General features: G+C 42.7%; 3 protein-coding genes across 5 annotated transcripts; 1 reads left to right on the top strand and 2 right to left on the bottom strand.

Annotated features, from left to right (window-relative positions):
* Window positions 1-6397: 6397 nt before the first annotated feature.
* Window positions 6398-71680, bottom strand: LOC306913548 (vasoactive intestinal polypeptide receptor 1-like; the record flags this gene model as incomplete). The annotated part of the gene is made up of 13 exons (XM_079490277.1): window positions 6398-6610; window positions 8277-8318; window positions 10936-11065; window positions 12604-12692; window positions 12975-13044; window positions 13749-13809; window positions 16437-16590; window positions 25389-25521; window positions 26199-26296; window positions 29771-29871; window positions 44159-44266; window positions 70584-70692; window positions 71675-71680. The coding sequence occupies 13 exons, from the start codon at window positions 71678-71680 to the stop codon at window positions 6398-6400; spliced, it is 1314 nt and encodes a 437-aa protein (XP_079346403.1).
* A 15632-nt stretch (window positions 71681-87312) lies between these two features.
* On the top strand, window positions 87313-103424 carry LOC306922255 (elongation factor 1-delta-like). Of its 3 annotated transcripts, XM_079499704.1 has the most exons (8): window positions 87498-88081; window positions 89248-89365; window positions 93048-93104; window positions 94417-94498; window positions 95033-95160; window positions 99128-99334; window positions 101740-101934; window positions 103283-103424. In XM_079499704.1, exons 1-8 carry the CDS (start codon window positions 87513-87515, stop codon window positions 103319-103321), a joined length of 1395 nt encoding a protein of 464 aa, XP_079355830.1. In that variant the 5' UTR covers window positions 87498-87512; the 3' UTR covers window positions 103322-103424. The 3 variants fall into 3 exon arrangements, with proteins under 3 accessions (XP_079355832.1, XP_079355830.1, XP_079355831.1); XM_079499705.1 differs by lacking the exon at window positions 93048-93104; XM_079499706.1 differs by lacking the exons at window positions 101740-101934; window positions 103283-103424 and having other exon boundaries at window positions 87313-88081; window positions 94957-95160; window positions 99128-99310.
* An 898-nt stretch (window positions 103425-104322) lies between these two features.
* On the bottom strand, window positions 104323-126621 carry LOC306913481 (uncharacterized protein). The gene is made up of 18 exons (XM_079490160.1): window positions 126400-126621; window positions 124270-124458; window positions 123439-123819; window positions 122543-122638; window positions 121475-121708; window positions 120700-120856; window positions 118501-118608; window positions 116862-116969; window positions 116297-116363; window positions 115796-115823; window positions 114072-114398; window positions 111746-112147; window positions 110070-110156; window positions 107321-107554; window positions 106805-106964; window positions 106653-106703; window positions 106464-106526; window positions 104323-105202 (listed from the first exon to the last, which is right to left on the bottom strand). The coding sequence occupies exons 1-18, from the start codon at window positions 126478-126480 to the stop codon at window positions 104655-104657; spliced, it is 3321 nt and encodes a 1106-aa protein (XP_079346286.1). The 5' UTR covers window positions 126481-126621; the 3' UTR covers window positions 104323-104654.
* Between the last annotated feature and the right edge of the window lie 236 nt (window positions 126622-126857).

The raw sequence follows: 126857 nt of genomic DNA, 5'->3' as shown, positions 1-126857 counted from the left end.
GATTACAGAAGAGGGAAAACAGACAGTTACTGCAGAAACATCAGAATAGATTTATTTATTTGATAATGATATTTATCTCTTCTTTTTAATTTCATGTAACAAAGAATGTATTACGGTGTCTTTATGTGCCGAAAAGATGGTGATGCTCTTGAGCCAATTGGGATGTATCTTAATTTCTCATCCATTCATAAGACTCATTTTGTACCCATGTTCTTGTGTGTGTGTGTGTGTGTGTGTGTGTGTGTGTGTGTGTGTGTGTGTGTGTGTGTGTGTGTGTGTGTGTGTGTGTGTGTGTGTGTGTGTGTGTGTGTGTGTGTGTGTGTGTGTGTGTGTGTATCGATAATTCTGTGACAGATGGGCGACTTTATTATCAATTGACTCCACTTTGAGTTTGAGTTCCACAAATGTAGGTGACAGTGGGCAAAGTGGCACAATTCCACCTCTATCTTTCTGTTGGGAAACAATAGCAAGTACTGTAGTGTGGAGAAACCCCTAGACATAATTTATGTATGTCATTCTCACCTTGCTGAGATGAGGCATAACTACACGAGATACCACCAAACAAGACAATTCAGTCTCTCTGCAGACATAGCAAGAAAAGGAAAAAAAAAGAGCCCATCTGTGTATTTCTAAGTTGGGACGACAACGCACACCTTGCAGTTACTTTTCAAGGCAACATAATGGTGTTAACAATAAGACACACTTGTGAATGTCACTGTTCTTAACCGTTTCCGGTTTCATTTTGGCCAAAAGCAGTCGTTTCGGGTTTCATTTCGGGGGCCGGAAGTTCAAAGATGCCGTGTTTCAATTTGCCGAAAAAGTGGTTTCCAAACGGCCTGTAGAAACCAATGGGCCTCCCTTTGACCATATCTTTTACAGTCTATGGTCGCACCCAACCGAGCACACTCAGGGCTCCATTTTCGTCACCGCTAAACCCCTTATCCCTAAACTTCTTTGCCTTTTTTTACTATTTTGCTAAACATTTTTGAATAGTTAAAATAGCCAGTCTACAAGCTCACAACGTGTCAATGTAGATTGGCTAGTTGAACTATTCAATATTTCTTTTCAAAATAGTAAAAAAGGCAAAGAAGTTTAGGGATAAGGGGTTTAGCGGTGACGAAAATGGAGCCCATAATGTCTCAAACAGTTTTAGTAGTGTAGAATCAAGAAGGCGATGAAAGAGCATGCAACATTTTAGTGCTCGGAATTCGAATAGGCACAGATGTTAGTATAGTTGCGAGGATAAAGGAAGCATATGTGAGTGGAGGGTTACATGATAGTGGCCACCGAATAATTTGATTACCACAAAAACAGAGAAATGTTCAGATGCCAACCCCAACACTTGGTGAGAATCTGCACCTCTTGTGCCCTGGCTGCAGATACCATGTACATTGTTTAGGAAATATCCCATGCATCACACAATGACGAATAAATTGGCCTCCATACTGGCATGAGCCATTGCTCATGCCAAAATGGTGCTGTGTGTTCCTGCGCGTGATGACATGAGGAGGAAAAAACAGAAAACCCTTGCTGCTGCTTGTTACTGTAATGTGTTCTATCACCAGCCGTCACTCTGGGTCCATTACTAGTGGCTCAGATGGAAAACGACCATGTCTCAAAGCTGTTACTGTCTGTGAAAATAACAATAGGAGCTCCCTCCTCGGGCGTGTGTGAGCGTGCGTGCGTGTGCGTGCGTCGCCTCTGTTTGCCACAAGGTGGCAGCTAATTGTTAGATTTTTTTTCTTAGCTGTGTGAGTGGTGAAAATGAAAGCCCTGAGGGATACTGGGAGATGGGAGCCGTTTTGACTGATGTAGATTTGGCGTCGTGACTCTCATGTTGTGCCACTCGTTGGGGGAGTTGAAGAGTTAGATTGGCATGGTCCAACTGTTTCATTTTCTTTTACTTTTTCCCCGGTATCAATTTATTGTCAACAAGGTTAAGTTATTTAGGTCAGAATATTTGCATTCTGACCTGAAAAAACGCAGGCTTATTTTTGTGTTACTGATGTTAGTGATAAAAGACAACAAACATTCATATCGTTTGGTAAAAAAAGATTTTTGTAAGCATATCTTTAGTTTTCTCCTGGTTGTTACATGGATATTTATTTCTTTGGCTACTTTGGCCTGTTCAGTCTGTGGTGTGTATTACTATGAGTGTTCAGTGTGGATGAATTCCATTGACCTCCATGGAATTCTGAATGTACCATTGTTGCTCAGCTGCTCTTAATCTTCGCCTGCTATCGGTTGCCATTGTGTACAAATGATGTCTCTTCTTCTTCGTGTGTGTGTGTGTGTGTGTGTGTGTGTGTGTGTGTGTGTGTGTGTGTGTGTGTGTGTGTGTGTGTGTGTGTGTGTGCGCGAGTGTGTGTGTGTGTGTGTGTGTGTGTGTGTGTGTGTGTGTGTGTGTGTGTGTGTGTGTGTGTCTCTGTCTATAACTATATACTGTACATATGATCTTGATATATTATATATTATGATGAAGACCTGTAATATTTGTGACTGTGATTTTGTAGTATATTCCTTTTTGTGTACTTTGTGTGTGACAAACTATATGTATACATAATATGCGTGTGTGTGCGTGCGTGCGCGTGTGTGTGTGTGCGTGCGTGTGTCAAAGAGCGAGAATCTAAGTGCATGTGTGTATGAAAACATGAGGATGAGGATATAAAAGATAATGTCCAATATGTGCAATTGTGCATAACCAACGACCAAGACCTTGTGTTGGGCCTGTAAGATGATATACAGTGTGTCATGTTGGGCCTGTAAGATGATATACAGTGTGTCATGTTGGGCCTGTAAGATGATATACAGTGTGTCATGATGTGTCACATGCGTTCTGGTGTCCGAAAAAATCATGTCCAAATTAAATGATCATGTTGTAAAAGCTGACTGCAAAATAAATCTTCGTCTGTGGTGAATTACTTTTCTGGAGACTACGGTTTATTTTCACCTGGCCACGCAGGCATTGCAATAATCGTCAGTTTAATGGCATTCTGATGTGGGGAAAATGGTTTCTGAAGATCGATTATCCTTTGTTGACCATTTGCAGACTGCGGCCACCTTGCCATCAGAGTTTGGAAGCACTCGTTCTCAGTAAAGCAATGTCCTGCTGCCTCCTGCATTATGTGCAAATTCAAAACAGGTGGTACGCTGGGCAGTTGAGTGATATCTAAACGAGCACTTCCAAACTGCAACACTTAGAAGAAGAATCACCTGCCAGGACAGAAAGTATAACTCATAACATGTCTACACTACAGTGGATTTTTATGAAACAAACACTTTGAGGATAGAGGATAATTCAAGCTTTTCGTACAGCTGCAATGTTGGTGAGTTTGACGTTGTGTAATACAATCAGATAGGACTTTTCTGTTTGGATGAATGGGCTGTCTATGGGAAGTTGCACCTTGTTAGCACCTTGCCATTAACTTATACGGTAAGATGGCCGTGGTCTGCATATGGTCCATTGATCCCTGGGAGAGAAGTGAGCAGCAACAAGTAACCAGTATAAGTGAAGAGACACATGTGGAATATGTACGAGTAAGCAGAGATGTTTTAAGTGCATGTATTTCTTTTTAACTTTTTTGTATGTTTGAGGGGCTTTGAGGTCCTAACACAAACATTGAATGCCATTGACAATGAATGGCCAGCTTTGAGTGTTTGTGTATAGACACAAACATTGCGTAAAACATTGCACAAACATTGAAGACGAAGGTGAGGACGCAAATTGCAATTGATGATGATGTATGATGTATAAGAGCACCCCTCACTTGTATTTGGCTGTGATGGGAGACCCAAAAATGGACCCACGCCTAATATCAGATTATTCGTTATTATTATTTTGTTATTATTTGGTACTACCAGAGCCTTCTATTTGAGAGTTCCGTCACCTCCGTTCACTTCACTGGGCCAGTCCAATGGCGGCTCTTCTACCTAGACTTCTGTTGGCGAATAGTGACAAAGCCCTGGCCTGAACCGGAAGTTTACACTGTTTTGAGTTACATATATTATTATTATTGTTATTATTATTATTATGCCTCACGCAGTTATGTTTTTGAGCCAGGTTTACTGCAAGTAGCGCAGATGTGTGAGAACCCTCTCGTCTCTCTGTTCCTTTCCTGCTGTCACGTAGAGGAGAATTATGATCGGGTTGTCGGAACCAGCAGGAGTCCAATGACAGACGAGGAGAAAACCCAATGAATATTTATAAATACAGCACTTCAAGTTCAAAGACTTCTCCCTCGCAGGCAAGCTTCAGGATACAGTAGTAGCTTCGCAAAATATATGACATTCGGTGATGAGATGACATGCCAATTGTGCTGTATGGAAGATTGAGCACACTGTGTGTGTGTGTGTGTGTGTGTGTGTGTGTGTGTGTGTGTCAGTCCCTCGGGGTCTCGCCTCTCTGGTTCCCAGTGATAAGTAGTGCTTAAGTACAAACTTTACTGGAGTATTTCTTTTTTAAATTTACTTCTACTCCACTACATCTCAGAGGCAAATATTGTACTTTTGTTTTGCTCCACTGCAATTAAAAAAATAAATGCATTACCCACTTTATCCTTATTGGGCTATTTGAACATAGCTTCTGAACACTGACATTCCATCTGCACAATGAGTACTTTTGGTACTTTAAGCCAGGGGTTCTCAACCCCTGCTTTAAGCTAACACTTTTACGCAAGTACATTTTGAATACTGGACCTTTACTGAATTACTTTCTGGAGACTACGGTTTATTTTCACCTGGCCATGCATTGCAATAATAGTCAGTTTGGCATTCTGATGTGGGGGATGGTTTCTGAAGATAGATTATCCTTTATTGATCCATGGGAGAGAAATGAGCAGCAACAAGTAATATAAAAGTAATCATTACTCTTGATTCCAAGTAATAAGTAATGTAAATATTATTACAAAGCAGCAAATGAAAAAAAAGTAACACTCATCTTTCACTTTCTCTAATAACAACCTAAAACATGAACCTTGGTTGAAAAAAACTAAAGTTGTCCCTTTAAGTAATACTAAGTAATATATATTTAGTATTTACTGAATTGCAGTATTGATACTTTTACTCAAGTAAAAGTATGAGTAAATAAATCCAGTTTGCACCAGCTGTGACCGTTGCAAAGCATACCATGAGCTCGTGTTTAATGGAAATGAAAGTCTTCCCCCTGCAGGCTTCTTCATGTCAGCTCCTGCACAAATAAGCAGCCCGTGTGAGCAGGCCTGCAACAACGATGTACAGTTGGGTGCCACCGATATTGTCCCTTATCATTTGACCCATTTAGGCCTGACCTTTAAAATCCTTCTAAATCCTCCAGTTTTCTGAAATAAATATTTTCACGATTTTTCAAAAATAGCAGACCTACAAGCTCGTAGCGCGCCACTCGGTGGCGCGCTATGAGCTTGTAGATCTGCTATTTTTCAATAGCTAAATTATAACATAATGTTTAAAACACCAAAAGGGGTTCCCGCCCAAAATGGATTAACTGTCCTTTTGCGCAGATCACGCAAACCTCAGCAAAAAGAAAAGGACAATATCGATGGCCTCCAACTGTATAGGCCTACAGTATATCATGATGGTTGATGACCTATCAGAAGCAGTATATTATATGTTAGACCAGAACCAAACTAATGCGTCTTTCACTTCACTCTCGATCTGTCATTTCACAACAGTGTGCAGAGAAGAAAAAGAAACCTTGGGTGGATGGAACTGAACACAAGCTCAAGCATTGTGAATTCATGGTGCGCAATTCTCTGCAGTGTCAACATTTATTTTATTTTTTCAACGACCACCATTTCTCCAACTTTTCTGGCTTGTAGAAAGTATTTTTTTCAAAATCTTTTTATTTAAGTTTTTCCAATAACAGAGATCTCAGGGTAGGCAGATAATGAAAATACTATGTTGTTGAGCAACACATGCCCCTCCAAGACAAAAGAAAAAGAAAAAAACATTTTCTCCCCTTCAAGTCCCAATTTCAAAAGTAAGCCAATTCCCACTTCTCTACGAGTACTCCATCTCTGCTATACCCCCACAGTAAGTCATTGGGAGAGTGAAGATAGCCTCGGGTCTCCTCTGATACCCGGGCCGTAAGCCACCATCTTCTTTTCACCCGACAATGAAGGGTTTCACTAGGGGGGGGGGCATAACGCATGTGGAGGTATACACGCTATCCTCCCCCCCCCCCCCCCCCCCCCAGTTTGAAAGTAAACTTTGACGACAACAACACTGCATGGCCTCCGACCTGAAACTAATGTGTGTTGTGGTTTTTGTTTTCTTTTGTTTTCTTTCTGGAACAGAGAAGAGCCGTTTCAGATTGAGAGGATTCACGGTAAGATGAAAATGTCAGTTCTGACCATAACAATGATGTTTTTGTTGTCACTCTACCTGGACCCTCACAGACGTCCTAAACCCCCGGGGTGGGTGCACGGGTGCACTGGGTGGGTGTTATAGGCTCTGGAGTCATACAGTCAGTGGTGAGGTTGCTGGTGGAGGGAGGTCTCCGGGACCCTCCTCCCCCCAGCATGGTGACCTGGGTGAGGGAGACGCGTTGCTTTCCACGGGTCAGGTGGCTTTGTGAATAACACCTCCACAGCCACCGCCGTAGCTCTGTTTGGACCTGCGTGCATACATACAATACATACACAAAACAAGTTATGGATATGTCACTTTAAAACTATGTTTTTGGTCATTTTATCGTCTTCTCGGGCTTATGTGAACACCCCAGAAGTTTTTAAGTTGCTCGATTCAATATTTAGATATTTTTTATATTCATTTTAGCTGCCCCGCCCCCTTCCTATACAAATCCATTGTAACTTCAACCTCCATTTTAGCCATGATAGATCGATAGATTAATCGAAAACACCCGTCCTTTTTTTCTGGTGAATGATACTGCCCTCCTAATACGTGAGGTGCCCGTGTTTTTTCAATTACTTTTTTCATTTATTATTAATATTTTCTTTGGAAAATGAGAAGAATAAGACAAAAAAAATTAAAAGCGTGTGATCCAGAGCGCTCTGTATGGAGTTATGTAATGGTTCACCTGTACTTATTATTGGATATAATAACACCAGATTAAGGCACCTATAGGCCGGTGATCCAGCCTGACAGCGTGTCGCGGGTTCGAGTCCCAAGCCCAACGACCTTTGCTGCGTGTCTTCCCCCTGTATTTCTCCCCCTTTCCTGTCAAGCTACTGTAACCTATCAATAAAGGCAAAAAAGCAAAATAAATATCTAAAGAAACGCTTTCATGTGACGCACCGATCTAGAGGGCATTCACGCACCACAAGGGGTGCACACACACACCACGGTTTGGGAACCCCTGGATTAAAAGAAATGGGTTAATCTGGAATTCTCCTTTAACACCAACAAAACCATCAAATATACTCCTACGGTGATTCTTCCCTGACAAAGCAAACTTTTTAATATGTATTATTAAAGTCCATAAATAAATCAAATTAGATTAGATGATGCAAGCAGAAACAGAAAATCCAGCCTGTGTGAAATGAGAGATGCAACTATACTTGTATTGTGATAGTTACTGTACAGTCTGTACTGTACTCTGTACTGTACGGTACAGTTTTATTGTTCGTTATACTTGTATTATTATAGTGGTCAGTGTGAATGGGCCCTCTGTAGGTTGCTCAACAGTGCCACTTTAGGTCACCCAACGGTACTGTTCATACCCCAAACAGACATACAGTACGTATAGACCTTAGAGTATATATGAATAGAGACGGCACCCGGATGAAACCCTGAGGCGAAATGGACATAGTGGCCGAATTTGATATTGCAGCGTGGGCCCAAACACATGAACGCGCTGGTCCGTTGACTATCATTGTGCACGTTCACGATGACACGTGAACGCTGAATGCCTGCAATGATAGTCAGCGGCAGCGTGTTCATGTGTTTGGGCCCAATCTATCCCAGAATGCACTCTGTTCCTACCCAGAATGCACAGTGAAATCGCCTCATGCGCTTTTGAGCAACTTAATGCAAGTGGATGGGAGGAGAACTCGGGTACTCATATACTCTAAGGTATAGACAGACATAGGGACACACAAAGCCAGTCATTGGAGCTGTGTGCACCGCTCAGAAATGCATCACGAAGACAGACGTCTGTGACTCTGGATATAACATTATTGACACTTAATGTATTATAATAAATGCATATATAATGTATGTAATGTATTGTACATTATGCTCTCGCATCGACATCTCTCGCATCATAAAGACTGCAGGGGGTTATTATTATATATTATGAAAATGATATGCGTAGCACTGACCTCTCCATTCATGAAACAGTACAGGAACGCAACCACAAAGCCCTGCAACACAGAAGGTTGAGCTGGTGAGCTGGCGGTTTTGAAATCAGCAGTGCCCATAGAGCATCGCAGTCCCGCCCCCTACCATGGACCAGGAAATGAATCCCAATGCATTTTTCCCATAGACATTTCTTAAAGTATTTATTTAAAGACGGTTACGCCGCGGACAAAGCCAACTCGAGTCGTGACAACTCATGACAACAAAAAAACAATATTTTGGACCAAACAAATAATTACAAAGAAGAAAAACAACAAAAAAAGTGTTGTAACCTGCCGTTTTTTTCTTCTTTCTAATTATTTGTTCGGCCCAAAAAATTGTGTTTGTTGTCATGATTTGTCACGACTCGAGTTGGCTTTGTCCGCGGCGTAAGCGTTAATAAATACTTTCTGAAATGTCTATGAGGAAAATGAACGGAGAATCATTTCCTGGTCCAGGGTAGGGGGTGGGACTGCGACGCTCTATTCACGATAGCAATAACACCTATACTGTACAATCAGCAGTACCCATTCACGATAGCAATAACACCTATACAAACAGCAGTACCCATTTACGATAGCAATAACACCTATACAAACAGCAGTACCCATTCACGATAGCAATAACACCTATACTGTACAATCAGCAGTACCCATTCACGATAGCAATAACCCCTATACTGTACAATCAGCAGTGCCCATTTACGATAGCAATAACGCCTATACTGTACAATCAGCAGTACCCATTTACGATAGCAATAACACCTATACTGTACAATCAGCAGTACCCGTTCACGATAGCAATAACACCTATACAAACAGCAGGACCCATTCACGATAGCAATAACACCTATACTGTACAATCAGCAGTACCCATTCACGATAGCAATAACACCTATACAAACAGCAGGACCCATTCACGATAGCAATAACACCTATACTGTACAATCAGCAGTACCCATTCACGATAGCAATAACACCTATACTGTACAATCAGCAGTACCCATTCACGATAGCAATAACACCTATACTGTACAATCAGCAGTACCCATTCACGATAGCAATAACACCTATACTGTACAATCAGCAGTACCCATTAACGATAGCAATAACACCTATACTGTACAATCAGCAGTACCCATTAACGATAGCAATAACACCTATACTGTACAATCAGCAGTACCCATTCACGATAGCAATAACACCTATACTGTACAATCAGCAGTACCCATTTACGATAGCAATAACACCTATACTGTACAATCAGCAGTACCCATTCACGATAGCAATAACACCTATACTGTACAATCAGCAGTACCCATTCACGATAGCAATAACACCTATACAATCAGCAGTACCCATTCACGATAGCAATAACACCTATACAAACAGCAGGACCCATTCACGATAGCAATAACTATGGATGGAGCTCGAAACCCGATACCCGAAAAAACCCGATAACAAGCATATTGAGTACCCGGTATTAATATGCTTTTGGCTTATCAAGCCTGTTATTATCGAGCATAGCGGCCCATTACGTCATGTTTAATGCTTTTGTCATCTTCATTTAATTTTTGATGGTGGTCAGCAACAAACTCACAGTCACTCACAACTGCATGGCCAATAAAAAAAAGATACTGGTTCTGGTACAGAATGTATTGTCGTCTCTCGTCTTTCCACAAAATAATCGAAAATGCTCGATAGTGGGCTCGATAAGACCCCGGCTCGATAAGCCTGATCGATGAGGTGCTCGTTATCAATACAAGTTAACGAGCTCCATCCATAGAATAACAGCTATACAAACAGCAGTACCGATTTACGATAGCAATAGGCTATAACACCTACAGTATACAAACAGCAGTACCGATTTACGATAGCAATAGGCTATAACACCTACAGTATACAAACAGCAGTACCCATTCATTCATGGTAGCAGTAACTTCTATACACAGCAGTACGATGATCCTCAGTGTTCATTTTACTCTAGGCCAGTGCCCGGTCTTGCCTTTCCCCTTTTCCCCAAACGACTTTGCCATTTACTATTTTGAAAAACATTTTGAAATGGTTCAACTAGCCGATCTACAGTACATTGACACGTTGGTAGATCGGCTATTGGTAGATCGTTTTTTCAAAATAGTAATAAAAAAAAACGGCATAAGAGTTTAGGCATAAGGGGTCAGGGCCCTACAGTTGGAGGCCATCGATATTGTCCTTTTCTTTTTGCTGAGGTTTGCGTGATCTGCGCAAAAGGACAGTTAACCCATTTTGGGCGGGAACCCCTTTTGGTGTTTTAAACATTATGTTATAATTTAGCTATTGAAAAATAGCAGATCTACAAGCTCATAGCGCGCCACCGAGTGGCGCGCTACGAGCTTGTAGGTCTGCTATTTTTGAAAAATCGTGAAAATATTTATTTCAGAAAACTGGAGGATTTAGAAGGATTCTTTTAAAATTTTGAGGTCAGGCCTAAATGGGTCAAATGATAAGGGACAATATCGGTGGCACCCAACTGTATATAATACCTTAAAACGTGGACATTAACGCTGTGGGTTTGACTGTGTAAATACAGATACGGTACAGTTTTCCATTCTAAAACGCCCATCCATTGTGCCCGCTGACTCCCCGGGACGGGACGGTACGGTACCTGAAAGGAGCCGAGTCCCAGCTCTATGGACAGTCTGGCAGCCACGCCAGTGTTCTCTGGCAGGAACGCAAACACCGTGTAGTGCATCCCAAACAGAGGGATGAGGAACAGCGTGGATTTAGCCAGCCTCCTGGGGCAGGAGATAAGGGATTCCACAGAATGGGGTTTTGTTTTTGTTTGTTTTTACAAAAAGGAGAGAGAGAGAGGAGGTGGGGGGGGGGGGGGGGGTGTACAGTATAGGTAGATACAAAGGTAGAAATAAGAAAGGAACAGAAGGGCAAAAAGAAGACAAAATATTAAAATATTGTGAATGTTGAATGAAAGGAAAGTTATCTTGTGCCCCATTTTAAAGTTGCGGCATGCCGGCTGGTGGCTATATCTTCTGCAACCGTCATGCAGTGGACTGTAAACTTAAAGTAACTAACTGGAATGTAGGTCTGCTATTTTCAAAATAAACTTGAAATGGAATGGGACATTCTGCATAATGAGTACTTTTGCTTTTGGTACTTTTAAGTACATTTTGATGCCAATACTTTTTGAATTCCGGACTTTTACTTGCAACAGAGTATTTCTCTATTGCAGTATACTGTACTTTCACTTAAGTAAAACATTTGCGTACTTTTTCCACCACTGCCTTCGTGACGCAAGTCCACCAGGCTGTCACACTGAAAGGAACATCTATAAATACCAGGAGACACGATATTGATGATACGTGTGTCACGGATACAGACTGTGACAACGTGACTCGCTGCGACGTGACAATTTATATAAAGCCTGGCAAATGTTTACTTCTGTTGTGACACGTTCAGAGTCAACTCGCCGACACACGGTGAAGATATTTATTCTTATTCAATCATGCCATCCTCCTCGGCAAGTGTTTGAAATACATATTTCATTTGAAATATTTGTTTTTTATTGTAAATACATTGTAAATGTATTTGCTCCTCTTTGACCCCCTTTCCACCAGTTGGTTCCCAATGGGAACCGGTTCAGTTCTTTGTGGTACTTAGTCCATGAGCCAGAGCTCCAAAATTGGAATGTTAATTATGAATTGAGTGGGCAAAACTATACCTATATTAAATTGTTTATAGGATCAATATAAGTAAATTAATATATGATAACACTTCCACAGTAGTAGCTTTTTCATATTTTCTATTTTTTTGCCTATTTTCCTATATAATGCCTCATTTGCATAAAAAAATGTGTTTATTAAAATCTGTTTTGCCCACTCAATTCATAATTAACATTCCAATTTTGGAGCTCTGGCTCATGGACTAAGAACCAAAAAGAACTGAAACGGTTCCCATTGGGAACCAACCGGTGGAAAAGGGGTCTCAGAGGCGTATCTACAATAAAATAAAATTCGAATGCAAATGCATGCCTTTCAGCCTTTGTATCCTACTGTCTGGCAGGTATATTTCTTTGAAAACCTTTAGTGCTACTGATTGTGCGCGGGGAGACGACAATTAAGTTACACATCTTGCCTGCCCAAAATGTAATTCTTGCCTGCCCAAAATGTAATTCCTGGAAACGCCACTGGCTCCTCTGTATCACGTGACGTCAACATGCTGTGTTCTCAAGAGCTCAGTGAGAACAGCTCAGCTCTTTCGTTGCAATTCTCATATACAGTATAGCCTATAGTCCTATATTGTATCATGCACTGCTTACATGAAGTGTCCAGTGTCATTACCCATGGCCGGGGAGTTGAGTTTCTGGACGAGAATCCGGATAACATTGACGAAGATGACAATATTGACCTGGCAAGGGCACACGCACGCACGCACACACACACACACACACACACACACACACACACACACACACACACACACACACACACACACACACACACACACACACACACACACACACACACACACACACACACACACACACACACACACACACACACACACACACACACACACACACACACACACATGAAATCGCACACACAAAACCATCTAATCTCTGTCATAAATAAATCCTAATTATAAAATGATGCAAGCAGAACCTGTTCTCAGAGGGCTGCTGCTTACCAGCAATGAGGCCGTTATCGGTCCTTTGATAATCCACCAATAGCCGACATTGTCCGTGTCATCCCAGCAACTGCAATTAAAATCAGCCAACCAAAAATCCCAATTCTGGGGTGAACGTTTGCATTTTTTGGGGGAAAGTGTTGTAATGCATTGTGAGCTTTCGGCAAATATATTGAGAGGGGGGGGGGGTATCTATTACACTACAGGAAAGTAATAGGTTTAAGTGGTTAAACACAGTGGTGGAAAAAGTACTCAAATTGTTTAAAAAAGAAAAGGAAAAAAGTATCAATACTGCAATGTAGACATCGTCCGTTACAAGTAAAAATCCGGAATTCATTTATTTGAGTAAAAGTACAAACAATATTGGCATCAAAATATACTTAAAGTACTAAAAGTAGAAAGTTCTTATTGTGCAGAATGTCCCGTTTTATAAAAATATTTTGAAAATAGCTGAAATGTAGGGGCTGAAGTGGGGAATGTATATTTTGTAATAATAATCAAAATTCATTTATAAAGTAAATAGTAACTAAAGTTTTTAAATAAATATTTGAATCCGAGATGTAGTGGAGCATTCGTAAAAGTAATACGTACAAATACCTCAAAAATAGTCAATGTACTTTCCACCACTCGTTAAACATGTAAGATGGATACAATTAAAGTGAGACATATTGGAATAAAGACACAAGCATTGTTCCCCTAATAGTGTCATATTATAATGATGGGCAAAACAATAATAGAATATAGTACATAGACATTATGTACATTATAACATACCCTCTGTTATCAAAGAAGTATCTGGCCAGCACCCATATTATAAGAACTGTTGATGGCACCCCTGGAATGTAAAATCACAAGTAAAGGTTATTTGTACATAATAAGGCAGTTTTTCTTAACTATTTTTGGGCCATTGCCCCCTATCCATTATCGCATCTCTTACTGCCCCCCCCCCCCCCCCCCCCCTTTTAATATAATATGTTGATTTGTATATTGTGTTGATTTATAATTTATAAAACAAATATCAGTTTGTTCATTAAACTGGACTGTTAGTATTATGTGAGAGAAAAAAAAACATGTTGCGATTATAAGTAGAATTGTTTATGGATGTCAGGCCCTGTCACATCAGCCCCCTGTCACATCAGGCCCATGTCACATCAGCCCCATGTCACATCAGGCCCCTCCCTGTCACATCAGGCCCTGTCAGATCAGGCCCCTCCCTGTCACATCAGGCCCCTGTCACATCAGGCCCCTGTCACATCAGGCCCCTGTCAAATCAGGCCCATGTCACATCAGGCCCCAGTCACATCAGGCCCATGTCACATCAGGCCCCTGTCACATCAGGCCCATGTCACATCAGGCCCCTGTCACATCAGGCCCCTGTCACATCAGGCCCCATGTCACATCAGGCCCATGTCACATCAGGCCCCAGTCACATCAGGCCCATGTCACATCAGGCCCCTGTCACATCAGGCCCCATGTCACATCAGGCCCATGTCACATCAGGCCCCTGTCACATCAGGCCCCTGTCACATCAGGCCCCTGTCACATCAGGCCCCTGTCACATCAGGCCCCATGTCACATCAGGCCCATGTCACATCAGGCCCCAGTCACATCAGGCCCATGTCACATCAGGCCCATGTCACATCAGGCCCCTGTCACATCAGGCCCATGTCACATCAGCCCCCTGTCACATCAGGCCCATGTCACATCAGGCCCCAGTCACATCAGGCCCATGTCACATCAGGCCCCTGTCACATCAGGCCCCATGTCACATCAGGCCCATGTCACATCAGGCCCCTGTCACATCAGGCCCCTGTCACATCAGGCCCCTGTCACATCAGGCCCCTGTCACATCAGGCCCCATGTCACATCAGGCCCATGTCACATCAGGCCCCAGTCACATCAGGCCCATGTCACATCAGGCCCCTGTCACATCAGGCCCCATGTCACATCAGGCCCATGTCACATCAGGCCCCTGTCACATCAGGCCCCTGTCACATCAGGCCCCTGTCACATCAGGCCCCATGTCACATCAGGCCCCTGTCACATCAGGCCCATGTCACATCAGGCCCCTGTCACATCAGGCCCCTGTCACATCAGGCCCCATGTCACATCAGGCCCCTGTCACATCAGGCCCCTGTCACATCAGGCCCCTGTCACATCAGGCCCCTGTCACATCAGGCCCTGTCACATCAGGCCCCTGTCACATCAGGCCCCTGTCACATCAGGCCCCCTGTCACATCAGGCCCCTGTCACATCAGGCCCCTGTCACATCAGGCCCCTGTCACATCAGGCCCCTGTCACATCAGGCCCTGTCACATCAGGCCCCTGTCACATCAGGCCCCTGTCACATCAGGCCCCTGTCACAGTACTGATTGACAGGGCTGTCATGACCCGGTCACAGGCCCTGTCATGTTACCATCAAATTTACAATTTATGCATTTAGCTCTTAATCCAGAGCAACAAAAAACATGGTAATACATCAAAACATAAACAAATAGTCATCATGAATCATACGTAAGCTTAAGAACCTAACCTATGTGATTACCGTATTATATAATGTATTAGCCTACTTCCCATAGGAACCATGGTTACATGTTACTGTAATGACTGACATGTCTGTTATGTCCATGATACTGACATGATGCTGACCATGATACTGACAGGATGCTGACCATGATACTGACCATGATACTGACATGATGCTGACCATGATACTGACATGATACTGACCATGATACTGACATGTTATGGACCATGATACTGACATGATGCTGACCATGATACTGACATGATACTGACCATGATACTGACATGTTATGGACCATGATACTGACATGATGCTGACCATGATACTGACAGGATGCTGACCATGATACTGACATGATGCTGACCATGATACTGACAGGATGCTGACCATGATACTGACCATGATACTGACAGGATGCTGACCATGATACTGACATGCTACTGACCATGATACTGACATGTTATGGACCATGATACTGACATGCTACTGACCATGATACTGTCATGCTACTGACCATGATACTGACTGACATGATACTGACCATGATACTGACATGCTACTGACCATGATACTGACTATGATACTGATCATGATACTGACCATGATACTGACATGATACTGACCATGATACTGACCATGATACTGATCATGATACTGACCATGATACTGACCATGATACTGTCATGATACTGACCATGATACTGACCATGATACTGATCATGATACTGACCATGATACTGACCATGATACTGTCATGATACTGACCATGATACTGACCATGACACTACTTACATGCTACTGACATGATACTGACCGTGATACTGACCATGATGGTGAAATGACATCATCAGTATCATGTCAGCCTAATTTTCAGCAAGCAACTGCATTGGATAAATTATGGTTAAAAAGTACCCTGTCTGTCGACCCTAACTCACCCCATCCAATTAGGATGTACCACCAGAAGTACTTCTTCTGAGAGACAAAGGTGAGGGCCAACAGGGTCTGCAGGTACATACCCTCCACCAGCAACCAGAAATAATTAGCCAGAATGCTGAACTGGAAGAAAGCAACCGCCAACTTGCATGACACCTGGATGACGACAAAGCAAAGCAAAGCAAAGAAGGGAAAAGGCAAGTCTAAAGGATTAGGTTCAGAAACATCAGACATGGGGTTTGGTATTCTGTAAATACTGTAACGGTATGTGTCATTGACTCATTATTTGTGGTTTGGTCAAAGGTTTGGTTTGGCGAGGTCCACAGACACATCATTAAGTTAGCCTTGCAGTGGCCACTGGCCAGACGCGAATCTGCTTCCCTCGGCGGACGCAGTGTGGTATGGCCATGCCAGGCTATCATTAAGTGCCTTTACTTGCATATATGACAGCATTCTTTGTGCTGATTCTATGGCCCACACTGCCACACATCAAATACATTTCTGTCTGTTAACACAGCATGTTGGGGGAGACTTTTCATCTGTTATGCATGCATGCGTCATTACTGTACTTTTGATTTTAGGTCAATATTATCTCTGTGCCCAATGCTGTTGGATTTAGATGGAAATTATTAATCTAAGCATAAAAAGAAAAGTTCTCAATGGAAGGCTACAGCAGACTAACAAGGTGACAATGTTGAGGCAGAGATTCAGCTCTGGCATCCAGGGAGTGTGTGTGCAGAGTGTGGCTGCGATCAAGGCAACGGTGGCAGAGATTAGCTTGTCCACAGATGAACACACACACGGACGGACGGATGGACGGACACACACACACGGATGGACAGACGGAGTGCAAAACACTCTCTCCCCATGCCTTCGGCCTGGTGGAAACAATGAAGTGTTGTAGTGATGCCCTAGCCTGGCTTGGCCAGCCTCATAGCGGGGATTCACTGAAGATTCTTGCGGGAAAGAATCTTCAGTGAATCCCCGCTATGAGGCTGGCCAAGCCAGGCTAGTGATGTCCATGGGCAGATGACTTCCATGCATTGACGCAGCAGCGGCTTGCTCAGAGTGGTGAGCACAACAGGGTATCCTTTGGAGTTGAAAATGTCTTGCTCAGGAACACAACGTGACACAACGTCTGGCATTGTTTGCGTAGCAGTTTGTATAGAGCGTTGCGGTCCCGCCCCCTTTCATGACGACGAGCGGCCCGGAAAAGATAATTTCTCATTCATTTTTTTCAGAAAGTAATTATTTAAAGACCTGTAAGCCTCCGACAAAGCCAACTTGGATGGTGACAAATCATGACAATAAACACAAGTTTGTTTAATCGTTTCCTGTCACGGGGCAGTACGTGCCTTATAGACTAAAGAGGAACTAGAAAAAGTGCCCCTCGGGGCCCAGATCTCCACCAGGGCAGGTCAGGTTGTAGTGGTATGCCTGTTTGTTGTCTCCACCAGGCTGAAGGCATGGGGAGAGAGTATGTTTTGCATTCCATCCGTGTGTGTGTGGGTCCGTCCGTCTGTCAGTCCGTGTGTGTGTGTGTGTGTGTGTGTGTGTGTGTGTGTGTGTGTGTCCGTCCGTCCGTCTGTGTGTGTGTGTGTGTGTGTGTGTGTGTGTGTGTCCGTCCGTCCGTCCGTCTGTGTACAGCTAATCTCCGGTACCGTTAATCCGGTCGATGCCAAATTTTGCACACACACTCGTTGGATGCCAACGATGAACCTCTGCCCCAAATTTTCCAGAACGGCCTGTTATAGGCCGACTTTTGAAAAACACATTTGTTGATATTACACCTCCAGATTCTGTCCAAGAATCCCGCAAATCGTTACACACTATCTCTATAGTCATGTGTTCAAGCCGGATCTGTCTGATATTTCATATTCCATCCTAATTGGCTAACATTGGCTTTCAAAGTTTGCAGGATTGGCCCGTTTTGAACAAAAAGCCTCAAATCATGAACGCAGCGTGCAATTTACATGAAATCTTTCACGGACTTTCCTACTAGGCTGAGGAATATATCCCATCCTTTTCACATTGGCCTGTTATAGCACCCCCCCATGCTTAACACAGCATGGGGGGGAGACTTTTCATCTGTTATGCATGCATGTGTCATTACTGTACTTTTGATTTTAGGTCAACATTATCTTGTGCCCAATGCTGTTGGATTTAGATGGAAATTATTAATCTAAGCATAAAAAGAAAAATTCTCAATGGAAGGCTACAGCAGACTAACAAGGTGACAATGTTGAGGCAGAGATTCAGCTCTGGCATCCAGGGAGTGTGTGTGCAGAGTGTGGCTGCGATCAAGGCAACGGTGGCAGAGATTAGCTGTCCACAGAATTGAACACACACACGGATGGATGGACGGAGTGCAAAACATACTCTCTCCCCATGTCTTCGGCCTGGTGGAAACAATGAAGTGTTGTAGTGATGCCCATGGGCAGATGACTTCCATACATTGACGCAGCAGCGGCTTGCTCAGAGTGGTGAGCACAGTGACACAACGTGACACAACGTATGGCATTGTTTTGTAGCATTGTTTGCGTAGCAGTTTGTATAGAGCGTTGCGGTCCCGCCCCCTTTCATGACGAGCGGCCCGGAAAAGAGAATTTCTCATTAATTTGTCGCATAGACGTTTCAGAAAGTAATTATTTAAAGACCTGTAAAGGCTCATTCATAGTCTGGATTTTCGGTGGTTATGTGACCACCGAACTACAACATGACGTCATGAGCCGCGGTGAAGAGCAAACCACCGCCACCGCTCCAGCCCTTCTCTCTGTTTTTACTCACCACCGCTCAACGTTATTTCAGCTCCGGTGGTCAGGTGACCACCGGAGCGGTGGTCACCTGACCACCGGAGCTGAAATAACGTTGAGCGGTGGTGAGTAAAAACAGAGAGAAGGGCTGGAGCGGTGGCGGTGGTTTGCTCTTCACCGCGGCTCATGACGAAAATCCAGACTATGAATAGGCCTTAAGCCTCCGACAGAGCCAGCTTGGATGGTGACAAATCATGACAATAAACAAAAGTTTGTTTAATCGTTTCCTGTCACGGGGCAGCCCGTGCCTTATAGACTAAAGAGGAACTAGAAAAAGTGCCCCTCGGGGCAGGGCAGGTTGAAGTGGTATGCCTGTTTGTTGTCTCCACCAGGCCGAAGGCATGGGGAGAGAGTATGTTTTGCACTCCATCCGTGTGTGTGTGGGTCCGTCCGTCTGTCCGTCCGTCTGTGTGTCCGTCCGTCCGTGTGTGTGTGTCCGTCCGTCTGTGTACAGCTAATCTCCGGCACCGTTAATCCGGTCGATGCCAAGTTTTGCACACACACTCGTTGGATGCCAACGATGAACCTCTGCCCCAAATTTTTCAGAACGGCCTGTTATAGCGCCACCAGGAGGCCGACTTTTGAAAAACACATTTGTTGATATTACACCTCCAGATTCTGTCCAAAAATCCCGCAAATCGTTACACACTATCTCTATAGTCATGCGTTCAAGCCGGATCTGTCCGATATTTCATATTCCATCCTAATTGGCTAACATTGGCTTTCAAAGTTTGCAGGATTGGCCCGTTTTGAACAAAAAAGCCTCAAATCATGAACGCAGCCTGCAATTTACATGAAATCTTTCACAGACTTTCCTACTAGGCTGAGGAATATATCCCACCCTTTTCACATTGGCCTGTTATAGCGCCACCAACAGGTGGATTTTTGCAAAACACATTTGTGGAAGAAAATGCCTCAAATCATCCAATTGCCATCCAATTTGTAAGAAGAAATGGCACCCTTTTCACATCGGCCTGTTATAGCGCCACCAGGAGGCCACAACCTGACCCTGGCCCTGGTGGAGACCTGTAACCTGACCCTGGCCCTGGTGGAGACCTGTGCCCCGAGGGGCATTTGATCTTGTTTGCCTTATTTTGAGTTAAGTGGTTAGTGGTTACCAATTAGATCTGTGTTCTTGGTATGGTCTCACCTAGGATGCTGAGGCTTGGGCAACACGCAGGTAACACTCAGGGAGAGCTGCTAGGGGCTCCTTTATGGAAGGGTTTATAGCCTAATACACTTTCTTAAAGGAGCATTCAGTGATTTGGGTGATTTGGAAAACCACCCAGTCCGCCCCGGTAACAAAATGTGCACATGCACGCTCTACAGTGGGGGGAAGTGCAACAGGCCAACAGCATGTGCACCAAGGCCCGCCCCCACTCGATCATGATTGGAGGAAGGCCCCTCTCATCCTGATTGGATGAAGGTTTTGCCACCCGCCACCAAAACTGAAACTAGGGTTTTTTGACCCCAGGGGCTCACTGGGGACAGGGAGGATTTCCTTATATGGTCAGCACACTCTATAGTAGGGAGGATTATCCAGTAAGTGATATTTGAATTAAGTCAAATCACTGAATATACCTTTAAGTTCTGTGTTTGGTTTCCTAATTTGCTTTCAATTAGTTTCATCTTTTTTTTCTTTCTTTTTTTTGTTTGTGAGTTTGATCTTCACATCTTGATGACATCATCAAGATGTGATTCACCATGTTAATGATTTTTTTCAGACCTCCAGTTCTAGGAAACACAGAATGGGGGGGACTTTTTTTGTATTATTTCCACACAACAGCTCTAAGGTATATTAATGACATAGTAAAATGTTGAAAATGAGTGGAATTCCCCTTTAAGTGTTTTTTGTTTGTTAGGCCTTGTTGGTATTTGGTATTCCTGGATCCTGTCACTTGTTGGAGCCTTTTGGCCGCTCGGCCAACTTTACAGTTCCCCATGTTCTTCATCCCAGCTTTTGGACGCTAATGCTTCAGGGCCTCTGTCCAAAATTCAAAAACAATTTGAGGGCTTTGAATACATATGCATATATTTCAGGTTTTACAAAGACTTATATCTGTTTGAATAAGTTGCTTCATAATTCCAAAACAGTAGAATAAAAGGAAGACATAAAATGGAGACTGTGATTTGCGGGTGTCTAAATGAGATAAAATACTTACTACCTAGCAGCATTTACTTATAACTGTTCATAGTTTAGTTTTGTTTTAACATTCATTTTGTCATTCAATATTCTGATGAATTCGAAAATGGAGGGCCACAACGTAAACAAGCCCTTTGTACTTTTCTGGGTATCTCAATCCTCTTAGCAGACTTTGTATTGAACTGTGCTTTCCTCGAACTTCTACAAACTGAAACTGTTAATGCAATTCTCAATCAATCAATCAATCAATCAATCAATCAATCAATCAATCAATCAAATCACAAATGCTGAGAAGTGCATGATTTCTTCCACCATTTATGTAAATGTATTACGTTGGCAATTGTGTTTATTGTCTATGTATTAATTGTGTTAATTGTGTTAATTATATTAGCCTACTCACGCTACTGTATGTGTTAAAACCCATTTTGGGCGGGAACCCATTTTGGTGTTAGCATTATGTTATGCTTTAGCTATTGAAAAATAGCAGATCTACAAGCTCATAGCGCGCCACAGAGTGGCGCGCTACGAGCTTGTAGGTCTGCTATTTTTGAAAAATCGAAGAACGACTGACATAGAAACATAGCTTTTTCAGAAAACTGAATCTGATCTCAGGTCAAAATGGGTTAATTATATTAGCCTACTCACGCTACTGTACAGGTGTTAATTGTCGATAACCCTAAACCGGTGTTCATATTTGTGCTTGTGTTGCACTAGCCCTTTAAGAGTAGTGCATAAAAGGGGTGGCCAGGTTTGAGGCCTCATGTTTGGCCAGAAGCCTGGTTTGAGTGTTTGTTTGGGAACTATGGAGGCATGAGGTGTACAGCCTACAGTACTTGGTAAGAAAACCTCAAACAAATGTTGATGCTTTGATAATTGATTTTGATCATATGGGGTTATATTTTAATGAGTGACATTTTGTATTGTATTTACAGACAGGTGTGATGTTTTGTGAGGTTGGAGCTGGGGTGCTACTGGAGTGAGTGAAGGGTACAGGGGAATGTTTTTAATGTAATATATACAGTGTGTAATGTGTAGGTTCAAATAAATCTGACTCACCCATGTTTACTGTCTCTACTGAATAATGTCTTAAGAAAGCAGAAATGTCATCAAAATCAATCAATCAGGTGGTTTAGGGGAAATGGGACTGTTGTTGCTCAAGGCCATATAAAGTATGAAATGTACGAAACTGATGCTGAGCAAAAATCTACAAAAACATTTTATGAAAGGGAAAGTTGACGTGAGAAGGACGCTTATGCAGGAACAATTCATAGTCTGGTTCTAAGTCCAATAAAATGTCTTGGCAACAGTTGGGGTTTTAACAGATTAAGACCTGCATGAGGCCGATTCTACAAATACCTCCTAAATAAAACATGTATTTGGCCTTAGCCGCAATTTGCAACTCTAGATTTTTTTTATAATGGGATGAATCTAGAGTTGCAATACCCTCCATTGACTCCCCACTCATCATTTTGCGTTTGCGATCTGCTTGTCTTAAACAACGTTAAACTCACCAACATTGCAGCTGTAGTCCAAGCTTGAATTATTCTCTTTCAATCTGCAAAGCTTGTTTTTCATAAAAATCCCCCGTAGACATGTTATGAGCTACTTTCTGTCAAGACGAAGAAATGTTGGAGTTTGGAAGCGCTCGTTTTTATTAAGGGGTCGCGCTGCTGCCTCCTGCATTATGTGCAAATGCGAAACAGATGCATGCAGGGACGTTCAGTGACTTACGACGAGCGCTTCCAAACTCCAGCACTTAGAAAAAGAATCACTTGCACAGAATTTCTTGACAGAAAGTAGCTCATAACATGTCTACGGGGGATTTTTATGAAAAACAAGCTTTGCAGATTGAAAGAGAATAATTCAAGCTTGGACTACAGCTGCAATGTTGGTGAGTTTAACGTCGTTTAAGACAAGCAGATCGCAAACGCAAAATGATGAGTGGGGAGTCAATGGAGGGTATTGCAACTCTAGATTCATCCCATTATAAAAAAATCTAGAGTTGCAAATTGCGGCTAATTTGGCCTTAGCTTGCGGATCCCAAACGAATCAAAACTCTTGAAAATGTTCAGAAATGGCACATATACTGTGTAAAGGCTCACAGCGCGGCACTGACCACTGTTCATAGGAGCTATAGGAGCATTAAGGCCAGGACAAGCTGGATGAAAAACATTTTTCCGAGCGCATTAATCCCCTCCCCCGGGAGTTTGGGGTTTGATGCCCAGTCATTCCGGTCATACCCAGTAATGCGTGCCTGCTTGGCACTCGATAGACGATATACTAGCATCATGCATGTCCAGGGGATGTACTTGTACTGTGTAGAATAGATCAAGCTGCTGCCTCACACTAAAGGAAAAAGAAGATGGGCTCCTGCCCTATTATATTGGCTCTGCAAGGCATACTTAACTTTACTTTGAAGTGACACCACTTTTCTGAAAAGGTGTGTAGCTTTGATGTTGGGTTCAATTGAGAAACTGAGAAACTGAGAAAGCCCTGTCACCCTAGGTGTGGGCACTTATAGGTCGATTTGGTACATGGTAGTTCAGATATATATATATTTGTCTCCACCAGGCCGAAGGCATGGGGAGAGAGTATGTTTTGCACTCCGTCCGTCCGTCCGTGTGTGTGTGTCCGTCCTTCCGTCTGTGAACAGCTAATCTCCGGCACCGTTAACCCGGTCGATGCCACATTTTGCACACACACTCCCTGGATGCCAACGATGAACCTCTGCCCCAAAATTTCCAGAAAGGCCTGTTAAAGCGCCACCAGGAGGCCGCTTTGTGCAAAACAAGTTTTTGGACAGTACACCTACAGATTTTGTCAAAACATCACGCAAATTGGTACACAGTCTCTCTAGAGCCATTCAACGAAACAGGTCTTTCAGATTTCTCAGACTCCATCCTGATTGGCCAAGATTGGCTTCCAAAGTTCGCAGGAGTGCTCAGTTTCAAACAAAATGCTGCAAATCATGAACACATCGTGTGATTTCCGTGAAATTGTGCACGCACATTCCCACTAGGCCGAGGAGGAAATGCCACATGAATGGCCTCATGGTGGCGCTATAACTGGCCGAAACGTGTTTTTACCTCTAACTGCACGGATCTGTGGATAACTTTGTATGCCAACTCCCTAGAGGCAAAGGAAAAACCTTTGCCTGGAATTTTTCACATCTGCTCTTTATAGCGCCACTAGGAGGCCGACATATGTAAAACACATTTTCTAATATTACTCCTTCAGATTTTATCCAAATTTCACGCAAATTGGTACACATGCTCATCATAGTCATGTGATCAAGACGGGTTTGTTTGATTTCTCATAATCCACCCTCATTGGCTACGATTGGCTTCTAAACTTTTCAGGAGTAGCCCGCTTTGTACCCGTTTTGTACAAAACGCCACAACTACTCAACGCAGCGTCCGATTGTGGTGAAACTGCATGCATATTCCCACTAGGCTTTGGAAGAAATGCCACTTGACAGTTTTCAAATCAGCCTCATGGTGGCGCTACAACAGGCCAAGCCGCGTCACACACACACACACACACACACACACACACACACACACACACACACACACACACACACACGTTTATATTGCTCCTAAACATTTTGCCAAACATCACACACACACTCCTATCCTCCTGGTGGAGACCTGTGCCCAGAAGGGCACTTTTTCTAGTTTAAATCTGTTATATCCTCCATGGGAGCCACAGGTTAGTTTCAACCGGCCACGCATGTGTCGTAACCGGCAACGCATGTTGGGAGCCACGGGTGAGTCTTTACCAGCCATGCATGTGTCTGACTGTTGCACCTCTGACCAACGGCATGACCATCATGGGGTTGCTAGTAGGATAGTTATGGTTTATCTCCAGGGAGAAGTCCTGAGAGCACTCTGCAAGCTAAATGGCAGTCTGCCCGTTACATTTTAAACTAGAAAAGTTTGATCCCAGCTAGGAGCCACTACAGAGTAACGGAGACGCGGTACATCCATCTCACCCACCGTGGACATGGAGCAGTGGTCCAGCGTCTCGTCGGCAAACAGAACCGTGTCTTTAATGAAAACGGCGCTGGCTCTCAGCACGAAGGAGGAGAACAGGTTGATGTGGATGTAGTTCCTGGTGCAGTGGAACTTCCTGCAATGAGAACACGTTGATGTGGATGTATAGTTCCTGGTGCAATGGAACTTTCTGCCAGGAGCAGAAGGGGACAAGGCAGATGTAACATAACACAGCATACACAGTTACTGTGTTACACACATAGTGGATTTTGCTTACCTTTAATAAACCACAATAAATATGCACGGACGCATGCACGTAGATATACAATACAAGCTCACAATGGCCGCGATGAGATGCATCACAGTAGCTATACTGTAGAGCTTGGGTAATATCTTTCTAACATTACATATGATGAAATAATGATATAATGCCTAAACTTGTTGAATTGCATCTTTGAGTTGAGTCTCTGATAACAGAAGAAACTGTACAGGTGCCTAGCCAAGCTGTATTAATTAGACAATAAGTTGAAAATCATGCAATTTTGTCAAAAGTAAAGATATAATGAGTAGAGGTGGTACAAAGGCAAAGGTCTTATCATCACACTCGACCCCACGCAGTACAGCTAACTCACTACCATTGTACCGAACACTCTTTTATGCCTGTTAGCATTGATTAAAAAACTCAAAAGAGACACGAAAATGTTCAATTTCAATTCAGTCCACCAAAGATAAGAAATTGGTGGCTGTTATATCTCTGTCTGAGTACAATAGCTGGCCCGGGCCTGTAGCTGGCAGACAGAGAGAGCACATTACCTGAATGCTGTAAACACCACAATGGCTGTTATGAGGGAGATGAGAGAGGTGGCGTACCCCACGGTGTAGACCTGTCTAAATGTAGATAGGTACATCGTCTGGGGGGGAGAAGGACACACAAAAGATGTGAGCGAGGAGGGGGAGGGGGGCAGAGAGCACAAAGGAAGGAACCCGGGGTGAGGGGGGAGCAAGAGGGAGAGAGATCTGTCAAAAGACCAGGGACGTGCAGAGCATGTTGGAGAGACAAAAATTCCTAAAAGGGCACTTTTGGCAACAAAAAAAAAAGTTGCTCTACAAGTGCACAAAGTGTCACGCTGCAACGTACACGTATTTTCGGGGCACGACTCTTTAGCTAGGCTACCGAAGATGCGGTGTAGCCTACGACATGGATTTCTACACAGAGGACACATTCGTTCAAACCAAAACGCTGCGTTTGTTCAAGTTCAGGAGAGTTTCGAAAAAGGCTGCCTTTTGGGTATATGGCATGGAAAGGGGGGCATTTGTATTTCTTTCACCATAGTAAATGCTGTTTTTTTACAGGCGGGTAAAAGGACAGGGCCTGAAGCCCCCTTTTGATGTCTGTGTGCTCGTGCCTGCAAAAGACAGATTAGTCAGCAAGCATATAACGCGTAGTACATGTGCTTGTGTACATTTGTGAATTCTAGACAATCAATAATCAAGCCCTGCTTTGGAATGGTAATTTTCAGCAAACATACGTAGGTAGGCTACCATTTTCAGCACATTAATCAGTCAGGCCTGGGATAACTGTCTGTGCTATTACAACACATGCTACAGCAAAGACTGGCTCAATTAGTCATAATAGAATTTGTGTTGAAAGCCAACAAGACCAGGTGCTGCACAGATATAGGAGAGAGATGTATAGAAAGGAATGAGGAGGAAGGCAAGACGTGGATGGAGGGCAAAGAGTGACTGTATAGCATGACAGATTAGGCCTGAGTTGTGCGTGGGAGTCGAAAAATAGCCGACCATGGCTGTGGCATAAGCTTTATATAGGCTACAGCTCTATCTCAATGAATTGTGCATAAAGTGAAGTATTTAAAACCCTTTTTCTTTTTTTAAATCTTGATGATTATGGCATACAGCTCATGAAAATCCAAAAAATCCTATCTCAACAAATTAGAATATTTTACGAGACCACTAATAAAATATTTTGTTTTTAACGAATGTCAACCATCTGAAAAGTATATTCATGTATGCAGTCAATACTTGGTCTGGGCTACTTTTGAGCAAATTATTTCATCAATGGGGCGGTGTTATGGAAGCCCAGGTTTGTTTCATAAGAGCCGTACATTTATTTGCATTGTTGAGTCTCATGTATCGCACCTTCTTGACAATGGTAGATTCTCTGTGGGGTTCAGGTCAGGCCAGTTGGCTGGTCAGTTAAGCATGCAGTAATACCATGGTCAGTACACCAATTACTAGTAGTTTTGGCTCTGGGCAGGTGCCAAGTGCTGCCTGAAAAGGAAGATCAGCATCAACATAAAGCTTGTCAATGTACAGAGGCACACAGTGCTGTAAAATATCATAATAGATGGTTGTGTTGAGACTCTGGACTTGACAAAACACAGTGATGATTTTGGCCATGTTATCTGCTGGTGTTGATGACAGCGAAAACTTAACAATGGTTTCAACACAGCCATATTTTTAGAGTACATTGTGCTTCAGTATGTTGACAAGCTTCATGGAGATGCTATTTTTTCTTTCCAGCTCGATTTGGCACCTGCCCACAATGCCAAAACTGTAACTGGTGTACTGTATTACTGTGCTTAACTGACCAGCGAACTGGCCTGACCTGAACCCCACAATCTAGGTCAGGGGTTCTCAACCCGTAGGTCGCCAAATTATTTTAGGGGGTCCCCAAATTATTTTTAAAAAAAAAAAGATTTATTTTGACATTTTATTTTCACTTTTTTTCAAAAATAGCAGACCTACAAGCTCGTAGCGCGCCACTCGGTGGCGCGCTACGAGCTTGTAGATCTGCTATTATTCAATAGCTAAATTATAACAATGCTTAAAACACCAAAAGGGGTTCCCGCCCAAAATGGTTTAAGGTTATTGTAGCAGTCAATTTCGGGAGTCGGGAGGGGGCGCGCGGGGGGGGGGGGGGGGGGGTCCCGAGACATTGCCAAAGCATTTCCGGGGGTCCCCGGCCAAAAACGTTGAGAACCCCTGATCTAGGTTGTATTGTCAAGAGGAAGGTGTGAGACATGAGACTCAACAATACAAATGCATTTACGGCTGTTATCAAAGCAAACCTGGGCTTCCATAACACCTCAACAGTGCCACAGGCTGATAACCTCCATATCATGCCACATTGATGAAATTATTTGTTCAAAAGTAGACCAGACCAAGTATTGACTGCATACATTAATATACTTTTCAGATGGTCGACATTTCTAATTTCTTTAGGATTTTTTTATTTTCATTAGCTGTACGCCATAATCGTCACAAAAAAAGGTTTTAAATACTTCACTATGAATCAATGAATTGAGAATATATGAAAGTTTCACTTTTTGAATTATATTAGGGGGAAAAAAATGAACTTTTACCCAATATTCTAATTCATTGAGATGGAGATGTAGGTCTGCTATTTCCAGCATATATATGCACCACCATTGTATGAAGGAGAATAATGCATGTGGCTTTTATTCACCTGTGTCGGCCATAGAGTAATAAAAGGATAGAGACTGAACCGGAGCGATAGCCCCGCCCCCCTCTATTCATGTCAGTGGAAGTTGCTCAGTGGCGTTTTGAAGCACCCGGAAGAACGCTCTACTTCCGCATTTGACCACCAAATATTCATATAATGGGTCCTCACTAATAATCATGAAAGATTAGAATGGCGCAATTATTTTCCTACTCGGTCTGTGTCTCATAGGAGGGCTGTGGGCAGTTTAGGAACCGTCCTCCAGTGACATCATCGATGGGGAATACAAGCTAATAGAAACTGCAGGCTTTCTAGTCCTGAAAATTTGCAATGCGAAAATGTTCTCACGATAATGAAAATCTAAACATTTTTGTAAAAAAATCTCGTTTAAAAAATAATCTGCCTAATGATGATGTCACTGGAGGACGGTTTCTAAACTGCCCACAGCCCTCCTATGAGAGACAGACTGAGTAGAAAAAAAATTGTGCCATTTTATCATGATTATTAGTGAGGACCTATAGGTTAGATTGATAGGTTGAAAAGTGGTGAAGTGGTCCTTTAAGCATAGTACCAATATCATTTGAAAATGTATCTATCCTCAAGAAATGGGAGCCAGCGGGTGGCTTTTTCCCATTGCGGTCCCTTTCATAATTCAGTGTTTTAGCCAAAGCGATGCAGGCCTAATTATTATATTATTTGCATTCCACGTGTGTGCGTGCGTGCGTGCGTGCGTGCGTGCGTGCATCAGCACTCCGATGCTGCTGTAAAAGCAAGGAGTGGAGAAGTGTACCAGTATTTTTTGCTTACGCCAACTGTCAAGGAAACTCTACTGGGAGGCGGAGGCGTGGGGGGTGCGCTGCCCATGCTTCGCGCACATGGGAAACGGGTCCATAAAAAGCAGTACCTCAGATTCGGGGCCGCTGTCATCGTTGAAGGTGCAGGCCTCTTCGTAGGACGGATACGGCTCCGTCCATCCGTCCACGGTGCAGTTCCTCACCACGTACCCTATAGATAGATGTGGGGGTGTAAAAAGTACGTACATGTTTTACTTAAGTAAAAGTATCAATACTGCAATGTAGAATCACTCTGTTACAAGTAAAAGTCTGGAATTCACAATGTACTTGAGTAAAGTACAAAAGTCATCAACATTTACAGTACCAAAAGTACTAATTGTGCTTGGAATGTCCCATTTCACGCTTTTAAATGTATAAACATCTTTCGAAAATAGCTGATGTACAAGCTCACAATGCGTCGCATCACATTGTGTTAACTCATTCAGGACGGGAACCCTTTTTGGTGTTTTAAGCATTGTTATACTTTAGCTATTAAATAAAATAGCAGATCTACAAGCTCGTAGATCTGCTATTTTTGAAAAATCGTGAAAATGTGGCACAAATCTTGAATATATATATTCTTTCAGAGCGAACGTTTTTAACTCAAATCTTTGCTTCTGGGGGAGGGGGAGGGGTCCCTGGAACAACATATTTTCAGATGGGGGTCCGCGGCCAAATACAGATAATTCTGTGGGTCCTTGACATGAAAAAGGCTGAGCACCACTGACATAGAAACATGATTACGTGAGAACGTGATTTAGAAGCCATTCTTTTTACATTGGCATCAGGTCTAAATAGGTTTAGTACTTAAGTAAATGTACCTTTCTAATACCACTGGTAGAATGTGGGGGTGGACAGATGAGATACCAAGCTGCTTTGACTCGCTTACATTCGGCCTCAATATCAGATTCTGTGTGTTCCAGAATCTTCTCTGCCAGGGGGAAAAAAAGAAGAAAAAAACCTGCATCTCCTGCACCTCCACCCTGTCTATCATTAAATGAAAGGGCGGCTAATGTTCTCATGTGTATAGCTTATACATTGATATGCAAATGTCTTCATCAAGTTAACTGGAGCGAATTAACGACTGCAGGTGAAACCTGGTGAATAGAATGCAATGAATTTTCCCTCTTTCATTTCTCACTTCTTCCTAGTATAAATACGGCCCGATCCCATGATGTGCTGTTCCGTTACCGTTAAATGTGCAGTGCTCTGTTCTAATTTCAAAGGAAGGTTTTGTTGGTGGTGGTGTATAACATTCAATTCAGTCTGAGTCAATGCTTTAGGATGAGTCCCATTCAGATGGTTATTACATTTATGTGGGCGGCGGTGGCTCAGGGGTAGAGTTTCCGGATGGTAACCACAAGGTCGCCAGTTCGAACCCGGGCTCCCCCAGAGTTAGTGTCGAAGTGTCCTTGAGCAAGACACTGAACCCCTAATTGCTCCTGATGTGCTGGTTGGTACCTTGCATGGTTTCCGCTGCCATCAGTGTATGAATGTGTGTGTGAATGGGTGAATGTAATGCACAATCTATGTAAAGTTCTGCGATGTACTGTGATCTGAACAGTATTGCATGCGTTACACATTGTTACGTGGACTTCTCTTTAAGCTTCATTCTACATGTAAATAACTGCAGGACCTGCAGAACAGCAATGATATATATATAGTGGTTCATGTTTTACTTGTCAAAGTCAGAGTGATCTCCCATTCCTTTTATGAGACATCAAAATACATAAAGTGAAATTCCTGTTTGCAAAATAAATTTGTCACTTTGTTGATGGAGTCTCTGTGTTTCAGAAGCTACTTTAGTCTATACATTTTAGTAATGACATGCAGGGACGTGGTGGGCCCATAATTCAGCCCGGGAAGTGGAGTTGCCCTCGGCACGCGGCCAGAGCCGACGAATCGAAACACCGACGAATCAAGGGCATGCGAGCGCATTTTAGGTCACTTTAGGTCCTACAGTGACCTAACAGGCTGCGCTGCAGCCAGGATGGCTGAGAGCGGCTGCTGTGCACAACATTATTATGTCACAAAGCAACATGATTATATAGGCTGTTACCTTGTTAAAAGATAATTGTGTATCTTAGAAATTAAATATATGATTTTTTTTTATTTAAAAAGTCCAGGCCCAGACCGGCCTGGACCGGCCGTTCGGGAGTTGTCCCGCATTTCCCAATGGCCAGCACGTCTCTGATGACATGCTTACAGAACAAAAGGTTTAAGTAGATTGGACATCCTTTCTTTCACCTATTAGAGGTGGAGAGGACATTTACACCTGTATTATGATATGCCACTTTTGATCACCCAGGATGCAAATAGTGAACCGGCCCATCGACACCTAGGATGTATTGAAATGCAAAGTCTGGCCAGATCTATGAAGACGGATGGCTGTTCTCTACAAAGCAACACCAGTCCTCTACACTACAGAACCAGACCACTGTTTTCTAGGTACAAAAAGTGAAATAAATGTAACGATTGGGCAAAACGTACATTGCAACTTTATTGTTGTATATTTTAATTGCACGGTTAAATAATACATATAGTAGGGAGTAGGCTATGTACAAAGTCCTAGTCTAGTTTTTATTTTATTAAGGATCCACATTAGCTGGTGCCATGGCAGTAGTCTTCCTGGGGTCCACATAAAACATACAATTTCAGGGGGTGGGTGGCAGTTTGTGTCTTGGATTCACAACAGAGAATTTTCAATAAATCATTCAAAAATCTGCCATAGCAGAAACTAGCAACCAAAGTGACTGGACCCAAATCTTCTAAAGAGTTAATAAAGGGGGTGCATACTTAGTTTAGACTAGTCATTGGTTAGACATGGGTTAATGTTAGGTTTAGGTGTGCTGCCCCGTGGGAGGTTAGGTTTAGGGTGAGGGTTTTTGAGATAGGTTGTAGTTGTAGGACTAATGACTGGTCTAACCAATGACTAGTCTAAACCAAAAACTGTCTAAACTAAGTCAAACTAAAGCTATGATGTTCACTCCACAAGCTATTTCAGCTACAGTGACCATCTCCACGGTGGAGCGCTACAAATACCTTGGCTACAAACACCTTAATTTCAAATTTCATATTGATTCCTTGTGCAAAAAAAATCACTCTGGGTTTCTTCTACAGATTGAAGGCTTGTTTTGCTTGTTCAGCTCGTAAGAAAACCATTTATAGGTTTGCCTGCTCCTCCACCTTGGCCAAATTGGATCCCCTGTACCATGCTGCATTGAGATTCATAACTAAATCACCTTTCAGAACACATCGCTGCACGTTGTGTGCTGCAGTCGGTTGGTTCTCTCGCAGGCTGCAACATTGGCATATTTTAATTTACAAAGCCATTCTTGGTGACCTGCCGTCTTCGTCCAAATTCGAATTGGTCCAAAATGGTCTCAACCTCAGGTCAAATGCTTGGCTACGGTGTGTAGTACCAGCATTCAAATCCGAGGGTGGTAAAACATGTCTGGCCTTCTTTGGCCCTTGGTCGTGGAACGACCAGTCCAGAAAGTCCAGAAAGTTCACTTGATAAGTTTCAAACGGATCATCTTAGATGTACAGTCCAACATCTGCACATGTTTGGATATGTACTAGCCTATGTTCATGCCTATATATTATGTCGGTTTAGATTTTGTATATTGTGTATTTTGCCGTACTACTAAAAGATTAGGACTTTGGTGATTTAGGTACTTTGAGGTGTATTATGGATGTTTTATTTGCTGTTCCAAAATGTAACATTTATGATGTAGTATTGAAGTGTAATTTTATTTCTGCCACTTGGCCAGCTCCCACTTGTAAACGCAGTCTCAATGTGTTTTTTACTGGTTATATTTTTTTAAAGTCTTCCTGGGGTCCACATAAAACATACAAATACAATAAACAATTATTAAATGTCATAATGTGAAAGCTGGTGTTAGTGTACTATTTATGAAGTGTGTTTTTCACAATTTGCAGGGGGTGGGTGGCAGTTTGTGTCTTGTGTTTTTCTCTATATTTTTAATAAATATTCAAAGGCGAGAGTTGTTTTTTATCTATGCTTTATAGGAGTCCAGTTTGTTCATGACAATTTCAGTCAGTAACATTGACATGCCCTTTAGTAGATAATAACCGAGCTTGTAATGTTAGAGGTGCAGTAGGCATTGTTACTATTGCTGCTTAAGTGGTTTCTACAGCGCCTAAATATCTATAACTTATTGCACATTCATATGTCTTACTGTCCATTTATATGTACCTTTATGTCCTTATATCTCTCTCTCTCTCTCTCTCTTTGGATCAGCATATCTGGGGGAGGAGGGAGGAGGTCAGTATTGTGGAGAGGTAGTTCTATTGTTCTCTTTGGCCAATCATATCAAAGCAGTTAGTGGCTCCACCTCAAACTATCTGGTATAAGAAGCCTTTGTCTGTGTCATTTCTCCACAACTGCTCAGGGATATCAATCATTTATGATCAGATGTGACTGGTGACTGTGTGACTTCAGCTGAAGATGAACTCTCTCGACCCCACCAAGGACATTTCTGCTGAACAGGAGGAACCCAAAGAGCTTGGTATGTTACTCTACCTCCCTTTTCAAACCCCATGTTATGTTTTCTTTTCCCTCATTTTATTATTATTAATTCTGAATCTTGTATTGTGTTTCAATGTAATTTGACCTTTGGAATGTTTATTTTAAATAATTCTAGTATTACTTAAGTATTAAAGGGACACTTCACCCTTTTTGCCAAAGAATATATATCAATGACGTTTATAAGATTTACAACACTTTCCTGGCGTTATTTTTTGTGTAATCTCTGGGTTTAGATATTTTAGATTAACGGGTGGCTCTGACGTCAGAGACACTCTTCCGTATTGCTACCGGACTACATTGTCTCCTCACACTGCAGCTAGACCAGCCCCAAAACACAGCCGTCACGGACACTGCGATTTGTTCCACCTACAACCTTCGTTGACCGCACCCCCACATGCGCATTTGTTATTGTGTTTGTGTCATGTCGCCGTCGTCAGCAGAGCAGCACCAGAGAGACGCGCTATGTTGCCACGAATCCCCCCCCCCCCCCCAACTCTAGATTTATTATAATGATGTGAAGTGACTTGCCATAAACCATCCATTAACTCCCCATTCATCCAATTTGCATCTGCTTGTATTAAACAACATTAAACTCACCAACATTGCAGCTGTAGGGAAAGCTTGAATATCCACTTTCAAACTGCAAAGCTTTTGTTTCATAAAAATCCACCGAATCTTTTTCCCACTCAGCTCTGCACTTAAGTTTTTCTTCTTTTTTAGTTCTATCTCACTACTAGAACTTTCTGACTCTGAGGTAGATAAGATTTTTGGCTGTCAACAGCATCCATTTGTTTTTTCAATGTTGTGGACCGGAGCGTGGTGAAATAGTTGCTAAGATACGATACTGCATAGTGATTGGCTCTGCTGCATGCCTATGAAGAGTACTGACCAATGAGCTGAGCCTAGCGCCCTTCCAGACACCAGGTTTCAGTGTCTTGCTTTCCTGTTCCTATAGCTCAGTCGGCTGCCCCTTCTTATTACTGCATGGGAGCGAGTGACTGAGAATCACCATAACGTCATTTTTCCACGAGCCAAAATACGGGATTAAGTGTGTCCCGTATCGGTTCATTACGGGACAGGTCTTTTAGTTGCCAAATACGGTACGATCCCGTATTTTACGGGACGGTTGGGAACCCTTGACAAATAACATTGGTTGCATCTTACAATGGAAAAGGACACAGTAATGGAGTACGTTTTTTTTCTTTTTACTTCTACTACACATTGTTTCGGCAGCCCTGGAGGGGGGGGGGGGGGATTCGTGGCAACACTACACAGCGCGTCTCCTCTGAGTTGTTTTTTTCTGTATACTCTGGTGCTGCTCTGCTGACGACGGCAACATGACACAAACACAATAACAAATGCGCATGTGGGGGTGCGGTCAACGAAGGTTGTAGGTGGAACAAATCGCAGTGTCCGTGACGGCTGTGTTTTGGGGCTGGTCTAGCTGCAGTGTGAGGAGACAATGTAGTCCGGTAGCAATACGGAAGAGTGTCTCTGACGTCAGAGCCACCCGTTAATCTAAAATATCTAAACCCAGAGATTACACAAAAAATAATGCCAGGAAAGTGTTCTAAATCTTATAAACGTCATTGATATATATTTTTTGGCAAAAAGGGTGAAGTGTCCCTTTAAGTAACCACTTAATAACTATATTTTTAGTCATGCAATGTATTAATGTTTTTAGGGCCATTGTTTGTTGGCTACATGATAGGGATTTGTTGCAACATCTACTTTTAAGTCCACAAAGTGCTGTCTTTCTACCTCCAACAATCTTTGTATTTGTTTCCAATCCAGTGTCTCATCAGTCTGATTGCCCTGACCTACCAGAGGTGAATGAACAAAGAAGCTTGGCAAAGAAAAAACACCAATGCTGTGATCAGTGTGGAAAACACTTCCCTAGCATATACAAACTTAAAATACACCAGCGAATTCACACTGGAGAGAAACCTTATGGGTGTGATCAGTGTGGACAACACTTCTCTAAATTGGCCAACCTTAAAAACCACCAGAAAATTCACACTGGAGAGAAACCCTATGGATGTGATCAATGTGGAAAACACTTCGCTCTATTGGCCAGCCTTAAAAGCCACCAGAGAATTCATACTGGAGAGAAACCTTATGGGTGTGAGCAGTGTGGACAACACTTCTCTCTAATGTCTAACCTTAAAATCCACCAGAGAATTCATACTGGAGAGAAGCCCTATGGTTGTGAGCAGTGTGGACAACACTTCTCTCAAATGTCTAGCCTTAAAAACCACCAGAGAATTCATACTGGAGAGAAACCCTTTGGGTGTGATCAGTGTGGACAACACTTCTCTCAAATGTCTAGCCTTAAAATCCACCAGAAAATTCACACTGGAGAGAAACCCTACGGATGTGATCAGTGTGGACAACACTTCTCTAGAATGGCACACCTTAAAACACACCAGATAATTCATACTGGAGAGAAACCCTATGGATGTGATCATTGTGGACAACACTTCTCTGACAAGTCCAACCTTAAAAGGCACCAGAGAATTCACACTGGAGAGAAACCCTATGGTTGTTATCTGTGTGGACAACACTTCTCTCAAATGTCCAGCCTTAAAACCCACCATAGAATTCACACTGGAGAGAAACCCAAATAATGATGAGGTGTGTGGAAAAGCTTTTAGTAATTCAAATAATTTAGACTTTCACAAGGTTGTACACACTGGATTTAAACTGTTGACTCTTGTGTTAGAATTTTACTAATTTGAGCCACTGGACATGTCCTGGCCGCACACATATTAATCCACATTACAACCAAGTGTAACATGTTGATCCATATGGTATTTTTTAAACAATTGTTTAAGGCTAAACTGTGTATGCTGATTCTAGATTAATATGATGGTGATGATGGTTAAGTAAACTTAACTACTATTTGAACAGACTTTTATTTTTAGTACTACTCCTCATTCACTGAGTCAATAGTTTCCAGATGACTAGGAAAGAACAGTATAGGTGTAGCCAGTTAGACCAAATGTAGGCTACTGTCTTCTGCCATGTTACAGATTCCCCAGATTTGCTGTAGTTTACATTTAGACGATTTTAGTTGTATGTCATTAAATGTTCGGATTAATTGAAAATGGAGGACCCTGATGTAAACATTGTTTTTGTTTATTTTTCCTCGTATCAGTGTTTTTTGTATTGACCTGTACTTTTGTTGATCTGTACCCATTCTACAAACTGAATAAAATGTTGAATCAATCGTTTGTTTGTGCTTTATAAAAATATAGAATACAATATTGTTTTGTGTTACTCAACACTAAAACAAACTGCCTATATGTTTAGTTATATGAGTTAAACAATAGTAGCAAAAGGGCAAAACTCTGAGATTACAGCATACAAAACAAAAACTCAACACAAATTACACTACTATACAACCTCAAGTAAAACAACTTTGTGTTTGCTCGTTGGTCGGTTGGTCTGTCCTCCCGCCCGACTTACACCGTGGTCTAGTACACACCATGGCTCTCCATGTTCTTTTCTCATACACCAGGAGTTGGTCTGACTTACACCGTGGTCTAGTACACACCATGGCTCTCCATGTTCTTTTCTCATACACCAGGAGTTGGTCTGACTTCCACCGTGGTCTAGTACACACCATGGCTCTCCATGTTCTTTTCTCATACGCCAGGAGTTGTTATATTTTAGATACTCAGTGCTGCGTAACGACAACAATTTAGCCATTTTTCCCCATTCTTTCTCCCTTCTGTCTGCCTCTGTTCTGTTCTGTGCGTTCAGCCATGAAATATTCGTCACTCTGTCCATGCATTTTCCAATTTCACATTGACATTTATCCATTTGGAAGGTGTTGCGTGCGTGCGTGCGTGCGTGCGTGCGTGCGTGCGTGCGTGCGTGCGTGCGTGCGTGCGCAGAGGTCTACAGCTGCCTGCATCTGTTGAAGGTTAATTACTATTGTAGTCTGCTCTAATCAAACTCTAATCATAATGCCCTTCAGAGTGAAGGAAAAAAAAAATCATCTTATTTATACTAAATTCGTAATAACTTTCTTGACAACTCGTCAAGAAAGACAAGTCAATTTCATTTCATGAATACAGACAAATGTGTCTGAGACTGGAGAAGCAACACATGCAGCTGCTCCCATGCAGGTGCATGGACTGCGTGATACAATTAAGCAATTCGCATATCATGCTCAGTAAAAATGGTCAAAATTGCACATGACCCTGATGCTCATATACGTTAGTGCAACATATGTAAGGAAAACCGCATGTTGACAGTCTGTTGACAATTACATAGAGAGGAATGTTAAAGTAGTGGCAGTGACCCGTCGTAACCCATCATTACGCCGAGTTCAGTAATGCAACAAATTAAGAATCCGTCTAGAGACGTGCAAATAAATGATATAGCCTACCGTACGTAGTTCTCCATATTGTCCAAAAGTGAGTGCATTGCGTGACATACACCAAGGCAAGGGAAGGGTACAGCCAGGTCTGAAACTAGACCCTGATGGGGCACAGATTCATTTTTTTTGCCAGAGGATGCTCAAGTTTGCTCCAAGTTTAACCCCTTAAAGAGGCTAGACTAGAGTATTTACTGTGAGACGAGACATTTTTCAGATGGGCGATAACCTCCCCCTCTCTTTCTCTCTCTCTCTCTCTCTACGGCATTGGGAGAGCGAGAGAGCGAAAAAGAGGAACATGCGAGAGAAGTAAATGTAGGCTACATTTAAGCAATATTACACGAGAGGGGGTGGCCTGGCCACCGAGTCTGCTGCGCTCTGAGAGAAAAGCACGGCTGAATTGTTTGTTTTGATTAGCCGTTCCATAATCGTGGTTTAAGCACGGCTAGAAAGCTGTTTCAACCAATCAGATTAGTTCCTCAAACGACCTGTTGTATAATTGAGATTTCATATCTTCAGCGCTCTGGGATTAGGTCTGATCATTTCCTCTCCCAGCTGGGCCTGCTGAAAGGTGGATTTTCAGGTCTGTTTTAAAAGATGCAAGTGATTTGCATCTTTTGAGGGAGGGGGTCAGAGCATTCCACGCTTGGGTGGCGCTGCTGTAGAAGGAGGGTTTACCCATATTTGTTTAGAAAATGGGTGGTACCAGATTGTTGTTCTCGCTCCCTCTAGTATTGTGGCTGTGGGTGTTACTGACTTTTAGGTAGTTAGTCAGGTATGCGGGCATTGACTACATAGCATACACTGAGGGCATTGAGGGCAATGCTGCATTTACAATTTTGAATGTCAATCCCATTTTCAATTGCTTAACTCTGTCTTCTACCAGAGTTAAGCCAGTTTAGACTAGCATAATGGGTTGGTAAGAGGTGGGCCCCGGCCAGGCCGAGAAGTAGCCAAATTAGTTTGTTTTAGGAAGTCTGAAGCTTATCTTAAGTAACATTGGGATGCTGGAGAACCAGGAGGTGGAAGCATAGTCAAAGGAGTGCTGCATTAGAGCACCTGCAACTTGCAAGAGTCTTGAGAGCACTTTTGTTGACAAAACAGGAAATTCGACAGGAATCTTGTTAAATATATCTTGTAATCTTGTAAAAATAACTACTAGTTTAAACTGACAGTAAAGATTTTGGACATTGTTCTTTTTAGGGTTTATAGCAACTATCCTGAACAACAATGGGCTGAGGTTCCCATTTATCCGATTAAAACCGGGACAGCATCTGTGTCATTTTAGATTTTTAGCGTTGGACCTGTGTGCCCCTCCTCTAATTCACCTGCCCCCATGGCGGACCTGCCTTCAACCAGCCAAAGACACACTGTAGGCACGTGGCTCCTTCAGGACTGTGAAAGCTAGCTAGTACATTAACTCGAGATGATTAATTCATGTAATGAATGGATTAAAATGGTTTCAATCTATTTTAATTCACTTCTCGTGTCAGGTACAGTTCTTCTACGTAGCTTGAGGAGCATAAGAATGATCCGAAAAAGCTGTGGTCAACCCTAAAACCTTTAGGGACCCAGGAAAATCCCAAACAAACAAAGTAGCATAGGCTTAGATGTAAATGGTTCTATAACATATGATAAAGCTACAGTTGCATGTAGATTTAATGAATTCTTCAAACATAGCAAATACATTGGTGCAGAAGCTTCCTGCTGCTACTAATACGTTTCAGGGGATCCACAGCTATTATCAGCAAATGGGAGTCCAGTCTGATGCTTTCTCCCTGAGTAAAGTAACAGAGGAAGAGGTACTGACAACTCAAAGCCCTAAAACTTGGAAAGGCAGCGGGTCATGACAACATCCCGGCCAGATTTCTAGTTGCAGCTGAAGTTATTGCTCTCTGCATAACCTACCTAACCAATTTATCAATTGAACAAGGCCACTTTCCCAGTCCATTTAAATTGGCAAGAGGTGTACCCTTGTACAAAAAGGGAACCAAATCGGATCCCGGAAATTATCGACCTATATCCATTTTGTGTTCCGTCTCAAAGGTTGTTGAACGGATTATACATATACATTATAATTAATAATTAACACAGTGACACAACCTCTTGTTTGATTTGCAATCGGGGTTTAGAAAGTCCCACTCCACCGACACTGTTTGCTTTATCTAATTATATTAGACTAGAGGTGGATAAAGGGAAATATTGTGGCATGGTGATGTTGGACCTCCAGAAGGACATTCTTTTGAATAAACTCAAGGCTTTGGGTTTTGACAGTGTATCACTTCAGTGGGTGAGGTCCTACTTGGTGGGAAGGAAACGGGTGGTAGACATGAATGGCACCCTGTCTTCGCCGCTAACTCTATCAAGTGGGGTCCCCCAGGGGAGCATTTTAGGTCCACTTTTCTTTTTATTATATGTCAATGATATGAAGTCAGCCGTTGACTGCAACTTATTTCTTTTTGCGGATGATTCAGCACTAGTAGTCTCTCATAAGGAGAAAACAGAGGTCGAAAAGCTACTTAGTGCTGAACTCCTTAAGGTTAGTGTCTGGCTATCAGACGACAAACTGTCTCTCCATCTCGGTAAAACTGAGTCCATTCTTTTTGGGTCAAATTACAAATTGAAGAAGTCTTCGTAGTGACAGCCAAGGAATCCATTACTTACCTGGGGTGCATTTTGGACAAGCTTTCGGGAGAAAATATGGCACAAAAAGTAGTTTCAAAGGTAAGCCAAAGAACAACATTTCTAGCTAGAATATCCAGCCTTTTAGATACAAACACCCTAAAGATCCTGGCTGGGGCTCTTGTACAATGTCACTTTGACTATGCCTGTACATCTTGGTATACTGGCATTTCTATGACCCTCAAAAAGAATCTCCAGAGTCCAGACCTCCCAAAATAAATTGGTAGAGTGATCCTTAAGTTGCATCCTAGAACTCACCTTCTCCCTGCCCACTTCACCAGCCTGGGGTGGCTTAAAGTGGAGGAGAGAGTATGCCAATTTAAAATGTGTCTAGTTCACAGGATTAGAAATAATGTAGCACCCAAATATTTCAGTGACTACTTTTCAAAGGTTAGTGATACTCACAGGCACTACACCAGAGGGAGCCCTACTGATTTCAAACCCTGCCATTTTCACAGCAATATGGAAAAACATCATTCCTATACTTGGCAGCAGTTCAGTGGAATGGCTTGCCTTCCAGCCTCAAGGTGATCAGTTCCTTTGAAAATTTTAAATCCACATTAAAAAGATGGTTGGCCGATAACATGTCCTAATTTTTTATTTTAAGCATACTGACTTTTTTAGTGTAGAATAGACAAATAAAACAAATGAAAGAGAAAAAAATGAAAAAAGAAATCTAGTTTTATTGGTCAGTTTTTACGAATTTGTTCTGTTTTTGTGTTTCTTTTTGTCTCCTGGCAAAATACAAAGGTATTTTTGTTTTTCTATTGTATTTATTTTCTGTATAGAGCACCGAAGTCCTGACGTCACTGTCAGTAGAGGGCGTCAGTCCCCAGGTTTGTGTACTTTTTATTTGCACATGGACATCATTAACAACACACAGCCACTCCCCTGACAGAAAGGCCGGGGTGGTCGGTTTATTTTTCAAACACAGTTCTTATATGAAGCAACCTAAAATCGCACTATGGAGATTTCACTGCAAAAAAAATACATGAACCTGTGTATAGGCGCCCTCTACTGAAAGTGACGTCAGACTTCGGTGCTCTATTGTATTGTTGCTCCCTTTCCCCAAGAGGACCACAACAGAAACAAGCCTAACGGCTTTCTTGTGACTATCCTTTTGAAATGTACTTTTCAATAAAGTAATCAATCAATCAATCAATGAATCAATCAATTCATTTGTGATGGAGCAGCTGCTTTTACTGCAGCCTGCAGTCAGTCAGTCAGACTGAATGGGAGAGCTACAGTGGAAAGTGTGTGTGACTATACCCGTATAACACTGTGGAACTGAGGAAGGCCTGCGTGCCAAAACACGCATCATAGTCATGACATGCACATTATTAAAAAAAGACGCCTTACGCCAGGGCTCCACTGGACGTGTCAGCGTTGCGTCTCCGTCACCGTCAGGGAATGTTCCCTTTTTAATCAATGAAGGGTGGCTCCACTGCCTGCGTTGAGCTGCGTTCGGTGACTGCTTTAAAATTTCCCCGGTTCGTTTTTTGACGCACGCACGCGTCCCGTGGAGCCCCGGCGTAAGACTTCTACAGAGAGTGCAGATTGCATCATCTTTATACGTATTATCTGAATCTGCATCCAGTATATATTCTAGAACCTCTACAGTCAGACTGTCCTGCATGGAGTTGAGCAAGCCTTTTATTCTCTTGAAGAAAGCTACAGTGGAGCCAGATTAAAAATAAATCTTTTTTTTTAGTATCTCCCAGATGCCGGCCGGGCCGAGTGTCCTCTTTTCTGGGGTTCAGCAAACCGACCTGGCGGAGATCTGTGCTCCGAGCCGATGTGTATACATTTCTAATTTTAAGAGAGAGAGAGAGAAAAAAATCATCTCATTCCCCTTCCATTCTCATCCACATGTTTGTCTAGCGGCTGTAGCGTTTGTGACAGGCGATGAGAAGGAAGAGCTGTTCCGTGCTGTGAATATGTGACCCTGATCATCTCACACGGTTCTCTGTGGCCATCACAGCTGTCGGATCAAACACTTGACCAGTCACATTTCCCCCGGGGTCGACCGACCCGAGCACTATCGCAGCCAAAATATATTTCTAATTAAATCATCCTACGCTTTTCTTTTTGATTGCACACGCAAAGCGAACAAGCATACATACGCACGCACCCACGCACGCATAAATGAGAACACTACCTCAGAGACAAACATGGGCTTATTAATATAGATGCTGGCAAAGAAGTCTCCAGGATGAGTCAAAAACAAACATCAAAAAAATGTTTCAGCAATATGTTTACTCTTTTCTCCCAAAGGATGCACGCCGACTCATTTCATTACTCAGTGATGTTTAATTAATACCAAGAACTTAAATGAGAACATTAATGTTTCCCTGATTTCAAGCCTGAAGAGGCAAAATGGGAATTAGCTGTGAAGGCGTCATAGTGTAACATTAAAAGCAGCAAATCGGCTTAGTGTCTATTTTTGTCCTACACATATGTTGTCCATTGACAATGAATGGACAATTTTACATAGTGTCCAGGGACGGATTAACCCCCACCAGGGCCCTTGGGCCGGTATATTTTGCAGGGCCCCCATAGCGCCCATGCGTGCGACATTTTCGTGTTTTTCTGTGTTTTTATCATCTTTTTGACCTAAATTTAACAAAATCAATGGCCAATGAAGCGCCCCAGGAGCCCTTTTCAGGGCGTCAAATCTAGTACCGCACGGTCCAATTTCCCCGAAGGGCCCCGGGGGCCAAGGGCCCCTGGGCCACGGCCCCAATGGATAATTTGTCCCTGATAGTGTCTGAGCAAATAGGCATAGTGTCTATTTTACGCCATGATGACTCCATTTGGACAAGGATTGAGACGCAAACAAACCTTGATTGCTGTAGAAATGCTGGAAGATTTCCGAACAGGATGCGTTCACCACCTGGCCGATGTCTGCTCTCGGCCAACATCGGATCTGATCCCACTCTGTTCTGCAGCCTAGAACAAAGAAACAGGTGGTTTCTGTCAGTCAGTGAATCATCCACTCCGTCTTTGATGCGAGATTCAAACTGCCAATGAACTGCCACACACACACACACACACACACACACACACACACACACACACACACACACACACACACACACGTACCTTCACTCTCTTCTCTCACTATTATCCTCGAATTTTCTAAACTACAATTAGTATATATGGAACATAATACCTACTGTGAAGCTCTCCACACCACTTTGCTACTACAGGGAAAACAAGCATTGCACGTGTTACTCTTTTCTTTTTTTACTCGTTGTTTTCTCTTTCTTTCACTCTTTACTGCATCTCTTTGTTTGCTGTGATTGCTGTTTGATGTCATATGTTATCTATGCTGCTGCATTGTCTGAAGGAAGCCAAACAAAAAATAATACAAGATACATAACAAGATAAGTACAAGTACAACCTTGAACCTTGAAGGTTTGCACACATTTTCACGATTCTTATAAAATCTACAAGCTTGTAGAAGCTTGTACCGCAGGGGTGTCAAACTTATACTTATTCAAAAGTGTAGCAGATATATATATACGGTATGACATACCGTATATATATATATATATATATCTGCTACACTTTTGAATAAGTATGAGATAATGGTTAAAGTGGTTAAAATCTTTTCCCGGTGTTAACGGGTTAAACTTCCTCACTATAGATCAATGTAAGCATAGAATGTGTTGCTTTGTCTGCAGAGCTGCCACAAACGGCTGGAATGGAGATACATCTCCTTGGCGACAGCATGCATGCGTGGCAGCAACATAGAGACAAATGGAGATGGATCATCATCTATAATTCTCTGCGGTGCTGATTATATTACCTGGCCTCCGTCAGGGGTCAGAGGTTGAGATAACCTGTAGTGTATCTGTAGCGTATTAAACAGACGTGACATCTGATGTTGTGCTGTGTTCATTTTGTCTCACCATAGCGGATTCGAATGAATCAACTGATATGATGATCCCCAGTATAGGTTACTTATTTATCACTCAAATGCGATCGAGCCAGCAGGCTCACCTGGAGCTGACAGGCTTCGATGAGGAAACGCGGAGACCGCAGGGCTCCAGACTAAGGGGGTCCCTAACTCCCTATACGTTCCGGGGACTATAAAATATCTATTTGGGACTTAAATTAATCTCAGCCGGGACGGTTTCAGGACTAGAGGAGTTTTTGCACTGAAAATGTGCATATCGTGCACACCTGCGGGCAGCATGAGACAAGCAGCGCTGCAGAAAGAAACATGCATAACAGGCGCAGCAGTCTGTACCCTCATATAGCAGTCAGAAAAATGCTGCGTTATTTGAAGAGGGGAAAAAATAAATCGTAATAAAACGAGGGAGAAGAACAGGCAGAAACAGACCAGTCACACAGGAGATGTACCCAATCTCTTTTCCACATAAAAAAACGTTCATATGACAGCCAAAAGTTAATATATGTAAGGAAAGCTGTCGCAAATTAATACTGTACATGAAACAACCACAGGCTGTGGGCGGTGGATGTTGTGGTGGATGCATCCTGCTGTTGGTAAGATATCACACACCTAACACCGTGGGTGTTACCCTAACACCAACACCCCACAATATCAACTTGGACGCGCAAGTGAGAATCTCACAGCGGGGCAAGTTGATGCAGTGCATTGTGTGTCTGATCTTCTGACGCACAGACTGCACAGTCAGTGAAAAACTAAGATGAAACCAAATCACATCGATAAATACGTTTTCAGTGCCACACACGCAGACGTGTACACCCAAAAGCTTTTACCTACTAGTAATTACCTAAATATTCTCTAATGTGACTGTGCTTTTACTGAAATATTAACTTAGTTCCGATTTTCTTTACTTCACATATTCAGAAATGCAACTGGTGGTGGTGACCCCTCCAAAATGTTTGGTTACCCCTCTGGGTCTGATCTAAAGATTCTAAGAAGCCATTTACTTCAATGATTAATGTTTATCAAGGATTATTATGATACCTTGATACCTATTATGATTCCTTGCCACTTTCAAAAGCAATGCTGGAAGTCTTTAAATAACTTATGTGTTCTGCCCTCACAATAGTGTGAATGGTTAGAAATTAGAATGACATCAAAATCATTAAAAAAACAAAACATCGGTACTGTATACATTCACTTTGGAACAGTTCAAATTGTATTTTGGGACGGTTCCGGGACGTTGGTGAAAACAGTTAGTCCGGAGCCCTGGCGGAGACGTCCGACGCGTTGTCCAACTATTACTAAGCCTAAACCTAACTCCTACCCTAACCCTATAACCTCAGTCTAAAGCATAGAGTATATATATAATAGAGACTGAACTGGCGCGAAGCTCCGCCCCCCCAGCTATTCATGTCAGTGGAAGTTGCTCAGTGGCGTTTTGAAGCACCCGGAAGACTGCCGGAAGTCCCTCCCAGGACCTCAACTTTGAGGTCCTGAGTGACGTAGGGCAACCGAGCGCTCAACGTTAAAGCCCAGCTGCACGGGGTTTCCCGGTCATGAATCCACGGGTCCGCCTGTAGTCCCTCCTCCTACCACTAGGACCCAGAGCTTCAAAGTTGGAAAGTCTGCCTGCCCCCTTGGTCTAAAGCCCTAACCACACCAAAGGGTCAAGACTGTTTTAGCGTTGTCCCTGCGGTGTGATATGTCTTGTTGCACGTTGACCCTAGTGATTCAACGCATGGAATTCAATGGCCCAAAACACACCAAAGGGTCAAGACGGTTTTAGTGTTAACTCCTTGCAACCGTTTGGACCCAAGGAGTTGCATGGTGACCCTTTGGTGTGTTTAGGGCTTTAACCATGCAGCCATGTAAGTCACGATTCTTTCGCTTCGGCGACAGTAATTTCACTTCCGTGTTTCCTAATCGCAGAAGTTTCTACATGGGTGCTACACCTGAATGCTGCGTCTGCGTGCAGCACTTAACATCAGCAAGAGTACACATGTTACCAACAATTAAGAACCTGTATGATGGAATGCCAAGGGTGAGCCAGAAAATAGCAGCCAGGAGAATAAATGAATGCCACAGACGAATAACAGTCTAAGTCCACACTATTGATCCATAATGTATAAATGATAGATAAGGGTTCAGGACAACGAGGCCTTTTCGTGGAGGGGTCAGAATGAAATTTGGACTTAGACTGTTTTTCGTCTGTGGTACTCGAGACTAGCAGGATCGACACTGCCAAAGACACAAAGAGCTGCCAGCCAGCAAAGTAGTGCTGTGGGAACCAACACACGGGCACCGGTCAAGAGGACGTCCCACACTAATGTGGATGTACTCAAGAACGACGCAGGAGCGCAAAACACCAACGAGATGGCCCGATATATGAGAACCGAGATGAGGTTAGAGAGAGATAAGTAACCTACTGGTGATTAACATTCGAAGCGGGTGCTCGCCACTGGCTTTCTATCCCAAGAAGCCGGAAGCACCCTACATTGATGATCTGGATGATCATTTCCATGCAATCAAATGTTTAATTGACCAATTTAAATACATTTTCATTTTAATGAATAAAATTCCATTTTGTCCAACTTGTATGGTAGAGTATGTTAATACAATATAACTTATACAATTCCTGTGGTTGTATTTAGTCTCCCTGCTCTTCTAATAGAGACATTTACTGTAGAATAGATTGTGTCAAAGGTCATGAAAATGGTAAATGGCACATTCATATAGCGCCTTTATCCAAGGCGCTTTACATAGATTGTGCATCACATTCACCCATTCACACATTCACACACCGATGGTGGCGGAAACCATGCAAGGCACCAACCAGCACATCAGGAGCAATTAGGGGTTCAGTGTCTTGCTCAAGGACACTTCAACACTAACTCTGGGGGAGCCCGGGTTCGAACTGGGAACCTTGCGGTTACCATCCGGCCACTCTACTCCTGAGCCACCGCCGCCCACATGTCTCACCTAAACACAGGATCTGACACAAATTTTGACCTGATGGTCAAGCTTCAATTATCTCTTGAGCAAGCAGGCCTGCAGGCTCTACTAGCTCAATAGTAAAAAAAATCTCAGCATGTGCACAGGAAACCAAACCGGGTTCAAATCCGGGGTAGAAGAGGACTGTTGCATATAGTGCAGCATTTTAATTAAACCTTTTACAGTTCAGTTATGCATGAAATGGACAACTTGGACTCTGGCTGAGACTCTGTGAACTTTGTGGAAGGGATGACGACTAGCACATTCTAGCCATTCTGTAAAAGTTTCACTTTCACAGCAGGAGACCACGCACTCAAAAGATGATTATTTGAATAATGGTGGTTCACCCAGAAAACCATACATCGTGATAGAGTGCACAGACAGCCAAATGCAGTTTTCTGTCAAAGCTGCAATAATAATAATACATTTTATTTATAACTCACTTTACATTTGAAACTAATCTCAAAGCGCTACAATGCAGAAATATAAAAAAGGAAAATAATGGCTTCACTGTGTCCGACTGAGACTGTACGTATAATTGCACTGATGTCTGAACTACAATTACAGTGGTGAACATGTGATGTGTCAAGTCGTGTGTGCGCTGGTATTCTTCAAAGAACTTCATTCGGGTTGTCAAACAGTAGGTGTCCTTCCTTCCCAGACACCAGGGGACTACAATCTCAATGGAAGTGTAAGGAGACCTGCAGATGTGATAGCTTGTATTACACAAACACTGTATTTACTCTACCATACAGATTGGTTATATAATTGCTTTAAACACTGTGACAGATTTCACTCTGCCCGCTTTTAATGTGCTGTGATTAAGGGCTTGGATGAATTAACTTCAGTCATGTCCTCGATGTCTATTGAGGATGGAGTCAATTTTCATAGCAAGCATGCCAAGACTGATGTGGGACCAAAAGTGATAACAGACAATAGACTTAAAGTACACTTTAAAAAAAAAATGCCCTTGCCCTGACATCAATTTAAAATAGTCTTTGCAAGGATGTCACTTTGCCAAATTTTATGCCAGCCTCTGTTTTCTTTCTTGTGTCTACCCAGCCGTACACTGACATTTCCATTGGCCTGTGGCAAAAGAGAGCATTGGTATGTTGAAAATATGTTGAGGGCCTGGCTAATGAGCTGGAAATTATACTTATACTTAATTATAAGTGTCACTCAAAGACCAAGTGCCATGATTTTTGTACATTTTCTGTTTTTCACGTGTCTAAGGCATTCTCTAGTCTAGCCCACTTGATGTGATTAAAATGCACAAGTATATCTTGCTTCTGTATTTTTGCTTTCCCATTATAATAAGCTCTTAGTAACAGACTGGACCCCCTGCGTATCAGACTCCCATCGCATTGACTTAACCAGATACACCACAGCATAGCCTACTTATACTGGGAAAACCTTTGCAGGAATTGACAAGCTCACAACGCGTTTCAGCAAAGATATACGTATAAAACACAAAAGTAACTAGTATTGAGCCCTGAGGCATACAACACATCGACTTTGAGTGTTACATATTCCTCACGTTTCTCAAAAGAACTCCTGATGTGAATGCACTTCAACAATCAGGACAGTAGTCAAGAGAATTTGGAACTTCATGAGAAGTTATGTCAGCCACTGTAAAAAAATATTTTATTAATTCTTTCAGCTAATGTTTTAACCCAATTTGTGCCCAAGATGTCTCCAGACGTCCTGGGAATTATCTCATGGTGTGCCCAAGATGTCTGTACACGTCTTAGGAAAGAAAATTAAAATGGGATCGGATGGGCACCCCACGTCGCTATTTTGAAAGAATACAAGGGAAAGCAGATTTGGGGCAGTGTCGCTATTTCCAATTTGTGCCCAAGATGTCTCCAGACATCCTGGGAATTATCTCATGGTGTGCCCAAGATGTCTGTACACGTCTTAGGAAAAAAAATGAAAATGGGATCGGATGGGCACCCCACGTCGCTATTTTGAAAGAATACAAGGGAAAGCAGATTTGGGGCAGTGTCGCTATTTCCAATTTGTGCCCAAGATGTCTCCAGACGTCCTGGGAATTATCTCGTGGTGTGCCCAAGATGTCTGTACACGTCTTAGGAAAAATAAATAAAATGGGATCGGATCGGATGGGCACCCCACGTCGCTATTTTGAAAGAATACAAGGGAAATCAGATTTGGGGCAGTGTCGCTATTTCCACTAGATGGGTCCAGAGAGAAGTAGCCTACATTGGTGTAATCTGAGTTCCCAGAAGTTTTTCTGTTTTTCTTTTTTCTTTTTTTTCGCCTCTAACATTGGTGAGAATGTTTGGAAGGGCAGAGGGGGTGGGTATGCAAGTGGGTGTTGACATGTCGAGAGAACAGACAGGTTTTTAACACTGGGATATACTGTTTTTTGGATACGAGGAACAGACATTCTCAATTATCATCATCAAGGATGATAATGTGGCACAATTAAAGGACTTTCATATTTTGGATTTCCTGGGGACACCAAAACTATGACATGTTTATCATGCATTAGTCTGGCACATGGTTCATTCATACAGTAGAATTTATGTCTGGATTCATTATGATTGTTTTACAAACAAAAATAAGCATACAGTAGGCAGCAATGAGTGCAACAAACATACTTAGTAGAGATATAGTATTTTTTGTAAGTACAAGAATAGTTTTTGTTGAAAGTCTCTCTTTTTCTTTCTTTCTTTCTTTGGCACATTCATGTTTTATAGTAATGTGTCCAAACCTCTCTTTGAATTAAATTAACAAATATAATGTATCACACACTCAGATGGGGTCTCCCTTGGGTGTACACAGTGACATATATATCATGCTGGTGTTTCCTTGAAGCATCCACTTTAGTTGGTGACATTCATCTTATGACAGTGACAATGACGTATGGCTGCAATCTGTCTAGTGGAATTATCCAATCTCTCTGCCTGCCTTAATTCATTTGTACAAAGCCACCGTATCAAATGCATTATAAAAGCCCTCTGCCATGTAATCACCCCTCCAGTGTAACATGCGCTGGAATAATAGTCAAGGGATATGGGATTATTGAAGGCAGGATATTGCATCTCGTTCTGGATTAATCAATTTATTGGTGTCGGTCTTTTCCAGGTTGACACACTGTCACGGGTGACTGTTGCTCCAGGGGGGTCGCTTTATTTGTGGCTCAGAGATTGCCCTGGTTTGTGCTATTTGCCTGTTGTCTCAGGAGACAACGGCAATCCATCTCCCAGGGGTCCAGTGCATTGTGAAACAGGGATAGGTTCTCGGCTGATCTCTCTAGATCGTCCCAGACGAGCCCTCCATCGTCGCTTCCAGTCATCCCGGTTCTCCATACATCTGACCAGTTTGTTGGTACTTTGCGCTCCTGCATCGTTCTTGAGTACATCCACGGATGTTAGTATGGGACGTCCTCGTGATCGATGCCCGTGTGTTGGTTCCACAGCATTGATATCTTTGGCAGTGTCCTGCTAGTCTCATTCTCCTGGCTGCTATTTTCTGGTTCACCGCCTCACCCTTGGTATTCCCTCTTGTTGGTAACATGTACACTATTGCACGCAACATTCTGGTGTAGCAACCGTAAAGAGACTTCTGCAGGGTTGGCTTCAGGGTCCAGCATTCACTACCGTACAGAAGAACAGACTCCACCGTTGCGTAGAAGAAGCTGAGTTTTATTTGACAGGGGAGGTTGGAGTTCCATACACTGGTCATGCCATTCAGGGCCCTCCATGCAAGTGTCTTCCTCACTTTCAGGTCTTGCTCGGTTGAGTTGATCCATGAGCCCAGGTACTTGAAGTCCTTGACTTCCTTCAGCACAGTGCCTCCTGTTGTTGTCAGAGGTGGATGTTCCGGTGAGATGTTATACTGTAGGACAGGTGATAACCTCAGTTTTCTTGGCACACTCAATTTCAATTCAATTCAAAGGGCTTTATTGGCATGAGAAAACATACGTTTACATTGCCAAAGCAGAAAGCACAATACAACTACATCAATACAATCAAAACAAAATTTGAACGTCAGAATCTTCAATAGATCAATTTCTATATTGTACCAAGATCACTGGATGCAGGTATAGTGCAGGAATATACACAATGATTAGTCTTTAGGGTGGTTGTGTTCCGTTTGATATCCTTCTCCTATCACAGCAACTCACAAATCTTGCTGCTGTGTTTGCACATTGTTGTACTTCGCCCAGCAGATATGGGAGTTTTTTGTCATTGGTCATGTTTTCAAAATCTCCGTGTGTGGTTGTAATCTGTGGGAAGTATGTGTCTCTGATGTCTTGGTACAATGGACAGATGGTTAGGAAGTGTAGCTCGGTTTCCACTTTATTTTGTGTGCAGTGGGTGCATAGTCTGTCTTCTCTCGGGATACAGGTCTGCCTATGACGGCCTTTCTCGATCGCAAGACTGTGCTCACTGAGTCTGTACCTAGTTAGAATTTGTCTTTGTTTTGGGTCGGTCACGGTGCTCAGGTATTCTGCCACTGCGTATTCTCTGTTTAGGGCCAGATAGCATTCTAGTTTACTCTGCTTTTGTGTTGCTTCTTTCCAATGTGTCAGGTAGTTTTCCTTTTGCTGTTTTATAATTTGGTTTAGTCCAATGGGTTTTCTATCTCGTGGCTCTGTTTGCGTTTGTGCCCGGAGTTCCAGGGCCAGCTGGCTGAGGGGGCATCTCTCTAGAGTTTCGCTGTGTGTGAGTGCCTTTTTATGGAGTGCATCTAGGTCGCTTTCTTTTAGGTGGTTGTAGAACTTAAGTGCTCTCTTTTTTATTTTGATTATGAGTGGGTATCGTCCTAATTCTGCCCTGCATGCATTATTTGGTGTTTTTCGCTGGGTACGGAGAATGGATTTGCACACTCATGTTCAGGAGTTCCTGTGCTTGTTCCACGTTATCGGCTGATGTTGTCTGCATAGTCCACGTCTGTCAGGACTACTTTGGGGTGTCGTCTCAACCTCCTTGGTGTTATAGTGAAGCCAAGATCCTGCTCTCGTCCACTAATGGCCTTCCTGAGTGCATAGTCCAGGACTATGATGAAGAGGAAGGGGGCTAGGGTGTTCCCTTGCATTACCCCGGCCCGGATGTCAAACTCTTCGCTGTTGCCATTTGGGGTCAAGCTATCGCGGCTCTGCCGCACGCCCCAAGGGGGGCCCTCAAATTTGCTCCAGCCCGTGGGCCCTCAGCAAGGTAAATCCGGCTCTGCTCCCAACCTACTTGAGTTGAAGCAATTTTGTTAAGGTGACCGTTTGTTATGCTAAGTTAATGTCTTTGAGTCACGGTGGGAATGTGAATGAACACTTTGAGGAACCCCAGCGCATGTACGTACAACAATGGAAACAAGCCCCAATTTTTGTGTTATCCTTTTAGCATAACCTTTGGCTGTAATACTTGTACTTCAATCAATCAATTCCACATAACTGTGATGTCTGTCCAGCATCCGAATCCTGTTAATGACCTATAGTAGGGCTACCTACATCTGAAATGTGCATTATTTTCTTGTCTCCTTCCACTACTACGCTATTATGATAAAGCACACACAATTAACAATTAAGTCAAGTCAAAGCAGTCATAATTCATAGTCTCCAGACTCGACCACTTACTTTCCTTCCATCTGTCTGACTGCCACAGTGTATTCTCTTCCCATCCATTAGACCATTATTCACAGATGCAGCTGGAGCTAAGGAATACAGCCACAGGGGATCAACTCATTTAACATTAACAGTGATTATGGAGGGCGGTGGGGGGGGGGGATTACTTTTGGAGATTGTGCAGTGGTTGCTTTTAGAGCATTGCTGCTGCAGGGTGAAATGGATGATGATGATGATGATGATGCTCGTTTATTATAAATGAAGCAACAGAATTGTCCTCACAGGGTGAGTTGAGGTGATACAGTATGTTCTACTGTCTATATAGGCTCTACAAAAAGAAAAAGGTAATGAACAAGAATGTGACTTGTTTTGCAACAAAGAACTAACACTAGGTCCAACTCTGCAGGACTACATACGCAGAGGCGTATCTACAATAAGACGTCCAAATCCATTTCTGGCCTGTCCAAATCCATTTCTGGCCTGGCCAAAATCCATACAATGAGAAAAAAAGAAGACAAAAACAAGACCTGAGAACTATTAATGGACAGCTGATTGGCCGTTGCGGTAGAGCGCGACCCTCAATCACCCATTGGAATGTAAATGCATGCCTTTCAGCCTTTGTATCCTACTTGTCTGGCAGGTATATCTCTTTGAAAACCTTTAGTGCTACGATTGTGCGCGGGGAGACGACAATTAACACATGATCTTGCCTGCCCAAAACGTAATTCCTGGATACGCCACTGTACATACGGACACAGCCGGTAGCCGCATTTATGGACATGGGGAAAGAAATTGGCAGAAGTCTGCTGCATGGCAGAGATGTCAACAGATGTCACCTGCGTAATGAGTATAGCAGATCTGACTTTTGCGGCAAGACGTCACTGTGCCATGCGGCTCGTACGTCTTCTTGTCGCCTTCGCAGTGCAGGTCAAAGCCATCGAGGGCAATTAAAATCGAATTAGACTGTGAATGTTAAAGTTCATCACTCTTGCTGAGATAGAGGAGCAGCTTTAGTTTGGAAGTCAGGAGGGAGAGATTGCAGGGGCACGTTGAGACGACGCAGGGATGAGCAATGGTGGTGACACAGCCCATTAAGATGACAAATAGCATGCTCCAGTGGGACACGATATAACAACATTAGCACCTAATAGAATGGAAAGGGTGCAAAGGGGGAGTAGACGGCTTGACAGTTGACACCTGTTCTTCCTCCTTGCCCTGACACATTTTTAATCATTATGATTATGCCACTCACCCAGCATGTGTAGAAATGTGGGTGTTGTGCAATTGTGCTTTTTTTTAATTCAACTTATGAAGATAAAATTAAACATTTTCTTCCTGAAATAAAAAAAAGTAAATAACTACCATCATTCATGTCTTCATTATTTCGTATTTTCTTGCCCTCAGCCTGTATTGAATGCAGCTGCAAGGCTTCTTGCAGCTGCATTCTATTTTCTATATTCTATTTTCTTTCTCAAATGTAACCCTGCTACTGTTATACTGCCTCCATCTTATTGTATTTTAGCACGTTTTTATTTTATAATCTATTTTTGTAAACCCTGATTTAGGTCTACTGTAGTGTTGTGTGTGTCTGTGAAACATGTGAACATCTATACTATTTAGGCTACATCCACACGTACGCAGGTTGTTTTCCTCCTTCGTTTTCTAAACAATTCTGATCTACTGCACAAGCATTTAAAAAAATAAAAATGCTAAAAATGCAATCGCGAGACGTATCCATTGACAGCCTGTCAACATCACGTTAAGAGCATGGACTGCAGTTTGACGTCTGCTAGGGATGAGGGGAGTCTGGAGCTCTCTGGTGGAGCTGTTGCCCCCGCGACCCGACTACGGATAAGCAGCTGAAGATGGATGGATGGATGGACTTGAATCCACAACATTCCTATTCTGGGGGGGGGGGACGTTCGCCAAAAATATAGCAGATCTACAAGCTGCCAACGTGTTGCAACTTGCAATGCAAGCGCTTGTACTGTAGTCTGGCAGCCAACAGGCTTCTTTTGTTTAAAGTGGGAAATTTGGTATATAGTCATTTTTATTGGCCTAAAATATTGTCTATATACATACATTCATGAATCCACTTGCTGACCCGCTGTTAGTATTGGGCAATTGTTTTTTCATTGACATCCTGGCAAAATTGTCAAAAATGTCAAACTTTCCTTATGCTTTAAGTAGCATGTGACATGTCAAACTAGGGGGTTTTCATGATTCTGAATCCATTCCAAGCATTAGTTTTGCAAAAAAAAACACTCCTTGGGCTAAAAACGGCCATAGACGTCATGACAAATGTGATGAGGTCAGCACATTTTGGGCAAGTGGCTATGGCTGCTTTTAGCCCAGAGTGTATTTTGTGCAAAACTAATGCTTGGAATGGATTCAGAATCATGAAAAACTCCTAGTTTGAGTAGTTACATGTAGTGGAGCAGATTAAGTCAATATATCATAAGAATCGTTCACTTGATGGTACAAGCACCAAAATTGGCACACAAGTGCTTCGGAACCTACTCTCTCAGAAAAGTACGTTGTCCACTTAAAAAAAACAAAATGGACACCATTTTTCAAGATGGCCGCCATTCGAGGTCGTTTTAAACCGTGTTTGAGCTATATTGAGCTATAAAATCCTATTTTGATGGCCTATACATCGAAATATATGTTTCTGAGTATGATAAATCCAATTCTGCATTTAGAACATCAAAACTATTTAATATTATGATGATACAATGGGAATTAAACGATAAAGTGGGGCATATTAAGTCCATATTCCATAATAATCCTTCACTTGGTGGTACAAGCACCAGATTTGGTACAAATGATGTCCAGGATGTACTTTCTAAGAAAAGTACGTTATCCAGCTGAAAATCCAAGATGGCCACCAGTTTTCAAGATGGCCACCTCGTCAAATAAATACATATAACTTTAATGAACAGAAATGTGTGATCCACACATTGATCCAAACATCAAAATGAATGTATTCTGACTGGAAGAACTCAATGGTGTCAATTATTTAATTCCAATATGGCCGCCAGTTTTCAAGATGGCGGCTATTACGCAACTCAAAATTAGCGTTTTTGGAAGCTGTCTGATCACCGATATTGTTGAAGGGCAACATCATTCATTGAAATGCTGTGATCAAGCTCTATTGGTTTGTAATTTTGTATATAAGAGTTATGTCAAAGCACAACCAGGACACACTGGTGACATCACTGCTGTGAGACTCAGCATGGGGTTCAGTGTATGCTTGTAGCGTACTAGAGGTAGTTGTGGTTTACTAACTGTTGTAGTGGTGTACTCACTGTAGTTTGTAGTATACTTTAGTGTCCTAAATGCTATCTAATGTGTCAGCATGGGAGAGCTGAGACAAGGGTAACAGGGATTCAGTTACCTGGATGGTGTACAGATCGCACAGGACTTGCACTGGATGAATGGTCGGGCTAGGTGTAGGGCACCAGATGCTTGAACCTAGATGCATCCCATATTTCAATGTGCTTTGTACGGTTGGGTGGTAAAAGGATATAGCCCTCAGCCTTTAACCGTATAACACAAGATGTTCGCTACTAAAACTGATTGGAGGAAGTGTGTCAAACAGATACGAAAGAGGAGTTGAAGTCTCCCCGTATTTCCACCCCATTCGACCGTTATCTCTGTATTGGATAGGCGAAATCCTCCGTTATCAGCACCTTTATACGGCCAATATGGCCATACTGGCATACTCACTGTTTCAGTATGTCATTATCACCTATTGTGACGGGTGATAATGGTATTTTTGTGTCACTGATGTCAATGACGGAGGCATGCTGTGTCTGGTGGCCTTGAGCCACGTGAGACAACGTGCTGAGCGTTGCGACGGCCACCAGACCCGACACACCACCGTCCGAGTTACGTCCCGATAGGCAGAGGATAGTATAGTAGCCCCTAGTTTCCATGCGCCGACAATAGAGTTGGAAATGACACGTTCAGCCAAGGGTGAGTATGCCAGTATGGCCATATTGGCCGTATTCCAAGGTGCTGATAACGGTTGATTTTGCCTATCCGATACAGTGATAACGGTCGTGCCCATCATGCTAGACTCATCCAGATTGGATGATGGAGGTGGCAGTGAAGATACATTGAAGCAAAACAGTACAAAGTTAGTTAGTACCAAAAAGTACCAAAATTGTCGGCCAAATGTTTAGCAACGGAAACTCCAGTTTTCCACTAAGAGAGCAGCTGAAATTCAGAATGATCCTGGTGATGGACATGCAAAAATTCGAAGAGTGCAGTGGATGTGATCTCCCCCCATCGAAGCCCTGTATGACGATCGTTGTGTCAGCAAAGCTCGTGGACTTATGAGGGACCCAAGCCATCCCAACCGCAGAGATGCTTGCGGATGCTGCCACATGGAAAACGTTTTCAGTCTCAAAGCCACTGGAAATAGACTGCAAATAAGCTTCTTTCCCCAAACAATCAGATACATGAACGAACTGATAAGAACCGGGGAGAAAGTTTACCTAACTTTGCTACAACAGGGAAAACATGCACATGTATATGTTACTATTTTTCTAGCACTCTTTATTCTATCCCTTCGTTTGCTGTGCTTGCTGTGTTTTTTGTTGTTTGCCATCTATGCCGCTGCATTGTCTGTAAGGAAGCCAAACTAAAATAAGTTTTACTCTTATGTACCTGTCCTGTACACAAGATGTGTACAGGACAGTAACAATAAAGTAACAATAAAGTCCAACCTTGAACCTTGATCTAGGTTCAAGCATCTGGTGCCCTACACCTAGCACGTAACTGAATTCCGTTACCCTTGTCTCAGCTCTCCCACGGTGGCACATCTTGTCAATTCAGGTGCGGCTATCTAACTACAATACTACAACTAACTAAACTTCTAGTGGAGATATATACAGGGGCTAATTAGCATTAGGACACTAAAGAATACAACAAACTACAGTGAGTACACTACAACAGTTAGTAAACTACAGCACTGAACCCCATGCTGAGTCTAACAGCAGTGATGTCACCAGTGTGTTCCTGGTTGTGCTTTGACATCACTCTTTTATAATAAAAATAATACAAACCAATAGAGCTTGACCACAGCATTTCAATGCATGATCAATGAATGATGTTGCCCTTCAACAATATCTATGATCAGACAGCTTCCGAAAACGCAAATTTTGTCACGTAATAGCTGCATCTTGCAAACTGGCGGCCATATTGGAATTCAATTCCAACACTATTGAGTTCTTACAATCAGAATACATTCATGTTGATGTTTGGATCATTAACACAATTTTACTTCGAAAACCTTTTTGTTGTTTTGTTTTTTTGTATTTGACGAGGCGGCCATCTTGAAAACTGGCAGCCATCTTGGATTTTCAGCTGGATAACGTGCTTTTCATAGAAAGTACATCCTGGACATCATGTGTGCCAAATGTGGTGCTAGTACCACCAAGTGAAAGATTCTTATGGAATATTGACTTAATCTGCCCCAGCTTTTTGTTTAATTCCCATTGTATCATCATAATATTCAATAATTTTGATTTGCTAAATGCAGAATTGGATTTATCATACTCAGAAACATACATTTCGATGTATAGGCCATCACAATAGGATTATTCAATCAAACTATAGTTCAAACACTGTTTAAAACCATTTTGAAAGGTGGCCATCTTGAAAAATGGTGGCCATTTAGTTTTTTCAAGTGGACAACGTACTTTTCTGAGAGAGTAGGTTCTGAAGCACTTGTGTGCCAAATTTGGTGCTTGTACCATCAAGTGAACGATCGTTTCAGTAATCTGCTCCACTATGCTACTTAAAGCTAAAGGAAAGTTTGACATTTTTGCCTGCCATAGGATGTTAATGGTAGGGTCACAAGAAACCCCTATAAAAACAATTGCCCAATAACGACAGCCGGTCAGCAAGTGGATTCATGAATATATGTATATAGACAATATTTTAGGCCAATAAAAAAGTAAGTAAGTCAATTGTATTTATAAAGCACCTTTCAAGACAAAGTCACAAGGTGCTAAACAGAGTTCACAGAACAATCAACAAGTTAAAACAAACAGGAAAACATTGCACAATAAAGTAAAAAATACAATAAAGAATTTAACGAAACCAATAAACAGGGCAAAATCACAAAAACATAGGCATGTAAAATTGAGGCAAAATCACAAAACAGAGGCAAAAATGAGTCAGGTAAGAACTACATGGGAAAAATAAATACGGAATAAATGTCTTTAGCATTCTCCTAAAGCAGTCTACTGACTCTGCATTTTTTAACATGAGGGGCAGGGCATTCCAAAGTGTAGGAGCAACCAGGTCACCCTTTGTTTTGAGTTTAGTCCCAGGTATTTTAGTACCTAAGCGGTCTAACATTAGACTTAGGGGGCAGTAGATCACAAATATACGAAGGGGCCAACCCGTGTAAGGCTTTGTATGTCGTTAAAATACATTTAAAATCAATTCTGGCCTTAATTGGTAGCCAGTGCAATGTGGCTAATACAGGAGTTATGTGGGCCCTACGGTTGGTATTTGTGAGAATTCTAGCTGCTGTGTTTTGAACCAGTTGAAGTCGGGATAAAGATGAATGGCTTAGCATGGTGTAGAGACCGTTACAATAGTCCAGACGGGAGGATATGAATGCAATGAATTGGAAGTCAGGAGGGAGAGATTGCAGGGGCACGTTGAGACGACGCAGGGATGAGCAATGGTGGTGACACAGTCCATTAAGATGACAAATAGCATGCCCCAGTGGGACACGATATAACAACATTAGAACCTAATAGAATGGAAAGGGTGCAAAGGGGAAGTAGACGGCTTGACAGTTGACACCTGCAGCCACACTTCTACCCGACAAGTACGAGGAAAACCAATCCAGGGCCAACCCAGTTAAACCAACCCACTGATGGAGTCGATCGAGAAGAATGGCATGATCAATGGTGTTGAATGCTGCGCTTAAGTCAAGGAGCAGCAGCACTGAACACTCACCAACATCTGCCCTATAAGAATGTCACTAGAGACTACTTTTTCTAATAATTTTGAAATGAAGGTGAGTTTGGAGATTGGTCTATAGTTGCTGAAAACTAGGGGGTCAAGGCTAGGTTTTTTTAAGAGTGGCTGAATAATAGCGTGTTTAAAGTGATCAGGGACACAACCAAAGGATAGGGAGCTGATGATTGCCAGAATGTGAGGGCCTATACTGTTAAAACGTATTTAAAAAGTGTAGTAGGAATGGTGTCAATAGGGCTAGAGGAGGGGTGCATATGTGACACAATTGGTGAAAGATCATCTAAGGAGATGATGTTAAACTGGGAAAATGTTATCCACTTTGTGTATAAACAAGCCCAAATTGAATAAATCAATTAATTACCAGCTGCATTTTTATTATCTGTGGGTCTGCTGCTGACGTTATGCCACTTTTTAGCTGCGCTCCGCTGTTATGCTCAAATTAGTGACCCTAAATAATTCTGAGGCAACATGGCTGGAGACGAGGCAGCCAATCAGAACTGCTCGACTAGCCATGCCGTGCAGACGATGGGATGTTATGGGTTGTTGCCAGTGGTGGAAACTGTCGTGACAGAAATAAGCTAAGCAAATAAGCCTCCAAAAACCAAACCAGGCAAGCAACTGTGAATGAATCCACGTTAGGCTGGAAATATGCAGACTTGGCAACACTCAGCAGAAAGACTAGCCTGCCACTTCTACGAAGCAGCAGGTAAAAATGCTAAGAAATGTTCACAGTCAGCGTCAGAAACAACAGGAACTGGGGGGGAGCTGGGTTTACTAAAGTGTTAATGACAGAGAAAAGGGCTTTTGGCTTATTTTAATTGAGTTTGATTAATTTGGAGAAATATGTGGATCTGGCCTCATCGGTTTTTTGATTAAAGGCAGATCAAAGTTCCTTCATGTGTGTGAAGTGGACTTTTTCCCTAGATTTTTTCCACCGCCGCTCTACCTTTCAGCATTCCATTTTTAGGCTGCGGATGTCGTCATTCATCCATGGGGAGGGGTTGACGGCACTGGTACATTTATTTTTGAGTGGTGCAAACCACTCCAACAACCAGCTTTGTCTGTATGTTTGTGTACCTGTATACCTACGTGTCCGTGCAAAGGTGAGCATGGTTACTATGGTTAGTGTGTGACGTCACTGACATAGCTGATCAGACTATATAAGACCTTGCACCACTCAGTTCACACGGGTGTGATTTTTTATTTTGAGGGGGGCAACTACATCTAGGGTAGATAAACAAAGAGAGTTAAAATGGGAAACAAGGTAATTTGTGTCAGTGGGAACAATTTCATCCTTAGTAAGGGCTGAGAAAACAGAAGAGAACTTTTCTGCAGAGGTGTAGTTTAGATGGTGGATAGAGCGTTTGATGGGTTGGGTTTCAGCGGTAAAATCAATGTTAAAAATAATGTATTTGTGGTCAGAGAGAAAAAATCACACCCGTGTGAAGTAAGTGGTGCAACTCCGTGTGGGGGTCCCCGGGTGGGGGGGTTCCAGACCCACAGGAACCCACCCAGGGTGCCGGCCCGATTCCAGCGAGCCGCCCCGCGTCCAAAACGGTTGAGAAATGACAGAGTTACCGTGTGGGGGTCCCTCTACTGTACCCTCCACTGTACTGCACTGGCACACCCGAAATCACCATATATGTATACAGTTAATATGTGCGTGTGTTTGTGTGTGTGTTAGGTTGCGCACAGGTGGTGAAAAACAACCATGCTGTTTTCGTGCTCAGACGCACCCAGCCACCCACCCACACAGACCCAGAGTGAAAACGAGATCCAAATGTGTGACCTTGATCATGTGTAGGACCGGATACGTGTGAGATTTAATGATTGTGTAATGTTAATAAATTGAATTCAACGGCAGAGTTATCAGAGGGATTTTCTATGTGTAGGTTAAAATCGCCGGTCAAGACCAGGTTATCAGCCATCATAACAACAGAGGATAAAAATTCAGAGAATTCAATTAAAAACTCATTTTTGGAACCTGCTGGTGGGCGATAGCACAATAGGATAAAAAGAGGTTTAGCAGCTCCAATCCTAAGCAGGAGTGCTTCAAAAGTGTTAAAATTATCAATGTCCACAGAGCGGCAGGTGAACTGTTTGGAAAACACAGCAGCAAGACCACCTCCACGGCTGGACATCCTAGGAGAATTTACCATAATGCAGGCAGCGGGACACCATTTGTTCACTGTAACGTTTTCTTTTTCTTTCAACCATGTCTCTGTCAAGAACAAAAAATCAAGATGTTGAGATTTTAAAAAGTCCCTTATAACAAAGGGCTTGTTACAGGCTGACCTGACATTAATTAAGGCCATTTTAAATGAGACAAACTTGATGGGGGGGGGGGGGGGGGGGGGCTATAGGGAGGCAAGAAATGTGACTGAGGGGGTGAAAATGAGTGTAGGGTGTCTAGTCATAATAAGAACAGGAATAGACAGAGGGCAGGAAATGGAGTCAGCATGACCCAAAGGGAGATGCTTATGGTCAGTGGAGTGTAAGTTTGCTATGGTAGGATCATGCTGGGGTGCATATCTCTTACAGCTGAACGCAATGAAATTAATGTATTGAGTGATTAACAGTTTTGTGCCTTGAGGACTAGGGTGTAGGCCATCTTGCTTATAGAGGTGTCCAGAAGCTATCAAAATTTCTGATGAAACCTATTCCTTTATTCATACAGAAGGCTTTTTGCCATTCATGTAAGCTCAAGAGCCTACTGAAGTGTTCGGGACTCTTTGAGGGGGCGGGAATTGGGCCAGAAAAAACAGACTATATACCAAATTTCCCACCCGTCCACCTCGACTGTAACCTGACTCCGCCAGATGGGGCAGCAGAGAGTACACTGGGTTCCCCCCTCCTGCTCCCATCTGGGAACTCTCAGGCAGACTTGATGCCCGGCCACAAAACGGCCTGGCCAATCAGCAGCAGCTAGAGGCGGGATAGCTGCTGCTGATTGGCCAGGCCGTTTTGTGGCGGAGTCAGGTTACCTCGACTGCCGGACTAGTAGATCTGCTACTGTATTTTTGGTGGCTTGATTTGTGTAGTGTGAACTAAGAGCAAATGCACTCAGTCTTTACAGGTCCATTTAATCAATTATAGAGGGTAGCCCTTAGGCTTAGAGTATATATTAATAGAGACGGCTAAATGGACATAGTGGTCGAATTTGGTATTGCAGCTCGAGCCAGCGCTGGGCCGTTGACTATCATTGCGCACGTTCATGTTATTGGGGCAATGACACGTGAACGCTGTTTCATACGTGAACGCGCGCAATGATAGTCAACGGACAGTGCGATCACGATTTGACCCAATCCATCCCAGAATACACTCTGTTCCTACCCGGAAGGAGGAGTGAAATCGCCTCATGTGCTTTTGAGCAACAAAGTGGATGGGAGGATAAATCCGGTGACGTCTCTATTAATATATACTCTAAGGGGTAGCCGATCAACCAGGAGTAGGAGCAGTTTTGGTATATTTTGATGGCAATACTTGCATACTTTTACTATAAATGTTGAATTCTGGACATTTACTTATAACAGAGTATTTCTACATTGCAAGTAGGCTATTGATACTACTCGCATGACTGAAGTAAAATGTGACAGAAGTAGCATGTGCTTAAATTCATATTTAGAAAATGTTTCAGATGTAAAAACATTTCTGAGATGATGGAATGATGATGGTCATGGAATGGAAGGGGAATCTTCTGAATGCTTCATCTAAAAGAAATAGGTCATAACTAGAAAAAGTGCCCTTCTGGGCACAGGTCTCCACCAGGAGGATAGGACTGTGTGAGATGTTTGGCAAAATGTTTAGGATTAATATAAACATGTTTTTGAGGCATTTTGTTCCAAAAATGTGTTTTGCAAAATCAACCTGTTGGTGGCACTATAACAGGCCAATGTGAAAAGGGTGGGATATATTCTTCAGCCTAGTAAGAAAATGTGTGAAAGATTTCACGTAAATTGCATGCTGCGTTCATGATTTGAGGCTTTTGTTCAAAACGGGGCAATCTTGCAAACTGTGAAAGCTAATTATAGCCAATTAGAATGGAATATGAAATATCGGACAGATCCGACTTGAGCACATGACCATAGAGATAGTGTGTAACGATTTGTGAGATTTTTGGACAGAATCTGGAGGAGTAATATCAAAAAATGTGTTTTACAAAAGTCGGCCTCCTGGTGGCGCTATAAAAGGCAGATGCGGAAAATGCAGGTCAACGGTTTGTCCTTGGCCTCAAGGGAGTGTGCATGCAACGTTTCACGCAGATCGGTGCAGTTTTAGGTAAAAAATGTGAAAAGCTGCCTCATGGTGGCGCTATAACAGGCCATTCTGGAAAATGTGGGGCAGAGGTTCATCGTTGGCATCCAGGGGAGTGTGTGTGCAAAGTTTGGCATCGACCGGGTTAACGGTGCCGGAGATTAGCTGGTAACAGACGGACGGAAGGACGGACGGACACACGGACACACACACGGACGGAGTGCAAAACATACTCTCTCCCCATGCCTTCGGCCTGGTGGAGACAATGACCTCAGTCATGCGAGTGTTAAGTAGAAAATGTGAGTACTTTTACCACCAGCTTTTGGTGCACTGACAGGGACATGCTGTGCCTTTGTCCTCCCCCACTGAATCTGGTTTGAGCTCAGCACACCTGGATTTAACCAAGATTGCTTTTTGTTTATATAGCTGACTGAATCCGTCACTCAGCACAATGTACACCAAACTGCGCACACACGTCGCACACACACGCACATACATACGCACACACAGTCACACAGTCACACACACACACACACACACACACACACACACACACACACACACACACACACACACACACACACACACACACACACACGCATGCACGCAGACAGACAGACAGACAGACAGACAGACAGACAGACAGACAGACAGACAGACACACACACACAATTCCAACCATAGTGGGTTCATTTCAAGCCAAAATGAAAGATGGGCTTTGTCAGTAAAAACTCAAGTAGATCTATAGCTAAAAAGTGCACCCAACGCCATGAGTGGGCAATTGTAGTTTCTACTCCCTATGGTATTGTATGTATAGTATTGTACTCCCTAGTAGCATAGTATTGTATGTTCCCTATATAGAAAATAGCAAATGCAACTAAACATATTGGCTGAGATCAACAGTGTCATAGAGATAATGCAAAATCTTCTTAGAAGTCCCCACATAGAATATTTGAAGCTTGTTATCTGACCCAGTCTTTACTGTTTATTATTAATATTTGAAGCTTGTTATCTGACCCAGTCTTTACTGTTTATTATTAATATTTGAAGCTTGTTATCTGACCCAGTCTTTACAGTTTATTATTAATATTTGAAGCTTGTTATCTGACCCAGTCTTTACAGTTTATTATTAATATTTGAAGCTTGTTATCTGACCCAGTCTTTACAGTTTATTATTAATATTTGAAGCTTGTTATCTGACCCAGTCTTTACTGTTTATTATTAATATTTGAAGCTTGTTATCTGACCCAGTCTTTACAGTTTATTATTAATATTTGAAGCTTGTTATCTGACCCAGTCTTTACAGTTTATTATTAATATTTGAAGCTTGTTATCTGACCCAGTCTTTACAGTTTATTATTAATATTTGAAGCTTGTTATCTGACCCAGTCTTTACAGTTTATTATTAATATTTGAAGCTTGTTATCTGACCCAGTCTTTACAGTTTATTATTAATATTTGAAGCTTGTTATCTGACCCAGTCTTTACAGTTTATTATTAATATTTGAAGCTTGTTATCTGACCCAGTCTTTACAGTTTATTATTAATATTTGAAGCTTGTTATCTGACCCAGTCTTTACAGTTTATTATTAATATTTGAAGCTTGTTATCTGACCCAGTCTTTACAGTTTATTATTAATATTTGAAGCTTGTTATCTGACCCAGTCTTTACAGTTTATTATTAATATTTGAAGCTTGTTATCTGACCCAGTCTTTACAGTTTATTATTAATATTTGAAGCTTGTTATCTGACCCAGTCTTTACAGTTTATTATTAATATTTGAAGCTTGTTATCTGACCCAGTCTTTACAGTTTATTATTAATATTTGAAGCTTGTTATCTGACCCAGTCTTTACAGTTTATTATTAATATTTGAAGCTTGTTATCTGACCCAGTCTTTACAGTTTATTATTAATATTTGAAGCTTGTTATCTGACCCAGTCTTTACAGTTTATTATTAATATTTGAAGCTTGTTATCTGACCCAGTCTTTACAGTTTATTATTAATATTTGAAGCTTGTTATCTGACCCAGTCTTTACAGTTTATTATTAATATTTGAAGCTTGTTATCTGACCCAGTCTTTACAGTTTATTATTAATATTTGAAGCTTGTTATCTGACCCAGTCTTTACAGTTTATTATTAATATTTGAAGCTTGTTATCTGACCCAGTCTTTACAGTTTATTTTTCTGCTGGTTTGCAGTGGTGGGGAAAGTACTCACATTTCAAAAAAATCTAATCAAATCAAATGGCCAAAATGTAGGGTTGCAGTGGTTAATGTATGTATTGTAGTAATAATCAAAATCTACAAAGTAACTAGTAACTAAAGTTTTCAAATAATTGTAGTGGAGTAAAAGTACAGTGCAAACGTATTAAACATTGTACATCTACATTTTACTAATCAGTACAGGCCTACTTGAAGTACTTGAAGGCCTACTTTGCACCATGCACGGCTGGTTTGGCACGTCGGAGACAGACAATTCAATGTTCAATTCAAAGGGCTTTATTGGCACAAAACATACATTGCCAAAGCAAAAAGTCAGAGATGGACACATTGATGCAGCACCTCGGCCAGTACTGAATGGAGCAGAGAAGAGAGACACACAGAACGCCTCATCACTTAATAATAATAACAAAAGTGCTTTGTGTGGTTATAAATAGATCCATAATCCATTTCATTTTTTCCACCATGGTAGAAATCAACAGACATGACATGGGAATTGCAAACAGCAGTCAGTACTCACAATAGCAAACGGCAATCAGTACTCAGCCCATTGCTGTTTGCTATTGTGATTGGATGTGGTATCGAGGGGAGTGAGAGTCAAAGTCCGACGACGTTACCACAGTGAAATTTGTTCTCCGCATTTCACCCATCTCTTGGAGCAGCCGTGGCACGCTCTGGAATCATTTGATTTGTTGATTTGACCCCCCCAATCCAACCCATTGATGCTGAGTGCCAAGGCATTGGGTCCCATTTTTACAGTCTTTGGTATGACCCGGCCGGGGATCGAACCCCCGACCTCCCAGTTTCATGTCGGACACTCTCTAACCATGTCTGGTCCGGTTAGGGCTGGACTACCATGGGAGCTGCTTTATGCGGATGACCTGCTACTGATGGCTCACACCAGAGACACCCGCTTTGAATGTAATCAACCAGTATGTTACTTATCAAGACCTGCAGGCAATGGAGCCCGTAGGCTGGCTGCGATTAGGAAACACGGAAGCGAAAACATCGAGAAACTGACTTACGTGGCCGCGTTAAGACTGATATTGGACCTTGCGGTGACCACAAGTGTGATTAGTGGAAGAGGTTCAGGGAACTCATGGCATTTATTCTAACATCCAAGGCCCCACCTTGAAGATGAAAGGGCAAGTGTACATACTCAGCCTGCATCAGAAGTGGAATGACGTATGAAAGTGAGACATGGGGCTCTATCTCGAGCCACCCCTTACCCTTATTCCTAAACTTTGCCTTTTTTTACATTTTAAAGTAGTTCACTACATTGACACGTTGTGAGCTTGTAGATCAGCTATTTTAAAAAGGTTTTTCAAGATAGTAAAATAGGTAATAAGTGTAGGGATAAGGGATGGTGCAAGATATAGCCTGTGTGGGGACTGATGATGCAGCATGAAGAGAAGCTGAACAGAGCAGAGATGAGGATGATCATGGATGTGCGGCGTGTGTCACTGAGGGACAGAGAGAGAGAGAGAGAGAGAGAGAGAGAGAGAGAGAGAGAGAGAGAGAGAGAGAGAGAGAGAGAGAGAGAGAGAGAGAGAGAGAGAGAGAGAGAGAGAGAGAGAGAGAGAGAGAAAAGACAGACACATTTATCTGATCTGTTACTTAATGAGCCTATTATATTGTTAGTTTTAGGAGTCATCAGTCTCGGTGATTGGAATTATAATGAATTCTATTATTTTGCATCTTGTAGACCTACAGTATGTTTCGAGTTCTCCGAGGCCTCTCAGATTGAATAACTACTGCATGGCTTCACCACTGATGTGAAATAAATGTATTATTGATTTTGAAACAGAAGTTCTGTGTTCTTATTTAGCCTTCCAGGGGCTATTGCATTTGAGTTTGAAACCTGCCAAATCAGGACCTGATATCTGCCCTAAATATTCCTATATTTCTGCCCGTGATGTACAATCACACGGAAAACGTAAAGTAAGAAATTAATGTTCATGTCTTCAATGTCTTGTCAAAACACCACTATATTGCCATCTGCAGGATGAGGATAGCGCAGAAATAAGCATGGCAGGATGATAACCTATACTGTATTGTACTTATAATGATTGCCCCTCTTCATTTTTAACCTAAGCTTTTAATCTCAGTCACATCATCGTTGTCATGGGACCCTGACGAAGGCTGAGTGCCGAAACGCGTTGGTCCTTTTTGTAATGTTCTTTGCCATGCCTTAAACCCAATACAAAAGGCTTGTTTTCGCCTCACTGGAACAGAGTGCCTTGGATCCTCTTCTTTTATGATAACATCATCGTTGTACTTGGCTTCACCTCACTGGAACAGAGTGCCTTGGATCCTCTTCTTTTATGATAACATCATCGTTGTACTTGGCTTCACCTATAAATAGTATCCTATGACCTCATTTATTCACCCCCAAACATTCTGTCTTCATCTTCTGTTGTCTAATTGTCATCTCCAGTTGTCTCTGTTTGTAGTTTATGTATTGTAGCCTATTCTCTTTCAAGTACAGGCTTGTGTGTGTGTGTGTGTGTGTGTGTGTGTGTGTGTGTGTGTGTGTGTGTGTGTGTGTGTGTGTGTGTGTGTGTGTGTGTGTGTGTGTGTGTGTGTGTGTGTGTGTGTGTGTGTGTGTGTGTGTGTGTGTGTGTGTGTGTGTGTGTGTGTGTGTGTGTGTGTGTGTGTGTGGAGGAGGCGTTGTTTCCTTTATCCATGATTTATGTCTGCTGTCCTGTGTCCGACATGTCAGCTGTACTGTATGTAACGATGCTTTGCCGTCCATGCACGGAACTGGCTGCTCTCCTAATGTCAAACTGTTTATGTCCTTTGTACAAGGTATTCCTGTACTTCTCATTATGTGGACATAAATAAACATTGTGTGTGTGTGTGTGTGTGTGTGTGTGTGTGTGTGTTTGGAGGAGGCGTTGTTTCCTTTATCAATGATTTTATCGATGATTTATGTCTGCTGCCCTGTGTCCGACATGTCAGCTGTACTGTATGTAACGATGCTTTGCCGTCCATGCACGTGTGCGTGCATGCGCACGGCACACAAACACATGCACCACAGAAAGGATGTAGGCAATCATTAGTTCATGACAGTCAGTGGGTTGCAATAATGTATGTGACTCTGTTGGTGTGAGTGAGTGCGCGCATGTATGTGTGCGCACATGGCGTGCGTGTGTTTGTGTAAATAAAGTAAACTGTAAATGTGGAGATTGTGGACCTTTACAATACCCTGCAAGTCAAACACATTGACACAAAGCAGCACGGTCAGCCAGTGAGATTACATACTGTCACCGGCGGTGAGATTACGTACCGGTGTCACCGGTGAGATTACGTGCCTCCCTCCTCCGGGTCTGATCACAGATCTGCCGAGCTCTCCGGAGATGACCGATGATGGCACAGTCTGGATGGATGGCCTCGGTCTGTAAACGGAGACGGTTCAACCCATTTAGACCATGAGGACGATTCTAAAAATGTCTTCTAAATCCTGACAAGTTTTCTGAAAACCCCATGGTTCTGTCAGTGGTTCTCAAACATTTTCATATCAAGGACCGCCAAAAATATATGTATTTGGCCGCCGACCCCCATCTGAAAATATTTTGTTTCAGGAAGGAACCCCTCAGAAGCAAAGATTTGAGTTAAAAACGTTCACTCTGAAAGAATATATAGTCAAAGATTTGCACCACATTTTCACGATTTTTCAAAAATAGCAGATCTACAAGCTCGTAGTGCGGCACCGAGTGCAGCGCTACAAGCTTGTAGATCTGATATTTTTCAATAGCTAAAGCATAACATAATGCATAACATAACACCAACAGGGGTTCCCGCTCAGAATGGGTTGAGACCTGAGGCCATCTCCTAAAATCCTAACAGTGAAAAACATATATTGCGATGTGTATTTGGCCACAGGGAGACCCCCAGGGACCCCCCCCAACCCCCAGTCCCGGAAGCAAATTTTAAGTAAAATTGTTTGTTTTAATTAATAACATTAAAAGATTTGCACAGATTTGCACTATTTTTGAATCGCCAAAGTCTAAATGATGATGCTTGCGCCCTTTATTTGTGAGTTTGCCTGTTTTTAATGAATGACGTGGTAATGTCACCAGAAGAATGCATGGATGTTGAGTGAAAACTAATTTTATGTTGAACATTCTTGGGTTCCAAAACGTTATTATTCAAAGAATAAAATGTGACATAGTCTGACTGAATTCTAGACATTTACCTGACAAGCCTGATATATGCTGCTAAATGAAGATAAATGAATGAGAAATTATACACACAAAGATTTATGTTCTCTGTTGCTATTCTATTGCTGCAGCTCATATGTACTGTATATCTGCTATTTTAACTGCCTCAATCATGAATTATAACCATGGACATGTGTGTATGTATATATTATTGTACCAGCATCTCAATCATTTGAACCACTTTATCCTTTCTACTATAAAAACAGCAGATCTACAAGCTCGCAGCACATCACTTCATGCACATCACTTCATTTTTACATAAATCTTCTCTTCTGGTGGATTATTGGAGACTTTATTTATTTATATTTATTTGTCTCAAAGGTCAAATCAGCCTTCATTATTATTATTATTATTTTATCTATTTTTTTATTTTTATTTTGTATATATTTTTTATATATTTTCTTTTTTTCTTTTTTTCCTTTTTTTCCGGGGGGGGGGGGGGGGGGGGTGTAAACCATTAGTGTCTTTGTGTTTCTTTTGAACAGTGAGTTACTGCACTTATTTGCTTTGTAGATATAGTGTCAAACTCATTTAGCACTATTTTGGTGTTTATTTATAGCCATGGCAAAGCCGAGTTCAAACACATCAGATGCAATTAGAAGATTTGCGGCATGCAACTACACAGACATTCTTGTTAAGCTATTTCCCAACTATAGCTTTGATAGATTATGTTGTTGAGCAATTAAGTTGCCTATATGTTTTAGAGTCAGTAGCATAAGGGCCACTCAAGTGGCACTTATGTTGGAGGAATACAGATTGCTAGAGAACAATATTCAATAATATTTGTTTGTAATTATTATTATCATTATTATTATTATTACTATTGATGCATGCATGCTGATAGGATCTGATAGTCTCAAGGTACACTGCATGCCATTACATCTGACAGGGAAACATTATATATGGAAAGTGTTAAAGCAGCTATACTCACCAGTTCCCAAAACATTATGTAAAATATGAAGAGTATGATTTTTTTGTTTCTTCTTGACGGTCCCGCACAATACATATCCAAATCTTCTTTTTATTTTTTTCTTCTTCTTTTCTTTCTTTCCTTTTATCCACCTTTCTTTTCTTTTCTTTTTTTAGACTCCTCTTCAGATGATCAAATGCCAAATCTTGATTGCTGGTTGCTTTGTTGCGCCCACCTTCTGAACACCGGCTTCTTTTCCAGGACTGCTGCTAAATCCAATTCAGTCACAGTTGAAGTCACAAGTGTACGGTATCGCTGGGCTGCCCAGAAATAGGTGAATTCATTGCAAGCTGCAAACTCGAGTCGACCCGCCCCTCCTCCCCCTCCTCCTCCTCCACCCCCCCCCCCCCACACACACACACACACACACACAGACACACACTCCTTCTCCCCCTCCTCCTCCTCCTCTCTCACTGTCATCCAGAGTGACAGTCAGGGGGGACAACGACGAACTAATCCAACTGTAACCAACAGTACTGCAGTCTGTAGCCTATGGTCTAGAATGTGATTGAGGTGCGATTAGTGATTTCTTAAATCCAGCCAGTATAGTTCAGGGATATGAGGTAGTAGTAGGCCTATAGCCTATCTATCCTTTATTTGAATGAAGTCCAAGCAGCTGCACGCACTGTAGCTTAAAGGGAGCTGTCCGTGGTGCTAATTGCGCTGCGATATAGACATGCAAGTTACGTCCAGTCCATGCAGTCAGTACTGTGCGCGACCCAGCAGGAGGACAGCTTGCATGGGGTCTCGTGTGAATGCTCTCTCTCTCTCTCTCTCTCTTGGGGATAATGCTCTAGGCCACACATATGGCTATAATTAAGAAGCTTGATTAATTAAGAATTAAGGAACTTGAGAAAGCTCGGAGGGGCGAAACGTTGTTGTATTTAGGTTGAAATAAAAAGGACGGGGAGCAGAACTATATCGTGTGCGGACATTGCACTTTTTTCTTCATTCAGTCATTTTTTGGGTCCAGCACCGTATTCTGAAACTGGGATGTGCATATCGTCTTCCTTCCTTACAATTAAGAAGCCAAATAGTACACTTAAAATGACTTCAAAGGGTTTTGATGAAGTATAACAAAAACAGAAAAAAGAGGGCACATGGGCTTCTTTGATTAGTTTGACTGTCTTACAAATCCAAATAAATAGTAAAATAATAATGAGTCATGCATGCTTTACAGTTTAAACCTGATGCTGTTAGTGATGTCTGTTACTGATATAGCCGAAATTCATGTCAGTCATCATTAAGTCTATTACTTTTTAAACGCATCTTTTTGTAGGCTACCTTACACTTACTTTTTATTATGCGTGCCATGGGAACTGCTGTTGCTATGACACCTGAATTTTCCCGTGACATGAGGAACTGCTGGCACTTTATTTTGGCAATGTGGCAGTATATAGGCTATAGCTGTATGGGAATCAATATTGTGCACTTGGTGACACAGTTTTGATTTTGGCATGGTGTTAATTGGTATGGGCATAAGGTTTTCAAAAACCATCGCAAACAAGTTGGGCTCGTCCACTAGTGGTCCATTTGCAATGAATCCAACATTAGACACGTCAGTATGGTTGAAACCCCAAATAATTGAAAGAAGAGTTTTTCCAATGGATTCTGCTATATTCATGCATCCATCCATCTTCAACCGCTTATCCGTAGTCGGGTCGCGGGGGCAACAGCGATGCGATACAAAAATCCTCCACAGTCTACTGTGAAGTTGTGAACCCGTAGCACTAATGCGAGGTCCATGCGATGCGAGGTCCATGGTCCAAGTTGTACGGCAGTTGCTTTAGCCAAGCGTTGTTGTTTGGCGTGTGACGTAAGATAGCCGAGGGATGTTTTTTTTGTGCTTTGGCATGGCTTTGTAGTTTTCGAGGGTGGTAGGAAGAAGTGACTGGCCGTCTCTGTGTTGTTGCGGACGGGGATGGAATGTTGTGTGTGTGTGTGTGTGTGTGTGTGTGTGTGTGTGTGTGTGTGTGTGTGTGTGTGTGTGTGTGTGTGTGTGTGTGTGTGTGTGTCACAGCGTGGGGCTGGAGGTGCCGTCACAGTGGTGAGGACGGCAAAGGGAATGTTGCACGGAAAACTGTGTGCCAATATTAATCTGTTGCCGTCCCAACATGCATTTCAGTGGTGACACTGGTGACACATGACTTCCGGGGAGATGAGTTGTTTTTGACGCAAATTAATTTAATTAAGATGATTGTTAGAATGTTGGGCAGATTGAGGTTGGAGGACAGGGCTGTGCGGCGCTAGGTTCCGTGAGGCTGTCCGTGCGTTGTGGCGTTGTGAGGAGGCGCTTTGCTCTATGCGGAAGTGGACACACACACACACACACACACACACACACAGCAGTGCTTGAATTTAATAATGATTGGATTCATTGCAAACGGACCACTAGGGGGCGAGCCCAACTCGTTTGCGATGGTTTTTGAAAATCTTATTCCCATATCTAACACCATGCCAAAAATTTGTCTTATTAGCTTAACTTAACAAAATAAATAGAACATCTATTTTCCACTTTTCCAGCTGCGAACCACGTGTGTGGACTCTCCTGTGGAGAACGCTGTTGGCCTAATTCTTAGTAAGAAGCCAAAACTTTTCAAATGACTATGAAGAATGTCTTACAATCCAAATAGTTTGTTAAGAGTAAAATAGCAGCAAATCCCTACAGTACAGTAAGGCATTATGGCTAGCTTATATTTAAGACTGGATGATGATCAGCAACACCCAAAGACAAAAGGGATTATGAATAATATGGAAGATGAATAAAATTAACTTACTACTGTAACGGCCCATGTTCAATGTGCTCAGACTCATTGCTGACACTATAGAGCGTCACAGTCCTGCCCCCTTTCATGACGACGGCAGGCCCAGGAAATTTATCCCAATGCATTTTTCCCATAGACATTTCAAAACGTATTTATTTAAAGACCTTATAAGCGTCGTACAAAGCCAACTCTTGTCGTGACAAATCATGACAACAAACACAATATTTTGGACCAAACAAATAATTACAAAGAAGAAAAACAACAAAAAAAGTGTTGTAACCTAACGTTTTCTTCTTTCTAATTATTTGTTCAGCCCGAAAAATTGTGTTTGTTGTCATGATTTGTCACGACAAGAGTTGGCTTTGTCCGCGGCGTAAACGTCTTTAAATAAATACTTTCTGAAAAGTCTATGAGGAAAATGAACGGGATTTATTTTCCTGGTCTCTCGAGGGGGAGGGACTGTGATGCTCTATAGGACGAGGTCAGAGCACAGTGACCCCGGCACTATGCACTGCACTGGCTGCCAGTAACTTTTAGAATTGATTTTAAGATTTTATTGTTAACTTTTAAAGCTCTCAAAACTCCCACGACAGTAAGGCCAGGTACAGAAAGAAGGTAGGATGTCTGCACAGCGCTCTTAATGCTCCCAGTAGTATTTTATTAGATTCAACCTTTTCCTTTCGATCGGGTGTTCAAAAGGAATGAAGTAAGGCCAGGTACCACAAGCTGAATTCAGGTCAAAAGGACCTTTTTTCCCTGCAATGTTATTGGCTAATGTTTCCAGACACGAACCCCCCCCCCAGTCGCTGTCTTTTACATTGAACAATGGGCTGTCTGGAGGTGTAAAGTTCAAGTCTGGTGGGGGAGCTCAGCCTGAGGTCCTCTGATTTGGCTCCATAAGCATTATTAAATCTAAATTAAAGACCCATTTTTTTTTATAGAAAAGCCTTTTTAACATACATAATTATACTCTGATACTGTAATTGTGTGTTGCTGTTGCTGTAATTGTCAATTAGATTTTATGTTGTTAAGCAATTTGTAACATTGTTTAAAAAAGTGCTATATAAATTAAGTGTCATTATTATTAAACATTCTATTTTATTCTAGTCTATGTGTAAATAATGTATTAGTTTGATGCTGATGTTAGGAAGGGTGCATTTGCTTGGGGTGCCGCAGCTGCAATGGATATCACAGGCTGCTTATCTTAAAACATCTGCAACCAACAGCATTGCCAATTTGCATTGTTCGAGAGGGTAAGGACAGTATTAGGTGGTAGGGTAGGGCAGTAGTATTCGCCACAGGGAATTGGTAAGAATTCACAAGGATGGAGTGTTGCTCGTAGGCAGTCTTTGTTGAAGGTAGCACAGCACAATTAAACAGTATGGTAGATTGGCATTTGGCAAGACACAATAATCTTTGTCTGTTCATATGTGTGGTTTTTGGGTCAGTGACGCACACAACTTAAACATTTGACAGGTAGCTGACTGGTAACACAGTAAAACAGACTAACATAATGTTTGGCACTTCAGCTCTGTTGCTGGCATGTTCTCCTCTCCTGTATCCTTGTTCTGAAGTGAATGGAAGCTCCCATCAAGAGCACGGTGACCCTGTGCTAATAATCACACCGGCACTGGATGTGACTTGATTGTCCATTTCAATTAGGGCCTTTTGTACATGCATATTTGATATACTATGGCATTTTTACATGTTGTCACTAATGATGTTAGCTCAGAGGTTACATAAGTGGGCTTCCTTGAAACCATGTTGATCTCTGGGAAATTACTAAGGGAGGGGAATCTGAGTGATATGCCAACCTCTCCTCTCAACAGCTGCATGGCATGCACCTACAGTAGTATGGTTGAGTGAGATCCAGGGGCGTAGCTGACCATTTTGTTGCCCTCCTCGGCGTGTTGCCCTACTCGCAGTGCGTATTGCGTGTATACGTAGCGACGGCACTGGTGAGATCCAGAAGCCTTCTTCATGATCAAAAGCTATGTGTGTTGTACAGAAATGGAGCAGGGTGAAAAGACGCCGCCACCCCTTGCGCCATCCCTAAACTTAATTGCCATTTTTTACTATTTTGAAAAACATTTAAAAATAGTTCAACTATCCAATCTACATCGACACGTTGTGACTGCTTGTAGATCGGTTAGTCAAAATAGTAAAAAATGGCAAATACATTTAGGGATAAAGCGGGGTAAGGGCAAGATATAGCCCGTAAAGCAAAGCAAAGTTATTTGTTTACCCAGGGTGAATGGACTAAGCTCGAGATGCTTGTTTACAGCTCATAGAACATTTCATGGTAGGGGTTCAATGCCTTGCTCAAGGGCACTTCAGCGGTGGTAATTTTAACGTGCCGGTCCGGGGATTCGAACTGGCGACCTTCCGATAACAAGACCTCTCCGCAAACCGTTCGGCCACCGCTGCCACCGCTGCCGTCTTTGATGGGTCCGAGTGAGCTTCTGCTTAACCACTTCACCCCTATAACTTTTTGTCCTATGCACAGCTTTGTCTGAGCATGGATGTGCTCAGCTGATTGGTTGAGCACGAAATGTGATGTATGATTTTTTGTCAGGTGAACCTGACATATGAATTAGTAAAATTTAATGACAACTTTGGCTCCTAGCCGGGACCAGAGTAAGAGAGTGGCGACACTAGCGTTGACTCCCATTGTAACAATGGAATGCGGAAGTGCTCATTCTATCTCAATGGGATAGTTCCAGCCAAGGAGCAATGTTTGGAACTATAGCCCATAGGCACCCGCTCTGTGGCGAGATCAAAGCGTGTCGCTACTCTCCTACTCTACACTCTGGTCGGGACCTAGTCCTGATTGGCTGCCACACACTCTGCTGTCATGTATTGGTTACTCAGGTCACATGACCAGGAAACGGGTAACAGGAAGCAGGTAACAGAAATCTTTAGAGACACCCAATGTTATGTAACGTAATGTTATGATTGAGACCGGCCGGTTGAGAGGAGCATTCGTTACTAAATAAAGAAACCAGCGCTTCTTTCACCTGACAAATATCACTATGTGATCATTTCTTGTTTGGACGTTGATGAACAGTTAAAGTAGTCTATCTACAATCTTACAACATATCTATGTGACGCACTGTGAGTTTGTATAGCTGCTATTTCTGCTGTTTTTTGCATATTTCTGAGGCCCTCCTATATTCAGCTATTAGTGTATATTTTCGTCTTACACAAACTCCCATTGACTATGAATGGAGAATTTACGTCATATGTGTCTGAGCAAATCGGCTTTGTGTCTATTTTTGTCCTACACAAACATCAAATTCCCATTGACAATGAATGGACAATTTTAGTGTCTGAGCAAATAGACATGTTATGTCATGATGATGTATGATGTAAGAGCACCCCTCACTTTACACAAGTGTGATTTTTTGAGTGGTGCAACCACTCCTACGGAGCTTTGTGTGTCTCTGGGTCCGTCCCTGGCTGGCTGCCTGGGTCCGTCCCTGGCTGGCTGCCTGGGTCCGTCCCTGGCTGGCTGCCTGCACTCATGGGTCCGTCCGAGCCTGAAAATTGCGTTTGGTTAGTTTTCACCACCAAGTGTCACTGTTGTGCGGCCTAACACACACACACACACACACACACACACACACACACACACACACACACACACACACACACACACACACACACACACACACACACACACACACACACACTAACACTGTCACACTAACTATATATGATGATTTCGGGTGTGACAGTACAGTACAGTAGGCCTACATTACAGGAGAGGGACCCCCACACGGTAACTCTGTCATTTCTTGACCGTTTCGGACACAGGGCTGCTCGCCGGAACCGGGCCAGCACACCATGGGCTCGTTCCTGTGGGTCTGGAAGTTCCGGGGACCCCCACACAGAGTTGCACCACTCAGTTCACACGGGTGTGATTTTTTTTTCTATAAAGACATGCCCAAAGTAAGTGACATCAGATTGAAAGTGGTTCAAATTATTTGCCTAACATGTACAGTACAGCGTAAATACATCGTCATACTTTGTACACATGGTGAATAACTGTGCCTGTGCAGCGAGGCAGTGCTGACAGTACAGACGTTTTGTAGGCTGCAGTATGTAACCCTTAACTGGATCTAAAGAAAGATGGTATTTTCTCAGCATTCAGAATTGTACGCCTTCTGCACCGCATATTGATTCTCAAAGATTATCATTTCACAAAGAAGAGCAGCAAAGTTTCACATGCCCTATTGAAATATCTTCTGGGTAAAAAATGTGGTTTGTTTGCTCTAGATCAGCTATTATAGTATAATGGTAATAATAATGTATTTTCCACTCCTTTCAGGGTATTTGTATATTTGCAGATACAATAAAACACATTTTTGTATTTTTTCCAGTTTTTCATGTGTCTATGAGGTGACAGTACTTCATTAGACACCCTGGAGTCGTTTTTATGTGCAATGGTGTATTAACTTTGTATTTAGGGTTTCTTCCTGGTGGCTGAACCCTTGACAGACAAACGGGCCAATGAAATAAACAGAAATATAGTGACATCACATTATCAGCCCCTCCCCTAACCCCTCCCCCTTTATCATACAACTACAGCTGTGGGTGCAGCTTCAGGTGGATCACCACCCATCATCACCCACCAGGCAAACCAGGCATACTTAATGAACTGTGTGTCCACATAAAATAATGATTTTAACAAATACTGTACACTTTTTGGAAAAAGTTCTTCCTCCTTATATTATAATAATACCTGATGATCATGTTTTAGGGTGAAAAAAAATCATGGCACTCCATCTTTAACAAATTGCAAATATCAGGCGCTACGGGAGCAGCACCCAGGGAGCAGTTAGGGGTTAAGTGTCTTGCTCAGGGACACTTCGACACGTGGATCGGGGCACAAACCGCAGACCTTTTGTTTCCCTGCAGGCGGCCTCTCAACCAATTCAGTTATAATAGCCTCCCTGTGTTTGAGTGATGCTTGTAAACCTATATATCAATCAAAGTGACTGATGGTGTGAAATATGGTGGCAACACGCCTTGGTGGTTTCAGAGACCATAAACGTATTAGATACCACATTGGTAGCCAGCCGCTGTTCATTGGAACGATACGTTTTTTAGAGAGAGAGACGTGCCTCCTGATGCATGCATGCATGTCCCATGTCTGTTGAAGTAGGACATGTACAGGGACAGCCCTCTCCATCACAACTCACTGAATTTTCATGAGGTTTGGTTTGCTACAAATGCCAGATGCCAGAACTACACTGAATCATTTTAGTAGATATACTGTACATGCTTGTTGTGACACCATGCACTCTACTTTATTTTAGATACATGCAGTGAAGGCCCATAGTCAGGGGATATTAATACAATCTGGGAATACATTTCTTACCTATATACATTTCCTCACCAATGTGTTTGCAAAGGTGTCTACTAACACATTTCACAAAGTTCAGTTTCCCTAAATCCCTATAGAATCTGTGACAGCTTCAAAATGTCACATTTGTGATGACCTCATTACATTTGTGATGACGGCTATGGCTGTTTTTTTTAGCACAATGAGTTGTCACAGGTTCTCCTAGGGAGAATTTATTCCCAGATTGGACATTGTTCTGATAATATTCCCTGACCATTACGGGAAGTCACTGTTGATAAGTAAAACTCATCTGCTTAACCCATTTTGGGCGGGAACCCCTTTTGGTGTTTTAAGCATTATGTTATACTTTAGCTATTGAAAAATAGCAGATCTACAAGCAACAACTTGTAGGTCTGCTATTTTTGAAAAATCGTAAAAATGTGGCACAAATCTTTGAATATATATTCTTTCAAAGTGAATGTTTTTAACTCGGGTCTAAATGGATTAAACATCATCATATAGATGTAATGTTCATGCAGTATCTTTCTCTTTATCACAAGTCTGTTCCTGTCCTTGTCTATGTTAGTGCTATCAGTCACGAGTCATATCTTCTGGTGACATGTATACTGTCTGTATGTGCCACTGGTAGGTTCATATACAGTGCATTTCGGAACATGCTGCTGTGTGACAATCCTGTTGTCATCTTGTTATCTGAGCCCGTACAGGTGCTTTCTTGCAGAAGGGTAAATCACAAACCACCACCACACTAGAGGATAAGCTCTTTCATCGATTAGTTTATTGAAAATGAATTCAAAAGGATACAAAAGAGGATGCCGGCAGGCTTGTTTCCATTGTGGTCCTTTTGAGGAAAGGTGGCAGGGAGGGGAAGGGGACAGGGAAGCTCTGAGTCTGAATCGAAAGTGTGTCAATAGAAATGATAGATGAATTAATTGATTCTGGTAATTTCTCATATCCGTTCAGAGTTAAATTAACATTGATTTTACAATATTGGTGTGATTTTATGTGGTTGAACAATAACACATTTTAAGCTGTGCAAAAGACATAACTTCTGATTTGCCCACCATTTTCAATTCATCAAACTAAGTGAAGATTTTGTCAAGATTTTGAAAGATGTGTCAACACCTGGGTGTCTCCAGGCCCGGACTGAACCCATTCAAGGACCCCTGGGCGTCTCCAGGCCCGGACTGAACCCATTCAAGGGTTCTCCAGGTCTGGACTACACTCTGAGGACCATGCAGTGCTCTAGTCTACAGTATGTCTATTCAAACACAACCTCAACTATGCTCCAGAAAATCGTCTCCTAAACATTTCATGACTGTACCCTGTACTGTTTGCATTTTTTGTCTAATAAAATTATCAATCAATCAATCAAACACACACACACACACGCACGCACGCACGCACGCACGCACACACGCGCACACACACAATTACACACACAATTACACACTAAATTAATCGATTTTCGATTAGTTGATAACATCCCTAGTCACTGACCGGCCTAGTAGAGGTAGATTATTATTTATACACACACCTTTGTGCAGACCGTTGTTCTCCACCTCCAGGTTTTTCATGCGTGAGATCAACTCTGGGTCTCCACCGGCATGTGAGGAGGACTGTGGACACACACACACACACACACACACACACACACACACACACACACACACACACACACACACACACACACACACACACACTAGTGGTAATAGCAAATATTTCAACCATGCTCTACTTTTAATGGCTATGAGGTAGGCGTTTAGCGAGAGAGATTCATGCCTGAACACCACACACACACACACACACACACACACACACACACACACACACACACACACACACACACACACACACACACACACACACACACACACACACACACACACACACACACACACACAGGTGCAGGCATGTCCTTATTGGCAAGGGGATGTTCTGTTCAATACACCATGCAATTATCAGCTAAAGCAAGCTTCTCATCATGACCAGTTCATCAGTCAAAAACAACCCAATTCCAACAGTGATAAACATTTGTCATCATTACTATTGCATTTTCCCTGCATCCAGGATGACTGAAAAAAATAAGGCATTGAACTTAAGAACAAATGTGGATGGATTAAAGTTTTAACAACAATACCAAACTCTTTGTAACCCGGCCTTCGCTCATCAGCTTCTGCTTCTTCACTGGCTTAGTGATACTTTATTATTTTTCATGAGCTATTCTTATAACCAAAGATCTGTCTCTACTCTGTACCATTATCATATTTTCCAGTTCAACAAAATATAGCCAGTGTCTATGAAAATGATTCAGTGCATATGTGGTTGAACAATAACAAATTTTAAGCTGTGCAAAAGACATAACTTCTGATTTGCCCACCATTTTCAATTCATCAAAACATTTTAGAGATGTATAGGATTTTAGAGACGTATAGGACATCAGGTCGCTCATTTCTGTAAGAGAATCTGGCAACACCGGTGCTGGTTCTCTTCCACCTTCGGATTAAAGCTGAGAGCAACCCGACAGGCATTTACACAACTGTAAAACGTCGATTAAAACCAAGTTAACCAACAGTAAGTTGGTTAACTTGGTTTCATGAGCTATTCTTATAACCAAAGATCTGTCTCTACTCTGTACCATTATCATATTTTCCAGTTCAACAAAATATAGCCAGTGTCTATGAAAATGATTCAGTGCATATGTGGTTGAACAATAACAAATAACAAAGCTGTGCAAAAGATATAACTTCTCTGCTTTTCTTGACATCTCATCTGTCTCACATACAGCAGCAGCTGTTAATTACATGGTGACCTATAGGTCGCCAGTAATTATACCTAGCCAACCTATACCTGGTTGAACAATAACAAATTTTAAGCTGTGCAAAAGATATAACTTCTCTGCTTTTCTTGACATCTCATCTGTCTCGCATACAGCAGCAGCTGTTAATTACATGGTGACATATAGGTCGCCAGTAATTATACCTAGCCAACTTGTGTGACAGCTATTTTTGAAATTTTAATAGACTGTATAATCTAGCTGCGAACCCATTCAATAAATACATCTGTTTTGAGATGTTATGTGGTCGTGAAATATTTAGTTAATTAGCCTACTTAGTTTTAAAGTTAATTATGCAATACATAGACATGCTTACTATATTCTTCATAGTCTTGACCTGTATACTTTCTTTGAACTGTACCCATTCTGCAAACTGTCAATCAATCAATCAATCAATCAATCAATCAATCAATCAATCAATCTGTCTGTTTTGTATAGCCTACCTACATACTGAGAGAATAGAATACATTGCATCTGAATCGAAAGTGTGTCAATAGAAATGATAGATGAATGAATTGATTCTGGTCATTTCTCATATCCGTTCAGAGTTAAATTAACATTGATTTTACAATATTGGTGGTTCGTAGACAAATGCATGTCAAACTGGGGGTCCTTCAAATTAAACGGGTTGAGAATCAAATCTTCTCTTATAGGGGGTCCCTGGCATATTATCTTTTCAAAGGGCTAATTACTGTCAATTTGGGGGTCCTTGACAAAAGTTTGGGACCACTGGAATATTATGATCTGGGTCTGAACAGGTCAATGAGGGCGCGAACACTGCCCTCTACAGGCCAATGGGGCAAGATAATTTAATTCAAACCTCAGTGATCAAGTCAAAACAGTAGGCTAGGATTCAACAACTGCAGAACACAAAAAGGTTCATTGTAATATATAACATCATGTTGGGGCATAATAATACTGATAATGATTAAGCACACAAAGTGATATTGTGGGACATCACGCACACAACTATAATGTTGTCAACTTATTAGGCCACAAGGTCAACAACAGCATAGTGGAAACAAAGCCTAATCTTTAGCCAGGCCAGAAGCAAAAAAAACTCTCCTCACCATATGAAAGGCAGTTTTGCAGCCAGACACCTCTCACTTCTCCTGGAATTATGGGAAATGTAGTTTTCTGTCAACCGGACCATACCATTTTTCTATTTCTAAAGCACGCTGGGAATCGGCAGCAAATACACGTGACCCTTTTACATGTTTCACTAATTCATAACTAATAATGTATTTTTTCCGTGCTTTATTCAACAATTTTACACTTTTTAACTAGTATGGCTAGCTACAGATATTAAATCAGAAAAATAACAAGTCCACCACCCCCCCTCTCGTTTAGGGAGATAATATGCTGAACCGTCTGTGCTGGTCAGTGTTGCCATGTCCGCTTGTTATAAGCGACCTTGGGCTTCTTTTACTGTAAAGTTTAGAGATGGGATTTATGGCTCTTTAAAGGGAGCCGGATCTCTGGGATCCGTTCCTTTCAGAGAGTCGTTCAGTCGACTGGCTCTTTTGAACGACGTTCCCGATGGGTGCGGGGGGGGGGGGGGGGGGGGGTGCGGGGGGCTGCCCAGTGTCCCCCCCAGGACCTCCCCAGGGCCCCCCTAGTGACTCCCCACTTCCCAGTGCCTCCCCAGTGTATCCTGCTTAGGGCGCCAGCTTGCTCATGACCGGCCCTGGTTGAAACCCCCCTGCCCCCCTCCTCCTCTAAAAAGGAACGGCTCCCTACTGTGAACCGGATCCCATCGTTCCTTTCAAAGAGCCGTTCAAATGATCCGACTCGTTCACGAACGTCACATCTCTAGAAGTTACTTTAGAGTATATCGCAACTATACTGTTATTAACAGTTTGCAGAATTATTAGGCTACAGTACATTTCAAGTACAACTCGATACAAAAACTGTTAACTGTGAGTGGACGGACGACTCCATAAAGCATTACACTTGTGATTTGCCCACCATTTTCAATTCATCAAAATATTTTAGAGACTTATAGGATTTTAGAGACGTATAGGAAAAACATCAGGTCGCTTATTTAAGAGAATCTGGCAACAGCACCGGTGCTGGTTCTCTTCGACCATCGGATTAAAGCTGAGAGCAACCCGACAGGCATTTGACCGTAAAACGTCGATTAAAACCAAGTTAACCAACAGTAAGTCAAGTAAACATACATTTTTACCAGCACGGGGTACATGAACAACATATGTGTCACTTTTAAAACCCGAAAAGTGCTTTTAAAAAGTGCTTTTTTGCGCCACGTGGCTTTTTCTGAACAACAAGAAGAAGTTCGTGGTGTAACCTAATAAGCTGTCAAACAACTTATTGAGAGAAGTTGTTCCCATGACTGGCTGTCTCTCTCTACGAATAGCTTTAATACAGACGGTCAGGAATGCATGGCAAATGCATCTCTCTGTAAATATAACGGACTTTGATTTGTTGATAAACTTTTCAAACCGGTTTTTACTTTTTACCCCGGAAGGCTATCTGACAAATGTCTCTTTCTCCCACTGGGGAGGTTTTAAAAAGAAAAAAAGCTTCCCTCCTAGGAAAGGACCCCCAAATTGACATGCATTTTAGGCTACGGATATCCATGTAATGGCATTTCTATCTCTGTGACCCTAATTTATATTGTAAAATCACTGTTAATGTAACAATTTGAGAGTGTACAAATGGACCAGTTAGGGTCAATTTGGTTCCATTTGTACACTTAAGGGTCCATTTGATTCCTTACTTATCTTATCATTTACCCGGGGACCCCCTGGAACTCCCTCAATGACCCCTGGGGGTCCCTGCCCCACTTCCCCCCCACTTCGAGAACGACTGCATATTATAACACTAAATGTGAGTTTAATAAGTAAAGTTATATCTAATCTTGTATTCTTTTGTACGTACATACGTTTCCACTCCAGGTGCTTATTGGTGGTGTTCTTGATAATGTAAAATATATGAATTGCACAAATGCATATTTTTGGATTTCAGTACTCATTCCAACTTTACATAAATCCAACAACAACATGCCAAAAAAAAGGTGAGCCCAACAGTTTTCATTGTTGGAAAAGTTGCGCTTTATGGCGGCTCCAAAGATAACAGCTGCTGGTCAAACTAGTTTTTATTTATTTTTACACACTGTCTATAACCTAATATTCTCAGTTTTTCCTCGGGTGTGTGATTAATACAAAGCCATGTTTGCCATTGCATTTTATTTTTTGCCATGTTTGTATTTTGCCTTTTGGGAAGTGTGAGATGCTGAGATTTCTCACAGATCTCATGAAGCGTCAGCATTGGAAGCCTGGAGAATAATGAGATCATTTGAAATGCTTAATTTTAATCCTTTTTCTTCCTTTGCAATCCTCAATATAATGGGTTACGCTAAATTAGAATTCTTCCTTCTACAAAGAGAATTTAATTGAAAAAACAAACAAACATTGAGATTGATCAAAATGTGTCTGGGCAATATGGACAAATTAATTACCGGTATCACAATATCTCACAAAATATATACCTCTATCGATATATTATTATCATATTGGCGACAATGGTAAATTTTCCTCTACAAGCTCACACAAATGCAGTAATTGTGTGAGCTTGTAGATTGGCTACGTTCCATTTCTTTTCTTTTTTGTATAAAATAAGGCAACCAGTTAAAGTCAACATGTATTCCATATTATGATACAAGATTGAAAATCTCAGAAGATATCTAGACTAGTATATTATATCACTATCGATATATATATTGATCTATTGCCCAGCCCTAAGTAAAAATGTCTTCAACCATTCAAGCCCACATTGAGATCACCTATAGAAATTCTCTTCTTTCAGAGATCACGTCTCATTTCCCCTCTAGGCTCTTAACCGTGATACTAACTTCACGTTGTGCTAATAATGGCCTTCTAGCTTCTACCTGTTGCTTCATTCCTTCTCTCTGCTCTTGTATGTTACACAAGCTTGAGTAGAGAAGAGATCCCTCTGAGTAAGAGAGCAATGGATCAAACTTGGCCAAACCGCCCGCTTGGAGGAGCTGCCCCCCAGAATGCCATACCGATCAGGGCCATGCAGGGCAACAACGGCCCCACTCTGGAGAGAGGCAACCTGAACGGCGACGACCTCCATTTTGGCAGGAGAAGAAACCGCACGCGCTCCACCAACCACTCTGAGAGCCAGGGCTCCGGGGCCGAGGAGGAGAGGCTGGGGAGTTCCCTGGAGGCGGGGGCCGGCTCCTATGGCCAGAGCCCGGGCACGATGCAGGCGGACCTCGGCTGGTACAACCGCAGCACCTACGACCAGGCCGAGAGCAACTACCAGCGCAGGCTGGCGGCCAACAACGGGGCAGCACCGTTGTCGTCCTCGCCCGGCAAGAGCCCGGGCAACAGGGGTTCCTATAACCGCGGCGGCAGGACCTACCAGCGCTCCAAACAGCCTGATGCCGCTGCCGGGGACCAGGAGAACCCAGCCCGCGTCACCGTTGCCGGCAAGTCCCCTGGCACCCAACGCCGCCAGTACTACCGGGGACGCAACCGCACGTCCTCTGAAACGGAGGGGGGCAAGGGAAGCAGGGGGCCGTACCGGAGGAAGAGGGTCCACTCCGAGACGGAATTCAGACCCAAACCCAGATGGGACAAGTATGGAAAAACAGAGAATGGGAGAGACCCGTTTGAATTCTGTCTGGTTTTGTTTTCCGTTGTGATTTATATATTTTCGTTAACTGTGGTGATAATGTTAACCATTTTATTTTTTGTCCGTCTGCACTTTTGTTGGCTCCTTCTTTTAATCTATGCTAACCATTGTTTGGGTTTGATCATTGACTTTATTTTTTTAATTCAGATTTGTGTTGGTTACGAACAAACATTTCTATTGCAGGAAAGTTTCCTAGTCTCGAGTGCCATAGTCCCATTCTATTTAGTTTGGCTCTGATCATTCAGGATACAAAATGAGGCCATGTAACTTATTTTGTAATGTGTAGAGTGTGTCCTGTTACTGGGTTTGATGTCTATACAGTTGAGTAACCCTCTGTGATTATCTGGGGCGGGGGGACTGCTGGTTCGTGATGACCAGCCTTTTGTTCTATATAATCCAGAGTTTGCAGTGATGGCAACTCTGTTTCAGTGAGATAGATTCCTGTCTGCTGCAGTAATCAAAAAAATAAAAAGAATACAAAAATAAAATAAGTGTAAAGAAGAGCACCTGTTTTTCAAGGCCCTTTCCGATTCTTTTAACTGTTATTTTTGATAGGACATGTAAAGTAACAGTAAATATGCCTCGGTTCTTACCGTCTAAATATCTGTGCATGCATGGTGTTAACTTGTCAGTGTGTGGTACTGTAGTTATTACAACATTATCATTGGGAATGGGACTCACCAACAATTCAATGATATATTTCACAATGGGTTCAATCCGTTGTCACTGAAAAAAAAACAACAACAGTTCAATGTGATGCTTGCTTTGGAAATGTTTAATTTGGATTCATGTCGTGCATCATGCTTTGATTTGTCTCCCCCTATTCCCACCGCAATCCTGTCTGTTGGCTCTGCATGGCTGTTTGGATAGTAAGCTGAATATAATTATAATAATGGTCATCATGGTGCCAGCATCTAATTAAGCTATGCCTTGCGTCACTCTGTGCTGTGGTTGGTGGTTGTTGCTCTGGCTCGTGAGTCGTAATTGAGTTTGAATGTCAATATATATATATTAATGGATTATTTAATATGCAATGGCATCTGAATGCGTTTTCTTATATTAATAATAATAATGCTGGTTGCTCACTGGGTGCGTCTTCCCTTCGTCTCAGTACCAACATGAGCGGACTGCAGTGCCTCGCCTCCGAGACCATCTGGTTCGACAAGAGTCGCTACGATGACGCAGAGAAGCGCTTCTACGAGGGCGAGAACGGATCCTCCTCCACAGAGGTAGAAATAATGCACGCCATGCCCCCGGAAATAATATCCTCATTCCTCAATCTCAGTTTGTTCATTTAAAGCAGTGGTTTTTATTCATTTAAAGCATATATGGGCGGAGTAATATCTTTTATTTTCTTATTGTCAATGCGGCCTAATAATAGTCGAAGGCACTGCATTTCTCCTAGTTACAAATTATAAATATGTATTATTTGGCGTTTTTAAACTAGTCCCAGACAGGGATAGTTTATTGTGTTAAAAAATACCACTCACAATCAAGATTTAATTTAGTGTGAAATTGTCCGCCATACACTAGTATTAATTTGCTTTTGTTGAGCTGCAAATGTAGTCCAATTTAGTTTGCTACGTGCTTTTTTTCACTCTACATTACACAAATCTAAAAATGGCACATCTCCAAGCTTGTACGAGCTTGGAGATCAGCTATGTTTGGCGTCCCGCCCCCAGAATAGGTATGCTGGGGGTTCAAGAGGTGGCATTTTAAGCCTATTTTTGTTTATCACAATAATATCTTTCTTTAACACCCCGAACTCCCGGGGGTATTTAGGACCATGCAATCAAAGCGCCCAGCGATTTGCAGCTACGGAGCGCATTTCAAGGTGCACCAGGCGCCATCCCGAGCGTTACTATTTGATAGGACTGAGACCTCTGTTTATGCCGCTTCAGGGTGTTGATCACATTTCTTTCCCCACAAACGTGACATGTAATTTTCACAACGCCCCGTCACTAGTCCCAGAGCGACAGTGCTGTCGTGTTCAATCTGAGGGTCAGTGTAATTCAACCCTTTTCATGTCGAGGCCCATTATCTCTTCAGCATTTGAGCCACAGAACCACCATTTGATGAGATTTTGACTCTCATACCCAAAATTAAAGAATATATTTTGTTGTTGTTGAATAAGATTTTGTCCACAATTCCATGCTGGATTGATGGTGGTACCATAGGAGAGACAACAGGCAAACGTTGATCGAAATAAGAATTATTTTGTGTAGACTTGTATAGCCTAATGCAGGTGTTTAATACAAATTTAACTCTTTGAGAGCATTAAATGAAACCAAATTTAATTTTTCACTCGAGTTAAAGATCTAATAATGGCCCATTACTCCATTTGGTTAACAACTCTCCATCATTTAGCATGGGGACCACCTGTACGATACGATACGATACAACTTTATTGTCAGCTTTCACTGAAATTTGCTTTGCGTCCATGACGTCACCGTTCAAGATACAGACAGGACATACACAATACATTACACCCCTCAAGGACCACTGGTGGTCCCCGGACCCCTGGTGTAATTCATCATTGTGATGAACTTGGGCATGATCATTATTTCTTCCTGGAACAACTTCATGAAGGGAGGGTGGAATGGAATGCGTTCAGAATGTAAACCGCAGCAATGCACCTGAGGTGCCTGGGGACAGGGATCGATTAAAAGGATTTTCCATTGCTTGTAAATGTGTTCTAGTTCGTCGCAATGATGGATTACATGGCCCAAAGCAACAGTAGGCCTACAGCTCTGGGACCTTTTAATAGGATTTTGGAGCTCAGTGGAGTGGACTTCTATTATTTATATGACATTTACATCGGCCCTATTGTTTAGGTCTATTGTTTGACAAATTAACAACAAATTATATTATAGTTGGTTTTGTGTAATTGGAAAGATTTCTCCCATCACTCTAACCTGGTGCAACCTATACATTGTTTTATGTGTCTCATGTACCATGTACCAACATAATTATATTTTTATTTATGTATTGCCTTCTGTACTTTTACTTGTATTACTTTGAATAAGAAGTATTCGGCCTCGGGTCTAAACGGGTCAAACTCAATTTGAGATTGTACTTCGAGGCTGTCATTAGCATTAAGGGCCATCTCGGACACGACGTGCTTGTCTGTGCTCATGGCACTGCTCCATGCTTTTATGTCCCATCGTCACCAGCAGCAGTGTAAGCACCCGGTCGGTCCGTTAGGCAGTGGCTAGGCTTTTAGCAGTCGTTACATCATCGCCTGTCTGTATGCTCACTGGTCAGTCACCTAGCAGCTGCGTGTGTGTGTGACATTTCAGACGCTTAATTTAAGGAGCTCAGCTGAGTTGGGGTGAGAGGAGTGCGGTCAGGTGATTTGGCAGCTGTCCCTGCTTTTTAAACTCTTCCATGCGCTGTCGGGGCCATGGGCAAGACGAAATGCAAAAGAATGTTTTGGGCCGTCCACTTCCAAACCACTCTACTTCTATGGCTGTCAAGTCTGCTGTCTTTTCTCCTTTGTCATGGATATAATGATACACTACTGTGTAGAATATGATTGTCATATTGCCTTGCCCCCCCACCACTAATGGTGCATTATATATCGAGGAAAGCTGTCCCCAAAACTGTCGAATATGTATTATAATCTTGGGGTTGTAATTAAAATAAATACAGAGTGGCTACATTTGTATGTGTGCGTGGACCCCGGTCGGACCACATAGAGGCCAACGTGTCGCCTGGGATCAGAGGGTGTAGTTTGTGTAACGTCTGGCTCATTTCTCACCGTTCATGTGCAGACTTGTATTTCACAACGGCATAAGACAACAGCTGACGTGTGTGTGTGTGTGTGTGTGTGTGTGTGTGTGTGTGTGTGTGTGTGTGTGTGTGTGTGTGTGTGTGTGTGTGTGTGTGTGTGTGTGTGTGTGTGTGTGTGTGTGTGTGTGTGTGTGTGTGTGTGTGTGTGTGTGTGTGTGTGTGTGTGTGTGTGTGTGTGTGTGTGTGTGTGTGTGTGTGTGTGTGTGTGTGTGTGTGTGTGTGTGTGTGTGTGTGTGTGTGTGTGTGTGTGTGTGTGTGTGTGTGTGTGTGTGTGTGTGTGTGTGTGCGTGCGTGCGTGTTGTATAGAAACTTGGTCACGATTATGAAATCACATTCAACTCAATTCATTATTTTAATCAAAGTTATGGCAATCATGATTAGGAATTGATGATTACAGTTGGTGTTTAAAGATGATTGTATAATTTGTATTGCCTTTGATATCTCCACCAGGCCAGACGGCCGGAGATTTATGTTTTTGCCCTTGTCCAAGTCTGGCTCCATTGATGTATTATGTAAATGTAGTAGTCTAGCCGAAAATGTCACAGATGATTACTTACCTGCTTCCTGTGACCTGCCTTGTAATACCGATACCCCCGACACTGGTCATCATTTGTACTGCTGCTGTTTTGTATGTTTGTAACACAAAAGCATTCACTAAAAAAAAAAATGTTATCCTTGCTAAGTCCTGGATGGTGTCCCTGATTGAGCCATCCCAGGTGAAAGCTTAATTTGTTCAAAACTGTCAAGGCTGCTATCATGATTTTTTCCCCCTTTTTTATCCATGACAGTTGATTATTTTAGCTGTTGGTTACACTGTGTTTCCTGTTTCTCTGCCTGTATTCCTGAAGCTAATTGCAAAGCCAAATTTTGATTTGATTGCACAGTGGTGTCACTAGCTGAAAACAATAATTACAAGATTATAATTGTTTAAAATCACTTTGAAAATCACAGTGACAGTGCTGTACACAACTAAATGCAAATTAGGCTTAAATGTGTAGAGGGTCCTAGCATCGATAGCACAACGACATCAGTTTTTGTATTTTTGTGTGTCTTCGCCCTGCAATCTCACACATGCCTCTCCCGTCACCTGAACCCTGTGCTGTGCCTGAACGGGTGCAGGGGAAGACAGCGCAACAGGCCACTCCCAAAGGGCGTCCCAGACGCCAGCACAGAAACGTAAGTCTTATCCTGGAGCACACGCGCGGTGTGTGGGCCTGCCTGAGCGTGCTCCTCGGTGTGTGTGAGCCTGCCTGAGCGCGCTACCCGGTGTGTGGGCCTGCCTGGGCGCGCTCATCGGTGTGTGGGCCTGCCTGGGCGCGCTCATCGGTGTGTGAGCCTGCCTGAGCACGCTACCCGGTGTGTGGGCCTGCCTGGGCGCGCTGGTTGGCAGCTCTTGGGATGTTTTGGTTTGGTTTGGACCGGCCTGTGTCTGCTGCTTGCCTGGAACGAATCCCAAAGGTTTTACATAAAATGGGCTTCATATGCTGGTATGGTGGTCAGTACTAGCTCATCTAAAACATACTAACGGTGGTTTTTTTGTCCAATTTGTGCATTGTGATCATGATGATTATGATTGTAGGCTCATCAAACAAGATGCTGGAAGATGACTTTTCAGCCAATTTGCATGCTGGATTTGTGAATGCAAGATTTTTTATTTGGGGTTTGTGTAGATTCTTTTTCATTAACCACTTTTGACATTGACACTATTGACATGTGATATTATTGGCAAACATTTTCTGAAATTTTCAATTTGTGAAAATACATTGGCTCACATGAGCTTGTACATCAGCTGTTTTTGACTTTTGTTGCACGACAAAGTATACCTGTATAGGGGCTTATCTGGTTAATTGTTTGATTTCAGTAATTTCTGCTCAGTATATCCTGAGCCCTGCATGGCGTGTTAAAGTTCGTACTTGACTGTGACTCTTCCACCAACACCGAAAACACATCTTCACTCTGACTCAGACTGGATCTGAACCTGGAAACAACATGGCTCAGTGTCAGTGTTTTCGTCGACTAAAACTAAGACGAAGAATGTTCGTCGACTACCTCTTTTCACTGACGAAAACTAAATGAAAACTGAGCTACGGTGACTAAAACTAAGACTAAATATACTGACAATTCCGTCAACAAATAAAGACTAAAATGTTAGGAAGGGACTAGTGGACAAGAGATTCAGTATAAGTTATTTTACACTCTGTTGCATGCTGAAAATAGACTATCTACAAGCTCACAACGCGACGCGTTGTGAGCTTGTAGATCGTCTATTTTCAGCAAGTGTAAAATCAGCCATTACGACGGCATCAAGGCCCGCCAAAATACATTTTAGTCGACTAACTCAACTGTAGATTTAGTTGACTAAAATCTTATATTTAGTCAACTAAAACTAAAAAACAACACTGCTCATTGTTGGGCCAACCCTGGCCTTATGCTTGACACTTATTGTGTGTGTGTGTCTGTGTGTGTGTGTGTGTGTGTGTCTCCACAGTCCTCCTCACATGCCGGAGGAGACCCAGAGTTGATCTCACGCATGAAAAGCCTGGAGGTGGAGAACAACGGTCTGCACAAAGGTGTGTATAAATTATCTACCTCTACTAGGCTGGTCAGTGACTAGGGATGTTATCAACTAATCGATTAATCGCTGTTAAGAGATTCTTCAATTAAACTTAAGTTAAAAAATAACTGAGAATTCTGCGGTTCTATCATTGGGCTGTTTTGGCCAAGGAACACACATGTGGGCCGATTAAACAAAAAAAGTACCCCACCACCTTGGTAGCCACAGAAACATCTCCGCTTGTGCACGTGACGTGACAGACAAGACGGTGCACATTTAATTCCTCAAAGTATGCCATTGCCATGCTCTGTATCTCAAATGGTCAAAAATATTTGATTAAGGAATATAAAGTCCTTTGTATTATTCGATTCAATCGATAATTGCATCCCCATCAGTGACCACTTGTGTATTTGTCAAGTTTCATACTGTACTCGTGCTCGTCTTAAACTGGGGGATGTCTGTGACGGTTGTCAGTTGTGGAGGAGATGAGGGCGTGCCTGCAGAAGTTTCATACTGTACTTAAACTGGGGGTGTCTGTGACGGTTGTCAGTTGTGGAGGAGATGAGGGCGTGCCTGCAGAAGCTGGAGGCCAGAGTTGGCATGCTGGAGAAGAGCCCGTCCGGGAAGACAACACCTGCAGTGATGTCACCTGCAATGTTGTCACCATGCACCACCAAGGTTGGTCACAGAGAGAGAGGAAAACACCTTTATCACTGCAATGTTGTCCCCATGCACCACCAAGGTTGGTCACAGAGAGAGAGGAAAACACATTATCACTGCAATGTTGTCCCCATGCACCACCAAGGTTGGTCACAGAGAGAGAGGAAAACACCTTTATCACAATGTTGTCACCATGCACCACCAAGGTTGGTCACAGAGAGAGAGGAAAACACCTTATCACAATGTTGTCACCATGCACCACCAAGGTTGGTCACGGAGAGAGGGGAAAACACCTTTATCACAATGTTGTCACCATGCACCACCAAGGTTGGTCACAGAGAGAATGTTGTCACCATGCACCACCAAGGTTGGTCACAGAGAGAATGTTGTCACCATGCACCACCAAGGTTGGTCACAGAGAATGTTGTCACCATGCACCACCAAGGTTGGTCACAGAGAGAATGTTGTCACCATGCACCACCAAGGTTGGTCACAGAGAGAATGTTGTCACCATGCACCACCAAGGTTGGTCACAGAGAGAATGTTGTCACCATGCACCACCAAGGTTGGTCACAGAGAGAATGTTGTCACCATGCACCACCAAGGTTGGTCACAGAGAGAATGTTGTCACCATGCACCACCAAGGTTGGTCACGGAGAGAATGTTGTCACCATGCACCACCAAGGTTGGTCACAGAGAGAATGTTGTCACCATGCACCACCAAGGTTGGTCACAGAGAGAATGTTGTCACCATGCACCACCAAGGTTGGTCACGGAGAGAATGTTGTCACCATGCACCACCAAGGTTGGTCACAGAGAGAATGTTGTCACCATGCACCACCAAGGTTGGTCACAGAGAGAGAGGAATACACCTTTATCACAATGTTGTCACCATGCACCACCAAGGTTGGTCACGGAGAGAATGTTGTCACCATGCACCACCAAGGTTGGTCACAGAGAGAATGTTGTCACCATGCACCACCAAGGTTGGTCACAGAGAGAATGTTGTCACCATGCACCACCAAGGTTGGTCACAGAGAGAATGTTGTCACCATGCACCACCAAGGTTGGTCACAGAGAGAGAGGAATACACCTTTATCACAATGTTGTCACCATGCACCACCAAGGTTGGTCACAGAGAGAGAGGAAAACACCTTTACACATAAACACAATGTTGTCACCATGCACCACCAAGGTTGGTCACAGAGAGAGAGGAAAACACCTTTACACATAAACACAATGTTGTCACCATGCACCACCAAGGTTGGTCACAGAGAGAGAGGAAAACACCTTTACACATAAACACAATGTTGTCACCATGCACCACCAAGGTTGGTCACAGAGAGAGAGGAAAACACCTTTACACATAAACACAATGTTGTCACCATGCACCACCAAGGTTGGTCACAGAGAGAATGTTGTCACCATGCACCACCAAGGTTGGTCACGGAGAGAATGTTGTCACCATGCACCACCAAGGTTGGTCACAGAGAGAATGTTGTCACCATGCACCACCAAGGTTGGTCACAGAGAGAATGTTGTCACCATGCACCACCAAGGTTGGTCACAGAGAGAATGTTGTCACCATGCACCACCAAGGTTGGTCACAGAGAGAATGTTGTCACCATGCACCACCAAGGTTGGTCACAGAGAGAATGTTGTCCCCATGCACCACCAAGGTTGGTCACAGAGAGAATGTTGTCACCATGCACCACCAAGGTTGGTCACAGAGAGAATGTTGTCACCATGCACCACCAAGGTTGGTCACGGAGAGAATGTTGTCACCATGCACCACCAAGGTTGGTCACGGAGAGAATGTTGTCACCATGCACCACCAAGGTTGGTCACGGAGAGAATGTTGTCACCATGCACCACCAAGGTTGGTCACGGAGAGAATGTTGTCACCATGCACCACCAAGGTTGGTCACGGAGAGAATGTTGTCACCATGCACCACCAAGGTTGGTCACGGAGAGAATGTTGTCACCATGCACCACCAAGGTTGGTCACGGAGAGAATGTTGTCACCATGCACCACCAAGGTTGGTCACGGAGAGAATGTTGTCACCATGCACCACCAAGGTTGGTCACGGAGAGAATGTTGTCACCATGCACCACCAAGGTTGGTCACAGAGAGAATGTTGTCACCATGCACCACCAAGGTTGGTCACAGAGAGAATGTTGTCACCATGCACCACCAAGGTTGGTCACGGAGAGAATGTTGTCACCATGCACCACCAAGGTTGGTCACAGAGAGAATGTTGTCACCATGCACCACCAAGGTTGGTCACAGAGAGAATGTTGTCACCATGCACCACCAAGGTTGGTCACGGAGAGAATGTTGTCACCATGCACCACCAAGGTTGGTCACGGAGAGAATGTTGTCACCATGCACCACCAAGGTTGGTCACAGAGAGAATGTTGTCACCATGCACCACCAAGGTTGGTCACAGAGAGAATGTTGTCACCATGCACCACCAAGGTTGGTCACAGAGAGAGAGGAAAACACCATATCACTTTGTTCTTGGTTACGGTTGGGGTTCCCATTCAGGATGTGGAACCCCTTTTGGTGTTTTAAGCATTATGTTATACTTTAGCTATTGAAAAATGAGCAGATCTACAAGCTCGTGGCGCGGCACCAAGTGCCGCGCTACGAGCTTGTAGGTCTGCTATTTTTTGAAAGAGCGTGAAAATGTGGCCCAAATCTTTGCTTCTGGGGGGGGGGGTCCCTGGAACAACACATTTTCAGATGGGGGTCGGCGGCCAATTACATATGTTTGAGAACTACTGACAGAAACATAGGGTTTTTCATAAGACTGTCATGATTTAGAACACATTTGTAGAATCTGGACACAGTCCTAAATGGGTTAAAACGAGAACAGCTAACCGTTCGAGCTATCTGTATCAGGATGTGTGCAGGTCATTAAGTCTTAAAAAATATTTTTTAGAATAAAAATGAAACGGACATAATATAAGTGTAATGTACAATCCATAACCAGTAAATATGAACATATCTATTGTCTATGAATGGATATGCGTACGTGCAGTCTTCCTAAGTCATAAATTAGGACAGAACAATCGGCGTTCTGATCAAAACCATGGACAGCGCCGTAGATTCAGAGATAATGGCAAGATTTGTCGGCCCGTAAACAAGGACCACCAATGCAGGCTGCCCTGCCGGTACACCAGGTGAAGGTAGTAAAGAGTGAACCAGACAGTGGCCTTGTGGTTAGAGTGTGCGCCCTGAAACTGGGAGGTCGGGGGTTCAATCCCCGGCCGGGTCATACCAAAGACTGTAAAAATGGGACCCAATGCCTCCCTGCTTGGCACTGGGTTGGATTGGGGGTCAAATCAACTAATGATTCCCGAGCACGGCGCACGCTGCGGCTCACCGCTCCAAGAGATGGGTCAAATGCGGAGAACAAATTTCACTGCGGTTAACCCATTTTGGGCGGGAACCCCTTTTGGTGTTTTAAGCATTCTGTTTTACTTTAGCTATTGAAAAATAGCAGATCTACAAGCTCGTAGCGCGCCACCGAGCTACGAGCTTGTAGATCTTGTATGTCTGCTATTTTTGAAAAGTCGTGAAAATGTGCCACAAATCTTTGAATATATATTTCAGAGCGAACATTTTTAACTCAAATATTGGCTTCTGGGGGGTCCCTGGAACTACATATTTTGAGATGGGGGTCTGTGGCCCAATAAAGATAATTCTGGGGGTCCTTGACATGAAAAAGGTTGAGCACCACTGACACAGAAACATGGGTTTTTCAGAAAAATGTTAGGATTTAGAAGCCTTTTTTTTCCCATCGACCTCAGTCCAAAATGGGTTTTAACGTGTGTGACTAACGTGTACGACTTTGACTTTGAATACGAGTAAAGTTGCTCTCGTTCTGAACCAATGCAGGCTGCGCCGCCGGTACACCAGGTGAAGGTAGTAAAGAGTGAATACGAGTTAAAGTTCCCCTCGTTCTTCTCACCCATGCAGGTTGCGGCGCAAAAAGGCCACGTGAAGGTAGTGGAAGAAAACGGTGACGACGATGACGACGACGACCTGGACCTGTTTGGCAGCGACGAGGAAGAGGACGCCGAGGCGGAGCGCCTGAAGCAGGAGCGCGTGGACGCTTACACCGCCAAGAAGTCCAAGAAACCCGTCCTCATCGCCAAGTCCTCCATCCTGCTGGACGTCAAGCCTGTAAGTAGCAACCAGTGTTGTTTTCGTCGACTAAATCTAAGACGAAAAATGTTCGACTAACCTTTTTTTACTGACAAACTAAGCTACGATGACTACGACTAAAATATACTGAAAACTTCGTCAACAAATAAAAACTAGGCTAAAATGTTAGGAAGTGACTAGTGGACAAGAGATCCAGTATAAGTCATTTTACACTTGTTGAAAATAGCCGATCTACAAGTTCACAATGGTTTGTAGTAGTACAGTAGTTTTGAAATAAAAACGGACCCATTTCTTCCGGTTCATGAAAAAGAATGAGGTAGTGTTATGGAGAGATGGGTTTGAAGTCTGAAAGTTTAGCTGTAGTGTGTTCCAGCACGGTACAAAATATTGAAGGATTACGGATGGGTGAATGACATTTCACTTTCTTTTTTTTCATTGTAGACTTAAGCTGTTTGAAATGGCCAAACCTTGCTCTATTTAAACACGGTCAATCTGACATTTAACAGACTTTACAGAGCCAGCTCCTGTAGTGCAAAGTCTGTGTGATGTCCACTATATTGTCCCACTGAATCTGACATTTGCTTTCTCACACGCAGCTCCACCAGGTAATAATGTCTGGATAAGTTCAGGGTTGCAGTGCAAACTGTGTGGTTAAAATCAGCTGTAGTTGTTGGAGCAGTGTTGTTTTTGTCGACTAAGACGAAAAATGTTCGACTACCTTTTTCCACTGACGAAAGCTAAATGGAAACTAAATAAAAATGAAGCTATGAAGACTAAGGGCCGATTCATACTCCTATTTTACCGCTGTTTCGGCGCTGTAGTGCCGAAATGATTTCGGCTCGTCAGAAATTTTCAGTAGCACCGAAGAGCCGACTTTAGGACGGTACCCGCCCCCCCCCGAACCTCAAATGACGTCACATTGTAGGCTCTACAGAGCCGAACCGACTTTTATTCGGCTCTAAAATAGGAGTATGAATCGGCCCTAAGACTAAATATACTGACAATTTCGTCAACAAATAAAAAACTAGACTAAAATGTTAGGAAGGGACTAGTGGACAAGAGATCCAGTATAAGTCATTTTACAATTAGTTGCATGCTGAAAATAGCCGATCTATCTATAAGCTCACAACCCGGCTCTCCAAATAGTAAAACTAGCTGAAGCTGCACAAATATTGTATGAATCTGGCTTTATTATAGTGCTTACACACTTATAGTATGTGGTTTTCTAAGCTTTATTAAAGAGCTTACACACTTGCAGTATGTATTAGTTTTTCTGTCGGAACTCAGAATGTATTTTATTTGACAAATGGAATTTCGGTGTTTGGAAATAGAAAGATGATGGGGCTACCTGGCTCTATGCACACAGAATAACTCTTCCTACTTCTGGGCCCCCTTCCCTAGTTCCTTCACAAGGTGTTTCCGATGATACTAAGGCTCTGTTCCTTTTAGTGTACCACCATAACACCAAAGTACCACCATAACTCGCTCTCAGAGTTACACAGCCGTGCGGGCCCATTTGGAACCCACTCAAGGGCCACTTTGAGACCCACTGGTGTAGCAGAGTAGAGTGTTTCCAGTGAGCCAACATGACACAATGGCAGCACTAGAACCACCGTGTCGTGTCGCTCCTCTCCGGAGTAATCCTTGTGCTTTCTTTATATGCTATAAAGAAAAAGGAGTATGTGTTGCAGAACTGGTGATTTAATAAACACAAATAATTCAAAAGAACAAACGTGATCAGCCAGGGTTCTAATTCTGTATCGACTGTCCGTAGAAAACAATCAAAATAATATCTCTCTTCCTCTGAATAGTGTGACCGCAAGTAAACACAAACTATCCCATAATACTATCCCATAATACTCAGAGCGCTCAGCCCACCAACACAGTTAAAGGAACAATCCCCCTATATATTACCTTAGGGTTACAGCACCCCTTGACCAGGATGGAGCAGAGCCTTCATTAGTTTCACCGTCCGGTAACACCTGTGGATTTTGTCTACTAAAACAGACACATTTTTCGTCTACTACCTTTTTTTTACTAAACTAAATGGAAACTAAATAAACTAAGCTACGATGACTAAGACTAAATATACTGTCAATTTTGTCAACAAATAAAAACTAGACTAAAAAGCAAGGGACTAGTGGACAACAGATCCAGTATAAGTCATTTTACACTTGGTTGCTTGCTGAAAATAGCCGATCTACAAGCTCACAACGCGTCGCAGCGCGACGTGTTGTGAGCTTGTGGATCGGCTATTTCAGCAAGTGTAAAAACAGTCATTACGACGGCATCAAGGCCCTTGATTCCGGGTGACTAAAATGTGACTTAAAACTATTCAAGAGACTAAAACTTAAAATCAAAATGTGCTGCCAAAAACAACGCTGCTGTGAAAGCCGTATTTTGGTCTTCTCTCTCTCTGCCAGTGGGATGACGAGACGGACATGGCGGAGCTGGAGAAGTGCGTGCGCTCCATCGTGGCCGACGGCCTCCTGTGGGGGGCCTCCAAGCTGGTGCCCGTGGGCTACGGCATCAAGAAGCTGCAGATTGGATGCGTGGTGGTGGACGACAAGGTGGGCACGGACCTGCTGGAGGAGGAGATCACCAAGTTCGAGGACTATGTAAGTAACTATCGGTTAATTAATGCCATTCAGGATGGGATGGAACCCCTATTTTTTTATCCCATGATTTTGTAACCCATTTTCCACCCCAGTCAAAAGGTTACTTTTCAGGATACCAATTCCAAAATAGCCAAAAATTATTCAGGTTTTCAATTCAAATATAGCAAAAATAGCTGATCTACAAGCTCAAAACGCGTCGCACTGCGACGGGTTTTGATGGCCCTCGCCATCGTCAAAGTTGCCCGTCCCTGATCTAATGTGATCCTGGGCTCTACACACCCTCCGCCAACCTGGGGAGAGCAAAGGACTTGAACTCATGCTTCCTTCATGCCCGAGGGTCCAAGTTGCTCCTTTACACCTGACAGGGGGGAGTTTCCCTGGTTGGACGTAGCGTGTGGAAGGAACACGTTATTCCAACCAGTTCCTTTCCCCTCCATCCCCTTTTGGTGTTTTAAGCATTGTTATGCTTTGGCTTTTGAAAAATAGCAGATCTACAAGCTCATAGCGCGGCACCAAGTGCCGTGCTACAAACTTGTAGATCTGCTATTTTCGAACAATCGTGAAAATGTAGTGCAAATCTTTGAATGAATATATATATATATACGACTGACATAGAAACATAGGGTTTTTCAGAAAACTGTCAGGATTTAGAAGATATTTGTAGAATCGTCCTCAGGTCTAAATGGGTTAAATCTTCCAGCTGATGAGCGGTGGCTTTTTTTTGTTTTTACTCTGGGAGGGTGGGAGACACTAGCTGCACTAAATCATGAATCCTGTGAGCTTGTAGATCAGTTATTGTCACAGAATAACAGAAGGAAGGTTCCAACAAGGGATTTCAATTCAATTAGCCTTTATTGTCTCCGAGGAGACATTTGTCTTGGGCACTAAGAGACAGCGTTATACATACACACACAGTTCATATTACAAAAGATAATTATCCTACCCACACTGTGAAAATATATCAAGGTTCAAGTATTGCAGTATTGCACTCTCCCAGTAGTTAGTTATCTGTTATTGAGTGCTTTGATTGACAGTGGAACAAAAGAGAATTTATATCTCTTTTGTTATTTACAGCTATTCTATAATTAAATGTTTAATTCTTGGCATAGAATAAATTGGGACATGAAGGGGAGAAAATGTTGCTCGACAACATAGTCTTCATTATTTGCCTGCCTCCCTGTGAGCTCTTAAGATTTCTGTTATTGAAAAGAATGAATACATTGCATTAGAAATGCTATTGGAACAGTCACAGGTGGGTCACCCTGCGATGTTGAATCGTTATCGTTAAGTTTAATTCAAAATGGACTCTCACAAAAATGCCAACATTATTGTTGTTCTTCTGTTTCAGGTCCAGAGTGTAGATGTTGCTGCTTTCAACAAGATCTGAGCTGATCCCTCTCCCTGCCGCTCACCAAAGTGTTGTGTTGCTGCTCTCAGTTTTCTCAGTTTTTACGGTTATTAATAAAGAAATGCCACGCTTTGAGCACAAACATCTGTCTATTTTTTCTTGTTCAAATTCCAATTTATTGCTCAAATTAAATATCCTGTACGTCGTAAACCCTCACTGCATTTAAGACACATTTCTAGTAAGTGATTAGACCTTGAAATGCCTCCTAATTCTTTGCCGACTTGTATACTGTACATGCATGCTCTTACTGCTCAACTAACCCATTCAGGACGGGAACCCCTTTTGGTGTTTTAAGCATTGTAATACTTTAGCTATTGGATAATGGGAGATCTACAAGCTCATAGCGCGTCACAAGCTTGTAGATCTGCTATATTTGAAAAATCGTAAAAATGTGACGCAAATCTTTAGATATATATTCTTTCAGAGCAAATATTTTTAACTCATCTGTGCTTCTTATATATTTTCAGATGGGGGTCCGCGGCCTTTATACAGATAATTCTGGGGGTCCTTGATATGCATATGGACCCGTATTTACAACCCCCTCAAGGACACTTGGTGTAGCACAGTGTTTCCAGTGAGCCAACAGCCCCCTCCAGAGATACTTCCGGGTCATACTTTTGTGTCGCTTTTGTGTCCCCATAGAGATACTGTGACGCTCCGTCGGGACTAAATCTGAGACGAAAACAACCACGAACGTCTCATTTTACCACTTTCATCGCAACAACAAAGCTGCTGATCTCCCAAATCTGGCTGTGACAGGCCATCTGCCCCACACGTACGGAATACTATCGCCATTTTATTTCATTGTGTCAACTAAATCCTCATTAATTGCAAACTAGATTCAACATACTCAAGCCTGCACAGTGCACACATTATAAATATGCCCCCGAAATATTGTACTGAGCAAATGGACGTTACCACCTTCAATAATAATGATAGTCTTTATTGTCTCCACATCATATATTTTCTTTGTCATGGACACTTGTACAAAACATTAATAATAATACTCTAGTTGGAAGCATTAAGACCCATTTTAACCCTCAATGGCTTCCTTTCGGAAAAATAACGTCATTCTAAAAAGATTCACGCGTTTAGATATTTACAATGAGATGCGGACGGGAGCTGGTGCCACTTGGACCAGGACGTAACGTAGCACTACAAAATTACGTCTGACTTAAATACTGAATAGCAGCACCCTGACTCTGTTTGACCAGAATAATTAGTATCAGCGGTAACACCTGTGAAGGAAGTAGGGAAGGGGGCCACCCAAGCTCTTCCCCAAAATGGCGTATGTGTGCATAGAGCCCCATTATCAACCTGGACCTTTGTAAGAGCACAGTTTCAACGTAGAGCCTAGCCCCACCCAAAACCCTGGGTACAGTGGCTGAGTGAACGTGGACTTGACTCTGTGAAGGAGAACCATGGTGTCGTCGTCACAAACGCTGTAGAAAGACAGCGTTCCGCCCCTGTAGTCCAGATACACTCCTATCCTGCTGGAACAGTGTCCGGCCACGACGACCACGGTCTCCTTGTTGTGCTGAAAGGAGCAGGCGGAAGGTGAACAGTCCAAGCTCCAGGACTTGGAGTTGTGCCCCAGTTTGCAGTCGCTCCCTCCTCCTTTCCTGTCCATGCTCTTGTAGCACACTCCGATGGAGACCCCAGCTCCGCCGCCCCATTCCACCTCCCAGTAGCATCGGCCTGCCGTGCCGGCCCTGCACAGCACCTGGGCCCAGTTGCTGAAGCGGTCGGGGTGCTCCGGGTAGGGATGGGGTGCAGATTGCGTGGTCACTACCCTTCGGCCGTTGGAGAGAGACAGATAGGGGTTGGCTGTGTAGGGGTCCAGGGCTATGTCATTGTAATCTGGGCACAAGCAGCAGCAACAACAAAAAAAACACTTGTCAGATTCCAACCAGTGGTCGTTTGGAACCTTAATACAATCTGTGCCAGGAACGTCAGGTTATGTTTTAAGCAGCATACCTTAGCTGTGCCAAGACGTAAAGTTGCGTTATTTAAAAATAAATCTTTTTTTTGTTCAGATCTTTTTTTTTAAAGGTTTTTTTGACATGCACATGGATGCGCCCACGGTTATTTATTCTTTCAATTGTCCCCATATCTCTGGCAACTGCACTGCGTTTCTGTTTAACAGATTGGGTTAAGACTGCACTGATGACAGCGGTTTTCAACCGTTTTCATATCGAGGCCCATTATTTATTCGGCATTTGATCCACACACCACCATTTGATGACCTAAAGAAACTAAAGAATATTTTGTTATCGCTGGATAAGATTTTGTCCACAATTCCAGGCTGTTGACAAACAATCCAAATAACAATTCTACATTATTCTACATTCTCTTAATTGTGTAGACTTATTGTAAATTAAGTAATGCATGTGTTTCATCAATAATGTAACTCTTGAGAGGGTAAAATGAAACCAAATGGACCTGTACGGGGCAATTTGGTTTCAATGATTTTACACTCAAGAGTTAAAGATTGATAAGGGTCCATTTGGTTACAAACTCCAGCATTTAGCTGGGGACCACCTGGAACCCACTCAAGGACCACTGGTGGTCCCTGGACCACTGGTTGAAAAACCACTGCACTATGAAGATAAGCAAGTCATTGTACTCTTAGACACCCTTTCGGCTCTGGAGCGTATGTCCTCAAGGGAGGGCAAAACCTTCCCGAGATTCCTTGCGAAGCCCCGCGGAAGCATGAGCGTGTGTCGCAGAGTGCATGTTCGGGTCTGTAAAGCGTTATTCATAGTCTGGATTTTCGGTGGTGAGGTGCCCACCGAACTACAACATGACGTCACGAGCCGCGATGAAGGGCAAACCCCAGCCCTTCTCTCTGTTTTTACTCACCACCGCTCAACGTTATTTCAGCTCCGGTGGTCACCTCACCACCGGAAATCCAGACTATGAATGAGCTTTAAGTCTCGGAAAATATGCACTGTGATTGGCCAGTAGTCACTTGAGTGGCAGCGTGACGTAACGTGCCATCCACTCTTCCGGTGTACTTCCAGTGTAAATTCTCCCGCCCCTCCTTCAACACACATCACTCCAACGAACTGCAGCGGCCAATGAGGCATCTATTTTTTTAATGATCTATGATTGTACTCACATTGTTGGAATTCAGACCTTGTACTTGGCTCGGCGCTGTATGATGATGCATCAACATGCTTTACTGCCATGAAGAAAGAGCACAAACGCTTAACTCTGTAATGAATACAGATGCAAAGTAGAATGACCGGTGCATTAAACTGGTGTTAAATCACATCTAACTAGTGTCTTAATGTCCAGGGTTAATTACCTTTAGGAGTTTTCACAGGTGTGCTTTGGCACGTCTCTTTCAGGGATGTCACTGGAATATCCAGAGATAATATTTATGATTAACAAGACAATAATTGCTACAATTCAATGTATACCAGTGAATTAACCGGTGTGTGAAGCAGACATGCGTACCCTTGTCAGCGACCCTCACGAGTTCTTTCTCAGAAGCCTCCGCCAGTCGGTCTCGGAGGTCAGCCAGAGACCCTCGGATGGTTTTGTACATGAAATATGGAAGAGCATCGGGGAATGGTACGTCCACTGTTTTGGTAGGGAAATGGAGGGACTTGCACTTCTACATGCATGGAAGATAATTGTGAGAAGAAGGAAAAAGAATATGAGAATGCATTCTGTTGGTACTTATGTAAATGTGGCCCACTGGCCCACTATTAAAATTGGATCAATAGAGTGTATGCGCGTGACATCAACATATCCGGAAGTCGTGCAGGAACGCCTACTCAGTGGCAAAAAACTACTTTCTGGCCTCGACAGCTCATACATCCAAACAGAAAAGTCCTATCTGATTGCATTAAATGACGGTAAACTCACTTTGCGCATGCCCTCTATATAGACAGGTTTAAAGCGTGCCAGACCTCTATCCACTTTCAGTACTGATCCACTTTTATGCAATCCAAACATAATTTCATATACCTGGAGAAATTCTATATGGTCCTGAGTTTGTGACAGCTTTTCCAGCTCAATTTCCCTCCTCTTCAGCTCGGCGGCCTCTTTCTCGATCTTCTCCAGCAGCTCCTCAGCCTGACTGACAGCCGTCTTCTCCTGAGCCAGGATCTGCTCCCTGGCGTCGGCGCGCTGCTTCTCGATGGCGCGGATCAGCTTGGAGAAGATCCTGTCACTCTCCTCCACGGCCGCTTCCGTGGAGTGCTGTGGTGGAGGCAGTGTTGATTTTGACAGCACATTTTTATTACACGTTTTATTTAAAAAAAACATTTAACAAACTGTAATTTAGTTTCAGTCATATTTTAGTCACCCGAGATGTTTTAGTGTTGGTCTAGTTTTAGTTGACTAAATCTACAGTTGATTTTGTCGACAAAAGCCGTCATAATGCCTGATTTTACACTTGGTTGCATGCTGAAAATAGCCGATCTACAAGCTCACAACGCATCGCGACACGTTATGAGCTTGTACATCTGCTATTGTCAGAGACACCTTAGTGCAATTGATTGATTGATTGAAAATTGTATTAACAGTTTGCAGAATTACAGTACATTTCAAGCACAAACTCAATACAAAGGCTGTTAACTGTGAGTGGACGACCCAATTAAGCATTACACTTGTTTACAACAGGGTCCACCATGTTCAATTCATCAAAACATTTAGAGACGTACAAATAGACACTTCTATATAGACAAAGAACAGTACAGGAATTCATCATAATGGAGGTAAAAAGGGAAAAGAAACATATACAGTGAGGGGAAAAAGGGGGGGGCGGTGGGGGGGGATTCAGATTTTACGGGGGCCAGTTTCGAATTGCAGCCGTCCGTAGGTGCCCTTTGAGAGCGGTTTTGAAGGAGTCAAGGGATTTGCATGTCTTAATGACTGTTGGTAGGGCGTTCCACATTTTGGTGGCATAGGAGCGAAAAGAATTTAGTCCCTTGTTTGTGCCGAATCTGGGTTGAACATGATTCGTTGCACTCCCTCTGGTGTTGTGGGTGTGGACTTCGTTAACATTAAGGAAGTATCTAGACAGGTACATGGGTATCTTGGTGGAGTATCGAATCTTGTGGACCAGACCCATTGCAAGATGCTGTACTCTGTCGCCGACCCTAAGCCATGCCAGTCTGTCAAAGTGGGCAGGGGTGAGGTGGGTTCGGGGGGTGAGGCCAAGTAGGAGCCTGACCAGTTTGTTTTGGGAGGTCTGGAGCCTAGTTTTAAGGGCCTTTGAGGTGCTGTGGTACCAGGAGGTGCATGCATAGTCAAAGAAGCCTTGTACAAGGGCTCCTGTTAAGGTCTTCAAGGTGTTTTTGTCGACCAGTGAGGAGATCCTGTAAAGGAATCTTGTTCTTTGGTTGACTTTTTTGATTACGTTGGTGGCCATTTTATCACCGGAAAGATTAGCCTCCAGGATGGAACCTAGGTAGGTAATTTCATCTTTACGTGTGATAACATTGTCACCCACTCTAACCAAGAAGCCATTTGCCTTGCTGAGATTACTATTAGATCCAAAGAGAATGGATTCAGTTTTTCCCAGGTGTAAAGATAGTTTGTTATCAGCGAGCCAGGTGCAGACCAAACATAAAATGATCTTCTTCACTAGTCCTAACATTTTGGATTCGTTTATTTCTTTTTGATTTAGTTTATCAGTGAATGACTTTTTGTCAGTTTTAGTTGATGAAATCAACACTGCTGTGGAGAACAAGTCTAACCAATGACTAGTCTAAACTAAGTATGCACCCCATTTGGGGACACTTGCTATGCAACCCTGTCACTGTCGTGGGGGCCTCACCCCACCAGGATAAGGAACTGTGTAACCTTGTCGAGGTGTGAGCTTAACCCTACCTGGTGCCTGCCCGGGCTTAGTGCATGGTGAGCCTGTAACATGTGGGGGGGGGGGGCTTACGGCACCAGGATGGCACTAATGAGCAGCTTCCGCCCGAACCCCTCGCTATGCAGGGGGTTTGCAGCCCGTCAGCCCCACCAACTGACTAGCTGACTATTACGAAACCGCTATGCATCCCACCAAGTCTAGAATGCAATATTAACTCATGTATTATGATTGATCCGTTTGTCCGCCAAGTGCCCACCATTTATAATACTTGACCTATAAGCCATTATAAAAGGCTTTATAATGTTATAAGATCTATAAATACGTGTGAGAGCAGGAATGGACCTGGTGAGATGTAGGAGGGGCCCGGACAGGAGTCAACAACACAGAGCCTAGTCCTTCCCTAATGGGACTGATTGAGGGTAGCTACTGGGACGTAAGTCAAGACACCCGAGTGAGGGGTAAGATGTTGCGAGACCCGAAACCCTGATGACCTTGGGATGCATCACTGAGGATACGTCCCAGGTGCATCCATGCGATGTTTTTTTGTTTTATAGATCTTATAATTATACAGTCTTAATAATTAGATTACAATGCATTTATACATGATCTTATAATTGATTGTTATAAAGCTGTGTGTGTGTATGTGTGTGTGTGTGTGTGTGTGTATTATATATACTGTGTTATAAGCAAATTATAAGGAGCCTATGTTTATAACAGACATGGAATGCATAGCAAACGTTAACAAATATTTCAATCCCCAGAATCATCCTTCCGCCAATTTCATTCATCCTTATTTTTGGTCATATACGATGCAATGAGTTGCATGAGGCAATGTGGCTTTTAGTCGTGTGTATTGACACTTCATGAGTAACTCTGTCTGTCAGGACTCGCCTTAATGTATCTGACAACATATCGAAGCTCCTTCTCTGCGTCCTTCAGTCTCTGCATAGATCTCGACGAGGCCTCTTCCAGCTTTTTCTGAGGGTGCACAAAATAATTAGCCTGGTTTCCAGCCCATAGACCCCGCCCACTCGACTGAGCGCACTGGTTCGGAGGCTCAGAGTCTGACAATAAGGCTACAAAATAATTTCTTTGTTTCTTTCCAACATCATGATCTGCTTGCGGTTCTCAAACTCCAAAATGAAATGTACAGTATGTGGCTGCAGAACCCCCCCCCCCCCCCCCCAGATGTACAGTAGAGTTGCTGGCCGGCTCCATATATGCAGATCTAGGTGATGATCCAGTATTATTGTCAAATAAATAGGCCTAACTCACTATGCTATAATGTACAAAAAAAAGGAAAAAAAGCCATGATGTCTTTATCACACTAAAGCAGAGTCAGACCTGTACTGTAGGCGTATACTGTAGAATATTAATGTAGCTCATTAGTAATTATGTGCTAAGAGAATGGTCTAAAAACAAGACAAAACACAACATCCTTCTACAATGGATGCTAGGTGAGGTCATAACCTGACCCTGCCAGATGGGGGCAGTATTGATTTACAAGTTCCCAATACAGCCTTGTGAAACTACATGTGATTAATGTGAAGCAAGTGTCTCTTCCATCTGGCGTCAGGTTAGGTTAGAGGTCAGGTCATATACATGTGAGCAAAACGCATCCTATCATAAAAGATGAATTCCAATAAAACCCCACGCGCTCACTCACACTCACTCCAGCATGGCAGTGTTACATTGGTTATGGTGTCGTCCACAGTTTTTTGTATTGAGGCAGACTCGAAATGCGACCGCTGTGCCCAGACACAAGCATCTCACACATATGTATTGGTCTTGTCCCCAGCTACAGCGATTCTGGTCACTTGTGTTTGTCACACTGTCAGACGTGCTAGAAAGTGCACTACAACCCTGTCCATTGATCACTATATTCGGCACACCGTCAAACCCCTTACAGTACACGAATCAGAAGTTAGAGATTATTGCTTTTGCAACACTGTTAGAAGAAAAATATTACTATCTTGGAAGTCGCCAAATCCACCGTCTCACTCAATCAGGCTCAACGATGTGATGTACTTCTTAAGCTTAGAAAAAATAAAATTCTCTCTCAGAGAAACCGTCAAAGGCATGGAGACCCGTTATAGAATACTTCAATATTCATACCTCCCTGGATTAGACTGCTCGGTGTGACCCAAATATAGCGGACTGTAGATTTCAGAATTAACAGACAGTGCCTCTCTCACAAGTGTACAATACTCTGACTGTGACCCATGATGTGACCTGTGTTTTTACTTTTATCTTTATTTTATTTGTATTTACTTTTTCCTGTTTGTCCTTGTCTTGTTGGGGGGGTTTGCTGATGTTTGTGTTTCTGTGATGCTTTGTGATGTTTTAAAAAAAGATAAAAATGGGTGACTATGTGCACAGATCCTCTTCAACCTAGCTGTATTTAGGCCAAGTATTCATTTAAAGACTTTCATGTAAGTCATGTGAAGTCCACAAGATGGTCACATATTAACACCACCGTAACACCACCATGCTGGAGTGAGCGAGTGGCCGAGAATTTGGGGTATTGGAATTTGGCTCAAGTAAATAATGTCGTCAACTGAACAAACCTGTTGCCCTGCCCTCTCGTCCACCACAGAGACGGTGTCGTGTCCCCTGTGCGCGTCCCTCTCACACTGGGAACACACGCACTGCTGGTCCGTGCGACAGTACAGCCTCATCAGCTTGTCGTGGCGAGGACACAGCTTGTCCCTCAGCTGGGGCAAGGCCGTGATCAGCCTGTGGGCCTTGTTTCCGTGGAAGCGTCCCTCGTGGGCCCTCAGGTGAGCGTCGCAGTACGACTCCAGGCACACCAGGCAGGATTTGACGGCTCTGGCTTTTTGGCCCGCGGCACAGAGGCCGCACTTAGCCTCCTCGGCCTTGGCGCGGAGCAAGGCCACGCTGCCCTGGAACTGGCGCACCACCTCGGCCAGAACGGTGTTCCTGCTGAGGGCCGGTCTGGGGTTGAACACCTGCCTGGAGTTAACCAACACAGCGAGACCATGAGAGAACAGATTCTACAGAATGTCTTCTAAACACAGTGGTTCCCAAAGTGGGGTCCGGGGACCCCCAGGAGTCCTTGAGGGAGTTCCAGGGGGTTCCCAGCTAAATGATAGTTTGGAACCAAATGGACCCTTATGAGTCTGTAACTAAAAGAGTATACAAAAGAGTGTACAAATGTGTACACTCTCAAGAGTTAAATTAACATTGATTTTACAATATAAATTGGGGGTCCCAGAGATAGAAATGCCATTAAATGGGGGTCCGTAGACTAATGCATGTCAAACCTGGGGGTCCTTGAAATTAAACGGGTTGAGAATCACTGCTAGAGCCGTAAAAATCTTCTCATAGAGGTCCTTGGCATAGATTTTCAAATTAGTGTCAATTTGGGGGTCCTTGACATGAATACGTTTGGGAAGCACTGTTCTAAGCCATGACAGTTTTCTGAAAAAAAACCTAAGTTTCTATCATGTCAGTCAGTGCCAGTGGTGCTCAAACTTTTTTCATGTCAAGGACCTCCAAAATTATAGCCTATGTATTCGGCTGCCGACCCCCGTCTGAAAATATGTTGCTCCAGGGACCCCCCATGCAGAAGCAAATATTGGAGTTAAAAATGAAGCAAATATTGGAGTTAAAAATGTTCGCTGTGAAAGCTATTTCAAAAATAGTATAATATCTACAAACTCACCGAGTGCCACGCTATGAACTTGTAGATCTGCTATTTTTCAACCGCTAAAGTTTAAAATAATTAAAGTGGTTAAAATCTAAGGTGACACAGATACATTACAGCTTACAGGTCTTAACCCATTTTGGGCGGGAACCCCTTTTGGTGTTAGTGTTATGTTATGCTTTAGCTATTGAAAAATAGGTCTGCTATTTTTGAAAGATCGAAGAACGACTGACATAGAAACATAGCTTTTTCAGAAAACTGTCAGGATGTAAAAGATATTTTTAGAATCTGATCTCGGGTCAAAATGGGTGTCACGATCATGACGATTCATTGCTCAAATGTACTCAAATGTTCTACTTAAGTAAAAGTATCAAAACTGCAATGTCGAAATACTATGTTACAACTGCAGTTGTACGTTTTTAAATGTGAGTAAATGTACAAAAGTATTGCCATTAAAATGTACTAAAGTACCACAAGTAGCCTATATGCTCATTATGCAGAAACTGTTCCATTTCACAAGTTTTCAAATCTCTAAAAATATTTTGGAAAATAGCAGATGCGACACATTGTGAAATGGCCAGAATGTATATATCATATTGATGTAGGCTGTTTTGTAATAATAATATAAGCTAAATCTATAAAGTAAATAGTAACTAAAGTTTTCAAATAATTGAAAACTTTAGTTACTATTGTCCTCTGAGATGCAGTGGAGAAGTAAAAGTATTGTAAATTGTAAATGCTCCAGTAGCCTAAAGTAAAACATTCCTCAAAAGTGTACTTGAGTAAATGTACTTACTTTACAGTAGTGTAGTTACTTTACATCACTGCACAACACAACACAACACAGGGTTTTTCTTTAATATTTCTTTTAAATTTATCTCTGGAATTATGTTTGCCTGTTAGGCTTCTTAAACGAAAGAAATCCACTGTGCAATAGCGTTACCCCAGTCAGATACGGCAAATAACATAACAAAATTACTGACATATTGAATAACTTAATATAGTCTATATTAAATAGTGAATATATAGCAAATCTACAAGCTCACAACGCGTCACATCGCGAAGCTTTGTAGATCTTTTGTTGTAGAAACCATTAGCTCATTATTGATGGCTGTCTGTCTGCACCACCTGCCTGCACTGTGGGCAGTAGAAACCATTAGCTCATTATTGTTGCTGCCTGTCTGTCTGTCTGCCAGAGGCGTATCTACAGACAGTGTCTGCACCACCTGCCTGCACTGTGGGCAGCTGTAGTGTCCCTTGTTGTTGCTGTTGCGCCTGTTGTTCCTGTTCCAGTAGTCTTCCACGCAGTCCAGGCAGTAGCTGTGTCCACAGGGAATGGTCACCGGGTCCCTGAGGACGTCCAGACACACTGGACAGCTGAACTGATCCTGTTCGATGGAGATACTAGTCGTCGGCGGCGCTGCCATTTCCATTTCCCATGCAGTCCCACCCGACCGAAGTGGAAAGTAACGTGAGGCAGACACAGAACAACATGGGCGTTCCACATACAGGTGATAGTATATTTGACGTTGCGTCACCACCACTGCACACACCTACACAGTACACACAGGGCTTTTGTTTTCTACAACAGTACCTGGGCAGGTTCTCTGGCTCTCAGGTTTCAATTCAGGCATTCGGGTCATCCAATCAAAAGGCAGTGACCAGGGAGGGGTTGTTGTGACTGATACTAAACAAACAGGTCTTATTGTTTCCATCGCCATGGTGATACAACACTCACAATTTGACCCAAATCCGTGTCATGGAAGATATGGAAGTACATCCTCAGCACACTTTCTATTGTGTCCGTCTAGTAGTCTGTCTACTATATGTATGGAGGACAAAAACTGCCATATCTAAATCGAATAAACGAATAGATGAAATAATAAATGCAGAAATAAATATGTTATGCAAAAAAATATAAAAATAAACATAAATGTGTGAATTGTCACAAATATGCATACCATGTAATTATGTAGAATTATGTATAGTTTGTGCTATTGAAAATGCATTGGGCGTTTAAGTTAAATAACTAGTACTACAAAACTGTTTAAGTAAAAAGCCCGAACCACCCAAGCTGGCTCCTTTCCAAGCGAAAAAGCAGCATCTCTTCTCCGTTTTATTTGTGTAGTTTATTTATTTGCAATTGTGTGTATATTTTTAACTTTTTATGTGAACCCAAGAACGACTTGTTGCCGTCTCGCCGATACTTGTAGTTAATGGTGATCCTAAATACAAAATAAAAATCACACCCGTGTGAACTGAGTGGTGTATGGTCTTACATAGCCTGTCTGACGTAATGAAATCATGTCTGACGTAATGAAATCACACCCGGGTGAACAGGGTGAACATAGCAACCATGCTAATTTTTTCTGCACAGACTAACAAAGCCAGTTGTAGGAGTGGTTTACACCACTCAAAAATCATGTCTGACGTAATGAAATCACACCCGGATTAACTGGGTGACCGTAGCAACCATGCTCATTTTTTCTGCACTAACAAAGCCAGTTGTAGGAGTGGTTTACACCACTCAAAAATCTTATCAAGAGGCCATAACCAACCATAACCCTATTTGCTCAAACTACAATGAGAAATGTCCAAGCAGAGAAACCACAAACCAAGTTTTTTTTTGTTTTATTCCGTTTTTTTTATAGGCAATAGGCATGTCACAAATCACAATTATGTAACACTTGTCATTAAAGACAAATTATTGTTACTTCAGTTTAAAAAAAGTAAGAGGAAATGAAAATGTAAAATATTTTGTTAAAAATAACAACTTAAAAACGCAAAACTAAATTGTAATATTACAAACTAAATGTAATATTCAAATGCGGAAATGTGATTTGCCACAGCTTATGTGATGCTTGATTACACTACTTTGGTCTTTTAGACTTTAAGACTGAGCCCATCATTTATTCATCGCCACCACTCACATCCCTCTACCTCTCTTTACCTCCCACACGTGTGAAGACACAGGAGGACTAACACAAGACAACTGAACCACTCAAGCATTTAACAGCAAGTGTTCAAGTCAGACCTAAGGCAGTAAAGGCCTATTCATGCTCAGGTTTTAGGTGATACGGTGGTTAAGTAAAAACAGAGACATGTGTTTAGGTGAGCCGCTTAATACATGATTTTGTAGTTTTCGGTGGTCACCTTATCACCTAAATCTGGAGTATGAATAGGCCTTAAGGCACGCCAAAAATAACCGAAGCTCACCACGCAATGCGTTGTTGTGAGCTTTTAGACGGGCCATTTTATTGGCACGCGAGACCGTGATGACACACGGTATAAACCAGGGCTCAACGCGTTGTTGAGCCAAGGAACCCTGGCCAAGGAAATGAGAGGAGTGCACGTTAGGAGTGCACGTTAGCGTGTTGATGATGTGTAACACATGCATTGGAAATGTCCTATTCAAAACGTGTTGGATTTGCTTTTGCTTCAAGGCTGCTACTTCCTCCTGGAGTACGAGCGTCGCTGGTGGGACCTCTGTCTGGAGCCGGTGGAGGAGAGCTTGGAGCCTGAGAGCAGACAGAATGGACGTTAGTCAGGAGGAGGAGCACGCTAGACAAACTGGCATCGAGAGCAGAGGAGCTCAGATATCTCAGCTATGCTACATATATGACATGCATGGTGTAGTAGTTATATATCTCTGCTGTCGAGAGGAAACCTCATAACTCCAAAATGTTCATTTTTCAGGAAATGAAAAATATAAATTTTTCAGGATATATATATTTTTTAAACAAAGCAATACAGCCTCATCAAAGTTGGTGTTGTAACTTTATATATTGTCAATTACTTCCATGAGAGGGTCCAATGGAAACAGGTTTTGTCCAAAGCACTTTTTACTACTTTCCATTGGTTCAATATTTTCGAAACAACACACAGACGTAAGGGTGTTCAATAGCACTGATTTATGCCACAAAAAAAAATCAAAAAACTGTTTGAAGTTGATTGTAAATAGATTGCATTGTGTGTGATGATACATTTTCTGCATTAGCAGCAAGGCTCTGACTTACCAAATGGTGAGAAGACAAAGCCACCGAATGTGGGAACGGCAGGTCCTGGAGTGAGGAAGGGGTTGAGAGGGTTGACAGGGCTTTGGTCTAGTCCAGCTGCAGGAATCACTGCAAAGGCACAGAAGATGGACAATGTTAAACGGCAGTGAATCAGCTGGTCAAACCGTTTAACCCATTTTGACCTTGGAACGATTCTATAAATGTCTTCTAAATCCTGACAGTTTTCTGAAAAAGCTATGTTTCTATGTCAGTCGTTCTTCGATTTTTCAAAAATAGCAGACCTACAAGCTCACGCGCTATGAGCTTGTAGATCTGCTATTTTTCAATAGCTAAAGCATAACATAATGCTTACAACAAAAGGGACACTTCACCCTTTTCAGATTTTTTTTTTATGTTAATAACGTTTAGAAACGTCATTAACATCCTGGGGTCTTTATGTGTGTAATATGTGGTTTTAGATATTTTAGATTTTAGCAGTGTCTATGATGTCTACATGATGGACTTGTATGTTGTCTCAGTAAGACAGCCCTCCCCCTATCCACAAGGAGGAGCAGTGCACCAAAGCATTATGGGAATTGTAGTCCAGGCTCAGCTCCCCTTCCCAATATTGCGGCCACGGAGCCAGAGACAGGTCGCATCAATGAACTGCAGCAGCCAGTATCTAGTACGCTTCTATATCTACATGTATGCTCTGTGGTGTGGGGCAACTGTTTTACATCTACACCACCTGTAGAGGGCCTCGTACACTTAGGACCATGTTGGGAAGAAGCGTTTGATTATGCCTTCACTTCAAACTACACCAGTGGTTCTTAAAGTGGGGTCCGGGGACCCCCAGGGGTCCTTGAGGGAGTTCCAGGTCCCCAGCTAAATGATAGTTTGGAACCAAATGGACCCTTATGGTTCTGTAACAGAGTGTACAAATGGAACCAAATGGACCCGTTAAAATAATATTGATTTCACAATATAAATTGGGATCTCGGCGATAGAAATGCCATTAAATGGGGGTCCGTAGACTAATTAATGCATGTCAAACTGGGGGTCCTTGAAATTGAATTAAATTAAATCACTGCTAGAGCCGTAAAAATCTTCTTATTAATCCATTGAGACCTGGAACGCATCCATGTCACGTTAGCGTTTAACCACATTAACCATTAACCCATTTTGGGCGGGAACCCCTTTTGGTGTTTTAAATATTATGTTATAATTTAGCTATTGAAAAATAGCAGATCTACAAGCTCATAGCGCGCCACCGAGTGGCGCGCTATGAACTTGTAGGTCTGCTATTTTTGAAAAATCGTTAAAATGTGCCTCAAATCTTTCCGAAAATGATTTTTTCGACGTCAGGCCTGAATGGGTTAGATAGGGGTCCGCAAGCCAATTAGTGTCAATTTGGGGGTCCTTGGCATGAAAACATGTGGGAACCACTGGACTACACTTGATGAAATGTTGTTTGCTCAAACACAACCTGGACACCCTGCATGTTGTCCAGCACCCTGCAGGTTGTGCTCAAACACAACCTGGACACCCTGCATGTCAATAATTCAAGTTTTACAGTCTGAAAACGGATAGAACTACAATCCCAGTGAAATCACTCACTTGAAAACAAAGTAAAAGACAAAAGACATCAGAGAACACTCGCCTTGAGTCGAGTCCATTTGGACAATTGTTTGTTCGGTGGGCCGTGTCGATTCTTGCTGTTCTTGCTGTATGCTCGGGGTCGGGCAATCAATGATTGTCACCTCTCTCACTAGAATAATAATTAAAAAAAACATGAGTTATTTGTCAAATATGACCAGTGAGCCAGTGATCTGTACATTTCCAGTGTTCAGCCAGTGATATGTACCTTTCTCTAGTGTTCTTCAGCCAGTGATCTGTGCCTTTCTCTAGTGTCCAGCCAGTGATCTGTAACTTTCTCTAGTGTCCAGCCAGTGATCTGTACCTTTCTCTAGTGTCCAGCCAGTGATCTGTAACTTTCTCTAGTGTCCAGCCAGTGACCTGTACCTTTCTCTAGTGTTCAGCCAGTGATCTGTACCTTTCTCTAGTGTCCAGCCAGTGATCTGTACCTTTCTCTAGTGTCCAGCCAGTGATCTGTACCTTTCTCTAGTGTCCAGCCAGTGATCTGTAACTTTCTCTAGTGTCCAGCCAGTGATCTGTACATTTCTCTAGTGTTCAGCCAGTGATCTGTACCTTTCTCTAGTGTTCTTCAGCTAGTGATCTGTACCTTTCTCTAGTGTTCAGCCAGTGATCTGTACCTTTCTCTAGTGTTCAGCCAGTGACCTGTACCTTTCTCATAGATGACCACTAGTGTCCAGCCAGTGATCTGTGCCTTTCTCTAGTGTTCATCCAGCCAGTGATCTGTACCTTTCTCTAGTGTCCAGCCAGTGATCTGTACCTTTCTCTAGTGTTCAGCACCTTTCTCTAGTGTCCAGCCAGTGATCTGTACCTTTCTCTAGTGTCCAGCCAGTGATCTGTACCTTTCTCTAGTGTTCAGCCAGTGACCTGTACCTTTCTCTAGTGTTCATCCAGCCAGTGATCTGTACCTTTCTCTAGTGTCCAGCCAGTGATCTGTACCTTTCTCTAGTGTTCATCCAGTGATCTGTACCTTTCTCTAGTGTTCATCCAGTGATCTGTACCTTTCTCTAGTGTTCATCCAGTGATCTGTACCTTTCTCTAGTGTCCAGCCAGTGATCTGTAACTTTCTCTAGTGTCCAGCCAGTGATCTGTACCTTTCTCTAGTGTTCATCCAGTGATCTGTACCTTTCTCTAGTGTTCAGCCAGTGATCTGTACCTTTCTCTAGTGTTCAGCCAGTGACCTGTACCTTTCTCATAGATGACCACTAGTGTCCAGCCAGTGATCTGTGCCTTTCTCTAGTGTTCATCCAGCCAGTGATCTGTACCTTTCTCTAGTGTCCAGCCAGTGATCTGTACCTTTCTCTAGTGTTCAGCCAGTGACCTGTACCTTTCTCATAGATGACCACTAGTGTCCAGCCAGTGATCTGTGCCTTTCTCTAGTGTTCATCCAGCCAGTGATCTGTACCTTTCTCTAGTGTTCATCCAGTGATCTGTACCTTTCTCTAGTGTTCAGCCAGTGATCTGTACCTTTCTCTAGTGTTCAGCCAGTGACCTGTACCTTTCTCATAGATGACCACTAGTGTCCAGCCAGTGATCTGTGCCTTTCTCTAGTGTTCATCCAGCCAGTGATCTGTACCTTTCTCTAGTGTTCATCCAGTGATCTGTACCTTTCTCTAGTGTTCATCCAGTGATCTGAACCTTTCTCTAGTGTTCAGCCAGTGATCTGTACCTTTCTCTAGTGTTCATCCAGTGATCTGTACCTTTCTCTAGTGTCCAGCCAGTGATCTGTACCTTTCTCTAGTGTGCAGCCATGCAGTGATCTGTACCTTTCTCTAGTGTTCATCCAGTGATCTGTACCTTTCTCTAGTGTTCAGCCAGTGATCTGTACCTTTCTCTAGTGTTCAGCCAGTGATCTGTACCTTTCTCTAGTGTTCAGCCAGTGATCTGTGCCTTTCTCTAGTGTTCTTCAGCCAGTGATCTGTACCTTTCTCTAGTGTTCTTCAGCTAGTGATCTGTACCTTTCTCTAGTGTTCAGCTAGTGATCTGTACCTTTCTCTAGTGTTCATCCAGTGATCTGTACCTTTCTCTAGTGTTCATCCAGTGATCTGTACCTTTCTCTAGTGTTCATCCAGTGATCTGTACCTCTCTCTAGTGTTCAGCCAGTGATCTGTACCTTTCTCTAGTGTTCAGCCAGTGATCTGTACCTTTCTCTAGTGTTCAGCTAGTGATCTGTACCTCTCTCTAGTGTTCAGCCAGTGATCTGTACCTTTCTCGTAGATGCTGCCGAATCCACCTTGACAGACTTCCTGCAGCAGGTCTTTAAAACTGGAGACCGCCGTCATCACAGGGCCGAAGGTGAAGCTGGTGTCGGCGCTGACCGACGGTAAGGCTTCCACTTCCAGAGGATGAAGGGACTGGCAGCTCTAGTGTAACAAAGATGGATCAAAAGACAACAAGGAACGCATGGGTTGAAAGTGAGTTTATCTTAATCCATTCTGGGCGGGAACCCCTTTTGGTGTTTTAAGCATTATGTTATACTTTAGCTATTGACAAATAGCAGATCTACAAGCTTATAGCGCGGCACCGCACTACGTGCTTGTAGATCTGCTATTTTTTGAAAAATCGTGAAAATGTGGCTTAAATTTCGAATATATATTCTTTCAGAGCGAATGTTTTTAACTCAAATCTTTGCTTCTGGGGGGTCCCCCCCCCCCCACCTAGCCACAGAAACATCTCTGCTTTTGCATGTGATGTGACAGACAAGACAGTGGACCTTTCATTTAATTGTATTCCTCATACAAAGATGCCATTGCCTGGCCCTGTATCTCAAATGGTCAAATAAATATTTGATTAAGGAATATAATATGCATTATATATTCTTTCTGTATATCAGCAAAATGTAGATTTTTATTTTAAGGTTATCAAAACGTATCAATTATCAATGAATGAATTAATCGATAATTCCCATCCCTAATCCCAACAACTAGAGCATACAAGTACTTCCATGATGAGTCTCATAGTAGTCAGAGTGGCGTTGTTACCTGAAGGAAATGAATGTGGTCCTCGGTTTGTGAAAGCTTCTCCAGTTCATCGTCTCTCGTCTTCAACTCGATCATCCCCTTCTGAAGCTTCTTCAGCACCTTCTCGGCCTGGCCGACGGCGGCCTTCTGCTGGGCTCTGATCATCTCCCTCACCTCGAAACGCTTCAGCTCGATGGAATGGATGAGGGCGGTAAACAGCTTGTCACACTCCTCTATGGTGGTCCGCGTGGAGCGCTGGCGAGAAACACAGTATCACGGTCATTACATAAAAGACTGGCTAAAAATAAATCTATTATACTTTAGACATTGTGAAATGTATGTTGTGGAATAGTAGTGCTCTGTGGGGGGCTTACTTCAGAATATTGACCTGAAAGGTGGATGTATGTATTAACCCATTTAGACCTGGGAATGATTCTACAAAAGTCTTCTAAATCCTGACATTTTTCTGAAAAACCCATCTTTCTATGTTAGTCGTTCTCAAACATTTTCATGTCAAGGACCCCCAAAAATATATGTAATTGGGCCGCCGACCCCCATCTGAAAATATGTTGTTCCAGGGACCCCCCAGAAGCAAAGATTTGAGTAAAAAAACGTTCGCTCTGAAAGAATATATATTCAAAGATTTGCGCCACATTTTCACGATTTTTCAAAAATAGCAGACCTACAAGCTCGTATGAGCTTGTAGATCTGCTATTTTTCAATAGCTGAAGTATAATATAATGCTTAAAACACCAAAAGGGGTTCCCGCACAAAATGGGTTAAACCATTGAGACCGGATTTTACAGATGCCTTATAAATCATGGCAGTTTTCAGATGCTTCTTGAGTGGTTCTCAAACTATTTCATGTCAAGGAACCCCAGAATGATATGCATTTGGCCGCCGACCCCCACCTGAAAATATTTTATTCCAGGGACCCCCCCCCCCTAAAAGCAAAGATCTACAAGCTCGGCTTGCAGATCTGCTATTTTTCAATAGCTAAAGTGTAAAATAATGGTTAAAGTGGTTAAAAGCTAAAGTGACACAGATGCACATCTCACACACTTCTGATCGATATTGGGTACTACTCACAGTAAGAGACATGATGGCTTGTTGCAGCTCCTTCACCTCATTGTCCATTCTCTGGATTCTGTGCTGAGAGCTTCGCTTCATTTCCACCAGCTGAGCCTAATAACAAGAATATTGAACTATACCGATTAGGATGAAAACATGCTTTCAGTTCAGTCTTGCTTCATTTGTACAATAAAAATCAGACCAGAGTCTGAAGTGAGTGGTGCAACAGTGCCCCCTGTTGGTGCTCTAAACATAGGGACATTGCTGTTCCTTGGAGTGGTTGCACCACTCAAAAAAGGAACATAGAAGCAAAGTGCGGAAAAATAGCAAAGCAAAATGACTTTAATTAGTAAGTTAGTAAATAGTAAATAAATGTGTTAATAAATAAATGTGTACTCTGTGTAGGTGTGGGGGCAATGTCAAAATATTGTACACATTGTACATCTATTATCTATTACTATTTTCAAAATGTGTTTTTGCTGCATCCCCTGGATGGACACCAGTCACACCATAGTATAGTAAGGGCCAGAACTACCTCACCAAAGTGAGTGACACCCACATCCACAATACTAGAGGGAGAGACAACAATGATCTGGTACCACCCACCCACCTATAGAACAAACATGGGTAATAATGGTAAATGCACAGTGTGGAATGGCCTGACACCATCCCCATGGATTAAAGCAAAAATAACATCTCACCATTATTTGTACTGTAGGCCTTACACAGATCATTATATATAATGCAGTAGGCTTTATTCTCATCAGCAGCAGTAGGTGTTTTGACACTCTTTATTCCCATTATTACCAATTATGAGCATGATTACACCAATTGTGATCTTTTCCTAAGTCAGTAAAATATAGCGTGTTTTAAATATACAGTATCACGACATCGACAGTACACAAAACGTATACCTGTTTCTCCTGTACTTCCGTCTCCGCCAGCACGGTGTCATGTCCCTTGTGCTCGTGCGTCAGGCACAGGTAGCAGATGCACTGCCTGTCGGTGCGACAGTACACCTCCAGCAGCTTGTCGTGGAGGTGGCAGATGGTGTCCTGGAGGTTCGTGGAGGCCGGGACCAGCTTGTGCTTCTTGAAGGCGGCCGACTCGTAGTGGGGCTGGAGGTGCGCGTCGCAGTAGCTCGCCAGGCACACCAGGCACGACTTGACGGCCTGGTTCTTCGGGGGGGTGCAGACGTCACACGCCACGTCGTCGGGTCCGGCTACGCTCGGCAGCGCTGCCGCCGCCGCTGTTGTCGCTCGATCGCCTGGCACCGCCGCCGCCGAGGAGGTCTCCTGGAGATGGTGTTGATTTTTTACAGCAAATTTTAGTTTCAGTCATTCCAATACATTTTCATTTCGTTTTAGTCATATTTAGTCATATCACCTGCAATGTTTTAGTGTTAGTCTAGGTTTAAGTTTCAAGGTTGTATTTTATTGTTACATCTTGTGTACAGGTACATAGGAGTAAAACTCCAGGTGGTCCCCAGTTAAATGATGGAAGAGTTGGTAACTAAATGGACCCTCATAGATCTTTAACTCCTGAGTTGAGTTCATGTTGAGTTCATTTTACACACTCTAGAGTTAAATTATTGTTAAACATCTGCATTAGTTAATTTACAAGAAGTCTACAATTAGAGAATGTTAAATAATTGTTATTTTGATTTTGCCTGTTATCTCTCCTAATGGTACCAACATCAATACGTCATGGAAATGTGGACAAAATCTTAATCTTAATAATAATACCTGGAGAGTGGTCCTCCTGACCCTGTCCACCACGTCGGCCAGCATGGTGTTCCTCCCGGGCAGCGGCCTGGGGTTGAAGGTCTGCCGGCACTGAGGACAGCCGTACAGGCCCAGGTAGTCGTCCTGGTCCCAGTAGCGCTGGATGCAGCCCGAGCAGTAGCTGTGGCCGCACGGGATGGTCACCGGTTCCTGGATTTAATAATTGAACATTCATTATTCACAGTACAATTTAGGCATTTAGCAGACGCTCTTAATCCAGAGCGACTTACATTAACCCATTTTGGGCGGGAACCCCTTTTGGTGTTTCAAGCATTATGTTATACTTATACTTTAGCTATTGAAAAATAGCAGATCTACAATCTCATAGCGCGGCACCGAGTGCCGAGAGCTTGTAGGTCTGCTATTTTTTTTAAATCGTGAAAATGTGGCACAAATCTTTGAATATATATTCTTTCAGAGCGAACGTTTTTAACTCAAATCTTTGCTTCTTGGAGGGGTTCCTGGAACAACATATTTTCAGATGGGGTCGGTGGCCAAATACAGATAATTCTGGGGTTCCTTGACATGAAAATGTTTGAGAACCACTGACATAGAAACGTAGGGTTTTTCAGAAAACTGTCAGTATTTAGAAGGCATTTGTAGAATCGTCCTCAGGTCTAAATGGGTTGCAAGAACAAAAACATGGCAATACAACATCATAGTTCACTTCAAGGGAAAAGGCTCGCTCATCTCAAGCAGTCTTTTAAAGGTTCAGGCGTGTGCTGAGTGCAGATTCAAAGAGAACATGTAGAAAGACAATAAAATCCGCTCTCAGTCGTAGTAAGAGTCTTGTTTACTAAAGTAGATGATCCGCAGCAGCAGTCAAACCAGACAAACGCGTTTCGGCTTCGCAGGCCTTCTGACAGATCTACTTTATTAAACAAGACGCTTACTACGACTGAGAGTGCGGATTTTATTCTCTTTCAATACAACATCATATACATAAAGAATAGTTATCATGAATCATACGTTATTACGTAAGCTAAGAAAGTAACAGTAGGAATATCTATAGAATTAAACTATGCATATACTATATAGTGCTATGTCCACATAAAATGCTATCTAAGTTACATAAGTTGAGCCTCTGCATACGCCTGTAAGGACGTCCCATTGAATGTACAGAATGTACGTAGATGTATTTTAATCGATTCTGACATTTTCAACCTGTCAGAATCGATAAAACAGAGCAGTGGTTTTCAACCAGTGGTCCTTGAGGGGGTTCCAGGTGGTCCCCAGCTAAATGGAGAGTTGGTAAACAAATGGACCCTTACGGATCTATAACTATCTCGAGCGCGTAAAATGAAACCAAATGGACCCGTAAGGGTCCATGAAACCAAATGAATTACGGGTCCATTTGGTTGGCCCCTTTCGGGACCCCTCGGTTACATTTTATGTATTTTGCACTGCCGTCCAAAATACAGAAAAGGTAACCGAGGGTTCCAAAAGGGGCTGCTAGTTACATTATTGTTGAGCATCTGCAAGATTTATTACAGCAGTTGAGATGAATAACAGTCTAAGTCCATAATTTATTCTGACCCCTCCCCGAAAAGGCCTAGCTGTCCTGACCCCTTATCAATTTATATATTATGGATAATATTAGTGTGGACTTATACTGTTATTCGTCTCAACTGCTATTGTTAGCATGGAATTGTGGACACAAATCTTATCCAACAATCTTATCCCATTCCCCCATGGGATAATACAAATATTCAAAGTTGTGGGACTGAGAGAGGCTAATGTCGTGGCTCAAAAAAAATGCAGAATAAATGATGGACCTTGACGTGAAAAGGGTTGAAAACCACGGTCTTGGAGAGTAGTAAAAGAATTAGCTCTGGTCCATAGCTCTCGTTGCAGCTATGGACCAGAGCTAGGCTAGAATTAGCTCTCTGGTCCATAGCATTGGAGTATTAGATGGTCGTTCAAACATAAGCACAAGCCACAAGTCAATACAAAAACTCCTATGAAAAGCACTAAGACTATATGTTTACATCAGGGTCCTCCATGGAAAAGTGTAACCTTTTCTGTATTTGGGACGTCGGTACAATAGGGTCCTCCATTTTCAATTCATCGGGACATTTAAAGACCACGTACCTTCAGCACGTCCAGACATATGGAGCAGTTGAACTGGTCCCTGTCGAGGACCACTCCTCCTCCACCACCACCTTGGGCCATTATTATCTTGGGTTTGGGGTTGTTGTTGCTTTCTGTACCAAATAAAATAAAATGTCGAGGTGGAAAACAACAAAAGTGACAGCTGCCCTGCTTTGTTTACACCTTTGTGCACAGGAAGTGACGGTATGCGGACGCCGGGGGTCGTGGTCAGCACTTGCGCCTGCGCGGAAGCACTGCCCCGTTTATATTTTATTTCTAACAAAATAACACGAGTTTAGAATTAGAAAAGTACAATATTATTTGGATCAGAGGTATCGTAAGTAAAAGTTTTGGAAATTGGAAATACTCACTACAAATATCTCACATTTGTACTTATTTCCTGTGTGTGTGTGTGTGTGTGTGTGTGTGTGCGTGTGTGTGTGTGTGTGTGTGTGAGT

The sequence above is a fragment of the Electrona antarctica genome (assembly GCF_951216825.1).
Source record: "Electrona antarctica genome assembly, chromosome: 1".
In the NCBI taxonomy this organism is placed as follows: domain Eukaryota; kingdom Metazoa; phylum Chordata; class Actinopteri; order Myctophiformes; family Myctophidae; genus Electrona; species Electrona antarctica.
The sequence above is the reverse complement of the archived record's forward strand: the minus strand, read 5'-3'. Positions and strand labels throughout refer to the sequence as shown.

What these genes read in the sequence shown, in the direction of transcription:
- LOC306922255 (XM_079499704.1), top strand. Translation starts at nt 87,513, where the DNA reads ATGCAGGGCAACAACGGCCCCACTCTGGAGAGAGGCAACCTGAACGGC. An exon ending in GAACAACGGTCTGCACAAAG is followed by an intron (nt 94,499 to 95,032) that starts GTGTGTATAAAT and finishes GACGGTTGTCAG; the next exon opens with TTGTGGAGGAGATGAGGGCG. An exon ending in TGTCACCATGCACCACCAAG is followed by an intron (nt 95,161 to 99,127) that starts GTTGGTCACAGA and finishes TCACCCATGCAG; the next exon opens with GTTGCGGCGCAAAAAGGCCA.
- LOC306913481 (XM_079490160.1), bottom strand. Translation starts at nt 126,480, where the DNA reads ATGGCCCAAGGTGGTGGTGGAGGAGGAGTGGTCCTCGACAGGGACCAG. An exon ending in ATGTTGTCAGATACATTAAG is followed by an intron (nt 107,555 to 110,069) that starts GCGAGTCCTGAC and finishes CCTCCACCACAG; the next exon opens with CACTCCACGGAAGCGGCCGT. An exon ending in CGTGAGGGTCGCTGACAAGG is followed by an intron (nt 106,704 to 106,804) that starts GTACGCATGTCT and finishes TGGATATTCCAG; the next exon opens with TGACATCCCTGAAAGAGACG.